General features: G+C 38.4%; 2 protein-coding genes across 10 annotated transcripts; both read left to right on the forward strand.

Annotated features, from left to right (window-relative positions):
- The first annotated feature begins 14,603 nt into the window (after window positions 1-14,603).
- TAB2 (TGF-beta activated kinase 1 (MAP3K7) binding protein 2) lies at window positions 14,604-107,968 on the forward strand. Of its 9 annotated transcripts, none has more exons than XM_055266942.2 (8): window positions 14,614-14,741; window positions 39,259-39,407; window positions 67,121-67,311; window positions 75,057-76,557; window positions 94,060-94,220; window positions 94,426-94,519; window positions 95,559-95,639; window positions 105,924-107,968. In XM_055266942.2, exons 3-8 carry the CDS (start codon window positions 67,210-67,212, stop codon window positions 106,064-106,066), a joined length of 2,082 nt encoding a protein of 693 aa, XP_055122917.1. In that variant the 5' UTR covers window positions 14,614-14,741; window positions 39,259-39,407; window positions 67,121-67,209; the 3' UTR covers window positions 106,067-107,968. The 9 variants fall into 9 exon arrangements, with proteins under 9 accessions (XP_055122923.1, XP_055122917.1, XP_055122950.1 ...); XM_055266975.2 differs by lacking the exon at window positions 14,614-14,741 and adding an exon at window positions 15,279-15,812; XM_063632323.1 differs by lacking the exon at window positions 14,614-14,741 and adding an exon at window positions 15,279-15,504.
- Window positions 95,653-98,997, forward strand: SUMO4 (small ubiquitin like modifier 4). Its single transcript, XM_055267012.2, is given in 3 exon segments — window positions 95,653-96,909; window positions 96,911-97,001; window positions 97,004-98,997. Coding segments are annotated over 3 exon segments (501 nt in total). The 5' UTR covers window positions 95,653-96,621; the 3' UTR covers window positions 97,126-98,997.
- Window positions 107,969-126,076: the final 18,108 nt, after the last annotated feature.

Here is a 126,076-nt window from a genome sequence, read left to right on the forward strand (position 1 = left end):
TCTACATTATGGTGAGTTGTATAATTATTTCATTATATATTACAATGTAATAATAATAGAAATAAATGTAATGCTCTTGTGGCCTTGGCACAATAAATGTAATGCTCTTGAATCATCCCAAAACCATCCTTTCCACTGCCCCATAGTCTGTGGAAAAACTGTCTTCCACAAAACTGGTCCCTAGTGCTAAAAATGTTGGGGACTGTTGCATCTAATCATGTCTTGATGTCTGCTTGTCACAGAAGCTGAAATAACACAGGCTACAAAGCAGGATACCCCATTATTATATTTTGGTTGGAAAAATGTATGTGTGTGTTCGTGTTCACGTAATATATGTATGCGTATAAATATAAGCATACATGTATCTATGTATGTTTACAAATAGAAGAAAATACAGAAGAGTGGCTTTCTCTTGATAGAATAATTATACGTAATTTTTTACTGGCCTGTACTTTCTTAAAGTTCTATAATAAATACATATTATTGTGCAATAAAAAAGTAAACTTTTACATGTATTGATTTCGTTCAATCCAAAACAGATTTATTTGTACCTAACTTTGCATTTGGCTGGTATATTTAAAGAATCAATATATTCATTTACTTCTTCACTGAAATATTTGCTATGCCTACTATGGACGAGGTCCTGTGCAAGGGGCAATGGCAGATGGAAAGGTAAAGGTGAATCAGTGAAGTCAGGGAAGTGGGGATCTAAATGGCAATGAGTGGTGAGTGCCTCGAGGGAGGCGCAAAGCGAATGCTGAAGGTTCAAAAGATGAAAAAAGAGCATCTGTCTGGAGGACTGGGAAGAGTACAGAGGTGGCATTTCAGCTAGACACTGAAGGAATGGGAAATTTTCTTTTTAATTTGGAATTTTGTTTAAACAACCTCTGCAGTTTGGATCACAGCTTAGGAGTCCTCAGGAGTTTGAGACTGAATGTGTTCATTCTCTCCCCTATATCTGAGCACAGGTAATATTGCTCACGGCACTTTCCACCCCCATCTTCTCACCCACCAACTTTCTCCCAGTGAGGTCTCCTTGTGATCCCAGTTCTGAACCTGAACCAGGGAGTCATTATCTAAGGTTACGGTACTCTTGATTTTATGGCCACCTGGTGTGGTTTCCTCACACTTTTCTAGGTTTAAAAGCAATCTCATTATTTTTAAAGATGCTTTTCATTTTTATAGTGATCACATCTCCATTTCTACTGACGGTCACCGTGGGTTTTGCCAGGCAGCCCAGTTTCCTGCTGGCTCTCCTTATTCCTTCAGTAACAAAAGTCTGTGAATTCCATCTGAAAGTGCCTGCTTTAATTGGATCAGCTCTGTTTCTGGAGTTTCAGAAGTGGGACATGTCCGGGCTCACCAGAAGAAGACATGTTATGGAGCAGGTCCTATACTGATGGGTAAAAACAGAAGAAACGGCAGACACAACAGCAAAAGCCTAGGTCCCGACACACTGCCTTCACTTCACAAAGCAGTTGGCTTTACAAATATGCAACACATCTGATTTCTCTATGGAAAACAGCATAGGTACACCAGTATCAGGATTGCCTCTCATTTTATCTAAAGGACTAGAATCATTTGTTTAAAAGTGGCTTAGTACAGTCCTCCCACAGCATCCTGGGAGGATTGGTTCCAAGAATACCTCCACCTCCAGTCCCCATGGATACCAAAATCCTCAAATGCTCAAGTCCCTTATATAAAATGACATAGTATCTTCATATCACACACATCCTCTCATATACTTTAATCATCTCTAGATTATTTATAATCTATGATTTACGATACCAAATACAACATAAATGCTACCTACTGTATTTTTACTTGTATTAGTTTTTGTTATTATATTGTTACTTTTTATTGTTTTGTTATTGTTATTTTTATTATATACTTTCCATCTACAATTGGTTGGATCTGTGGATGTGGAACCCACAGATACAGAGGGCCGACTGTACTGCAGTCTTTCCGAGTTTGGAAACATCACTCAGAAAATGTTTTCAATTGTTTTGTCATGGATAGAATGTCTTTCTTCCTGTTCATATGCCTGTCTGATATACTGATTATTAGTATAAATGGGATAGAGTTGGGGTAGGAGTGTGCCTTATTAACATAATCTAATGTCAAATTCTGCTACATGAACCTATGTTACTGGGCTCACCACAAGCTTAAAATCGAAATCCTGCATTAGCTTGTCACTTTGAATGCATTTCCTTTTTCAAAGGGCCCTATCCAAATCTCACAAGACTGTTCAGACTCAGGAACCATTAAACACATAAAAGCACCTCCTAATTACTTCCTTATCTCAAATGTCCTGCCTGTTCTTTGCTGTTAATAGATGAGTTGTTAGAAACTAAAAATCCTGACATTATCACATGGAAAGAAAAGTAGTTCAAAGAAAAAAAAAAACAATAGAACACAAAGTTCTTTGGTGAAATGCTGACTTTGAGAGTAACATAGACAAAGCAGTTATTCATAAATCTGTGGTAATATTCTTTTCACTTTTATTAAAAGAAATGCTATAGTAGCTGAAACTGGAGTCTACAAATGTTTCCTTCGCATGTCATTTTTTCCTCCAATTCAGATACACAGACTTATGATTGTAAAGTTCTTCAGAATGCATAAGGTTTTCCATTTTACAATAGCAAGCATTTCCACATTTATTTTGGAAAAGAAATGTTTAGAAAATTTTGTGAATTCTTCTAGTCGGTAAAGCAATAATGAGGCCTAGGAACATGAAGATGACCAATGCCTCTCCTTTGCCCACCTTTAAGTACCACCACAATCAGTTTGTTTCCCTTTTTCTGTAATTCATGTGCGAATTTTGCTCTGAGAGAAACAAGATAAAGGGAAAGAAGTGGGTGGGCTGTTCTAAAGGGCTATACGATTTGGACTAAACAGTCTTGTTGAAAACTTGATATGTGGCCAGACATGGTAGCTCATGCCTGTAATTCCAGCACTTTGGGAGGCCAAAGCGGGAGAGTCACTTGAGGTCAAGAGTTCGAGACCAGCCTGGCCAACACAGCAAAACCCCATCTCTACGAAAAATACAAAAATTGGCCCGGTGCGGTGGCTCACGCCTGTAATCCCAGCACTTTTGGAGGCCAAGGTGGGCGGATCACGAGGTCAGGAGATCGAGACCATCCTGGCTAACACGGTGAAACCCCATCTCTACTAAAAAATAGAAAAAATTAGCCGGGCATGGTGGCGGGCACCTGTAGTCCCAGCTACTTGGGAGGCTGAGGCAGGAGAATGGCATGAACCAGGAAGCAGAGCCTGCAGTGAGCCAAGATAGCGCCACTGCACTCCAACCTGAGCGACAGAGCAAGAGTCCGTCTCAAAAAAATATATATATATATACAAAAATTAGCTGGGTGTGGTGGCGCAGGCCTGTAGTCCCAGCTACTTGGGAAGCTGAGGCAGGAGAATCGCTTGAACCTGGGAGGCGGAGGTTGCAGTGAGCAGAGATCACACCACTGAACACCAGCCTGGGTGACAGAGTGAGACTTCGTCTCAAAAAAGAAAACTTTCTGTGTGCTGGGCATCCTGTCCCTGCTTGGTTCAGCAGGGCAGGAAAGTTGGGGGTGGGGATGGGGAGAGGGAAACTGCATGTACAGAGATACAAATATAGGAAAGACCATGCAGAGTTTATTTTCTTAATTTGTAAACTTAGTTTAATTTCTTAGTTTGTAAACTTTTGAAAATAAGAACTCCTTTTTAATCTGTGTTTCAAAATGTAGGTCCCCACATGACAGTAATTGTCTTTTTGTCGATTTCGTTTTCTAAGCTTGGGACCTATATGAAATCACAGATTCCTTACAATCACCCCATAGTCCCCAAAGGCTGCCCCTCCTCCAGCCCCAAGATCTGGGGCTGAGACATCCTTGTTGTCTGTTCATGGATGGGTAGTGTTGTGAGTCACAGAGCAATTCTGTTGCAAATATGATCAGCATTAGGCCCCGAGTCTCACAAAAGACTGGGTTGAATTGGGAAATTTTTCTGCTACCTTAGCACAGTTGCAAAGCCAAGAGAACTCTATATCCAGATAACAAGGCAAATAAGATGAAATTCAACCAAGATGGGAGAAGAGTGACATGGACAAGGGGAGTAGTTCTCTTGCACCCTAAAGGCTACTATTTGGGAAAATTTATGAAGTTTGGGGAACAATAAGGCCAATAGCAAACCAAGGAAGACATGAAATCCTCATTTATCTTCCATTCCACCACACCCCCATCCCTGCCAAGGAACCGATTTCAGAGAGGTCAATGCTGCTCAGATTTTTTTGTCTGCTGCCCTCTAAAGATTTCTTTTTCTTCAATACTTTTAACCGTTGTGGAAATGAGGTCAGTACTCTGTGATTGTCATTTTGTTCCAAATTCTTGAAATATTTTATTATTTACAAAGGTTTCCCTACTGACTTAGGACAGGAAAAAATATAAATGTGCAAAACCTGAGAGTCTGAATAATAAAAATTTCAGTTATCATGGCTTTGGTTAAACCAAAGTTATTCCCAAAGAGTTTTTCCAGAAATATTTAAGGAACAATTTTGAATAATTTTATTTTGACATATTAGTAATCTAGTCATTGCTAAAAATTCGGAAAATACCACCAAAAAGGTACAAAGAATAAAACAAAGATCACTCCTAATTTTACCACCCCAAAGCATTCTGTTATATTTTAGAATCTATCTTTCCAGACTTTTTTCTGTACATACCCACATTCAGACATACATCCACATTTTTTAAATGGGATCATACTATTTTTGACAATGTCATGAAATCTACCTCCTTCCCGTAATATTATATTACGACATCTTTTCATGTCAATGTATATAGATCTACATTCTTTTTAACCACTACATCTTATTTTATTGTACCAATGCACCATAATTTAACTCATTACTTAGTAAGATGTATTAGGGTTGTTTTCTATTTTTTTACTATTATAAGGAAGGTTGAGGTAAGCATCCTTTGACACACATCTTCAAATATACATCCAGTTATTTCTTCCTAGGAGTAGAAGAGGTCAAACAGTTTGCATATTTAAAATTCCAATACATGTTGTCAAACAGCCTTGCAGGAAGCTTACACTGATTATACTCCCACTCCCAGGAATCAAGAATGCCTCTGTCTCCACCGTGCCAACACTGGAGTTTGGCTTTTTAAAAAAATCTTTACCATTAATAAACAAACGAAGAAAGAAATGTATATTATTTGTTTTGTTAGAGTAAAATTGACTATAGAGATTGAATTTATTTTCCTATATTTTTAACCATTAGTGATATTTTCTATTTATTTATTTATTTTTGAGATGGAGTCTCACTCTGTCACCCAGGCTGGAGTGCAGTGGTGCAATCTCAGCTCACTGTAACCTCCACCTCCCAGGTTCAAGCGATTCTCCTGCCTCAGCCTCCCGAGTAGCTGGGATTACAGGCATGTGCCACCATGCCTGGCTAATTTTGTATTTTTAGTAGAGACAGGGTTTCACCACGTTGACCAGGATGGTCTTGAACTCCTGACCTCGTGATTCGCCCGCCTCAGCCTCCCAAAGTGCTAGGATTACAGGGGTAAGCCACCATGCCCAGCCGATATTTTCTTTTTAAAAAATTCTCTGTGCTCTGTGGGGTTTTTCTCCCTTATGATTTTTAATAACCTTTTGCATATTAAGAATATTAACTCTTAGTTTCTGTAGACTATAAGTTCCATGAGGGCCAGACCATCTTCTTAATCACCATGTATATTGCCAGCCTCTAGTGTAATGCCTGACCCAGGATAGATACTAAAAAAAATTTGTGGAATGACTGACCTTGCTCATCATATATGTTCTAAGTTTATTTTCCCCGTTTGCTGTGTTTCAGCTTATTTTTTTATTTTTTCCCTTCCAAAAGTTTTTAAACTTCATATAGTAAAAATCTATTGATATATTCCTTCACGATAGATGGCATTTAAGTCATATAGTCACATATCAAGATTATGACAATAATAGCAACAAATATTAGTGTGACACTTCATGTGCAAAGCCTTTACATATGCTGTTTTACATATACTTTACATATGCTTTACATATACTTTACATATGCTTTACATATACTTTTGCAAGCCCTTTACATACGTTCATTCATTTAATCCTTGTAACAAGTCTTTTGTGTGGTCAAGTATGTCATACCAATGCCTCCCCACCCCAACACCAATAATTCCTCTTTTTTTTTTTTTTTTTTTGAGACAGAGTCTTGCTCTGTCACCCAGGCTGGAGTGCAGTGGCACAATCTCTGTTCACTGCAAGCTTCACCTCCCAGGTTCACACCTTTCTCCTGACTCAGCCTCCCAAGTAGCTGGGACTACAGGCGCCTGCCACCACACCCGGCTAATTTTTTTGTATTTTTAGTAGAGATGGGGTTTCACCATGTTAGCCAGGATGGTCTGGATCTCCTGACTTCATGATCCACCTGCCTCGGCCTCCCAAAGTGCTGTGATTACAGGCGTGAGCCACCACACCTGGCCTCAATTATTCCTCTTTAAAAAAAAATGGTCTAGCTATTCTTCATTGATTTCATTAATTTTGATATATAATGCGTTTACATTTTCAAATTCAGAAATAGGAAAGGGGATGAAATGAGATGTCTCTCTCTCCTTTAGTTGCCCATTTCCCTTCCCAGGACACACTGTGTGTGTGTGTGTGTGTGTGTGTGTGTGTGTGATTTTTCCTTTCTTTACAGCAATCATAGCATGCTATACACATTGTTCTGCAACCTGGTTATTTTATTTCACTTAATAAAATATCCAGGTGCTTTTAAACTCATTTTGTCAACTTTTGATTGTGACTGAGTTAAGTTTATAATCATGGAGTGGGGCGCAGTGCCTCGTACCTGAAATCCCAGCACTTTAGGAAGCTGAGATGGGCCGACTGCTTGAGCCCAGGAGTTTGAGAACAGTCTGGGCAACATGGTGAAACCCTGTCTCTACCACAAATACAAAACAATTAGCCAGGCATGATAGCACGTACCTGTGGTCCCAGCTACTCAGGAGGCCAAGGTGGGAGGATCACTTGAGCCTGGGAGGCAGAGGTTACAGTAAAGGGAGATCATGCCACTGCACTCCAGCTTGGGTGAGAGTGAGACCCCATCTCAAAACAAAAACAAAAACAAAAAACATAAATGTGGGGGCAATTTTCATTTTTAAAATATTAAAACTTTCTATTCAAGTATATGTTATTTCTATTTATCTCCAGCTTTGTCTTTCAATAGACTTTTTAGATTTCTTCTTACAAATCCCATATTTTTCTTAAATTTATTTCCAAGTAGTTTGTCTAATTTGTTTTCTCAACCTTATGTAATAGGCTGGAAAATAATATATTCTTTTAAAAAAAAAAACTTGCATTTACATGATTACCAATGAGGCTGAAGTCTTTTGTACGTTGATTGACCATTTGCATTCTCTGTAAGTTTGGCCTCTCATCCTTTTACATCTGAATGACAGAGAAGGCTCAAGAAGGCCCCCAGGAGAACTAAAATTATTGTTCAATACATGAAAAAATCTAACTCATTATTCCCATCAAAAGCAATATCTCTACGTTAGTTACCTCACTGTTTTTGTTAATAGAGTAACAATTCTCCATTATTCAGTCTCAAAATCACATAGTCTTCTTTGATACCTTTCTCCCTCACCCTGTATTTTCCTTCATTTGTCTAAAGTGATAAAAAGGAAAAATCTACCATGGAAATTTATCTTGCTTCTCACTCTTCCTTTTATTGCCACAAGTGTGTTTGCGTTCCCCATACCTTTGCCGAGCGATGACTGACCCAATGGTCTCCCTACTTCCTCTCTCTTCCTTCTCCACCTGAATTGAGGGTAGATCAAGCATAGATCTAATTATGATCTAATTATGTTCCATCGTTCACTAAACTTGAATGGTATACCTCCACCTACCAAATTTAGTTCACATTGCTACCTGCTTTGTCTTGTCTCCCACCACTATCCTACATTTTTCCTACAGTTCTGCAAAATCAGCTACTTCATGTTCCCTAAATATGCTCTATCTTTTCTGACTCTCTGGTCTTTTCTCCAGCTATCACAGACACCTGAAACGCCCTCAGGTTTTTTCTGTCAATTGAAATTTCAACTCTTGTTCAAGGTTCATCTGGAATATCACCTCCAATAACCCTCTCCTGTGGTCTTCTCCTCTCGAAACTCCCAGAGTAACTTAGTTCCTCTTAAACTGTCTACCTGTTTTATTATTGCCATTAATAGTTGTTTGAAAATTGTTAAAGCACAGAGAATATGTCTTGCATGGTGGTATGGTGAAGGGACCCACTGTATGGGGTAAGAAGATCTATTCAAAGCCCCACTGTTCATTTACTAGTTGTTTTAGATTATGTAAGTTATTTAACCTCTTAAACCTCCCTATCTTTAGTTGTGAATTGGTAGTAGTAATAGTAATGGTACCACTATCAATGCTAGTGGTAGTAACTGGTTTATAATTAGTAAATTTTTTATGCCCCAAATTCCTATCACATTTGGGCTTTACATCCACGTATCAATATGCCATGTTCTACATTTAGCAATATTTTCTAAGATCTTATATTGGAACCTAGTCTCAAAAATGGAAACCATCATTGTTGGCCAGTTGGGAAGATAACAGAATTTTTAAATAACAGTTTGATAGCTATCCAAAGGTGAAGAAGAACCTTAAATGTATTGAGCACTCAAGTTCAGCTTAAAGATAGGTGATGTTATGACAGATTGTAAATAATTGCCAATTATGCTGACCAATACCATTCTGATTTTTATGAAAGAGACTACAATATGTCATGAAAGGAAGGGAGAGATGAGAAGATTACCTTATTCTAATTCCTTCTGTTTTCAAGTCTAGTCCTGGTGCAAAGGGTAACTGAGTAGATGAACAGGACTGCTGATTTCTCATGGACCCCACTGTTAGTATTCTCTGAAATAAATTTTTTAATTGTTCATAACAACTTCGGGTGCTTCCCCCCACAGTGGCATCACACAACACATACATACCACATTTTGTGCACATAAGAGCATGCGCACATAAATTACCTCATTTATGTTAGAGAAATAAGATAAAAATGAATGAATGATGCACTTCCTTCACATCACATCAGTTGATATCTCCTTTCCATGTTTTTTTTTTTTTTTTTGTATTTATTTATTTATTGAGACGGAGTCTCACTTGTCACCCAGGCTGGAGTACAGTGGCACAATCTCAGCTCACTGCAACCTCAGCCTCCCGGGTTCAAGCGATTCTCATGCCTCAGCCTCCTGAGTAGCTGGGATTACAGGTGTATGCCACCATGCCCGACTAATTTTTGTACTTTTAGTAGAGATGGCATTTCGCCATGTTGGCCAGGCTGGCCTCAAACTTCTGACCTTAAGTGATCCACCTGCCTCAGCCTCCCAAAGTGCTGGAATTACAGACATGAGCCACTGTGCCCTGCCTCCATGTGTTTTGAAACCCCTAAAATTCTTTGCTTTTCACATATTTGAGAGGATGGAGGCCACCACAACCTCTCTACTGCTGTGTGAAAAATTCTATATATTGATCATGTACAACACGACATCTTGTACAACACAAGCTTGTGGAATGGCTGAATTGTGATAATTAACATATCACCTTACATAGTTATTTTTTGTGGTGAGAACACTTAAAATCTAGTCTGTGATTTTCAAGAGTACAATATTGTAGTCACCATGTTGCACAATAAATTTCTTGAACTTATTCCTCTTATTTAACTGAAATTTTGTATCCATTATCTCATCCTTTTGTACTCATAATTTTTCACCTTTGAATTTTACTCTCAGCCTAAAAACATGGCCGTGGCTTCTTATTTCCTGCCTAAACAGACGTTTTTTAACCTTACAGTTCCATCAGATTACCATCCTCAATCTTTGCCACCTAATATTTTAAAATACATGCAGATATATTTTAATTATTATTTTTATTTTATTTTTTTTTTTTTGAGACAGGGTCTCACTCTGTCACCCAGGCTGGAATGCAGTGGTGCAATCATGGCTCACTGTAGCCTTAAATTCCCACACTCGAGATCCTCCCACCTCAGCCTCTCTCTCCACAGCTCCTAACACTGTTGGCCTTCCTGAAACTCTATCTGTTGCCCCTGATTTCTGTACAATACATGGCCCAGGTTTGCCTAGCTTGCTGACCATGCCTTCCCTGTTTGCACCTCTCCCTCCAGGGTTGCTTTGTGGGCCCTGGTCACCCTTCCTCTCCTTTGGCAATCTCATGGCTTTATTTATTCTCTTTCTGCAGATGACTTCCAATGTACATCCTCAACTTTGATCGTCATTCTCAGCTTCAGTCCCATGTTTTCACCTGCTGGTCATATGCAGCTGGACATTTCTTTAGCATCTCAAACTGAGGACTATTACAAAAATCATCTTCTTTCCTCCCATAACTTGTTCCCTAGTCATTTGGCTCAAACCCTCAGAGCCATCTTTAACTCTTACTTCTCCATCTTTGACTCCCTGACACTTGTTCCACCATGTAGACCAGGGACTGATTCAGGAATGAGCATGCGATCCAATTAACGCCTAGGAGATGCGAGAGGAAGGGAAGAGAATTTAGTCAGGAGGTGTGGGGAGCAGTTCTGGGAAACATTTTCCCTCTCTTAAGATGATCTCTCTTCTTCTGGACATTATGGCTTGGATGCTTGGAATGACCACTACCATCTTCCATCTTACTATTAACCAGACAATGATGCCTGCACCCAAGATAGCAAAGCAGAAATGGAAAGGACCTGGTCCTTGATGATATCATTGAGTTTCTCAGTCTTTCAGACCTGAAGTCTATGCTACTTTGGAATTTCCAAATTTGTGAGATATCAAATTCTTCATTACTTAAGCCATTACAGATTGGGATTTAACTTTAAACACATGCAATAGACCACACTATATCAACTCTCCATTATCTCTCATTTGGGCTATTACAGTGCTATCTGGTCTTTGTGCCTTCGAATCTAATCTATTTCATGTACCTGCTAGATCATCCTTCCTAAGGAATCATTTGTTCATGTTGTCTTGTCCAAAGACCTTTATAAACTTCCTATTGCCTAGAGAACAGTCCAGGCTCAGCAGCTCAGCATCTGTGGTTTCATACAGCCCTACTCTCCCTCCTCTACCTACCTTCTGTTAACAGATACACAGAATGAAGTGCTCTCACAGATATCCGTCCCTTTTCTGCTATGTGCACGTTTTCTCTGCCTGGAATACTCTTGCTTTTTGCTTCACTTTCACCTGTTTATATGCAATCTTCTTGTAACTTTCCCTGATATCTCTTCCACTTCCACCCTGTGCAAAGTAATCCCTTTTCCCCTAAGTTTCAATGGTATTTATTGCCAGCTACCTTGCATCAATGCTATTTATATAGTGCAGTCTGTTCTACTACAAGCCCTGTTCGATAGAACAGATGGAACACATGGTTTATTGAGCACTTGAAATGTGGCTAGTGCAACTGGAGGTCTGAATTTTAATTTTGTTTAACTAATTTAAATTCAAACAGCCCCAGGTAGCAAGCGGCTACTGTATCAGGACCATACTAGACTAAAAAGCTCTTGAACATAGTCCAGGATCTTTTTTTTTTCCCCGTAATGACTACAGAGAGCACCTGAAAGCCACAGTCTTGTTTTTTCCTTTTTATTTTCTCCAGTCTTGAGGATAAAAGCCATCGAATATTTACTGAATCAATAAATACAGAAATCACATTTACCAAATACACAAAGATTCCTAACTATTTTTGTCCCAAATTCAAATAGATTAAATAAGGAAGAAGAAAAGGTTGAATGACCAAAATTCTGGTTACTCAGAACAGAGGGACAGTTCCATTGTAAAAGGATCTATCATCTCCCTATCTCATAACAGTCCTCCTCTTAGTGAGATAAAGGAACTCTCTGAAGTTTAAAGCTCTTGGGCTTTAAAAACTATTTACTTAGCAATAATTTCACGCTTATCAAAAATTGCAAGAACGGTACAAAAACATCTGGATTCACCAATTTTTTATTTTAAAAATAACCCAGATTCACCAACAAGGTTTAAATTGTATCAATCTCTTCTTTCTGTATATGTGTATAACAGAGATGTGTGTATGTGTGTATATGTATGTATTTTATTTTTTTCTGAACCATTTGGGAGAAAATCATATATATCATGTTATTTTACCCCTTAATATTTCAGTGTGTTTGCTTATAAACAAGGATATTCTCATGCAAAGATGTTCAGGAAATTTAACATTGATACAATTCTTTAATCTACAGCCCATATTCCAATTTCACCAATTATCCCAATAATGTCCTATATAACATTTTTCTCCTCCAGTAAAGGATCCAGTTCAGGGTCACATATTGCATTTCATTACCATGTCTTTAGTTTCTTCTAGTCTGCAGTCTTTGTCTTTTATGACATTGGTCATGATTTAAAAATACAGGCTAGTTATTTTATATTTTATTTTCCTCTACTTCGGTTTGTCTGATGCTTCCTCATGACTAGATAGATCTAAGTTTACTGCTGGTGCAAGGATGTATTTGTTATACATACCTTCTTTGCCCCCCACTGGTTTTTAGACTTGACCTACTCACACCTATAATCTATAAAGCATTATATTTCTATTAAAATACGTACATGTACATTCCATAAAATTTTTTAAAAATTTGCGTAAAATACATTATCCTACCATTTCAAAAGCAATTGTTGGCTCTGTACTTTATAATGGTTTCAAAGACAAGTGAAATTTACTTAATGGATTCAGTTTATCTAACGTTATTTAATCAATTATTTTATCATTGAGTATGGAAATAATTCCTCAGAGAACTGCTATAAAGTATTAAAGTTAATGATTTCTTCTCGCCAGTAAAACTAGAATCTTTCCAATTTTGTAAATCCTAATTTTACTTTTGCTTCTCTTAATGATATCACCAATGGAGAATAATTAAATTCCGATATTGTAAATCCTAAGTTCTTTCAGCTTTTGAAGTGGCAAAGTATTTGAATTGGTACTATAGCCCAGACTTCAGGTATTTTTAAAGGATGAATGAGGAAAAAGGAAGTGGGGAGAAAGAACTTTAACTGTGAGGAAGGCTCTACTATTTAAAAGATGCTTTAAAAAAAATTCTCACTGTAGCTACAGTGCTCACACTGGAAATAAAAGTATAAAAATGGTCCTTTAGGATTTTTCTCGGGAGTAAGAATTGTTTCAAGGAAGAAACTGGCAGCGATATGGACATTTTGGACAGGGACAGAAAAATGCCCTAGTGTTTTGGACACCATGGAAGCGTTAGAATTTTTAAATAAATATTTTACATTGTGAGAAACGTCTGAGTGTTAAACACGCTTTTTTTTCCCCCTAGGGGGACACTAAACAAATATTTATTTAAGGAGATAGAAACTTGAAGGCCCCCTCTCCCCGCAAAGCTAGTCTTTGGCTCTGCTTCTAGGACTTCTAGGAACGTGCAATTAAAATAAAATCTAAACAACGAAACCCTCGCAGCATTTAGATTTCTTTTCTCCCCCTCAACTGCTCAAGAAAAGTCAGAAGCCGACACTTTTTTCAAGTCTCGAAGTTGCCAGTTGTGAGGCTCCCAAGACGTCTCCCGCACACTCCAGGGACGATTCCGCACGGGTCCCTCCCGTTAGCCAGCGGCCTCGGTGCGGTCGGGCTCCAAGGGGGTGTGTCCCAGCCCGCAGCGACCCGGCGCCCGCCTCCGCCTCCGCCGCGGGCCCACCTGCTCCTCTCGGCCGCCGCAGCGCCCCGGGGTCCAGCCGGGCCCCCGGACCCCACCCGCGCGGCGCCGCCGGCAGCCCCGCAAGTCCCGCCACCCGCTTCCGGACCCGGCCAGCCCCTCCGCGAGGTGCAGCTGGGACGCGAGCTCAGTTCCTTTCTTCCCTCAGCCCAAACTGCTAGCGGCCCCCGTGGTGGGAGGTGGAACCCGCACCCTACCCCCAAGGATGGGGGGCCCAGGCCGAGAAAGGGGTTCCCAGCCCTCCCCGGGCTGCCCGCACCGGCGCCCCCCTCGCACGGCCCCAGCGGCGGCCCGCGTCCTCTCTCCAGCCCTTGCCAGACGGGCGTAGAGACTGCGAGTGTCGGGGGAGGGGTACAGGGCGGAGGAAGAGCATCCCCGGGCCGCCACCGCCGCCGCCGGCTGCTCCCCGCCGTTCGGCTAGGGGAGGCCTCGTCACAGCCGCCGCCTCAGCCGCGGCTGCAGATCTCGCGGTGTTTGCCGGCCGCCGCGCCGCCATATTGTGTGACAGTATTTTGATTTGGACTGGGCTGGCGGAGCCGCGGCGAGAGCGAGCGAGAGCTGGGGGGGTGGGGGGAGGGCAGGCGAGCGCGAGGGGGGTGGGGGCAGAGGGAGGTGGGGAGGCCGAGCGAGCCGGAGCCGAGGATCGGGGAGCGGCGACGCCGCCCAGCCGTCGTTTTTGATCTGCTGCAGCCGCCGGCGGGGCGACCCAGCCCGACCCCCTCCCCTCCCCCTCAGCCAGGAGCGGTGGCGGCGGCGGCGGCCGGAGGGAGTTGGCGGCGGCGGGCGAGCGGAGGGGGCTGAGCGGGGAGGGAGGGAGGGCTGAGGTGTCCCCCCTGCCGGGTGGAACCGGAGGCGGCGGCGGCGCTGGCGGCGGCCGTGGTGGCGGAGGCGGCGGCGGCGACGGTGGAGACGGCTGCCCTAGTGGGAGAGGCGGCGGCGGCGGCCGAGGAGGAGGAGGGGGAAGCGGCGGCGGCAAAGGGTAAGCGGACAGCGCTGCCGGGCCTCGGCGGGATCCCCAACCGGGCTCTCCCCTCATCGCCCCGCACCCCCCTCCGTCTGGAAGGGGCTCTGCCGCCTCGCGAGGCCCGTGCGGGGCGTCCGCTTCTAACTTGCACTCTTCCTCCCTCCGCCTCTTTCCTTCCCCCCGTCGCGAGGCGGAGAGGGAGGCCCCCCGAGTCCCCTGGTCCGGTGGGGGGTGGGGAGCATCGGGCCAGGCCTGGGCTCCGGGGCGTCCGTGCGGGGGGGGGAGGGGGAGCTTCATTGGAATCAAGCGCCTGGGAGAGCCCCGGGTGGGGGAGGGCGCAAGGGGCTCGGGAGGGCCCCTCCCTGCGTCGGCGCCCCCGACCTGCCCCCAGGCATGTGTGAGGTGGGGGCGGGGGAGGAAAAATCTTCTTTTGGGGAGCCGAGGTCTAGTTAAAGATGACTTAAGGGCGGGGGTTTTGGGGAGAGACACGGGGCAGTTATGTGGGGGTCGGGCGTGGGGGAGAACATCGTTCCCTTGCCGATCTTGGTTTTCTGCAGCCGTCTTTGAAGTGGGGGGCAAGCCCTGCTATGAATATGTGGCCCCTTAGATCTCACTGGATGTTTCTAGTTTTCGGTCCCATCAACCTCAAACCCTGCGATTGTGGTTGAGTCAGGGAGGCTGCAAGGGTCTCTTGGCGGTGCTGAACAGGTGACAGGTGGATCTGTTGCTGATGCTGTGAGATGTTCAGGCAGAGTTGTACACCAAAGTGTCAGAGACTGTGAGTTTGTATTTATGTGTTTGGCCATGTTTCATTCCATATATAGTATATTTGAGATGTTGGGTTTCCATTCTTCAAGTCAGCTTAATTGTTGTGGATAAATTCTTCAAATGTTTCTGATAAGAGGGGTTTCCAGGAGAGTGGAGGGAATTTGCGGCTTCACAGAGGTTTCTCCGTAGTTCACGAAATTCAGGCCCCCAGTGCAGGCTGTTGAGTGCCCTTATTCATTGGAAAGTTCTTGAACGCTAAGATCGTATTCAGAGCAACTGTACGGCAATATAATTTTGCATCCATTTTGTCTGTTTTAGGTAAGTTTGTAAAGTGTCTAATTTTGGGGTCAGATTGATTCACATTTTAGAAAAGGAATTTCGTTTCCGCTTTAGCATACTCTAAAGATTATATGATCATTATGCAATTCCAGATTTGGCCGGGAATTTTGGTGGGCATGGAGTAGAATATTTGCTTTCAGTTTTTTCACTTCTGCTTACCACACTCTTCATACAGTAGCAGAGTATTGACACCTTTTAAAAAATATCTTTACATTCTTTGTAACAATGAAATCACGATTTTAAACTTTGACGGTTTGACACTTTAAATTTTGAAACCATGGCAGTTTGTAATAAAGGAAGACTTGCTTTTCTTTTGTTGTAGGCTTTGGCTGAGCATTTTAATTAGAAACAATGGGAAGAATTGTTAGATACATGAGCTATAGGCTAAATTAGGGTACAGTTAGTTTAAGGATTCTGCAGCTTTTAAAAAACATGTATGGAACGAATATGATGTACTATCAATGTGTTAACAGGAAATAGAACAAAAATTCCAGTGATTCAGAACTTCTGTTTGGGTTTTTCCCCCATAAGTCTAATCAGTTTCTAATAGAGGGTGCTTAAGTTTTAAATCTTTCAAGAATCAAACTGAAAGTTGAATACGTCAATTATAGATGAATAAGTTATCCCCTGAATATACTCCATTATTTCTTCTCTTGTGTGCATCGAATAACTTTTCCTGAGTTTAAAAGTATTCTCTTAAGGACACTGATGAAATGCTACTATTGAACCCCCTTTAGTTAACTATTTCATAGTAGAACGTGTGCTTTAGTGACTCATTAAGAAGTTGATAAAATGATCAGAACCTCATCAAATACATGTTTTCTGAAAAATAAATTTTAACTTAATCCCGTTTGATTGAAATCACACCTACGCTTGGTCCTCTAGTGGAAAAAAGCGCTTGCCTTCAGCTAAGGGTATTGCTAAGACTGGGAAACAATTTTTTTTTAAATTTTGTTTTTGTTTTCTTTGTTTTTTGTTTTGAGACAGTCTCGTTCTGTCACCCAGGCTAGAGTGCAGTAGTATGATCTTGACTCATTGCAACCTCCACCTCCCGGGTTCAAGCGATTCTCCCGCCTCAGCCTCCCCAGTAGCTGGGATTACAAGCGCCTGCCACCACACCCGGCTAATTTTTGTACTTTTAGTAGAGATGGGGTTTCACCATGACGGCCTGGCTGGTCTCGAACTCCTGACCTCAGGTGATCCACCCGCCTCGGCCTCCCAAATGCCTAATGAAATGAGGTTTTTAAACTCCGCAGTTATGTAGGCAGATCCCCACTTAGGTCAGTATTGAGAATTGCTTCTTCAGTATTAACAGCTTACACTTGGGTAAATGTCTTATTACATTTGTGTCTTGGCAGAAATAGAAGTTTATTCTACATCCCTAGTTTTCCCAGTAAGGAGAATTTCTTTTCACAAAATACTGTTTAGAGTGAAATGTACATATGTGTATCTGTGAACTTACTGCATTTTGAAAAATAAGTATAATGTAGGCTGTTTTACTCTATGAGTTACTTGCAAAAAAAGTCCTTGAGGAATGTGTATTTTCTAAAACAGCATTTTTTTGAGTTATATAAACAGATCAAGACTAAAAGTTTATTTTTTATCATCATACTTCAGAATTTTTGCCTTGTTGTAGATATTTTGGGGAAAAGTTCCTGATAATCTTTACAATATATAAAGTTCATAAATTAAACTGTAATTGAAAAATCGAAATTATAATTCCATTATATCTCTCTCTGGCCAGGTTCCCATGACCCAGAGAACACTAGTAGCACTTTTCCTTTGTTTCACTTATGTCATCTTTATTTGATCTAATATTGGGTCTCTCTAGAATAGAAGGATTATGAGGTAATAACAGAGGCACATGTGAAGATTGGGCAAAACAGTAATGAGGAGGAGAGACAGAGGATAAGATGCTAGCAGAGAATTAGATGAAAAGTTTTAGGCAGCTAGGAATGTGGACATGTGGGTAGTGGTGGCTGCCAAGCACAGGAAAACGATCATGCTGAACTCTACGAAGGAGATTGTCTCTGAACCTTTTCATAGGTTCTGACACTCTATATATGTCATCTTATTTAAAACCCTCTGTATTAAAATGATAAGAATTTGGAGACATTGAAATCATATAGAATTTAAATGTATGCATGTTCATATGTTTTTGCCTCTGGCTCACATTTCCAGAATACTTAACAGTATTTTAACATTTTGTTTCATATGATTCTGGTCCTAAAAAATCAAGGACGCTCCTTACTCAGAAAGCTAAAAAACCTGAGTAAGTACTTTTAGGAGTTATACTTTTTATGTTTTCTTTAGTTAATCACTAAACTTGACTGATCTTGATAAAACTAAGGAATTAGAGATTGCTAAGAGGGTGCTATCTTTTTCTAAGTATCCCATCTCTCAAAACAGCCTGTTTACTAGTAAGTGGTACTTAACCTACATTCATTCAGCCTCCTAGGAAAAGAAAAAGATGCCAGAATAATGATCGCACAGCTCCTACATTGAGGTTATGCGTTTCACTTGGATTTTCACTTGGATTTTTATTGACTCATTTTACAGAATATGTTTACTTTATTTCCTATTCCTTAGAAAAGGAGTGAGCACAGTGAGAAGTGTCAGCTGACAAGTGATGTTTCAGGACATACAAGTCAGAATTATCACAAAGTAAAATTGTGTATGTTTATATGAATAAAAGATGTCTATGAAAATTGATTAAAGTTTTGGCACTTAAAAGTGCATTTATTCAAAATTTAATTTACATACACCCCCTTACCTTTATGCTTCATAAGTGAGGTTTTGCTGAATGTGACTTTTTGATTTGCCTTACTCATGTGTAATGTAAAACTTTAATAAGAAATTTTATTTCATTTCTAATCATGTATTCCAGTTCAGAATATGGTACCCAGGGAGTGATATCCTGCATAATAAAGAGAAAGGAACTAATATTGATTGAATGCCTACTGTGTGCCAAGCTTTTCTTCATTTCAGAAATACTTATTGAGCACTTATTATATGCTAGGGACTCTTCCAGATGCTGGAGGTGCCGTATTGAAGAACAGACAAAAATAGCTGTTTTCATATAGTTTACATTTAGTGGTAAAAGACTTAATAAATGAGTACAGTGTAATATGCCTGGGACAAAACAGTACTGTGCAGAAAAATAAAACAGAAAAGGGAGTTAGGGAATGAACATTGCTTATTGATCTTTTTAAAAACTGTGTAATGGGTATTATCCTTGATTTCAAAAAGCAAAACCTGTCCCATCCATAAAATTTTTCCTTTAAGAATACACACTTCAAATTTCAGAACACAATTGTATTTGTACTTCAAAGTTACAGAGTTTCAACAGCGATTTCTTATTGTTAGTATTTCAGAAAGCTGTTTTATGGCTGGATAGAAAATTGGAGTTTTGAATCCTGGTTTCGCCACTTAGTAGCTTTGCCACTAGATTTGAGACCAGTTACAATTCGTTAGCTTCTCTGAGCTTGTTTTCTTCTGTGTAAAATGGATACGATATCTTTCTTTTTCTGGTGAAGGAACGTTGTGTCATATCTTGTTGAATAGGTCGATGAGCTGGATCTCAGCATTTTAACAAGGAAACAACGAATTGTGTATAAAATTCCAATTCATGTAAATACTTTTAAAATATTTAGTACAGTGCCTGGCACATAGTAAGTATAGAGTAAATGTTTGCTTTTTGTCATTATTTTGCTTGTTAATTCAAAGAATCTGTCATTCAAATTATTAAGAGAAGTTTTTGCAAAGATAAAATAACTCAAATTGTGAATGGGATTTTTAAGGGAAAAGTGGAATAACCATGCAAGTTGCAATACTTATTTTCATTTTTAGACTGGGAGATCACGAAACAGCACCTCAAGGGCAGAACATGTCTTCCTTTCAGTCTTTACTTCACATTATTTTCAGTGGTTGGCCTGTAGTTAAGAGCTCAAGAAATACTGTGTGTTAAATGTCGAATAGTTCTTAATGATATTTTTCTGTAAATTACAGCTCTTTTTGTAGTAAACTCCTGAGTCTGAAAGGTGACTGCACTGGAATCTCTACTTTTAATTTTAAGCACTGAATAAGATATCATTATGCAAAGTCTTTTAAATGCTATTTTTTGAATCTAGCCAAAAGTTCAAAAAATATTCTAGAAATTGAGAGGAAGAAATCAATTATTTGTAGCTAGATTAGTCTTCATTAACCTATTTCTATGATGTTGTTGGCATCAAAGTGAAAAAGTAATATAGCAGTTTTTAAAAGTAGAAGAAAATTTATGAATAATTATTTGCTCTTAACTGTTAAAGAACAAGTTTACCTTATCTTTTTAAGATAATTTCAATGAAAGTGTAGGTTTGTCCTGGTTTTATGGATTAAATAGCTTGGTCATTTACTTACATTTCTGTGATACAGGAAATACTGGTGTTTTCACTGAAAAGTGAAAACATCCCACCAGCATCCCACCTCCCATCTTCACAGTAACTATTCTTCAAATGCTTAAATCTTAGTACCAGTCAACTCTTTCCTGTTCTGTTGTAAGTTATCCTCTACCTAAAGAATAATAATTTTAGCTTTCCCCAAGCTTAAGACTTCTGTCAGGTTATGAGGCTTTCAGTCATTTATCCAAAATATTTCTTGGATTTTAAAAAAGTTCTCCACAAAGCATGTATCGTGTGCTTTATATTCAAATATGAACAAATAGGAGGAAAAGTATTTCATTTTAGTATTTGGTGTGCCACAGTACTACTTTAGAAATGAGATAGAAATACATACAACTGAATATTTTATACTCTTGTGATTTTTTTGTTTCTTTGCTTGTTTTGAACAATAACTGTCTACTACAGGACAGAAATAATTCCTGCAAGGTGTCAGTTTGAGTAGCTTCAGAAAGGAAGTCTGATTTACCTACAAACAAGTACAAGAGACAAGAGCAGTATAAGAATTTGTAGTATTTTAATTGCCTTGTTAAAAGAAAATGGAATTCTTGTTTCACTTAAGAAGAAAAACAAAAACCGGCCTAGTACCAGTGCTCCTAGTACAAGTCACAGAAGCCAGATGATAAAGTAGAGGTTGGAAAGGTCCTGCAGAGAGAGAGAGAGAAGCAGCAAGAGTATAGGAATGGAGATTTTAGCAGAGATTTTGGTAGAAATAAGTGAATGCGGATTGTTAATAATAGACTTGTCTAAAATAATCCATTAAAGTGTACGGGAAAGAGTAATTTTTGATCTATAAATTTTTATTCCCCAGTTTATTAACCATCATCTGAATCATTAAATAATATTATTAAGATTATTTTGAATTTTAGCTTAAAGTTTTACTCTCACATTGATATTAAGGAAAATTATTTTTGACCTTTAATATCTTAATGTTTACCTTTTTAATGTTAGCAAAATTGACCACATCACAAGTTTGCTTCCTGTCAGTTTGCCAGTGAAGCAGGCCAGAGATATTGCTTGGCTCATCAGTATAGAGCCAGTGGCAGTTCAGGGCAGTGACTTTCCATTCCTCATCAATGAGGGAAAATACTTGCTAATGCAGATGAAAACTTGAACTCAGCAACTTGACCTTGCAGAACATTGTCCTCAGGCTAGGCAACTTTTGTTTAGTCAGAGAAATCAACAAAAGCAGTAATTCTGATATGAACTGGGGCCATAGGGGTAGAAGAGACTTTACCTGGTTTTAAACTGTGGAAAATATTACTTTTTTTTTTTTTTTTTTGGAGTGCAGTGACAATCATAGCTCACTGCAACCTCAAACTCCTGGGCACAAGCCTTCCTCCCACCTCAGCCTCCTGAATACCTGGGACTACAAGTGTGCGCAACTACATCCAGCTGATTTCTAAAAATTTTTTGTAGAGACAGGATCTCCCTTTGTTGCCCAGGCTAGGAAAATACTGCTTTTGATTTTGAGTTGATCTCTTTGTTAATTTTTCAGCTTCTCAGCCCCCACCTCTTTAACTAAATATCTTAATTTTACCATGTTGGGAATCAATGAAGTATAATAAGAAAAGTTCTGGGCTTTAAAATCAGATGAGCCCAAGTTCAAATCTGAGTTCTTTTGCTGACTATAGCTATGTGGTTTTAGACATCATTCACACTCTCTGAGCCAAGGAGTTTTCTTCAGAAAAATGGATATAGTAATACCTACCTTACATAGAACAGGTGAATTCTTGTTCTAGTTACATTAGGATATGTAGCTTAAATAATGGGAAGTAATTTTACATTTGGAATTTTGCTTTGTTAGGTTTTTTCTTCAAGGTATCTGTCCACTTCATTTTTCCTCAACAAATAGAATGAAAAAGAATTTCTATACTTTTTAATTTACTGTAACTCCTTAGACCAAGATGAAACAAACAAAACATCATCATTATTTTTTTAACTACAAAATAAACATACGGATTATTAATTCTTTGTATTTTTCTTGCCTGTTCCTGTGGGAAAAGCTGCATTTTCAATTTGAAATTAGTCCACAAATCTATAATAATAGTTCTTTTGTAGGAAAAGCATTAGAAAATTGGCATGGATAAGATTTTGAAAACACCTTAAATATGAGGTTTAATATAATACTACAAAACTTGTGCCACTTTATCTGTGTAAAATGATCTTTGTACTTTTCTATTATGTTTATGTTTTAAGACAGTGTCTCGCTGTGTTGAACAGGCTGGAATGCAGTGGCACAACCACAGCTCACTGAAGCCTTGACCTCCCAGGCTCAAGCGATCCTCCCACCTCAGCCTTCCAAGTAGCTGGGATTACAGATGCGCACCACAACGCTCAGCTTACTTTTTATTTTTCGTAGAGAAGGGTTCTTCCTATTTTGCTTAGGCTGGTATTGAGCTCCTAGGTTCAAGCAATCATCTTTCCTTGGCCTCCCACCTAAGTGTTGGGATTATAGGTGTGAGCTACCACACCCAGCCTGTTTTCACAGAAGCTATAGCAATGGTTTTGTATTTCGTTAATAAGTTATCTGTATTGCTATAGTACCAGGAAGAGTAGACAAATGGTATTATTATGTTAAAATATTAGTTATACAAATAGCATTCAATACTAATTATTACAGCAAAATATTCTACAATAGTTACACTGGTTTACTTGGTAGATTAAGACAAAAATTTTTAGCCTGGGTGACAAAGCAAGACCCCATCTCAAAAAAAAAAAAGACAGTTTAAAAAACTCATTGCATTTTATTAAGTTCATAGGCTTAGAACATTCTGTAGTGTATATACATGAAATCTCTTAGCCTAGAGGTAATAAATATGCTTTAATCTTACACGTGTGCAGTTTTTGTGCAATCTGTAAAATAAAACCAGAAGCACAAATAGGAGATTGAAACATTAATCATTGGATAAATGACATGTTATCATGGCAGAAGGAATTATAAGGTACATGTTGGCCTTTTCAGCCCTGTGTTTTTGTTGTTGTTGTTGTTGTTGTTTTGAGATGGGGTCTTGCTCTGTTGTCCAGGCTAGAGTGCAATGGCACAATCTCAGCTCACTGCAACCTCCGCCTCCTGGGTTCAAGCAATTCTCCTGCCTCAGCCTCCTGAATAGCTGGGATTACAGGCACCCACCACCCTGCCTGGCTAATTTTTGTATTTTTAGTAAAGATGGGGTTTCACCATGTTGGCCAGGCTGGTCTCGAACTCCTGACCTCAGGTGATCCGCCTATCCTCAGCCTTGTTTTTTAAAGCGGTTTTTAGCTTTTGCTGTTGGAAAAGTCAACATGTAGAGTGAAGTATTATGCACAGAAATTTGATTTTTGTTTTGATCAAATGCCATTATTTAGAAAACCTAACATTTTCAAATCCTTTTGGATAGGTCACTTAATATCAGTAATAATTAGGTCAGCAAATTAATTTTGCTTTTTTGTAGTTTGCAAGAGTTTATCTTGTGTTCAGCAAAGCTAATAATTGCATAAAAATTTAAGTGGGAGAAACTGCCCTTTAAATATTAATATTCAGATCTGTGGTATAAAGCCTATTATATAGATATTTGCTTCCACATTCTTGTTCTCCTATGGACTATTTTGTCTTTTATGCTTTTCTTTTATACTAGCATTTCCTGATTGTAGGTTTCTATTAGGGTTGTCATCATTATAATATATAGACAAGATGGTTGTTTTTTAAAAATTTAAGGCAGATCAAATGTTCCATTTAATTGTTGAGCACAAATTATGGCATAGTTGCTTGGTTAATTTTATTGATTTATTATTTGTTTATTTAGAAATGGGGGTTTCGTTATGTTGCCTAGGCCGGTCTCGATTCCTAGGCCCAAGCCATCCTCTTGCTTCAGCTTCCCAAGTAGCTAGGACTATGTATGGCATGCCACTGAGCCTGGCAACTTGGTTAATTTTTAAAAGGCAATTAGTGACCTGATAAACATGAGCGTCTGCTCTTCAGAAGTTAAGCAGCTGTATGTTGCAGATGTATGTAGGTGTCACAGTTAAGTAGTTACTAGAATTGTGAGAAAATGTGCTCAAGGAAGCATCCAAGGGATCCGTGTCAAATAAAAGTTGCTAGAAATACAGATATTTTATAATTTGCATTGAGAGTGACTACTGTTTACCCCATGATTAGCATGTACCTGAATTGTACTTGGCTAAAGTACTGTTTGCCACTCTTAGGATGATTTTATAGGAAATGGAAAAATAAGCACATGGAAATGGGGATTTCAGAAGAAAATTCCCACTTCCGCATATGGCGATTCTGCTTTTTTGCATATAAAAGTGCATTGACACATGTTGAATGCCCTTTGAGATTTGTCTAGCTAAGGTAATTGTTTGGCCTGCATGAGACATACTGGTTCTCTTCATGAGATTTTTCCCCTCATGAACAATGCCATACATTTAAAGGATGACAGAGCCATTGCTGTAATTTTGCAAGTGGAACAAGAAGTGCTCTTGTTGAAGGTAATTAGTTCATTACCTAATTGAAGTTAGTTCATTACCTAGTTGAAGTAATTAGGTAGAAGATTGAAGTGGTGATCTTAACCAAACCAAGCTATCTATCAGTATATCAACTTTTATAGAATATCACATAATCGAAAGAACAGAAACTCCATAGAGCATATTTCATATGTCCTGTATGACATGCTTGTGCAGAATAGCTGGCTAACCCAAGAAATCTTGCCTTACTCATTCTTCTATTGTGTCTCATCCCTACATTCTGTTTGTTTTGTTTGAGATGGAGTCTGCCCTGTCCCCCAGGGTGGAGTACAGTGGTGCAATCTCAGCTCACTGCAACCTCCACCTCCCAGGTTCAAGCAATTCTCCTGCCTCAGCCTCCCAAGTAGCTGGGACTGTGGGCGTGTGCCACCACGCCCGGCTAATTTTTTGTATGTTTAGTAGAGACGGGGTTTCACCGTATTAGCCAGGATGGTCTCGATCTCCTGACCTCGTGATCGGCCCACCTCGGCCTACCAAAGTGCTGGGATTACAGGCATGAGCCACCGCACCCAGCCTCTACATTCTTTATTATTCAAACTACCTTACTTATCCAATAGTTTTGAGTTCCTGCTGTGTGCCTGTACTTTGCTAGGTCAAAGGGATGGACAGATATGTAAGATACAGTTCTTGTCCTTAAGAGACATATATACAAACACATGTGATATACCGTGACAAATGCTGTGACGGGGTTAAACATAAAATACTTTAGGAATCTATAGGAGGTAGTGTCTCCTATGGATAAGGATTAGGCAGTATCTCCTATTCAGTAAGGGATGAAAGGTTATGACAGGGAAATCTAGGAAAGGTGACAAGGCAAGGAAGAGAGTTACAGGCTGCAGATAGGTCTTTTTAGACAGAAACCCCATGCATGGAAGATGGAGGTAGGAAAGTCCCCATGTACACAGTAACTGTGAGTAGTTCTGCAGTGCGTTGGGTACCAGTGGTGGGTTAGCTGGAAGTGAGGTGGAAAATTAGAAAAAAGAGCATCAAGATACCTGTATACTCCATAAAGGAGATTTAACTTCATCCTTCAAATGATGGAAGACAAGTTCTTAAATTAACATTCTAGAAAGATTCTCTGGCTGTAGTGCACAAAATACTTTTGAAAAGAGCCAGGCTTGGGAGGAAGAGGCAGACATATAAGTATCTATTTGAGAGTTGATTAGGACCCAAATTAAGGCACTGATGATGGGGTAATTAAGAATAGGTAATGTGTTTGAAAAGGAAATATTGAATGTGACGTAAAGCAGTGAAGATCACACATGCCTTGGGTGCATAGTTGTGATGGTGATGTTCACCAATACAGAACAGACCAGGGTTGCAACAGATGAGGAAGACATTTGAGTTCTGTTTGTTGATTTTAAGATTCTATGGAGGGAGAAAGAGGAAGACTTCACTTTATATGGAGGAGATGGAGAAGGCTTGTCTGATTAGATAACATTTGAGCAGGTACATGAATGAAAATAGAGGCAGTAGCAAATGCAGTGGCCTTTAAGTGGGATGTGCTTGCCATCTTCTAAGAGCAGGAAGACCAATATAATTGGAGCTGAGGGGGGTTGGGGGGTGGAAGTAGGATAGATGATATCCAACTGTATGCTGTTCATGTAGGGTGTTTAGACTGTGATAAGGACTTTAGATTTTACTCAGGATGGGGTAGGAAGTCACCAAAGGGCTTTAAGATAAAATCTAATTTGTATTTTCACCCCTCACTTCTTAGAACATTATTTACTTATTGGCATTTGTATGTGTGTGGTTCTGTAACATTATTATGTATATGTATAAATTCATGTGACTTTCACAATTAGGTTATAAAACTGTTTCATCATCATAAAGAGACTCCCTTGTTTTACCCCTTAAGTTTCACCTTTCCTTCCTGGCAACCACTTATCTGCTTCTGTTCTCTATCACTATAATTGTCACTTCAAGAATGTTACATAAATGAAATCAGACATGATGTTACCTTTGGAGATGGGCTTTTTTTTTTTCACCCAGTATAATCCCCTGGAGATCCTTCCAAATTGTTGCATTTATCAATAGTTTATTCCTTTTTAATGCTAAAGAGTTTACCATTGTATGGATATACCACAGTTTGACTTTGGAATTTCCAACTTTGGGTTGTAAAAATAAAACTGCTGTGAACAGGTTTTACAGGATTTTATGTGAAAATACGTTTTCATCTCTGTAGGATAAATTCCCAAAAGTGCAGTTGTTGGGTTGCGTGATAAATGTATGTTTAAATAAGAAACTGCCAGACTTTTCCAGAGTAGCTGTACCATTTTACATTCCCACCAGCAATATGTGAGAAACCTACAGTTTCTCTGCATCCTCCCCCGCATTAGTATTGTATTTCTTATTTCACCCAGTCTAATAGCATGTAGTGACCATTAATTTGCATATCCCTAATGGCTAATGATGTTGAACATATTTTCATGTGCTTCTTTGCTGTCTACATATCCTCTGTGGCGAAATGTGTTCAAGTCTTTTGCTCATATTCTAATTGAATTGTTTTGTTTTCTTGTTGAGTTTAGAGAGTTCTTTACAAATTCTGTATCCAAGTCCTTTGTTGAATACGTGATTTACAAATACTTTCTCCTAGTATGTGGCATGTCTTTATATTCTCTTAACAGGGTCTTTTGCAGAGCAAAAAATTAGCTTTAATGAAGTTCATTTTATGCATTTTTTCTTTTATGGATTGTGCCTTTCCTGTCAAGTCTGAGAACACTGGCTAACCTTAGGTCCCAAAGAAAAAAGACTGTCCTTCCTTTATTGAATTGCTTTTGTACCTTTGTCAAAAATCAGATAGCCGTAATTGTGAGGATCTATTTCTGGATTCTCTGTTCTGTTCCATTGATCTTTGTGCCTGTCCCTTCACCACTACCACACTGTTTGATTGCTATTGCTATATAGTAAGTCTTAAAATTAGATAGTGAAATTCCTCCAACTTCATTCTCCTTTTTCAGAATTGCTTTAGCTATTCTAGTTCCTTTCCATGTAAAATTTAGAATCTATAAAAATGTCAGTTTCGGGGAAATTGACATTTTTATTTTGTTGAGTCTTCAATCCATGAACATGGTATGTCTCTTATTTAATTCTTTTATTTCTTTTGTCAGCATTTTTTAGTTTCTAGCATAAAAATCTCGTGCATGTTTTGTTAGATTTATACCTAGATATATATTTTTTAGAACAATTGTAAGTGATACTGTGTTTTTAATTCTGATTTCCAATTGTTCATGTCTAATATGTGGCAGTATGGTTGGTTGATTTCTGTGAGTGAATCTTATATTTTGAGACTTTGCTAAATTATCAGTTTTAGGAGGTTTATTTTGTAGATTCATTGGGTTTTCTGATGTGCCTGTGCATAGAAACAGTTATTTACATTTTTTTCTTCCCAGTCTGTATGCTTTTTATTTCCTTTTCTTGCTCTGCTACTTGCAATGCTGTTTCATAATAGTGGTGGTTGCTGACAAGCTTGTTTCTGATCTTAGTGGAAAAGCATTCAGTCTTTCACCATTAAGTATATGTTAGCTGTAGGTTTTTTGTAGATGCTGTTTATCAAGTTGAGAAAGTTCCCTTTTTATTTGTAGTTTGTTAAGTGTTTTTATCATGAGTAGGTCTTCAGTTTTGTCAAATGCTTTTTTCTACATCAATTGATATGGTCATATGGCTTTTCTTTAAGGTGGTAGCTAGTATTAACTTACCTTTTTAAATATTCACTCTGCTGTGTGTGGAGTAGACTTTGGAGACAGAGCAAATATTTAAACAGGGAAAATACATTAGAAATTATTGTCATACTTAAAGAGATGATGGTGGCTGGCACCAGGACAGTAATAGGAAAGGGTGAGAACAGATCAGATTTTGGATATGTTTCAAACTCTGTGTGGGAAGGAATTGCTGATGAATTGGATCTGAGGCATAAAAGAGAATTCAAGGATGACAAGGGATTTTTGGCACAAGCCATTGGAAGTATGGAGTTGCTATTGACTCAGTTTGGGACTGTGGTAAAGTAGCAAGTTTAGACTGAGCAATCAGGAGCCTTTTTTTTGGACGTGTTAACTTTGAAATGCCTTTTAGACATATAACCAGTGATATCAGCTAGGCAATTCATTCAATATAATGGAATTCAGGCAAGAGATTCAGAATAGAAATATGAATTTGGGAGTATCAGTGGAGTTGATGTGAAAGAAGTTATAGTGGCATTTGTTTAAAACTATACCTGTGACTGCTTTCTAGTTACTGTAATTTCAGATTTATTAGCAAAAAGCCAGACTCTTCTAACATGTGAAAGGGCTTTGTGAAAATTTGGATTAGTTCTGCTGTGTATGTGACATGAAATGCAACAGAAATTTTGTGATTGGAAGGTGATTTGGGGATGGATATTTAATATGTACTTAATCATACTTATTTGATAGGTAAATGGCTGTTAACAGTGGTCATCTAATAGTGTCTTACTAATTTTTAGAGCTTTGCCCTAAATCTTTATAAAATGAAGTAACTACATGTTGTGGAAAGGGTTTGACACAGATATTAAGTGCCCGAATGACTTTCTGTGGCAACATTTATCTTACAGATAAAAACAGCCAGAGAGATAAATGAAAAATAAAGATGAAAAACAGGAATGTAAAATAGCTAGCAAGGAGAGGTCACTCTTAGTCACAGAGAATTTGTAGAAAGACATATCTTCTCAGTCCCACTCTGATCATGTTTACTTTAAATTCATGTAATTTGGAAAATTTTTTAAATGCTACAAGTTTTTTCTGTCGTAACTGATTATTAGCTCCCATAATATTTCCTTATTGATAATTTATATCTTTCTAGCACTTTGTTTTATTTACCCCCATTGCAAGATTACCATGTTGTCTTATAATTATCTGTTTACTTTTCAGTTTCTCCCACCAAATGTCAGTTTTTATAGCATGAGTACGATACCTTGGCACTTGAGTGCTCAGTAAATATTTGTGAATGAATGGACACAGACTATTAGAGTTTAAAGCTAGTAAACTTGATTGTTTTAGAAAGTAAATGAGCTTTTGGGATTCTGGAGTACAGGTTGTGGTTGAATGTCTTTCTGATGCTTCCAAACAAGCATTCTAGCCCTAGAGATTGCACCCATACGTAGCATCGTCACCAACCCAAGGTTAGTGAGGCGTACCTTTTGCCTCCTTTTTTCTCTTTTCCCTATGGATTTCTGCAAATTCGTCTAAACTTTGGCCCAGACTTCTTGTGTTGAATGGAGTACACATTGCAAATGGTAGGCTAAGTTTAGAGTTGGGTCCATAATAGCATGTCTCCTAGGAAATTTCTTGTGCACATTTTAAAAGAAAGGAATGTTAATCTGTCTATCTTCTACGCAGTCCTTCTGCCCATTTTCAGGTAGATGGTAGATGTATAGGCCAAGTTTCTCTTCAGTATTTTTATATACCTTTCCACTTTTGAGCTTTACAAGACAAAAATACCCTTAGCCCTTACTATTCCAATGCAGATTTAAATATTAGGAGATTGGGTATTTTTAAAACCATATATTCTTTTATTTCCAGATTCATAGTGTGTGTGTGTGTGTGTGTGTGTCTATATGTCTGTATGTGTGTACAGATACATATATTGTGTTAGTCCATGGCAAATTAGTAAAGTTTGTAAGAAGAATGTCTTTCTCTGGTATTATTGACACCAACATAGTAAGAATGTTTAAGTGCTTTGCATTAAGCATCTCAGGGAATAAGGAAAGGGAGCTGTATAAAATAATTCTTTGTCTAGTAGGACAGAACTGTGTAGTTAACTGTGTCTCATATAGAGGTACCTGCCTCACATGATTATTGGGAGCGTTAAATGAGTTTATGCATTATAAGTCATTTGACCTAGTGCCTAGTACTTAGTAAATGTAAGCTATTAATAGAAAATTTATTGCTATAAAATTATAAAAATAATAAACTTTAAACTTTATAATCATTTTTGTTACAACTCTTCACTTGGCTTTCTTGATACCATTCTTCCCAACATTTTCTCTGCCTGATTTTTCTGACTTATTCTAAATTCTTCATCCTCAGGTCTCCTCTCTCTTGCCTTTTTTTCATTATTCCCTACGTCAGTGTCAGCACCTTCTGCTGAAACTCACTACAGCATATCTCTACAAAATCTCTTCCCTTTCTTAGGGAGGAAAGTGACATGATTCAGCCAGTTTTTAGGAAGCTAGCCAAGTTTGTTACCACTGTGTAATACAGTTTAGAAAGGCTTAGCCAGGCATGAGGCCTGTAATACCAGTGCCTTGAGAGGCCGAGGCAAGAGGATTGCTGAAGCCAGGAGTTTGAGACCAGCCTGGGCAACATAGCAAGACCCCATCTCTAATAAAAATAAAAAACTAGCTGGGCAGGTAAAGTGCACCTGTAGTCCTGCCTACTCAAGAGGCTGAGTTGAGAGGATCACTTGAGCCCAGGAGTTTGAGGCTGCATATCTATGATTACACGACAGCACTCCAGCCTGGAAAACAGAGCAAGACCTTGTCTCTTAAAAAAAAAAAAGAAAACCTTAAGAGTAGAACAAGCAGTCAAACAAGAGGTCATGGTGTTAGGTGATTGCCCAGATAACACATACTTGAACAAGGACATTGTGGTGGAATAGAGAAATTTTTGTGAGAGTAATCAGTGAAACTTTGCCATTGATTATATGTGGAGAGGAAAAGAATTGAGAACTCTGAGGTTTCTAGCTTCAGAAGCATGTCATTTATAATTAACAGAGAAATACATTAGTGAGTAGGAGGCAGTGAGTTGAGTTTTGGACAAGGTGACTTTAGGTTGCCAGCATGGTATTGTCAGGCTATTAGTTTACTTGTTCCAGTCCCACCCCTCCCTTCCGCCTCCCTCCTTCCCTCACTCGCTCACTGAATTCCATTGCTATTAGTCTAAGAACTTCCCTTTAGGAAAATTAATTTTTTTTTAGTCACAGTCAGCAGTAGAGCTTGAAATTTGTGGAGACCAATTCCCCATTTCCTACCCGCATTCTCATTATCCTCTTTTGGTCCGTTTCCCCAGGGAAAAAGATTAAGATTATTTAGAATAATATCTACTACCATCATTACTACCACCCCACCCTACCTCGCCTCCAGGAAATTGGTAGAAAAGTTTATATATAGATATGTATGTATGTATTATATATATAAAATATATATGTGTATATACATAACATATATGTTTACATACATATGTTTGAGACAGGGTATTACTCTGTCACCCAGGCTGGAGGGCAGTGGTACAGTCATAGCTCACTGCAGCCTTAACTTCCTGGGCTCAGTTTACCTCCCATCTTAGCCTCCCAAGTAGCTGGGACTATAGGCACCAGCCACCATGCCTGGCTAATTTTTTTTTTCTAATTTTTTGTAGAGGCAGGGTTTTGCTGTGTTGCACAGGCTAGTCTCGAACTCCTTGGCTCAAGTGATCCTCTTGCTTTGGCCTCCCAAAGTGCTGGGATTACAGGTATGAGCCACTATACCTGGCCTAGTTTTTTATTTTTACATCAAATAAATGAAGCAACTTGGCAGGGCTCTTTGAAGAAAAATACAATTTTATGGAGTGTTTGTGATTAAAATACTAATAAGCAGAGTAACACCTCATTCATCTAGTAGTCTTAGGTAGTAAGTACATAAAATGATTGAAACTTACTCCTAAATCTATTTTAGAGATTTTATAGAGATTTTACAATATATCATATATATCGTGTGTAGATAAATGTAGATATTCATACCTCCAAATCTATTTCTTTATAATGTTTCACATACTTTGCTGCTTTCTGAAATAGTAAGACCTCCTCCCCTCCCCCACTTTTACCTTGCATACTAAACCTTTTCTGGAAGATAGAGATAACTTTTTGTTTCAGAGCTTCAGAATGAGTCAGGAACCCCAGGTTCTAGTCCAAGGCCTGGCACTAAGTTGCTGTATGAGAACTGAATCATAAACTCTAGAACAGTGCCTGGCATGTAGTAGTGCTTAACCAATATGTTTGGAATGAATCATTGTCTTGTGCTGACTTTAGTGCTCCTTCTTTAATTTATTACTTGGAATTCATTGCTGCCTAGTAAATAAGCTTCTGGGTTCTTAATTAAATAGGAGTATCTAGGTTCTGATAGAGGTGAACTATAAGCCTAATTTATGTCTGTTTTAACTCCTTAGTGGAACTTTGGCTTATCTTGATGTATTTTCTGGTACTCGAAGTTGCCAAACAGATGATCTTCTGTGCTTGATTTATTGGGGGCACTTGTTGAGTAGTTTATATGTGCCTATATTATGTATACGCAGTGTTCTATGTGTAAGCACATAGCACTGTCTCCAGGGATCTTATAACTTAGATGAAGAGACACAGAAGTAGACTATGTAAGAGAATAATTAAATGTTGAATCATAAAGCATTGACCTACAGCTACATTAGTAGTTCTAGGAAAAGGTCATGTGGGCTGAAGCAGGATAAAAAGAATTCAAGTAGAAGGTGAAATTGGAATTGGTTTTGAAGAGGTAGTTAAGATTTTGATAAGCCTCAAGGTGATGACAACATTCTAAGCAAGGGCAGTAGTGTAGTAAGCAAAGAAAGGAAAGTGTGGGTTGAACATGTTCAGACAGGCCTGCCCAGATTCCTAAGGGTGTGGGGACTGCTGGGAAATAGAAGCAGGTGAATTTAATAGAGTAGTTTTAATCTGCATGACCCTGAAGGGATCCAGGGATAGAATTTAGAGGGCTACATGCATTTAGATTAAAAAAAAAAGTGACATCTTTATATTTTTATGAACCTTGAACTGAAATTTAGCATTTCCTTTTAATAAGATTTTAAGCGGCAGACTACAGTAGTATCAGCAGTACCTGTATCTTTTATTACTAATAGAAAAAGCACAGATATTTCAGATTACAGTTGTCGATATCTCTATAATTTATGCATATTACTACTTCAGAATTATAGTTTTTATTAGACTCCCACTAGATTTTATTATATTATTACTAAAGAAGCATATGTATGAATATATCACACAAGGTTTTTAAAAACACTTGATAACTGTTTCAGTATAATTGGTTTTCTTGGTAATGTGTATTTTATTTTATGCATTTAAAACCATATTTTCAAAAACAATTAACTATATTTTAGTAAAACTGGCCTTTTTTATAATCCTACGTATTGTATTTTATGCATTTAAAACCACTCTGAGGGGGGGACTCTGTAGCTTTCTGCAGACTGCCAGAGGGATTCATGACCCCTGATCTAGTGGAACCAAACTGGAGAAGGCATTGAAAACCGCACTGAGGGGTTTTAGCCGAAGTGATAAACAGGAAAGGAGACTTGCCAATTTTGTTCATTTGTTCGTTTTGTTTCAGTTACAGAATAGATATGTTAATATAGAAAATTTCAAAGTTTCAACCAGTTTAGAAAAAAGGGTCAAACTCTTCTTAGCTCACAATTGTAGATAAACTGTTTAAAAAGATAACAGAAACTCAACTTGTAATACCACAGTCACTATCCTTTCTCTTTTATTATTTATCTGTTTCAGTTTATTAAATTCCTCTGCAATTGAGTGAAATATTTAAAGTGGTTATATAGGAAACTTTCTTAATCTCTTATACTATACTTACACAGAGGGTGGGAAGACTGGCAGGGAGCTAAGCAGTGGGTCTGGTCATTTATATGTTAGATGATAGGGATAGGGTGGTAAGCAGTTAGAGACAGTAGAATTGCAGGAGATACTGGAAAGAAAAATAATAGAACTTGGTGGTATGGGAGCTGAGATGCATGGAGTCAGGTAAGAGAGAGTATTAGGAAGAAAGTTAAGTATAGGATTCCTAAATTAGGATTCCTAGAATAATATTATACAGGTCCACAATGCCTTATCTGAAACCCTGAGGCCAGCTGTGTTTTGGGATTCAAACATTTTTGGATTTGGGAAAGGTAATGTGTATATTGTATATTACATAACTCTCCCAGCAAGGTCTGAGGTATCATCCTGTAACTAGACACTAATATCTCTGCAGTGAAGGTGAAAATATTCACAGTAAGTGGGCTAAATCAAGCCTGTAAATAACCTTACATCAGTTCAACTCAGATTTTTGCCACCACCAAATGAGTTTTCATATGAAGCTTCATGGAAAAATCTTGTCCTAACATTTTATTTCAGAACTACGGAAGTAATTGTGGACTGTATTGACTGTAATAACCATTGAGGAGAGTCTTAGAAGTTGTATTTTAAGGAATGTTAATTACAAAATGGATGAGATTTCAAGGAGTTGGATAAAGGTAAAGAAAGAGAAGAGAGAAGAGTTAAGGTAACTTCACTTTTCAGGCTGAAAAGAAATTGCTACTTCTGACAAAAATGGAAAGTTGAGGAAGGAAACTAGTTTTGGAAGAGTTTAAGTTTAAACATAAGTACAATTAAGAAGAAACAACATATTTTTGCTTCACATGAAAGCTTGGAAGTTGTTGGAGTGTAAAATTTCCTTTTAAAATGAAACCTAGAAGGAGCTTAACAGCAACCTACAAGGAGCTAACAGACTGATGTTGAGATCTTGAAGTGTTTCTGAATTGATAACAGAAATTATCAATTGGAAAGGTGTGCCTAAATAAGTGAGGGTTGTGATCCTACTCATGGAACCAAACCTGGAAAACAGAATAAAAGGGGTAGAGTGAGATAATTCACCTTGTAGCAGGATTCTTTTCTGTATGGTTGAATCATTCCTATGGCTATATTTATTATAATGTGAATATATTTAGAGTAGTAATTGTTTAGCAGCAATGGGAGCTGCCATGTGCCAGGCACTGTTCTAAGTGCTGTAGCAAGCAGTCCATGCTGTTTTTGTCTTTTGGACTGGGTCAAGACATCAACTCACATGGGAAGCACAGATAACGTAATTTTGTTAGTAAATCTAGGATATGGCCAGGCGCGGTGGCTCACGCCTGTAAGCCCAGCCCTTTGGGAGGCCGAGACGGGTGGATCACGAGATCAGGAGATCAAGACCATCCTGGCCAACATGGTGAAACTTGGCTCTACTAAAAATACAAAACTTAGCTGGGTGTGGTGGCACGCACCTGTAGTCCCAGCGACTTGGGAGGCTGAGGCAGGAGAATCACTTGAAGCGGGGTTGCAGAAGCGGAGGTTGCAGTGAGCCAAGATCACACCACTGCACTCCAGCTGGGTGACAGAGTGAGACTCCATTTCAAAAAAAAATGAAAAGAAAAAAAGAAAATCTAGGATATAATTAATGCATAAATATGTAGGATTAAGTAGGTTTTAACTTTTTTTGTCTGCCATTCTGTAATTTTTAAATCCACTTTAATAAATGGACTCATACATTGACACTGTCATATAAGTAAAGTCTCTTAGAAGTAGGAATAAGTATTTTTTAACAGGAAAGAAGCATGGCCCAATAATTAATCTTTTTTTTTTTTTTTTTTTTTTTTTTTTTTGAGACGTAATCTCTTGCCCAGGCCAGAGTGCAGTGGTGCAATCTCGGCCCACTGCAACCTCCACCTCCCAGGTTCAAGCGATTCTTCTGCCTCAGCCTCCCTAGTAGCTGGGACTACAGGTGTGCACCACCACGCCCAGCTGATTTTTGTACTTTTAGTAGAGACGGGGTTTTACCATGTTGGCCAAGCTGGTCTCAAACTCCTGACCTCAGGTGATCCACCCGCCTCGGCCTCCCAAAGTGCTGGGATTATAGGCGTGAGCCACCATGCCTGGCCTCAATAATTACTCTTGAAATTTGTTTAATTGCTTTGTTTATATTTATTGTATGTAAATGTGGGCATTTACTTTACGATTCATAAGTAATTGCTAATTTTTTTCTGTGTTAAACTTTTATTCAGATTCTACTGACATATTATTTGAACTTTATGTTTTTCTTCTATTAAATAAGGGTGTTGGACTAGATGATCTATAAGGCTCCTTTCAACATCAAATCTGTGATTCAGAATCTTTTAAGTTTCATCAAGTAGAATAAAAGCTTAAACTACAATTTAAAGGAGATTCTCCTTAGATTATGCTGTGAGTGTAAATAAGATGCCAGAGGAACAAGAGAGAGAATGAATAACTTTACACCTACATCCTTTTGGCAAACATTAATAAGAGGCATAGAAATAAGAATTCTAAGAAACTAGAATGCAGAGTGTTGACCGGAAAAGAAGTTTTCAGAAAGAAAATTATTAGTAATGTCAAGCTAGTACAATAAACAAGGAACCTTGGACATGAGATTAGACAGCTACAGATACATTTCTGGTTTTAACTCTGCTGCTTATTGGAGTTTTGATAATAAGTAAAAATTACTTAATATGTTTTTTTAAAGGAGTAAAAGCAAATTCATTATAATTTGTAAATAACATTGTATACCTGGAAAAGCCAAGAGAATCAACTGAAATATACTATAAGTAATGAGATTTCAGTATGATGACTAGTTAAAAAATTTAAAAAGTAGTGGTTTATCTGAAGTGGTTTTTTTATTTGATGGTCTTTAAACTGAAAGCCTATTCATATGGGTTACTGAATGGAAATCCTCAAACTTAAGTACCCTTTCCCCTTCTTTCTGAAGAATACAGTAATTCAGTCTTATCATCTAAGTTTTAGTATATTTTGAATAAGACACTTCCATGTTAACTTTTTAAAACTATTTTAAAATAAAGTTGTGGTAGAGAATACACTTAAAACGACTATAAGGAAATCATTTTTTTAAAATTCCTTGTGGCTTGTGATACTTGCTCTATTACTTGGTAATTTTAGAGAGGGTGTAATCTGATCTTTGAGCCGTATTTGGTAAATAATAATTTTGTGTGGAACCCACTGTTCTATCAGTAAGAGGAAAATTATTGCCCATATATAAGGCTTTTCTTTACCCTGAAAACATTTCCTAACTTAAGGACCAAATTATATCATGCATTGATTGCTTTTATGTTTTTTTAAAAAGCATTATACCAGATCTATATATAACTTTTTAACAAGAGATGTGTTGACAGAAGTATTTTATACTTAGAGAAGAATTACATGTCTTCTTGTTTACTAATTCTTTTTATATCCTAAATATAAATTGTTATATTTTTATTTATCATCAGCTCTCAAAATTGACCTGTCTCATATACTCAATTTGTGGCTATTCTGGAAGATAATCAGTTACATGTCTTAGAATGTGATTATAGTTGAATTATTTAAACCGAAAGCCTGCTACCTAGTTGTTGCTTTAGCATTTGTGGAAATGAAAACTTAAGTATACCCACGTTTGGAACAAGAAAATGTGTTACCTTCTTTAATAATGCAGAAAAATATATTGAATGCCTATATGTGCCACACTGTTAGGTGCTTTACATACACTTTAGCTAAATCTCATGGACAGTACATCAGGGTGGGTAGTGATATTCCATTTAATAAAAGGGAGATTTCTGCAGTTTAAATTCAAGGCCATACTGAAGTCAGATCTGAACTTAAACTTCTCTCTCACAGAATTCTTTGTCCTACGATGTGCCATCACAATAGATGGAAAATTTACATTTTTCGCAAAAACTACTTTTACTCTGTTTTGCTGTTTATGTTGCTAGTTACTGGAAATGCAGGGAATTCAGTTTTTGGATCTTCGTCTTCACTACTTTTTTTTGTCCTATTACAATTTTCACAATATCTATGATAATTTCAGAGCAGCAGAAAATTCTATTTGACTCCTGTGGGATTAGTTTCTTAGAGAAATTCCTAAGGGTACTGGCCTACCAAGCATAAGGACATCATTTCCAGGTTTTAGTAATCAAAATAGTACAACATTCTACCATTCATAATATCCTATTATTTCTGTAACCTTCGTAGTTGCAAGTTTGTTTTTGGTTTTTGTTTTATATGGCCCTAACAAAATTTTTTTTTTTTTTAATCATTGAATCTATTTTGGTAATGGAAAAAAAGATTTTCCAGTGTGGTTAAGAACCACATCTTATGAGCTGTTCTTTGCCTCCCTCTTTAAGAACTACCAAGTATTTTTAAAAATTGGAACTTAACATTCAGTTCATTGCTTGGATATATCTAAAGCATTTCTTAAGAAACCCTTGGGAATTGATCATAGGAAATTAGGGGAGCGTTTAGAAGATGATTGGAAATATGATAGTGAAAGGGAAGAGCAAAATGACCTGAAAATGAGGACTTTACATTTCCAATTTTGGATTTTGTTGTTGTTTTTCTCTTTCTGTTAGAGTTACTCTGTGGTCTCCTGTTGGACAGTCTGTTGCTAAAAGACATTAGAGATTTCATAAAAACTACTGTTTTGAGTTCCTGGAATTGACAGTCCAGAATAGTGTTGGGTAGGTTAAAAGAATGACTTAACCAAAGTAAACAGCATCCTTTGGTTACTTGCAATTTAAGAGACCCGTTTTCCCTTCAGTATATTTTATGTGAGAGACTTTGGGGACTACCTTACTGCTATTACATCTCATAATGTTATCTGGTCACATTTCTTGTTCTGCCTACCTCTAGTTTACTCTAGTTTCTCTTCTGCTTTCAAGGCTCCAGACCCAGTTCCTGGACCTGCCCTGGAAAAGAAGTATCCTGTAGAGATGAGCTCACTGCAGTTACTTAATTAACAATTTGTAAGCTGCAAAAATGGCAATGGGCCAACCAAGAACAGCTACAATTTGAATTTTTCTATTTCCAGGTATGCTAAAGTCCATGGCACCAGTCAAGCTTAGCCTGTGTAACTGCCTTATTATTAAACCTATAGTAACTAAAACTTGACTTTCAAAACTTATAGTCATCTTGCTTTAAAGTATAGTAACACTAACATCTAGGTAACATGCAGCTAGTATTGAGTTTAACATACCTTTTGCCTGAATATTTCTAATTTAACTTGTTTGCTAGTAGTAGCAAACTAACGCAAAAACATAAGAAACATTAATTTGAAATGCTATTGAGTGAAGCCCTATAAACATACAAAAAAAAATTGAAAAACAAACATCAACAACAACAAAACTGCGTTCCTTTAAAAGGTTTATATTGAGTACAAGCAGTATAGGGAATTCAATTAATGAAACTACTTCCCTCTTCCTGAGATCATCAACTATTCTACACTACTAATGCCTTTACCTAAAAAGTTGATATATTCGTACATGGCGAAACCCTGCCTCCACTAAAAATGCAAAAAAATTAGGCAGGCATGATGGCGTGTGCCTGTAGTCCCAGCTGCTTGGGAGCCTGAAGCACGAGAATCACTTGAACTCAGGGAGTCGGAGGTTGCAGTGAGCTGAGATTGCGCCACTGCACTCCAGCCTGGGCAACAGAGTGAGACCCCGTCTCAAAAAAAAAAAAAAAGGGTAATATATTCTTCAGTAATTGGAAATTAGACATATTATTTCTGGATAGAACCGAGCAATGTATTATAGTACTTTACCTGAAGAATTTAGTTATATTTTTAAACTAAGTGTGTAACTAATATTTGCTATTTTTTTTACTTGATTACCCAAAAGAAACCAGCCAAGGAAGTTACCAATAGTCAGAGTCATCCTGGAGTGTAACAGCAAAACCAAAAACTGAGGTTTCCTAATGCCTTAGATTTTAACCAAGAGAAAGCTACTCATGAATGGTTAGAGGGCCAAGATCAATTGGCTTTTAAGGATATTTGTTCCTTTTACCAATTTATATAGATGTAGAAACAGAATTAATCCCTGAAAGATGAGTTTATTTACTAAATGGGTAGATAATCATACATGTCTTTTGATTTTAAAGTTCAGTTCATCTAGGTTAGAGATTACCCAAAACTGAAGAGGAATTTTGTATCCCAATTGTGAATTTAAAAGGCAATCCTAATATTCTAGCATGTGCTTAACTCCTTCCTTACATCCCTTCCTGCGGTATTAATGCATAATGAATTTAATGTCTGGCAATTTAGTCAGCATTAGGTCACTGATTATGTGCCACATTATTTGATTGGTGTTTAAAGAATTATGTGTCACTGAGTGTTGAATTAGAGCTGGAAAGGGAGCTACTAGTTAGGGTCATTACCACTGTTACGTGAATTGAAGTAGAAATTAAAGAAGGAATTACATATGAATATCAAATCTTAGTTATTTTCAGTGGTGCTATTAATGGTGAAATTTTTCTCCATTATTCAATGTAAATGGACACAGCAGGGGTGTAGAAATTAATAAACCTTGTTTTACTGAGCTTACAGACAGGTAATATGAAAGTATCATAATAGAGATGCATACAACACACTTAAGAGTACTGGAGAGAATCAGCTTTGTGGAGAAGGTAATGTTTCTACTGAACCATGAAGGATAGATAGAATTCTTTAGAGAAAGCAGCAAGAGTATTTCTAAGTTATGGAGATGTAAATATTGAATATAGAAATTGTGAGCAGTCCAGTGTGCATAGAGAATAGTTGGATAGGGAGGGGTGTGATGGGAGATGGAGCTATGTCATGTTTTTTTGAATGTCAGATGAAGGAGTTTGGACTTTAGTAGGCAATGGGAATCTGTTCAAGATTTCTCAGAACTGGTATGTGTTAAGTCAGTGAATCTTTTGAAAAGCTGACTACCGTAGAGTGAGGGTTGAATTGATGAAGTTAGAGGTTAGGCAGTAGTAATGCCTGATAAGGGACATTTACTCTGTCAGGCATTGTGTAAAGAGTTTTACCTGCAATTTCTCACTTAATCCTCACTACAGGAATATTATGAAAAGTAACTGAAATAATACATGTTTAAGGCATTTAGCACAGGACTTGGCTCATAGTAAGTGTAGAACCAAAGTGATTATATACTCTAGGCTCAGAGAAAACAGTGTGTCTTGTCCGCCTTTGTGTATGATAGTCCAATAACTTTCCATAAAGTTACTGTGTTTATTGGGAGACTCTTACATTTAATAGTAACAATAAGCCTACTTCTTTTTCTATCACCCCTTACCTCTTTCCTTTAATTAATTAAACCATCTCATTGGTAGATGTGTAATACTTAGTTTGAGTGCTTGAGTAATAAATAGTTCACTTTGAGTTAGCCTTTAGGTGAAAAAAAAAAAAAAAAAAATCACCTGGCTTCGTTTCAACCAAGGATTACAAATTATGACACTAAGCTTAGACATGGTTAATCATGGATGGACCTACATATATAAATTCATAAGTAACATTTAAGTTAGAAAGTAACTGTAAATCTCATCTATCAAGCATCCTGATAATTGGTCAGTGCTGCAGCTGTAAACTGCACATCCATAACAGTTTCAGCATAGACAACACAGGCTTTGAGTTATTTGAAAGTACCTGTGGTTGGCTAATACAGGTACTTTCAAATAACTCATTCTGTTCTATTCTTACTCCATCTACATATCAGAATACAAGTAATGTTATGGAGAAATATATAAGGAATAACTTTATAGTAATGCATGAATATGTGTTATTATAAAAATTGGGACAGATGACTAAACCTCCTTGGAATACCTTCCATCCATGTGTGCTTCTACTCAGCCCCCTCTCCAGAATAATTAGTGTGTGTATACTTTCAGAATCTTTCCCATACAATCATATAAAAATATCCGTTTAAAATACATCTGTTTTCAGCATCATAGGAAAGGACAAAACATTTTTTAACAGCTTTTTAATATAATGCATCTTTTGTGTATCTTTATTTTTACACAAAAGGTATTATACATGGAATCTGCATCTTGATTTTTTTTCAATCAATAATGTCTTATAGGTCCATATAATTATTTGGATATATTTGTCCATATAATTATTTTGATATATTCCACTAAACAACAACAACAACAACAAAAAGCTGCATGGTGTTCCTTAGTGTGGCTATGCAATAATGTACTTATTTATTCCTCCTAGATGGCCACTGAGGTTGTTTTTAGAAGCACACGCTGGGGTGACCATTCTTGTTTATACCACTTTAAACACATGTGTGTTTTTTCTAGATTAGATGCTTTAATTCATATAGCTGGATAGATGAAGAGAGGGAGGAAGGGGTGGATGGATAGATGGATAGAAAGCTAGAACTCTGGTACTTTATTAGCAGTAGCAAATATCCGTGTACACTTTGTCTAACTTGTGAACTTAATTATCATACTCCTAGTGCACACACACACACACACACACACCCCTCTCCCTTAGCAGCTGGCCAGTAGTCCCCTATGGGAAAAAGTCAGCTGAGGGCCATGACATTAGAAAGAACATGAGCAGAGTTATATGAGATGAACAGGAAAAACCATGGGACCGAGTAAGGGATTGAAACTGCATGGGGATCAGATCAGTTGGTGAAACTTTTTTTTTTGAGACAGAGTTTCACTCTCGTTGCCCAGGCTGGAGTGCAATGGTGCGATCTCAGCTCACTGCAACCTCCTCCTCCTGAGTTCAAGCAATTCTCCTGCCTCACCCTCCCGAATAGCTGGGATTACAGGTGCCTGCCACCACGCCCAGCTAATTTTTGTATTTTTAGTAGAGATGGGGTTTCACCATATTGGTCAGGCTGGTCTTGAACTCCTGACCTCAGGTGATTCGCCTGCCTCGACCTTCCAAAGTGCTGGGATTATAGGCGTAAGCCACCATGCCCAGCTGGTGATACTTCTTATAACTTTCTCTGAATATTAAGGTGCCATTTTAAATTAATATTTAACCAACTTACTAAAATTTCTACACATCATTCAGTGAATTGGTTTGTTATAAATGTTTATGGTTGGTGTAAGATGAAAATTGGTTCCTTAAGTGCTTTTATTCTCTTTCATCCTCTTTCCCTTTTACCCATAAATAGGAACTTATTATCATACTTAGCTCCTGTTTTCTTTTGTAGATGATATTTATGCACAGGATAGATTATCCAAAAATTAGAGTGAAAGAGGGCAGTGAATGATAATGTATTGCAAAACAATAGTGAGGTATGAATTATAAAATGCACAAAAGGTAGTCAGTTATATAATATGTTTTGATGAAGTATAACCATTCCGTCTTAGATTTATTGCACTTTTCTCGATCCTTAGAAAATGTAGTACCTACCACAAAACCACAGTACATAAATTGCCAAGTGTGGCCGACTTGCACATTCCTTTTAGAAGAACTTATAACTGGTAAGCCTGTTAACCATCAGAAATTGTCAGCATTCATGGCCTTGAGGCAGTGCATTAAATGACAAAATGGGAAATTTTCTCTTTAAGAGGAAGTAGTGTGGATTATTATGCTACTTTATTTGTTAATGTTTATTGTTATTCTTTAGAAAGTAAATTATTGTAGGCTTATAAAATTAAGAAATCTAGTTTTTAGTAACATAATCATTTGCTCCCTTTAAATTTTAAATCACTCTAAATCTGAACATAATAGCTAACTTAAAATAAGTAGCGTTTGGATTATATTATTTTTGCAGATAACTGATTATCTGTGTGAAATGATTTAGTATTATAACTGTTTTGTGATAAAGTTTATGGTAAAAATTGATTATAGTTATCTCATTTTTATCTTAAATGGAGATTAAGTTTGCTTTGCCTAGATAGAATTGTAACATCATGCTCCAAGAAATATAATTCCAGTAATTTACTATAAAAAGTAAACTTTAAAACTTTATGTTAAATTAACATTTATAAATTCTTTTAAAGTTAATTAAATCTGAAGTGCACCAAGTATTACCTAACTGGTATATGATATGATACTTGTATAATATGTCAATAACGTAAAAGGTATTTAAATAGTATATGTACTTAGGTAATATGATTCTTATTTTATGTTTAATTTTGGAATGTTCATTGAGGTCAAAAGGTTTTAAAATTTGCTTTAATTTTTAAAATTATAGCATCATCCAGCTATTCTGACTGCATTATCAACACTTCTTTCTGTGGTAAAGATATTATTTAAGAGTAATTCATGGCAGTGTGATAATGTCAGCCAATTCACAGAAGAGAGCAATTGTAATTAGTAATAAGAATCTGGGCCAGGCACAGTGGCTCACACCTGTAATCCCAGCACTTTGGGAGGCCAAGGTGGGAGGATCACTTGAGTCCAGGAGTTCAAGACCAGCCTTGGCAATATAGGGAGATCCTACCAAAAAAATATAATAATTAGCCAGTTGTGGGGTTGCACACCAGTAGTCCCTGCTACTCAGGAAGCTCAGGAGGGAAGATCCTTTGAGCCCAGGAGATTGAGGCTGCAATGAGCCATGATTGTGCCATTGCACTCCAACCTGGGTGACAGAACAAGACCCTGTCTCAGAAAGAGAGAGAAGGAAAGAGAAGGAGAAAGAAGGAAAGAAAGAAAAGGAAACTGTTAGCATCATATTGACAACTAAATAGGTCGAAACATTCTGCCATCCCATTTGGCATCGTGGAGAGGTTAATGTTAATAGTCAGTTGTTGAGCCAGAGGCATGTTCCTAAATATCACCATGCTATGCAAAGTCACGCAAAAAAACACACAGGGCTTATGGGAAAAAAAAGGAATTATGGCTGTAACACTTGGAAACATCACCTGTGAACATTAAAAAAAAGATAAGGCCAGGCATGGTGGCTCATGCTTGTAATCCCAGCACTTTGGAAGGACGAGGCAGGTGGATCACCTGAGGTCAGGAGTTCGAGACCAGCCTAGCCAACATGATGAAACCCTGTCTTTACTAAAAATACAAAAAAATTAGCCGGGGGTGGTGGCAAGCACCTGTAATCCCAGCTTACTCAGGAGGCTGAGGCAGGAGAATCGCTTCAATCTGGGAGGCGGAGGTTGCAGTGAGCTGAGATCACACCATTGCACTCCAGCCTGGGCAACAAGAGCAAAACTCCATCTCAAAAAATAAAAAAAAAAAATCTTAAAGATAACAATTTTATTCATGTTAAATAAATTAAGAAATATGTAAAATAAGAAATATGTAAATACTACAATGAATATTGTACTCTTCCCTGAATGAGACCTAAAGTTTGCTTATGGAAGGGAGCACAGGAAGAGTTGCAGCTTGTGAGTTATTGTAAAGTAGTTGAGGCCGGGCGCCATGTCTTATGCCTGTAATCCCAGTGCTTTGGGAGACCAAGGCGGGTTGATCACGAGGCCAGGAGATTGAGATGATCCTGGCTAACACAGTGAAACCCCATCTCTACTAAAAATACAAAAACTTTCCAGGCATGGTGGCACGTGCCTGTAATCCTAGCTACTCGGGAGGCCGAGGCAGGAGAATCGCTTGAACCCACGAAGCGGAGGTTGCAGTGAGCTGAGATCGCGCCGCTGCACTCCAGCCTGGGTGACAGAGCGATACTCCGTCTCAAAAAAAAAAAAAAGTAGTAAAGAAAGAGTTTTCTGAAATCAGTAATGTGACTGGGTGTGATTAATGACGTGCAGATCTGTTAAGCTGAGATAGCTGGTAAATGTTTCAGGTATGTTCCTGTTTACTTTTTGTATATTCATATGCTGCTTGTTTTAGCTCAATATGGCTTTCCGTGTTCACCTAGTGTTTCTTACAAATGAAATTACAGCAAAATTCACTTAATGTTCAAATTGTTCTCTCATATCAATTGTGATGGAACATATTTACATTTTCAAAACAGATACAGCAGCACTGACACATCTGAGGTTAAGGGAAACGCTTGAGTTTGGGGAGATAGATAATCACTTTTTACAGTAGTCTTTAAAAGCTATATGTATTCTGATGTTTATTTAGAGACTTACGGCAACAAATATTTACTGAGCATCCACTTGACATACACTAAGTAGTTAGGATACACCAGTGAAAAATAGTCTCTCTGCTTGGGAGCTAACATACATGCATGCATGCATTCATTCATTCATTCATTCAGAGATGGAGTCTCACTCTGTCGCCCAGGCAAGAGTGCAGTGGCGCAATCTCAGCTCACTGCAACCTCCACCTCCTGGGTTCAAGAGATTCTCTTGCCTCAGCCTCCCAAGTAGCTGGGATTACAGGCGCCTGCCACCACGCCTGGCTAATTTTTGTATTTTTAGTAGAGACAGGGTTTCACCATGTTGGCTAGGCTGGTCTCAAACCCCTGACCTCAGGTGATCCACCCACCTCGGCCTCCCAAAGTGCTAGGATTACAGGCGTAGGCCACTGCACCCAGCTGGGAACTAGTATTTCTCACGTGAAGAATTTTCTTTGTGACCAGGGCTTGTTTTTAAGAGGTAAATAGGATTGGCTGGGAGAAGAGGAAGTCTAACAAGGAGACGACTGGGCAACAAGGCATTTTTCAGATCTTTTAAATTATACTTTTACAAGATAACTTCCTAGAATTCTGTCCAATTCAGGATTTTATGATTTACAGAAAAAATTATTACCTCTAGTGGTTACTTTGGAAACTGGAATTTGCTTTTAGCATATGCTGAAATGGAAAAATCTTCTCTTACATTCTTGTACACAAGCTGAGGAAGAATCCTAGTGCGGTTGAGAAGTGAACTTTATGTATTTCTTCCTACTACTGTTTGATATTCGGCATGAACTATATTTTATGTCTTTTCTTTTTTTTTTTAAGATCTCAGTCACCCAGGCTGGAGTGCAGTGGCACAATCATAGCTCACTGCATCCTTGAACTCCTGGGCTCAATGGATCCTCCTTCTTTAGCCTCCTGAGTAGCTGGGACTACAGGCATGTGCCACCATGCCCAGCTTACTTTGTTAACATAATTAAATTTGTTCCAGCAAAACTCATAATTATGTAAGAACAGGGCAAAGGTAAAATGATGTATATATATAGTTTGACATATATTAAAACCTTATTAGCATTAGCGTATCTCAAGGTCTTCTCGGATAAAGACCACTATATCTTGAAACCTTCATTCATCTTCTCGTCTTCTCCTGTAACTACCCCCCATCCTGAGTACCTTCTTCATAATCACCTTCTTTCTTCTTTGTCCCTCCTTTCCTCCTCCTGCAAGACAGGTGACACAATCCCCAGAATCTGCCTTACTTTTATACTTTAAGTTGCTATGCGTCAGTACTTTCCCACTTCCTCCTCAGCCAAGAGAGATCCCTTTAAACACCTATTATAACACAGTTTATGCCACTTATCTAGCACTTTGCACAACCTAGTACTATTGAGTTTGTCATGTAGCTTTGTCAGATTTTCCCAACTGCAAGTTTTTTGTCCCATATACATTGAAAAAGAAGGCCTTAAAGGCTCAATCCACTCCTACAATATTCTGCAACCAGGGTATTATGCAGCCCTGTAAGGTTTTGTTCCTTTGCGCTTCGTGGAAGTTCATGATATTTAGAATAAATAATTACTACTACTACCAGTTTGTACTTTTTGCTGTAGGCAGGACAGATATAATGCAATTGGCTTTAATTATGTTGTCACTAATCCTTGAAGCTCTTTGAGTTGTTTTCTCCATTTTACGAAGAATGAAATGATAGTATTGATATTTTATTTACATGTGTACTTACTATGTGCTCTTTTTATTATCTTACATGGATTACTCATTTAATTCTCCTAACAATCCTATGAAGTAGCTACTCTATCATCACTATTTTATAGTTGAGGAAACTGAGGCACAGAGAAATTAAATGATTTGCCCAAGAAGTTACTGCAAGTAAGTAGCATATTAAACTTCATGAATGAACCCATGGAATCCTATAATTTATACTTAACCAGCTATCACTATGTATCAAATACTGTTTTATATACATTATATCATAATTGTCTCATCTAGTTAGATAAGACAGTGTGCACTTATGGAACTGAGGTTGAAATATTTAGCAACATTAGGTTATCTCTGTTTTAAACTAGTAACGTTCTTTCACCAGAAAATTTTAGAAGCATGCATGGCTAGGGTAGAATACTGGTTCTTTTAGTTCTACTCTTAAGAAACTACTCTTCAGGAAAGTTTATGCCTGTCTCAGAGTAACATTTTATTTAGTCATTGGTTCCTTTTCTTTGTTAAGATTTTAATAGTAAAGGCAATACTTTGTCAAGTTTAAATTATGTAAATTGAGTAGTTTATATGAGATACGTTACTAGTTATTCCTTTTATTTTTAAAAGTTAGATCTCTGGGAATTTAGCTTTGCTGCACCATTTACTTTGTATGGCACCTTCTTGATAGTAAAAGATTTTTCAGAAATTTACCTGCCCAAAAACAGCTTTTATTTTATAATAAGCTTCATTTTTAGCTGACCTATGGTGATCCATATGTGTTTATTGTACAACTGCATTTTCCTACACTCTTAAATATATAGTAGCTGCAGAACCTGTTTGTGTATACTTAATAGAGGTAATTTTTTCTTCCCCCAGTTATTTATTTCCCATTGAATCAAGTTACATACAAGTTTCTAACCATTCCTGTTACAGGCTTGTTGGTAATTGACTTCATTTTAATAATCTTTTTATTTCGTTGCCTTTCACCCAGTTTTTTAAACTCATGAAATTCCACACCCCCTTCCGTCTCTATTTTCCTTCCTTAAATCAGTACTTTACTATAAGCACCTCTTATATGTGATCCTTTGACCAGTCATCTTGGTTTTTTATTAGTCCCTTCCCTGCCTTTCATTTACTGTGTTATCAACTAGAAGTCTTGTAGGAACTGGAGTAAACTTTACTTGAAGAAACATTCAGATAAGCAGTTGTCATGAGAGGGCTCATCACAGTGGATTCAAAGAGGAATCAGTGAACATACTTGGCCTTTATACTTTGGGACTTTGATTCCATAGGTCCAGGATGAAGCCCAGTGATTTTGTTTCAGGTGGTCCACAGACCAAACTAAAAAATGCTGATCTAGGAAACACACCCTTTTCTTGTTGAGGAAAGTTGCCGTTTTTGTACCATATCTTAAATCTTAAGGAGCTTTTAAGGTTTTGGCACCTTTTTTCCCTCCTGCTTACATACTGAACTTTGTTTGCTCTAAGATTTACCTGTTTTGAACATCATCAGCCTTGTAAAATGAAATTATTGATTCCATGGTTCTCTTTTTTTTTTTTTTTTTTTTTGAGACGGAGTCTAGCTCTGTCGCCCAGGCTGGAGTGCAGTGGCGCAGTCTCGGCTCACTGCAAGCTCCGCCTCCCAGGTTCACGCCATTCTCCTGCCTCAGCCTCTCCGAGTAGCTGGGACTACAGGCGCCCGCCACCACGCCCGGCTAATTTTTTGTATTTTTAGTAGAGACAGGGTTTCACTGTGGTCTCGATCTCCTGACCTCGTGATCCATGGTTCTCTACCTTGACTTCCCATCACAGTTACTGGTGGAGTATCTTGTTTTTACTTTGAGTAACAGAGATGCGTGTGTAGGCCCTACATCCAGAAATTCTAAAACTCATTATCAGGTTTGAGTTACCTCCCCAACTTTGGACTGTGCGTTTCAAAGCTCTGTAGGTGCTGCTACTGCTGCCGGGTTGCTTTTGCTGCTGATGATGCTTTCTCCACCTTACTCCTTCCCCTTACTTCCCTCTTTTACTAGGTAACACAGGAATATAATACAGAATTCAACAAGCACAAAAAGATGTACAGTGAAGAGAAAGTCTCCTAAGTCTTCCTCCGCAGCCCCTATTCTCCCAGATTCCCTCTTCTTCCTCAGATAATCATTGTTATCAGTTTCTTCCCCAAGTGATTTAGATGTGCATCCAGAATGGAGAAACACTAACTTAGTGCTAGCAAGCAGGATATTACATAGGCATTAGGAAAAAATCAAGTGGGGAACAACCCCTTTAAGTCTTTGTAAAATAAAGATAAAATCTAAAGGCTAACCTTCATATTGTTGCCTTGACATTGTGAATATAAAGTCATATTCTGAGGAAATAATTTAAATATGAAAATGGTCCACGTACAAAAAACTGTGTAGCTTTCTAGAGAAAAATTCGAAACAACTTAGTTATTTGTTTACAAGACTGGCTAAATAGTGATATATTGACCTGATGGATTGTTATGCAGTCATTTCAAACAATGCTTATTTTCTAACTTTTCTTCAGGTGTATATTTTATTTCTCTATATATAAAGAGTGAGAGATTAAATATATATATTTATATATTTGTGTGTGTATACATATGTAAAAAGACATACATACACGTATATGTTTTTTAACCCCAAAATTTTTAACCCACTAAAACTTTGGAGTCCAAATTACATTTATGCATAAAAGTTAAATCCTGCTTCTCTATTTGCTTGCTTCTCAGTGTTGACAGATGTCTAGGTAAAATTTAACTAAATTTCTCTACAGTGTCCTTTACTGGATATTGGTTTCTTTATAGCATTCATCAAAACCTCAATTATGTGCATCTAATTGGTCCCAGCTTCTGCTATCCAAAGTGGAATCATGCCCTTTGAACACAAACACCTGCTTACCTTAATTAGTACATCTGTATGCCTTCTTATGTTACCACATCAGTTTATTTGATCCTGAAATCGAAAGAGAAGTAGGTAAACAGGCACTCTGTAGAGCCTCATTTTGGATTGTGCAAATCTCAAAACTTTTTTTTTTTTTTTTTTTTTTTTGAGACGGAGTCTCGCTGTCGCCCAGGCTGGAGTGCAGTGGCGCGATCTCGGCTCACTGCAGGCTCCGCCCCCCGGGGTTCACGCCATTCTCCTGCCTCAGCCTCCCGAGTAGCTGGGACTATAGGCGCGCGCCACCTCGCCCGGCTAATTTTTTTTGTATTGTTAGTAGAGACGGGGTTTCACCGTGTTAGCCAGGATGGTCTCGATCTCCTGACCTCGTGATCTGCCCGCCTCGGCCTCCCAAAGTGCTAGGATTACAGGCGTGAGCCACCGCGCCCGGCCAAATCTCAAAACTTTTGATTAAGTACTTAATATGTTAGAAAGGTAGATCGTGTCACAAAATCATGTCATAAAATGTAATCTCAATTTTAGAACTTCAGGTAGTCTCGGACTACATAACACTTTGAAGCATCTTCATTTCCCCAAGTCTAAATTGTAAGATGAAATATAAAACACATTATTTTCACTTTTTATTGAATATTTTTTATTAGAGAAACAATATATTAAATAAAATAGGTTTTTTAAAATTTGTGTGTTTTCTATGAGATCAAGAAGGTGTATAATGAAGAGTAAATCTCCCTTAGTTGCGTTCCCTAGAGGCAACCAGCGTTACCAGTTCTTGTGTATCCTTCCAAAGATATTCTGTGCATGTAAAAGTGTGTGCGTTCTTGTATGTAAGAGAATACAGAACACTGTTCTGCACTTAGTGGTGGTAGTTTGTTAACTGAGTATTCTATCTTGGGGATTATTCCATATTAGCATCTCATTCTTTTTAATGGCTATATAGTACATTATACTCTTGTGAATGACCATAGTTTACACATCACTATTAACAGATACTTAAGTAGTTTTTGGTTGTTTATCATTAGAAACATGCTTTGGTAAATATATATAGTTTTCTGTGTGACTGTATCTGCAAACAGATTCATAAAAATAGAATTGTGAAGTCAAACAATAAATGCAGTTTTAATTTTGATAGAGATTGCCAAATTGACATCTATAGAGACTGCACTCTGAGGTGAGGATTCCCCTCACCAGGTGATGTGTTAACAGACATTTGGATGTTAATTAAAGATCATTATTTTTTAATAAATTAAAGCTCCCATGATGCGCCACCCCTATACTTTTTTGTTTGGTCTCCAATTTAAAATTTTCCCCAGTGAAAATTATTTACATGATAATGTCTTTCTGTTTTTGCCAAATATTACATGACTATTTCCTTGCATTTTCTGAGGTTTTAATAAGTTTTAATGTCTGCATAATAGTCAAGTATTAATAAATTACAGTTTGAAAAGCTGCTTTCCAAAAGTTCAGCTATTTGGTTCTTTTTTGTTTTTTACTGTTAGAAAACTATTTTAAACTTAGGCCAGGAGTGGCGGCTAACACCTGTAATCCCAGCACTTTGGGAGGCCGAGGTGGGGGGATCACCTGAGGTCAGGAGTTTGAGACCAGCCTGGCCAACGTGGAGAAACCCCCATCTCTACTAAAAAAGCAAAAATTAGCCGGGCATGGTGGCAGGGACATGTAATCCCAGCTTCACAGGAGGCTCAGACAGAAGAATCGCTTGAACCCAGGAGGTGGAGGTTGCAATGAGTCGAGATCACACCATTGCACTCCATCCTGGGTGACAAGAGCAAAACTCCATCTCAAAAAAAAAAAAAAAAAAAAAAAAAAACTATGTTAAACTTACGTTGAATTACTTCCTTAGCATACATTCCTAAGAGAGAAAGGTACTGCTGTCTTTTGATTACGTTACTTACGTGACACTGTTTACCTGTGTGCTTCCTACCTCAAGATGCTTATGGATAAATAGGATCATGCCCAACTAAATTTGAGAAATATTGCATCTGCTGCCGCTACCCAAAGATTCACAGTGCGTATTAAAGTCCAGAAATAAAGAAACCTTCTTAACTTTAAGTAACAGCATTTTTCAAACGTATTGCCACAAAAAAAAAAAACTTATTTTTCCATGTAACACTTAACAAATGCTATTGAAAGGCTCTTTGAGAAGTGATAAATGACAAAGTGATATATTGGGTTTTCAAATAGAGTTCTTAAAATTTGAATTATTGAATCTGTTCTGATACCTCCTAATTTAATCGTATTTCCTAATGTCCTAGAGAATTCCAAATGCTTATTTCCTTCTAACTAAAGGTAATGGTAGTTCTACTTTAGCACATAGAAATGTAGGAGACTGCCATTCAACAGGTGTTTGTAGAAAACTTAGTATGGCCTTATTAAAGGCAAGATTTCACAGTGCTTCTGTGACTAAAATTGGGGGTTAACTGAAAGCGAGACTCAACTTCATTTTATACACATAGATGTGGATTGTCAAAATGAGCAACCATTAAACAAGGTTACAGAAATAAGATGATAATCTTAGTTTATTCAGGCTGCTTTAACAAAATACTGTAAACTGGGTAGCTTATAAACAACAGAAGTTTATTTCTTACAGTTCTGGAGGCTAGGAAGTCCAAGATCAAGGCACCAGCAGACTGAATGTCTGGTGAGTTCCCAGTCTCTGGTTTGTAGGTGGCACCTTTTAGCTATGTCCTCGCATGGTGGAAGGGGCAGCTCAGCTCCCTCGGGCCTCTTTTATAAGGCCACTAATCCCATTCATGTAGGTTCCACACTCAAACCTGATCACCTCCCAATACTGTCATCTTGGGGGATAGGATGTCACATATGAATTTTGAGGGGACCTGACCATTCACACCATAGCAGGTGAGGATGAATCTAAAGCAAAACATCTTCCCAGACTTCGTCTGTAGATCTTGACATCAGGTGTTGAGTATTCACTCTTGTAGTGTGGAATTTAGGAGTTTGTTTTTGTTTGGTTTGAAATGAATTACAGCATTAAAATCTCTTATATGATTAATTTACTACAAACAGACTTTCACCTATCCATAGAATTTTTTTACAGTAATTTGTAAAAATGCACCTGTCATTTCAAAAGAGCATATAGTATTTTTTACAGATACCTTGACTATTCAATTATTTCATTCACCAGCATTATGACATTTGTAACCGTCTAATGGCTGAAAACTGAAATAACCACTTCTTTATTATTTACTTTTAATTTATTTTTACTTTTTAAAAGTAGTGTGTTTTCAGTGTAAAACATTTTAGCTGGGTGCAGTGGCTCATGCCTGTAATCCCAGCACTTTGGGAGGCTGAGGCAGGCAGATCACGAGGTCAGGAGTTCGAGAGCAGCCTGGCCAATATAGTGAAGCCCCATCTCTACTAAAAATACAAAAACTAACCAGGCGTGGTGGCACGCACCTGTAGTCCCAGCTACTCAGGAGGCTGAGGCAGGAGAATCACTTGAACTCAGGAGGCAGAGGTTGCAGTAAGCCAAGATTGTGCCACTACACTCCAGCCTGGACAATGGAGGGAGACTCCGTCTCAAGAAAACACACACACACACACACACACACACACACATACACATACATTTTAGCCTTGATGGGTATAAAGTAATAGTAAAGACTCTGTATCAATATATGAATAGATTACATTATACATTGTTTAGTCATATGCTTCTGCCCCCTTGAACAGTGTTAATGAACATCTGTCCATGTCAGTACATTTAGATGAACTTAATACTTTACAACATTTAACTTGTTTCTAAATTTGTCATGTTATAAATTATATTCTAGTAAACATCTTTTCATATGTATCTTTTCTTTTTCTTTTTTTTTTTTTTTGAGACAGAGTCTCGCTCTGTCACCCAGGCTGGAGTGCAATGGTGCAATCTTGGCTCACTGCAACCTCCGTCTCCCGGGTTCAAGTGATTCTCCTGTCTCAGCCTCCCAAGTAGCTAGAATTACAGGTGTCCACCCCTACGCCCGGCTGTTTTTTGTATTTTTAGTAGAGATGAGGTTTCACCATGTTGGCCAGATTGGTTTCGAACTCCTGACCTCAAGTGATCCACCTGCCTTGGCCTCCCAAAGTGCTAGGATTACAGGCGTGAGCCACCACGCCCGGCCTTTTCATATATGTCTTTACATGATTGTCTGTTTTCTCAAGTTCCTAGAAGTGAAATTGCTGGGTCATAGGGTCTGCAAATTAAATTAGATCTGCAGTTATGTTCTCTCAGAAATGTGTATATATAAGTTGAGTATCCCTTATTAGAAATGCTTGGGACCAAAAGTGTTTCGGATTTTGGATTTTTTCAGATTTGGGGATATTTGTATATATATAATATCTTCAGGATGGGACCCACGTCTAAACACGATACTGATTTATATTTCATATCCACCTTAATACCCATAGCCTGAAGGTAATTTTATACAGTATTTTACATTATTCTGCACATGAAGCAAGTTTGTCTTAAGTACTTATGTGAAATTTTCCACTCATGGCATCCTGTTGAACTCAAAAAGTTTCCAGTTTTGGAGTATTTCATATCTTCAGATTAGGGATGCTCAACTTGTATTATTCTGGCTTCTGGCATCTACTGTGACTAATTAGAAGTTCATCAATCTAGTTATTCCTTTGTAGATTATGGCTCTTTTCTCTCTGATTGTTTTAAAGATAAAATCTTTGTCTTTGGTACTCTGCAGTTTCACTACAATATATCAAGGTGCAGATTTCTTTTTATTTTTCTCTTCAGAACTGTGTGTGTGTGTGTGTTTTCAGTATATTATAAAGAAACATATTGTCAGCATCTCAACCATTATTTCTTTGAATTTTGCCTTTCCCGTATTCTTTCACATCTTTCTTCAAGTCCTCTATTAGATGCAGTACATATTTTCATTCTGTTTCTCATTTTCTCTTCCGTATATTCCATTGCTTTATAAGCTCTGCTGCTTTCTCGTTGCTATTCTCTTACCCATCTTCCAGTTCACCTTTCTCTGTGGTCTCAAGTACCTTCTGCTGTTTAACCTATTCATTGATTGTTACATTTTATGATGGTATATTTTCTAGAAGTCTTAATTGATTCTTTTTCAGATTTTGCCTTTTCACTTTATATCTTATTCTTAAGATTTCCTTTTATCTCCACGGTCATTTTAAATATTTTTATTTTATAGCTTCTTTCAGGTTCTGTTCTCTTACATTCTTAGATATTAATCATCTAATTAGTGTTCCTGATCTTTACTCATGGTGGATTATTTCTTCGTGCTTTTGAATTTTATTTAACACAAGCTCATTTTCAACATGATGTTATTTGTTTTTCATTTTTTACCTCTAGAAATCCTTTGCTTCCTGGGTTAAAGAAATAAGATTCTATAGCAGTTTTGCTTTTGTTTCTGCCAGGAATCCTATGGTATCACCAGCCTCAGACCAATTTTTTTGTTAATTTCTATTTTAAGTTTCTTTTCTACACCTGTAGTGTAAATTTGGATTCCACACCTGTGCATGGTGCAGGCTCGTGTCTTTAATTTTGTAAGGGAGATGTTTCCTTCCCATTCGTGGCTCTAGTGAATTTCAGTTCTTGTGGCTTCTGTGTGGCAATGGATAGAGGTTTAGCTGCTTTTTTCTAGTAAGGAAGGACCTTCCAGAATCTAGGCTTTATGCAACTATTACATTTAAATAAAATGTCTTTCTGGTGTGATCCTATAATGTGTCTTCTTTCCACATAGCATTAAACAGCTCCAGTATGTCTAGTTCTGATAACTATCTCTCTCTCCTTCCAAACTCTTCTCCCCCACATATCACCACAGTATTTTAACTTAAACACTTATTATAGTGGCTTTTAATTCTGTCTTTGTTTCTGGCACCAGGGAATTTTTTTCTTGCAAGCTCTGCTGTTACAAAACAAAGTCAATCATTTTTTCATTATTTCTGGTTTTTCATAACAGAAGAGGTTCTGAACTAGCTCAGTACACTATCATTCTGGAACTGAAGCCAAGTTTTTTTCTCCCAAAAGTAAGACTTAGATTTTCCTAAATGTGCTTTTGGTATCTATTGAGATAATAGTATAAGTAGTCTCCATTAACTATTAATATAATGGAAGTACATTAATAAGTTTATTTTAAACTGAGATACCAGTAATAAATCCAGCTCTATAGTTTGTACACTGGGTTTCCTAATCTTTTATTCAAAATTTTTGTGCCAGTTTTTTTAAAGTAAATGCTCTTGGTATATAGGTATTTTGTTTGCTTTATTTGCATGTTAGATTTTTACATCAGATAATGATAGCCTTTTTTTTCTGAATTTTTTTTTATGTTAGCTTGTGTTAGTTTGTTCTTGCATTGGTATAAAGAAATACCCAAGACTGGGTAATTCAGAAAGAATAAGGGTTTAATTGGCTCCTAGTTCTGCAGGCTGTACAAGAAGTATGTTGCCAAGCATCTGCTCACCTTTTGGCAAGACTTCAGGAAGCTTACAATCATGGCCGAAGGCACAGGGGAAGCCAGTGTGTCACATGGCAAGAGCAGAAGCAAGGGAGGAGGAAGTTTTAAACAGCCAGATCTCATGACAACTCAATCGTAAGAACAGTGCCAAGGCAGGTGGCACTAAACCATTCATAAGAAATCCACCCTCATGGTCCAGTCGCCTCCCACCAGGTCCCATCTCCAACACTGGGGATCATAATTCAACATGAGATTTAGAGAAGACAGCATCCAAACTGTATTATTCCGCCCCGCCTCTCAAAATCTCATGTTCTTCTCACATTTCAAAATATTCCTTCCTAATAGTCCTCCAAAAGTTTCAGCTCATTTCAGCCTCATTCAAAAGTCCAAAGTATCATCTGAGATAAGCCAAGTCCCCTTTACCTATGAGTCTGTAAAATCAAAACAAGTTATTCACTTTCAAGATACAGTGGGGGTACAGGCATGGGGTAAACATTCCCATTCCAGAAGGGAGAAATTGGCCAAAAGAAAGGGGCTACAGGCTTCATACAGGTTTAAAACCCAGTAGGGCAGTCATTAAAGCTCCAAAATAATCGCCTTTGACTCCACGTCCCGCATCCAGGCCTTTGAGCAGCCCTGCCTGTGTCTGCAGGGTTCAGCCACCACAGGTGTTCTCATGGGTTGGAGTTGAGTGTCTGCAGCTTTTTCTAGAACAAGATGTAAGCTGCTGGTGGACCTAACATTCTAGGGTCTGGAGGACGGGGGTCCCTTTCCCCAGCCCTACTAGGCAGTGCCCCCATGGAGACTCTGTGGGGCCTCCAACTCCACATTTTCCTTCCATACAGCCCTAGTAGAGGTTTTTTGTGAGGGTCCTGCCCTGCTGCAGGCTTCTACCTGGCCACCCAGACTTTCTCATACTTCCTCTGAAATCTAGGTGGAGGCTGCCAAGCCTCCTTCACTCTTGCACTGTGCACACCTGTAGGCTTAACACCATAGACGCTGCCAAGGTTTAAGGTGGCATACATTCTCCAAAGCAGCAGCCGCCCAAGTTGTTCTTGGGGCCCTTTGAGCCACAGCTGGAGCGGCCTGGATTCAGGGAGCAATGTCCTGAGCTGTGCAGGGCTGGGCCTGGCCACCTGAACCATAATTTCCTCCTGGTTTCTGAGCCTGTGATGGGAGGGGCTGCTGCAAAAATCTCTGAAATACCTTCGAGGCCTTTTTCCCATTGTCTTGGCTGTTCGCACTTGGCTCCTTTTCAGTCGGGCCAATCTCTAGCAAGTGGTTAGTCCACAGCCTGCTTGAATTCCTGTCCCGAAAAAGCCTTTTCTTTCTCTGCCACATGGCCAGACTGCATGTTTTCCAAACTTTTATAGTTCTACTTCCCCTTTAAATATAACTTCCAACATTAAGTCATTTCTTTGCTCCAACATCTGAGTATAGGTTGTTAGAAACATCCAGGCCACATCAGAAATTTCTTCTGTCAGATGCCCTAAATCATCACTCTTAAGTTGAAACTTCCACAGATCCCTAGGGCATGAACACAATACAGCCAAGCTCTTTCCTAAGGCATGACAAGGTTGACTTTGCTCTGGTTCCTATAAGTTCTTCATTTCCATCTTAGTTTTTATCACCTTGGCCTTCCCTGTGCATATCACTATCAAGATTTTGATTATAAGCATTTAACCAGTCTCTAAGAATTTTCAGATTTTCCCTCATTTTCCTGTCTTCCTCTGAGTCCTGCAAACTCTTCTAACCTCTGCCTGTTACCCAGTTCCCAAGTTGCTTCCACATTTTCAAGTATCGTTATAGTAGTGCCCCATTCCCAGTACCAGTTTTCTGTGTTAGACCATTCTTGCATTGCTGTAAAGACATACCCGAGATTAGGTAATTCAGAAAGAAAAGAGGTTTAATCGGCTCATGGTTCTGCAGGCTGTATAGGAAGCATGGTGCCGGGCATCTGCTTCGCTTCTGGCGGGACCTCAGGAAGCTTACAGCTATGGCAGAAGGCAACGGGGGAACCTGGATATCACACAGAGCGGGTGCAAGAGACAGGAGGTGCCACACACTTTTGAAGAGCCATATCTCACAAGAACTCACTATCGTGAGGACAGTGCTAAGGGGATGGCACTAAACCACTTACGAGAAATCCGCCTCCATGATTCATTCACCATCAGGCCCCACCTCCAACACTGGGGATCACAGTTCAGAATGAGATTTAAAGGAGATAATACCCAAACTATATTATAACCTTTTAAAGTAAATTGAAAACTGAAATTTGTCTGGACTTTGGAGCAATTTAAATTACACAAAAATTACCTTTTTTTGGAAAGTTTTAGAAAACTATCCCATCTGGCTTGGTGTACTGGGGAAGGGGAGACTAGTCAAGAGCAGTTAACTTCAATCTTTGACAGACTTTGCCATATTTTTATAGTCATTGTTTTGAGGTTTTGTTTTGTTTTTAATATCAAGGCAGCTTGTTTTCTAGAAAATAATTCATCTAATCTAAATCTACAACTTAAGCACAATAGTAATGTTTCTCCCTTGTCCCCTCCCTCCCATTTCTCCCCATTTTCCCTAGTCTTAGAATTGCAAGAGCTTTGTTATTTTATCAGACTTGGTTGAATACCGGCTTTGGTCACGTATGATTAATATTCTACAGTTTTTTTAATTAAAATTATACTTTTCTTCCCTAAATACCACTACAGGAAGGAACCTTGGAGATTTAGTCCATCCTTCGTTATTGACTAAGTATCTAGGCTAACAGTATTTATAGGGGGGAAATGTAATATAAACATTGAATATTGATTAAACAAAAATTGTAAAATAAGTAACTGGGCAGAGGAGTATAGCAGTGGAGAAGTATGGTATATATATATATGTGGGGTAGGCACTGAGTTCTAAAGCTAAATCTTTATTTTCTCATAAATGGCACTAAACCATTTATGAGAAATTCGCCCCCATGATTCATTCACCACCAGGCCCCACCTCCAACAATAGGTAGGAATGTGGAAAAACAGCTCAGTCTTGACCATGGTTACCTCTACAGAGTAGGACTCAAAGATGTAGAGCCATGAGGCAGGGAAAGTTTCCCTAATGAGCTTCATAGCACTTGCTGGCTTTTTAAACTGTTTACATGTTTTCTTTCTTAAACATTTTTTAAAGTTTCATTACAGGATAATGCCACAGTAAAATATTTTCTGAACAAAAAATTCGTTAAGATGTTTGAAAATCCATCTTTAAACATGCTCTTCAGTTTTTTTGAGGATAGAAAGAATGTTGACCATTGTGAAAAAATAATTACTATATAATATTTTATCCATAATATAACTAATGATATATTTAAATTATATGATAGGATTATCTCATTCACACCCAGGTTTTAATTAATGCTGGTACCACAGATGCCTCTCACATTTTTCTCTGCAGGTCAGATCTGTCCTTTGAGCGCTGGACCCATATATCACAACTCCCTGTATGGTATCTCTATTTGGATGTTTTAAAGGTACCCTAGCTTCCACAGGTTCAGAAACAAACCTGTAATCCTTCTCTTTGTTTCTACTCTTTGATTTTTCCCATTGTTTCCTAATTCAGAGATGAGACCACTATCCAGTTGAGCAAATCAGAAATCAACTTTGACACCTCCTTCGCTTTTGCCCCAATTTCTAATCCATCACCAAATTTCTGTACATTTTTACTTCCTAAATATCCCTTAAGGTCTTCCACTTCTCTCTACCTAGTCTCCATTGCTATTCACCGTACAGGCTATTACCATTTCCTGGCTGAACTACAGCAGTGGTTTTCTGACTGGTCTTCTCATATATTCTTTTACCCTTTTTCCTTACAATAGCCGTTTTTTATGCACACATGATTTCTTGATCATGTCACCTTTCCTACCTCTGAGCTTTAAGTCCTTCAGTGGCTTCTCATTGTTCTTAAGATAAAATCCCCAAATTTTAATGGGCTATAAGGCACTTCATGATTTGGGCCCTACCTATTTTGCTTGATCTTTCCTCTCTACAGTTTTTTCTAATGTTCCATGCTCCCATGCTCTGCTTTGGAATGATGTGAAAGAGATAAAAACAGTGGCTGTGATAGCCACAAGAGATATGGCAGACAGCAGACCCAGTGCAGAAGAAAGCAGACAGAAGATAAAATAATGAGCAAGTTAAAATAGTTATCTAAATTATAAATGTGTATTTATGTGCCTTTAACCTAGCAATTTCTGTGATCTGCAGGGCAAAGACATTGACCCTAATACTTGTACTATCTCCAGCATGGTATCTCCTGCATACTAGGCACTCATTAAATGTATGGTTGGTAGATAAATAGATGATGATAGTCCCAGTTTTAAATACTCTTATCTAGTTGCCTCATAAATGCCCAAATTTTCATAAGACCTATATATCCAGTTACATTCTTTGTTTTTGTTTGTTTTTTTAATCTGGAGACGTGGTCTCGTGTTAAACAGTTAGCTTTTGTATACTCTTATAGTCCTAGAAACATCCACTATGGTAAACTGCACTGAATATGAAGCATAACTTGCAGTCTGAGTGAGCCATTAACCAGTGCCTAGTACTCTTCACTGTAATAGTTACTAAGAAATCAAAAATTGTTTACATAATCTTTAAGAAAGGAAAGAATATGGCACATTTTATAAACCTTTCCAATAGGTTTACTTATGTTTTGTGGTACTGTATATACTCTGCTACTATTTAGAAGGAATTAACCCTCCTAGATCATTTTATCTGGTGGAAGTTTAGATGCCAGAACTTTATACCTATTGCTTCAAACATTTCATAAAGTATGATTTCTTTATTATTTTTCTCAGGAGAGGGTTTATTTTGCATCTTACCATAGGAAATGTGTCTCTGTTTATTATGAGAAATAATTTTACAAAGTAAATTTACAAGATATTTCTTGGTTTTTGTTTTGAAATTAAGTAAATACCAGTTGTTTCAGTAATATGTTTGGGTTGTGCTTACAAATGACTTACTGCTCCACAAAGGCTACATTTTCAAATAGTTATATTGCTTTCACTCTTAAAGTTTACTTTTGCTGGGTATAGTATGTGGGTTGATTGACAGTTTGGTTTTTTCATCTTTCAGCACTTATATTATGTCGTTTCACTATCTTCTGATGCCTCCATTGTTTCTGATGAGAAGTCATCATTTAAATTATTGTCATTCTTATTGTTCATCCTCCTTTAAATAATAAAAATGTGTCTCCATCAGACTATTTGCCTCGCCCTCAAATTGTGTATAAATTATTTTTTTTCAAATCTAGATCATTTGAAATATGTTTTGGAAGCCTTATAGAAGGAAACTATAAAGAAACCTTATAATAAAATATTCACTTTGGCTGTTTTCAAGATTTTCTTTTTGGTTTTCAGCAGTTTGACTAACTCGTGCCTATGTATCGTCTGTTTTTTTCTATTCAGGATTTGCTGATATTTTAAATCTGTAAATTTATATATTTTACTAACAAAATTTTTAGCCATAATTTCTTCAGATATTTTTTCTACCTCATTCTTTCTCCCCTTTCCTTCTGAATCTCCAGTTACAAGTATGTTATGATACCTTGCCACAGGTCCCTAAGGTTCTATTTCTCTCCTCCCCCTTGCCCACAGTCACTTTTCTATTCATCCTTCAGATTGGATAATTTCTATTGCTTTGTCTTCAAGTTCACTGACTGTCATTTCCTATCCACAGTTAAGTCTGCCCAGTGAATTTTTTCAGATATTTTATTTTTTAGTTCTTAAATTTTTATTTGCTTTATATATGTATAATTTCCATTTCTTTGCTGAGAGTTCCAAGCATATTTGCACTTAAGTCCTTCAGCATAGTTAAAATAGCTGCTTTAAAATGCTTAGGTGCTAATTCTAGCAGCTGGCTTATCTTGGACTTGGTCTCCACTGGTTGCCTTTTCTCTTGAGTATGGGTCAGTTTTTTTCTGTTTATGTGTAACAATTTTGGATTTTATTTAGGACATTATGAATGCCATGTGGAGACTCTGGATTCTGTATTGCTCCAGTGAGTATTGATGTTTGGTTCGTTATCTGTTTCAAGCCAGATAACTTGACTACACTTAAAGTATAAGCTCTGAAATCTCAGTTCAGTTACTTTAACCTTAGCCTTGCTGCTTGAATGGAATCTGTCGCAAATATGTATAGTTCGGAGATCAAAGATAAATACAGAGTTTATACACAGAATTTAGGGCTTCCTCTCTGTGGTTCTCTCCTTCCTGTGATTTACTCACTAAGCTTTCAGCTGTTGTGATCATGCCATCATCTGTCCTTTGGTTCCTCAAGCAAGTAAGACTGCAGGTTTTTTATCTGAGTTTTAGCTACCCAAACTAACTGGGACCTGCTCTCTGAGTAAAAGCCATTAAAAAATGGGAAGTTACCCTTGCTGTTTCCTTCTTCCAAGTGCTGACCCCTTTTTCTTCCTTCCCCCAATTTGTTTCTGCCTTCAGGTAGTTTTTTATGCATTTCTACTGTTTATAGTTGTTATTCATGAAAGATTTGGTCTGGTAGGCGTTACTCAGCCATTACAGGAAGTAGAACCCATAAAATAAAATTGTACAATTGAAGAATGTTATCATTTGTGTAGGTGATAGTCTTTATTAGAAAAGCAGGCAAGTATGGTGAGAGATTTCAGTATCTGTTTTAATAATGAAATATGTTGAAATTTGTTTTCATGGTTCATCCTCCTTTAAATAATAAAAATGTGTCTCAATCAGACTATTTGCCTCTCCCTCAAATTGTGTATAAATTATTTTTTTTCAAATCTAGATCATTTGAAATATGTTTTGGAAGCCTTGTAGAAGGAAACTATAAAGAAACCTTATAATAAAATATTCACTTTATTCAACAAATGTGTTGCATCTTCTGTGAGCCAGGAATGATCTAGATCCTGGATATAGAACCGTGAACTTCAGAGTCCTTGATCCCGTGGGGCTAATGTTTTGGGGATAGAGAGATAATAAAATGTATCTCAGGTGTTGATACATGTTATGAAGTAAAAGCAGTATGAGGGTGCAATGGTGGGAGATGGGGAAGAGTTATGGCATTATTTAGATAGAGGGATTGGTCAGGGAAACTGTCTCTGAAGAAGTGACATTTGATCAACATTCTTAATGATGTAAGAGAAGGGAACCATGCAGGTGGATCTAAGGGAAAACTATTCCAGTAGCAAAGGAGCAGCAAATCGGATAGTCCTAAGGGAAGAACAAGAGTGGCTTCTTTGAGAAATCAGCAGACTGCCATTTTGAATTGAGGGAACAAGGAGAGGGTAGAAGATGAAGTTAGAGGGGTGGTAGATAGTCAGAGGCTTTGTTACGTTGCATTTTGAACAGGGAAAGTGATGACTCTGATTTACTTTTCACAAAGATCACACTGCTCAGTAAAGAAAATACTGGGGATGGGAGGAAGTGGTATGTTGGCAAAAAGAATGAAGGTGGGGAGACCTATTGAGGCCTTTGCAGTAGTAGTCTAGATGAATTATGATGGTGGCTTGGACAAGAGCAGTAACAAGTGGGAAAAATTGGTTAGATTCAGAATGCTTTTTATATATAAGCCAAGAAGTCTTGATGGTAGATTAGATGTGGGATGAGAGAAAGAACAACTGGATGAATGGTGGTACCATTTACTGACATGGAAAAGACTGGGAAAGGATTGATTTGGATGGGGGAGGAATTAAGAGTTTGATTTTGGACATACTGAGCTTGAAATAAGTTGATACACAAAAGGAGATGTCAGTTAGCCAGTTGGATATGTTAGTCTCAAGGAAGAGATTGGAGTTGGAGATAATAATTTGCCAAGCACCACTATATAGATATTATTTAAAGCAATACATTTGAATGAAATTACCTTGAAGACGAATGTAGATATAGTTGAAAGGAAACCATAGATCTGAACTCTACCAGCCACCAACATTCAGATGTCCAGAAAAGGAAAAGGATCCAGCAAAGTAAACTGAGAAGAATCTGCCAGTAAGTAGAAGGAAAGCCAGAGGAGTATAAACCTCAGAAGCCACATGAAGAAATTGTTTAAAGAATGAGGGAGTAGTGGTTGAATGGGTCCTGAGCTACAGAGAGATCTAGTAAGTTGAGGACTGAGAACTCACCATTGGGTTTCATAAACTGAAAGTGTATAGTGGCTTTGATAAGTGTAGTTTCAGTGGAGAAAAACTATGAAAACCTGACTGGGGTAGGTTAAAAGAGATTAGAAAGGAGGGAGGCAGTGAAGACACATATAAACAACCCTTTCCAGGAGTTTTAGCCCAAAATTGGGGGAAGGGGGAGAAATGAGCTGATAGGAGTCAAGGAAGGCTTCCTTAAAATGAGCAGTTCTATAGCATGATTATCGCCACTTAAATTATTTAAAATGTCCTTTACTAATTTCTAGTACTTTCTCTCTTGCAACCCATTTATAGAAACACTACTTTTGAATGTGAAAATTTGTGTGTGTGTGTGTGTTTACATAGAAATACTTTTGGAAAATCTACAATGCAAATAACTTGATGTGGCAGTAATTTTATCCATGAGATGTAACTAAGCTAAAGCCACATAAACAAAATAATTAAGTACAATTTAATCAAGTGATGATAAAAAACTAAAAGGCTTATTACTATATAAGTGAGCACTTATTGAGCACTGAGGAGTTCTATAAATCTCAAAACTATTTTAAATATCTACTGTTATGCTGAAGACTGTTTATAAAACGCTAGATACACAATAATAAAAGAGACCAAATTTCTACATTCATGGAATATATAGACCTGTATTTTTAGGCTTATGTTAACAAGGTTAAAAAGAGAAATACCGCAGATAAGAAATTAGTTTTAAAGAGATTGTCTTCTTATGAAATTTGTCCTAATGAAAGGTATTTTCAAATAGCATGATTTTAAATGTCTTAATATTTTATTTAGGCTAATGTACTTATCTCCTATTTATATCCCCAAAAGATTTTTCAACATTAAACATGGTTTACATTAGAAACAATAGGAATAAAAATAAGGTGGGTAGTTTTCAACTTCGACCACACATTGGAATCACCTTGGGATCTTATAAAACTCCATATGCCCAGGCTGCTCACTCCTCAGCCAATTAAATCAAACCCCTTGGGAAATACTAGTATTTTAAAAATACTGATTTAATAGAAGCAGAGGGAATAAAATGCTACTCAGCTCCTGAGAATGAATTGATTGTGCATTTAAGGATTAAGTATATTTGAAAGATAAAGCAAAATATTGAATGCATTGGGTTTTGAATCATTAAGTTTTAGACAAAACAGAGTCATTTGTAGTACCAAATTTTTTCAGTATCCAAACTTTAAGAATTTAGATTACTCACCTTGGGGTAATCATTAAGAAAAAAATCAGCGATACTATTTCTTCTCCCTTTTTAAAAGAATCTGGGAAGACAACTTTGACAGTAATTTCTTACTTGAATGCTTTTTGGCTCAGCCATTATAGAGCATATAAATACATAGGAGTTAGACAGTATAAAAGTTTACCATCAGAGTTTATACTAAAAAGATAGTATAACTATATGGAAAGCATTTTAGGTCTAAATATTTTTATAGTTTATAATGTTAAGTGCTAAAGCACATATTCTTTTGTACTGAAATTTTAAATCCACAACAATATTCCTTCTATAATCAGTTCTCATTAAAATTTTTTTCTTTCTTTCACAGAAAATGCTTGGACAGAAGAGATGAGTACTATTTCCACTAAGGCCTAGAATTGCCTACTGTACAAATAGTCCTGATCAGGCAATATACGAATGGCCCAAGGAAGCCACCAAATTGATTTTCAGGTTTTACATGACCTGCGACAAAAATTCCCTGAAGTACCTGAAGTTGTTGTATCCAGGTGCATGTTACAGGTCAGTGTTCGATGATTTCTGAATTTGTTAATACAAACCTGGTATTTTTTTAAACATTGGAAGAAAAACTCTTTTAGGTTATCTTCTTGTTGGTGTTAGTGTATTATGATGAAAAGAGATAAGCTTTGGTGTCTGATAGTCATGTGGCCTTTAGCAAGATGGAGCTTTCTGTACCCGTCTGTAGTATGGATAATACTTGACTTGTAGAGTAGATGTGTGAGTTAAATGAGATCTGAATGTAAAGCATTGATAATATCTGTACTTACTAGATATGAGCTTTCTTAACTTTTCTCCCACCTGTTCTGCCAGGAGAGCTAATTTCAGATCTTAGTATGGAAGTGAGAAAAATGATTAAGGAGTCAGGAAACTTGGGTTATAATCCTAAATGGGCACCCCAAGCATATCTGATAAAGAATATACCCTCTGTGCTTTAGGTTTTTTTAATCTGTAAAATAAAAGAGTTTGACTAGACAATGCCTAAGGTCCCAATCCCAAAGTGGGGGGAAAAAGTCTGTTCTTATATTTTTAAATTTAATTTGTAAGTTTTCCAATTAGTATCACTAATCCTCTAATTTGTACATTGTTCTTAGTGTACACAATTTTAGAAATTCACAATTCCAAATATTGAGTGATAGTTGTGCCTCCCTATTTTATTAAACTGGAAATCTTTGTATCAGAAATGTATTTGGGGCCATGTGCTGTGGCTCACTCCTATAATCCCAGCACTTTGGGAGGTTGAGGCGGGTAGATTGCTTAAGGCCAGGAGTTCAAGAGCAGCCTGGCCAACATGGCAAAACCCTGTCTCTACTGAAAATACCCAAATTAGCCAGGTGTGGCGGCCCACACCTGTGGTCCCAGCTACTCCGGAGACTGAAGCACAAGAATTGCTTGAACCCAGGAGGCGGAGTTTGCAGTGAGCTGGGATCGCGCCACTGCACTCCAGCCTGGGAAACAGGAGAGACCCTATCTCAAAACAAACAAACAAAAAAAGTGTCTGGGGCTCAGTCAAGCATACTTACTCTTGAAGTGATTTTTAAAGTTTGAAATTATATGAAATTTTTATCAAATCTATAATTTCTAATAATGACTACATTTTGTTCACACCCTTATCACCATTATCACCTTTTAATTGGTCTACCTGCCTTTACCTAACCCAGTTTTGGTCTCTCCAATCTATCCTCTTCTGCCAGAGTGCAGAGCTGTTCACACACTTAAAACCTGTTGATTGTTCCCTGTGCCCTTCTGAATGAAGCTCATATAGCTTGACTAGGGCATACAAGGTCTGTGATCTGGAATCCTGGCTGTTTCTACACCCTGATCTTTGTCTGGTCCTTCCTGTTCGTACCCTATGCTCTAGTCATCCTGAGCTGCATGGAATTCTCCCACCAGCAATGCCTTTTCTTATAGTATAATGGTTAAGAGCATATCTTTTGGTGATAAACCAAACTGAGTTCAAGTTTTGGCAGTTACTAGCAGTAACTTAATTAACTTCTCTGACCCTCATTTTCTGACCTTCATTTCCTCCACTGTACAGTGGGAATAAAAAAACTACACAGAGAGTTAAATTTGACAATGTAGATAAAACAAGCAATAGGGTAACTGATTCATAATGAGTATTCAATAAATGTTAGCAGCCAATACTAAAAGGAATAACAACAGCAGAAGACCCATAAGGTATATTTGGTAAATGAATCAGTAGTTTACATTTGTTAATATAGAATGTGAAAAAAATGAGAGAATAAAAACATGTAATAAAGATGGAGTCAGAAGTTAAAGTGTGGGAAAGGAGCAGAGATAGTGTGGAAAAATAGTCTCAAGTAACTTCTCCCTAACTTTTCAAATAAAAGAGAATTTTGTGGTAAAATAAAGCTATGCTGTTCAGTAGGTTATTAAAAAACTAACAGAAAGATACTGTAAGTTCTTTGATAAATTTCTGTAGACTTCGTATTGAAAGAACTGTCCAGAGCATTTCCCTACATATAGTACAGATATAGAGATTTTGAAATACTCTAACTGGGAGTAAAACATAGAGCCTTTTGTAGAATTACTTTAAAATATTTTCAAAAAAAATAGAGCACTCTAATGTACTCAAAGTATAATCTCCAGTATGTGTTAAGAAAAACAAGATGCAGTGCAGAGTATATAGACAGAGCAAGGCAAATAAATATCTACACATCCATGTTATTTGTCCCTGTTTGCATAAAGAAATACTGGAAGAATTAAAAACAAAATTAATAAAAGATGGTTATCCATAGTAGGCTAGAGGAAACAGGCCTGATGGAACAGAGTTAGGACTCAGACTTCTCAACAGGTATCTTTTTTTATTGTTTTAATCTGTGTCAATAAATTACCTGTTTAAAAATAAAATAATTGAGCTTTAACCCAAAATTAAAAAATGAATGGTTTTCCATTTCCTTTGGGCATCTAGTAATATCACCTTCCCTATGTTAATCTGGCTTTACAAAAGCAAACTCCTCTACTTAGCATGCTTTCCAACACCTGGTATTAACTAAAATGAAATATTTTGCTTGCCTGAAACAGACCACACTTTTTAAAAGTGAGTTGATAATAATTTAGGGTATCCAGGTAATGTACTTTTTAGCTGATATAACAAGAAATCTGACAAGAAAGGAATAGGAAGAGCTCCTTTGTGGTTTCAAGTGGGGTGCAAGTTTTCCCAAATTTAGAGCAGTATTTTTAAACGGGCAAATTAAGCTACCTCTAAATGACAGCGTCTCTTTTGGGGCTGCTCTTCGTTTCTCAGTTGGGTGGGTTTCTGTACTTTTAACAGATCCTTCCTACAGTATACTGGTTCAGAACTTTGTTTTGTTTTGTTTTGTTTGTTTTTTTGTTTGTTTGTTTTTTGAGACAGAGTCTCGCTCTTTCGCCCAGGCCAGACTGCAGTGGCAGGATCTCGGCTCACTGCAAGCTCTGCCTCCCGGGTTGACGCCATTCTCCTGCCTCAGCCTCCCAAGTAGCTGGGACTACATGCGCCTGTCACCGCGCCCGGCTAATTTTTTGTATTTTTTTAGTAGAGACGGGGTTTCACCATGTTAGCCGAGATGGTCTTAATCTCCTGATCTCGTGATCCACCCGCCTCGGCCTCCCAAAGTGCCAGGATTACAGGCGTGAGCCACCGTGCCCGGCCCAGAACTTTTTAAAATTAGTAAAGGGTCATGCCATGCTACCAATTCTGTGTACATGTTCTTTTTAAACATCTTGCTTGTCAGGGAGAGAACAAAAGTGTCTATCGTCTGTTGTTCTCTTATCTGTTGCACAGTTCCCTCTTTTTGGAACTCATATCTTTTCCTTCTGCTGTGAATTCTGTAAGATAACTTAATAACCAGCAGGTGTAATTTAAAGTTGATTTTTATATTTGGTAATTAAATCTTAAAACTTAGAAGAATATGAAAATATTGCATAGTTTTCACTTTGATTTTTTAACTTAATTTTTTACTGTTTTTAAATTCTCAACATGACGATTGAATCTAAGTTTAAAATTGGTATTTCCTTTCAAAGTACTGCATTAAGTATTGTTCATTCAGTATATGCAACACTTAATATTTAAGTGCCATGTACTTAGTAGAACCTTCTCAGATGACCTTCACCCATTGTCCTTATCCATATTTCTATGATAACACCTACCATGCTGCATTTCATTTGTGTTCACGTTATTCTCCTCCACTAGACTGTGAGATTCTTGCGATCAGCGATCATATTCCTTTCTCCTTGCCTAATGGATGCTCAGTAAATGTTGGTTAAAGGAGTGAATGAATGCCATAGGGTATCTGTAATTTCTGTGTCTGTGCAGGAATTTGGAGAAAAATGAAAGAGGAACTGGAATTCATGATTCGGACGTTTTTATAGCTTTGAGGAGAATGCAGATTTGTGGCTGTATACCAAAAAGCAGCGATTTTCCACCTTTTAAAAACTCATATCCCACCCCTTTTGATACACTTCAAGAGAGTCCTCTACCCCTTCTCACTAAAAGTAACCAGGGCTGCTTTGAGAAATGGCTGATTGCAAGTCTGGAGTAGATGTACATGATAAGCTGGAATATCTTGTCATACCAGAAAGCAGAGAAGCTTTGAAAAACTACTGGATTCATGTCATATACCGAGGAGCCAACTTGAAGCTGTTCCCAGTAACTTGAAGAGGGGACATAATGACCAAAACTGATTGAAACACATCAAAATATTAAAGATACATGAGTTTATAATGATACTAAAAATAAATCATAGTCAGCTTTGGAGGTTGCTAGGGACCAAATTTATTATTCTGAAAACTGGTGAAAAGAATTTTTTTATCCTGCCTCTTCTGTGCAGAATGTAACCAAATAGTTGAAGAGAGCAAGTGTTCAAGGAAGAATTGCTGCTAAGAATGAAGATGAAATCCTTTTTATGTTTTTTGGAGACTGGGTCTTGCTCTCACCTAGGCTGGAATGCAGCAGTGGGCTGATCATGGCTCACTGCAGTTCCTGGGTTCAAGTGATCCTGCTACTTAAGCCTTCTGAGTAGCTGGGGCTGCAGGTGTACTACTATACCTGGCTAATTAAAAACAAGATTTTTTTTTTAGAGACAGGGTCTCACTATGTTGCCCAGACTGGTGTCAAACTCCTGGGCCCAGCGATCATCCCGCCTTGGCCTCCCAAAATGCTGGGATTACAGGTGTGAGCCACTGCACCTGGCCAAAATCTTATAATTGGGACATTCCAGTATTACTGTTTAGCACCCCTAATGAAATAGTGTTTCTAAGCAGTGATCATCAATAGCTGCTAAAAATCATTAGTTGGATCAAGCTGACAACATCTGAATCTACCAGTCAGTTTTAAAATCACAAAAAGACAGGCAAACATTGCTGTGTCTCCTTGTATGATTTGACAGTGGACGTCTATGATGGTCACCAAAAATTCAAACATGGACTTGATCACATCCCTAGATATAGCTACTAGTTTACAACGAAATGCAGGGAAAATTGATTGACCACGGGGTGCAGTCCAGAATAGGGGAAATTCTACTACACAAATACCAAGTTTTCTCAACAAACAAATGGCTAGAAAAAATTTTAAAAGAGGGGAGGGGCTGCTTATTAGAAGAAACCTAAAAGGCTTATCAGCCAAATGAAATATGTAGGCCTTATTTAGATCCTGATTTAAACTAACTGTACAAAGACATTTTTATGCTTTAATTTAGTGCTATTTGCATATTAGGTGATGCTAAGAATTATTGATAATTTTAAGGTATGATCATGGCATTGTGGTTATGTTTTTAAGTCCCTGTCTCTTACAGTACATATTGAAGTATTTACAAATGAAAACGAGTTAATGTCTGAGACTTCATCTGGTTTGGTAGGGGGAGTAGCTGAGGCATATACATCAGACGAACAAAGATGGGCGATAAGTATGTGGGAGTTTATCATATTTCCTCTCTTTTTTGTATATATATAAATTTTCTAAAATAAAAATTTTAATAAAAAGTACATTTCCTTTTGTCCTAATGTAACCTTATAAAACCCCTGTAAGTTCTTTTATGTTTTGCTGTTAAGAAAGTAATGTCTGTAGAGTGTAAATAATTTGAGTGCACATAAATTATGGCATAGCTGAGCTAGAATATTGCTTTTTAATATGAACATATTGAATAATTACAGAGATTACAGAGGATTAAAGGAATTTTTGAGCACTCAAGAGAATTAAAGAGGAAGGCTAAATATGAGTATCAAGCTTTTACAAAGGAAATGTGGAATTGGATTTGGTAGGGAATGTAAATTTTAAATTGAGAATGATGACAGAGAGGAGGTGAGAGGAAGATAAAGTCTCCGGGCTTTGGCTTAGAAGGAAGAAGAATTTACTTGGAATGACAATAAATTTAACTTAAAGCAAAAAGCGCCAATCAGGTTTGGCAAAAGATAAGATCTAATTATAATAGGAATCGTTGATAAAGATTGTGATCAGTTTTTCAAGTTTATTTGAAAAATTAATATGTATCAATTCAGAGTTATTAGTAGGATAAAAGGATTTTTCTACCATGAGAGATTTAAGTTGTTGGTTTTAGGAAGGGGGAAGTCAAACCTTGCTCACTATCCTTTTATATTACCTGTTGAAACAATGTGAACTGTCATTTCCTTAACAAGGCATCAAGATGCCTTTTTAGTCCACTTCTTTCTTAATATGATTTTATCTCATATCAAACTGCCTGTGGACATTTTAACTTGGTTATTCATCTTTCTTAAGTCTAAAACTCTCCTTTCTGTCAGATTCTTAATCTTCCAGGCTTATTTGAATTATTTCTCTCTTGTGGCCAAATTGTGTTAACAATTTGTATTATTTTAAAATTTATTTCCATTATCAAACTCTCGTTACTTTATGCCTTCTAACTGGTCATCTTGCCAAAGGTTTTTCATCTTTTTATTCATCTTAAGTATCAATAGACTTCTCTTCCCTGAATACCCTTTGTCTTTACTTCTCTGTTCATCCACTTTCAGTAGCTCTCCTCATTGCTTATAATACAGTCAAACTCTAGCGTGACTCGTTTTTCAAAACTCCTTCGTTATTTAATTCCAATCTGCTTTTGCAACAATTTGTTCAACAATATTTTCAATACAAATCTTTAGCTCCAGCCAGATCTGTTCCAGCCATCTTGTTTGGAACATGCTTTTACTTAACTCTCACCTTTGTGTTCTTCTTTACTCGTGCCATTGTCTTCACCAAGAATTGTTGTTGCTGTTGTTGTTGTTGTTGTTGTTCAAGTTCTACATATTCTATGAAAACCATCAGGCCATACCTTCCTCATTAACCCAGTCCTTTCTTCAGTAGCCTACTATATTAATTCTCTGTTGAACTTCATTACCACTTAATATTTGGCATGTACTCATGTTACCTTTTCAGAAATCTGTGGTTTGTCTCCCTCTCTAGGGGAAAAGTTTAGTTTTATATGTCTTTGATTATTCCACAGGCTCACAGTGCTATGCATATAGTATGTGTTTGGCAAACATTTTTGTGGATGATTTATGACTACTGGTTAGTCATTGTCTTTTGAGAATTCTTTAAAAACAATCTGAGGGGTTTTTTTCCCCCCCTCTCCGAAGTAGATTTTTATGATGTTATCTAAAGGCAGAGATAGGAACTAGTTCTTCTGGAGGCTACCTTGAGCCTCCAGAGAGAGAGAGAGAGATTACACAAGTTAAGAGGAAGCATGTGAAGGATTGAGATGACTGGCATGAATTTCAGAACTTTAAATGTTACAAATGTAACTTTTTAAACATTTATTAGTTTAAACAAATGTGTATAGCACTTGATACATTGTGCTATATATCAATCAAACCGTGATAGAATATTTTTCCATTTAGCTTTTGAAAAAATGTTTAATTAATACAGTATTATATACTTAATTAAACTTAATTATAAACTTGAATAATTATATTTTGTTCAACATTAAAATTGCCTTTTTAATTAGGTTATAATTTTACTATATCTGTCTGAATCCATTTTACTCCTTTTATCCATTGTAGCTGCTAAAGTGAAACAATGATTTGATTCACTTTGTTAGTCAGGGAGAGCTTTTCCATTACATTAGTAGTGAGGATTTTTCATTCAATCATTTGCATAAAAATACTTCTCAAATTTAAATACCCAAATATATGTTATAATTGTATTAGCCAGTCACTTGTTAATCATGTATTTGTAGAGATGCAAATATAAGCATTAGCTTCTGATTGTTAATATCAATCAATTTATTTTGTTTTCATAGAATAATAATAACCTGGATGCCTGCTGTGCTGTTCTCTCTCAGGAGAGTACAAGATATCTTTATGGTGAAGGAGACTTGAATTTTTCAGATGATTCTGGAATTTCTGGTCTACGCAATCACATGACTTCTCTCAACTTGGACTTGCAATCACAGAACATTTATCACCATGGAAGAGAAGGAAGTAGGATGAATGGAAGTAGGACTCTAACGCACAGCATTAGTGATGGACAACTTCAAGGTGGCCAGTCCAATAGTGAACTATTTCAGCAGGAGCCACAGACAGCACCAGCTCAAGTTCCTCAAGGCTTTAATGTTTTTGGAATGTCCAGTTCTTCTGGCGCTTCAAATTCAGCACCACATCTTGGATTTCACTTAGGCAGCAAAGGAACATCTAGCCTTTCTCAACAAACTCCCAGATTTAATCCCATTATGGTAACTTTAGCCCCAAATATCCAGACTGGTCGTAATACTCCTACATCTTTGCACATACATGGTGTACCTCCACCTGTACTTAACAGTCCACAGGGAAATTCTATCTATATTAGGCCTTACATTACAACTCCTGGTGGTACAACTCGACAGACACAACAGCATTCTGGCTGGGTATCTCAGTTTAATCCCATGAACCCTCAGCAAGTTTATCAACCTTCACAGCCTGGTCCCTGGACTACTTGTCCTGCATCTAATCCTCTGTCACATACCTCATCTCAACAGCCAAATCAGCAAGGCCACCAGACCTCTCATGTCTACATGCCAATCAGTTCACCTACTACTTCACAACCACCAACCATTCATTCATCTGGTAGCTCACAGTCTTCTGCCCATAGCCAATATAACATTCAGAATATTTCAACAGGACCTCGAAAAAACCAGATTGAAATCAAACTTGAACCCCCACAAAGAAATAATTCTTCAAAACTGCGTTCTTCTGGACCTCGAACCGCCAGCACTTCCTCTTCAGTCAACAGCCAAACCTTAAACAGAAATCAGCCCACTGTTTACATAGCTGCCAGCCCCCCAAATACGGATGAGCTGATGTCCCGTAGTCAACCTAAGGTCTATATTTCAGCTAATGCCACCACAGGAGATGAACAGGTCATGCGGAATCAGCCCACACTCTTCATATCCACAAACTCTGGAGCATCTGCTGCCTCTAGGAACATGTCTGGGCAAGTGAGCATGGGTCCTGCCTTTATTCATCACCATCCTCCCAAAAGTCGAGCAATAGGCACTAACTCTGCAACCTCTCCTCGAGTGGTAGTCACTCAGCCCAATACGAAATACACTTTCAAAATTACAGTTTCTCCCAATAAGCCCCCTGCAGTTTCACCAGGGGTGGTGTCCCCTACCTTTGAACTTACAAATCTTCTAAATCATCCTGATCATTATGTAGAAACCGAGAATATTCAGCACCTCACGGACCCTACGTTAGCACATGTGGATAGAATAAGTGAAACACGGAAACTGAGTATGGGATCTGATGATGCTGCCTACACACAAGGTAATATGAATACTAAAGGTGGGATGGTTTTCCATGCTGGGCTTGTTGGTGTACATTTGATTTCATAACAGAAATGGATGTTAGCATTATTATTTCATTGTTTAAATATTGCCCCAAATGATGTTATTGTAACATTTGAGAGTATTATATATACATTTTAATTTTAATTTTATTTCATTATTATAAAACTGGAAGTTTGAGTAATGGGGTTATCACCTCTTCAGAGTAACCAGATCTGGTTGGTTGGTTTGTTAATGTTTATAACACTTTCTTTTCAGTTAATCTTATACCTGTGGTGATGCTGACTTTCTCTTTAAATTTTCTGTAAATAAAAATTCCTAGAAATACGTTTTAATAAGCGACTAGTTGACTCTCTTCACTAATATGGTAAATTTGCCTTCTTTGACCAGATATTTGAAGAATAACTAATTCTTGGCCGGGATTGGTGGCTCACGCCTGTAATTCCAGTGCTTTGGGAGGCCAAGATGGGAGGATCATTTGAGCCCAGGAGTTTGAGACCAGCTGGGGCAACATAGGGAGACTCCGTCTCTACAAAAGGTTTTGAAATTATGCAGGCATGGTGGCACACACCTGTAGTCCCAGTTACTCGGTAGACTGAGGTAGGAGGATTGCTTGAGCCCAGGAGTTCAAAGGTTACAGTGAGCTATGACCATACCACTCTGCCCCAGCCTGGGCAACAGAGTGAGACTCTTCTCTGGGGTGGGGGGAAATTCTTCATTTTTCTAATACAACATTTTAGTCTTATTTTATATTAAGTCTATTGCTGCATAAGTATTAGAATAATTTACCTCAAAGAGAAGTTTGAATCTTGTTCCTGATATTTGTCCCCTTCATTCTCCCTTAAATGTTGGTTAATATATTTCTTTTTATATGGAATTATAAGGACATTACTTTCAAATCTATTTCAATTGATTATCCTTTTCTGAAATAGACTATTTGATATTGGCATACTACATTATGTCTGTATTAATTCAAATAGAGAAATTTCTGTCATATGTTTTATCTAACCTAAAGTTATATAATTTTCAGTAGGACTGTTAAATAAATTCATTTAGATAAGAAGGTGGAGGTTATTCATTTTCTTGAATATTTATGCGGGTTTGTAGATGAACTGAGTCTTTTAGAGTAAGGGCATATCTTAGTCATATATGTATCTGCAGTGAATCATTTCATGTATCAGCTGTAGGTTGGAAAATACTATAACATCACCCTCAGGCAGCGTGCAGCCCCTACTATCACTAATATCCTCATCCTTTTTTACATTTCTGGTATAGTGATTTTACTGCTGAGTCTTTTAGGGGGTCCTAATTGCTTTGCCTTATTTTATGTTTTAAACAGCTACACTAGTGATTCTTAATCCAAGCTGGGTTGTGGTCTTTTCAAATTCCATTATCATTCATGGAGCTTTAAAAAATCAGCTGGGCGCAGTGGCACCCGCCTGTAGTCCCAGCTTCTCAGAAGCTAAAGTGGGAGGACTGCTTGAGCCCAGAAGTTTGAGGTTGCAGGGCACCACTACACTCCAGCGCGGGCAACATATCGAGACCCCTATCTCAAAAATAAAGTACCCAGGGCTCTGCCCAAACTTAAGAAAGTGAATCCTAGGTGTGCGTGTGCATGTATCTGTGTGTGTGCATATTAGGGGTGCATGAGTGATTTCAATTGCCCTAGAAATTGTGTTAAAACTTTTATTTTCCATATATCTGTGATTAACTACAAACATTTTTGTTTAGTTTCAGCAGTTTATAAATGTTATATACTATTATTTTTTCCACTTATAACTTATTTCTCCTCTTCTCCCAAAGTCATCTTCTCTTCCAGTCCTTCCATCAAAACATCAGGTTTCCTATGGTTGGATAGTTGCTGATTCTTAAGTAGCAAATTTTAATGAAGATAATTTGATAAGGGAAATTTTCAAGTAAAGTAGGCATTCATATTTAGTGATATTAAAAATATATTCATGTTTAACTAGAATGTGAAAATAGTTTCTTAAATTTGCTATCTTCAATTCCCCTCCTCCTATCCTTTTTTTTTTTTTTTTTTTGAGACAGGGTCTCGCTCTTTCGTCCAAATTGGAGTGCAGTGGCATGTTCACGGCTCACTTCAGCCTCAACCTCCTGGGCTCAAGTGATCCTCCCACTTTAGCCTCCCTGGTAACTGGACTACAGGTACATAACACCACATCCAGCTAACTTTTTGTATTTTTTTGCAGACAAGGTCTCCCTATGTTGCCCAGGCTGGTCTTGAACCCCGGGGCTCAAGAGATCTGCCTGTCTCAGTCTCCCAAAGTGCTAGGATTACAGGCATGACCTCCACACCTGGCCTGTGACTTCTTACTTCCCCCATCATCACTACTATGGTCTCAACAATCATCACCTTTCAAATGGATTATTGCACTGACCTACCTGTTCTCGTCCTTGCCTCCTTGCAGTCTTCTTTCAACTCAGCATCCAGGGAGATACTGTTAAAAACATGCATCAGATCATATTACTTCTCTGCACATGATCACTATCTGTTGCACTCAGAGTAAAAGCTATGAAGCCCTACAGGATGAGCAGCTTCTCCCCCCAGCTCTTTTCCTTTTGCTTCCCACCTGCTCACTGTGTTCCAGCCCTCCTGGCCTTCTTACTCTCTTCCTTAAACATAAAAGGCAAACCTTACGGCCCTTTTACTTGCACTAGTATTATTTTTTAGATTAAAACATTGAAGAACAGATAGGTTAAGTAACTTGTCAAAGGACAAGCGGCAGAGTCAAAATTCTAACTAGAGGCTGGGCACGGTGGCTCACGCCTGTAGTCCCAGCACTTTGGGAGGCCGAGATGGGTGGATCACAAGGTCAGGAGTTCAAGACCAGCCTGGCCAACAGAGTGAAACCCCATCTCTACTAAAAATATAAAAATTAGCAGGGCGTGGTGGCAGACGCCTGTAATCCCAGCTGCTGGAGAGGCTGAGGCAGGAGAATTGCTTGAACCTGGGAGGCAGTGGTTGCAGTGAGCCAAGTTCGCACCACTGCACTTCAGCCTGGCAACACAGACTCCGTCTCAAAAAAAAAAAAACTCCAAACAATAAAGTAACACCCTGGATAGAAGTAGAGAGCACTTTCGGAGGACACCTGAAAGTAAAAATAAAAAAACTTTCTGATGAGAAAAGTCTCTGGTTTGAGAGCTTAAATTAAAGCCTACCAAGAAAGCAGGTTTCTCCAGAATCTGCCACTCAAATTGCTTAACAGCCTTCAGACAGCTCTAACGACCTTGATAATCACCTCCTTTAAACATACCTATATACATACAGAATTTTATAACATTTGTTTGACTACATAGTTTTGCATTATCTGTGTGTGCACACTGTTTTGGGGTTGGTACTGTTCTCCAACTTTTCTTCTCCTTGTTTCTGTTTACTATGGAACTGGTATTGATCCAGATTGACCTATCACCCAGTGACAGTCTTTTTTTTCTGAGATGGAGTCTCACTGTCATCCAGGCTGGAGTGCAGTAGCGCGATCTCGGCTCACTGCAACCTTCACCTCCCGGATTCAAGCAATTCTCCTGCCACAGCCTCCTGGGTAGCTGGGATTACAGGCGCATGCCACCACACCCAGCTAGTTTTTGTATTTTTAGTAGAGACGTGGTTTCACCTTGTTGGCCAGGCTGGTCTCGAACTCCTGACCTCAGGCGATCCGCCCACCTCAGCCTCCCAAAGTGCTGGGGTTACAGACGTGAGCCACCGTGCCTGGCTCAGTGACACAATCTTGATCTAGTGTTTCATTCACTTAATTCAAGACAAAGGAGGCCTTTGCTGGAAAATGCATCTTTTCTGCTTTTACCCTACATAGTTCACAGACACTCTGTGCAGTTACTAAACGGGGTGGCCTGAGTAATCCTGATCTTTAAGCAAGGATCTTTTCTAAACTCTGAGTGGTATGGGTAAGAAAAAGAAAAGAAATCTCTCTGTCTACTGCAGTGAAACTGATTTTTCTAATGCTCCTGGAAATACTGTTTTAGAGTAGAAAAATTAAGTGGAGCCAGGCACTAGAATCAATAGGAAAATATTTTTTCCAAATTGAGAAAGGAACATACATACATATATAAATTTGGTAACCAAAATGCATTTTTTCTTTTTTCTTTTAATCTACCATTTGAAATCTAAAATACTGTGATAAAAACTGTCAAAAGTGAAAATTTCTGTTTATGAAAGGTATATTGTTTGATACACCCTCTACTATAGAGTGATCAGAAACAAAAGAAGTAAATTAATGAAACATCAAACCCCACTCATCTCAGCACTAAGTCTGTCAGCACCACCATCCTTCCTAAAGGAAATAAATTAAACTTGATTCCTTAAAGTACTACAGGAACAGAGACAAAAGTGGAAAGAACAAATTAAGGTTGGAGAGAAATTTTCAGTTTAAAGTTTATAGGTATGAAGAAAATTCTTATTTTACCCATTAAAAACAAATACAGAAGTGAAATTTTCTTACTGTTAGTCAGTGGTCACATATAGCTACATTTTTTTCCCCTTAAGTCATACCACCCAACTCTAGCTTCCAAAAAATGTTGAAAACTATCATTCAGCATATTCTGAGACATTCTAGTGTCTTCATAGTGGTATACCTGCTATAACACTGGCAACTTTTATAGGTATGGAGGACAAAGCATTCCAACAAATTTTCATGGTGGAGAGAAAAAGGCCTACTTTCTTATTTTGTTACAGAAGCCAGAAACTCTTAAAAAACTAACATTGCTGCCAAATACAATTTCCACAGAACTCCATCTGTGGTATTGACTTAGCTGGTAAACTGTTTTTATTATTTAAAGAAAAAAAAATTACATATATAAAATCATAAATATTTTTAATGATACTTTAATATGTTTTTTCCTCAGTTATGTTTAAAGTCCTACCATAGTGTTAAGCAGTAGTCTTGACTTTGAACCTAAAATAGAAATACAAGTAAGAAAAATTATGAGTTGAAAATTAGCTTCTTGGACTTTGTGTTTCTCATTCCTTACCATTTTTCACTAGTACATCTATCCAAATCACAACGCATTTCTTTTTAATGAGATTTAATAAAAAATGTTTATTGTGGGACAAATTCAGTGAGCAAGATACTCTTTTCAAAAGGAAGTATAATTTTACTTAGTTCAGATTCTAAAACTTGTACTTTGTTTAACTTTATGTATCTTTTGATTGGAAATGTCTTTTTGTTCTTTGTTGACATTGAAATCACATTATTAAATAAAAGCCTAGTGCAGTAGCATGTGCCTGTAGTTCCAGCTACTCGGGAGTCTGAGGCAGGAAGACTGCTTGAGTGCAGGAGTTCAAGACCAGCCAGGACAATGTAGCAAGACTTTGTCTCTAAAATAACAATAATAAACTCAGTAATTAAGATTAGTTGACATTAGACCACTCACAGAATATTTTTTTCAAATTAGCCCTACTACTTGTAGGTTCCTCCCAGTCTTAAGACTAAATACCTTTTTAATTTGGGTAAATGTCAGAATTGGAAGAGACTTTAAAGGGCATGAAGAATTCTACTCCAAAGGTTATCCAGTCCATGTACCCAGCCAGCCTATCAAGTGTAAATCCATTCTGTACTTTAAATTCTTATGAGACACAAACTGCCTCCTAAGGTAGCATATTCTGGTTTTGGAGAGCTCTACCTACTAGCTGGTTATTTCTTACATTAAATTAATACCTTTAAAAAGTATTATGAAAATAACACAGTAAAAGAAATTTTAAAAAACAGAAATGCAATAAAAATGTGTCTCCTTTCAACCTTTGACCTGTCACTTCCTCCAGCTTTTCCCTTATTTAACTGTGAGAGGTATTCTCCATTAGCAGTTACTTATCCCCTTCCCATTATATTCACTCAATCCTCTTCCCATTATATTCCCCTTCCGATTACATTCATTTCCTTTATATTCACATACACATACGTGTGTGTATATATGTGTATACACACACTGTTCTTAAAGCAGGAACACACTATACACATGGGTCTATGAACACGTGGGATTATATAATATGTACATATTCTACAGTATGTCTGACATTCACTAAATGTGAGAACAGTACACTTTTTTAAAATATATTAAGTTATGTAAATCTATTCTTTAAATTTTTTAAATGTTTAGTCATTATTTTAACAGCTTTATTGAGATATAGTTAATATACAGTGCAGTTGACTTATAGTGTACGTCAATTTTTAGTTTATTCACTGATATGTGCAACCATCACCCAGCCAGTAGAACACTTTGATCTCCTCTACAGGAAACCTCATATCCTGTAAGCTATCACCTCCCTATCCCATTACCCCCCACCCTCAGCACTAGGCAACCACTAATCTACTTTCTTTCTGGATAAATTTACATATTCTGGACACCTGATATAAAATGGAATCTGATCTTTCATGACTCATCTATGGTGTAGCAACATGTTCTTTCCTTTTTATGGCCAAATACACCATTATATAAATACACTGCATTTTGTTTATTCATTCATCAGTTAATAGACATTTTGTTTTTTTTCCACCTTTTCAGCAGTGGAATTGTTGCCATACTGTTTTCCAAAGTGATTTGTATTCTCACCAGCTGTGTGTGAGAGTTTTCATTTCTCCACATTTTCAACAACGCTTTTATCTGACTTTGTGTTAGTTGCCATCCTAGTGGCTGCAAAATATTTCATTGTGATTTTGATTTGCATTTCCCTATTGGCTAATGATGTCAAGCATCATTTCATGTGCTTACTGGCCAGTTGCATATTTTCTTTGGAGAAATGCCTTATTCATATCCTTTGCCTACTTTTAGGTTATTCATCTTTATTGTTAAGTTGTATGAGTTCTCTGTATATTCTAGAAATAAGTCCCTTTCATGATTTGCAATTTTCTCCCATTCTGTGTATTGTCTTTTCACTTTCTCGATGGTGTCTTTTAAGCACAAGTTTTTTTTTTGGCTGAAGTCCAAACTCTATGTATTTTTTCTTTTATTGCTCTTGCTTTTGGTGTCCTAAGAAACAGTTTCTAACTCTGAGGTGAGATCATGAAGATTTACCCCTAGCTTTTCTCCTAAGAGTTATATAATATTAGTTCTTATATTCTAGTCTTTGATCTTTCATCCATTCTGATGCAATTTCTATATCATGGCATGAAGTACGGATCCAACTTCATTCTTTTGCATGTGGCTATCCAAGTATCCCAGCACCATTTGTTGAAAAGACTTTTTCTCCTCATTGAGTGATTTTGGCACCCCTGTAAAAAACCAGTTGACCATAAACGTGTGGGTTCATTTCTGGACTCTCAGTTCTTTTCCATTGTTCTATATGTTCTTTATGCCAATACCATATGGTCTTAATTACTATAATTATTTTATTATTAAATTGGGACATGTGAGTTCTCCTGCTTGGTTCTTTTTCAAGATAGGCTCGGCTGTTTAGAGTCTTTTGAAATTCTAAGTAAATTTTAGAATCAGTTTGTCAATTTCTACATAGAAGTCAACTGGAATTCTGATAGGAATTGCATTAAAATATTTTCCTACATAACTTGATTTTTTAAAAAACTGAAAACAGAACTAAAGGGTATATAATGAAAAATTCCCCTCACTAGAGATAACTAGTTTCTCAAAACAGTTCATTTTGTATTCTTCTAGGATTATGTCTCTTTTTTTGTCTTTATCTCTTTGAGAGAATTCCATGTCAGCAGGATCTGCTTTTTAAGAAATGGCTGCATAGTATTTTGTACCATAATATCTAACCAGTCCATTCTTGATAGACCTTAAGTAGTTGCTAATCTTGTTTTTATGAACAGTGCTGCAATAAAAATCCTTGTGTACACATAGTTGTACCCATGTCCAAGTATCTTGGCAGACTGTGAGATTACTAGGAGTGAAACTGCTGTGTCCAAGGATATATGTGTTTTTAATTTTGATAGATGTATCATTTAGGCTTGGTTACGTTGCAGTAACAAACCATGTCTTAAAAACAACAAAGATTTATGTCTAGCTCACATTTCCTGTCCCATATAGATTAGCTGGTGGCCTCTGTTCTCCATCACCCTCACCAAGGGACCAGGCTAAGGGAAGCTCCATCTCTGTGCTTCCATGACCAAGGAAACATAGCAGCGGCTCCTTAAGCCTCTGCCTCAACTTGAGCATGTTACTCTGTAGCTAAAACAAAGCACACAGCCACACCTAATTCAGCAGGAACAGGGAGGCACAGTTCTACCACACACCTGGGAGACAGCCAGAAGAATGTGGGGAAGGACACTAATGACTGCCAATAAATGTTACCAATTTCAGTTTTGAGGCTCTCTCTAAAGAGATTTTACCAGTTTATACTCCCATACTTATAAATGGGGAACCTTTTGGGTAATATTTATAAGAATATTCTTTCCTCCTTCCCTTCCCCACTCATCGTATTTTGTAGGTGGTTGAAAAAAGTATATCTAGTCAGTTTAATAGGTAAAAATATATTGTTGCTTTGGGTTATTTAAATTTTCATCTTTTCTTGGGAGCTTAATTTGCATATTTAAATACGATTGAGGTTGAACATCTTTTCATGTGTTCTTTTTCCAGCCATTTGTATTTCTTACCTTATGAACTTGCCTATTTCTGTAAAATGCCTAGTCTATTCTTTCTACTTTGTTACTACCTTTTACTTAGTCAATAAAATTTTTCTGCCTTATAAATTTTTTACTTTTACATATTCAGACTTATCAGAATTTACTCTTATGGCTTCTGGGTTTTGTGTGTTATTTAGAAAGCCTTTCCATATTCCAAGATTTTGAAAAAAGAATAACAGAAATCTTTTTTTTTTTTTTTTTTTTTTGAGATCGAGTCTCGCTCTGTCACCCAGGTTGGAGTGCAGTGGTGCAATCTCGGCTCACTGCAACCTCCACCTCCCGGATTCATGCGATTCCCCTGCCTCAGCCTCCCCAGTAGCTGGGACTACAGGCATGCGCCACCACGCCTGGCTAATTTTTGTATTTTTAGTAGAGACGGGGTTTCACCACGTTGGCCAGGATGGTCTCAATCTCTTGACCTTATAATCCACCTGCCTCGGCCTCCCTGCCTCGGCCTCCCAAAGTGCTGGGATTACAGCTGTGAGCCACTGCACCCAGCCCCAGAAATCTTATGGTATATTTTCTCTTTAGCATTACCTTGAAACCATATTGAACTGGTCTCATGGTATCCCTTCAAAACTTGAACATATCCTCTTTTAAAGTGTAAACCTGCCCAGGCATGGTGGCTCATGCCTGTAATCCCAGCACTTTGGGAGCCCAAGGCGGGTAGATCACCTGAGGTTGGGAGTTCGAGACCAGCCTGACCAACATGGAGAAACCCCGTCTTTACTAAAAATACAAAATTAGCTGGGCATGGTGGCACATACCTGTAATCCCAGCTACTGGGGAGGCTGAGGCAGGAGAATCGCTTGAATCTGGGAGGTGGAGGTTTCGATGAGCCGAGATCATGCCATTGCACTCCAGCCTGGGCAACAAGAGTGAAACTCTGTGTCAAAAAAAAAAAAAAAAAAAGATATAAACCTTTCTAAGCCATAAACGTTCCCACATCGCATAATGATTCATCCAGTTATATTGTTTTGAGGCTCTTTTGGTGCCTCTAGACCTGTTTTCATTCTGTCTAAAATAAAAGTTTTAGATTATATCTTCATACTGTAAGATTACATGCAGAATCTTAATTATGTAAAATAAAGGCCAGCAAATTATTATCTAGCAAGAGGTCTCACCAGTTATGCTAAAATGACTAAAATTCATCTCTTAGTAAGTTCTTAAAAATAATTATAGAGATTAAGCATCATTCCTCATACTTTTGTTTTACATCTATTGCCCAAATTATGGGCCCAATTGCAGCACTTTTACAAGATCTGATTTCAAATTGCCTTTAAAAATGACAAAATAGATTAAAAGTTTGCTTTAAAGTTATAATTGCCATCTTTGAATCTTTTATGACTCAGTCACCAAATAAGTGACTATGGTAATACAGTAATATATAAAACAGATGTGATTCCTGTTGTCAACAAAGTTACAGCCTAGAAAAATCTTGATTTATTTTAGAAGCTGACATTGTACTTTCCTAGGTACAATGACTTAAGTATGACTTAGGCTTGTACCTGATTTAGACATGTAAAATTGTCATTACAGACAAAAAACAAAAAGATACCAGAAGTAAGTAACTATTAGGTTTTTCAATAGCAAAATTTTTCTTTTTTCATTTAAACAGGCCTAAAATCTTTGTATCTACAAGTCCCTAGTATATTTTCCAATGACATATGTCTTTTTTCAGTAAGCAAATTCTCGTGTTTTTGTTTTTAAACTTCTGGAGAAATTTGACATTATTTACAGTAAAAAATAACTAAAATTAATAAAACTAACACCATCTGGAACTTCAAGTGTGTTTTTTAAATTTCAAAATTGAGTAACGAAGAAATTTTCTCCATTGTTCATGAGCTGACAAAAGTTGGGTAAGTACTGAGCTTTCTGTATAAACCATTTTGAATGCTTATAGCAGTGGTTTAAGAGCCCTGGTGCTTGAATTCACTTAGTACTCACTTATTTTTAACAACAACCACAAGAGAGAGTTGCATGCTTAGATTACCTTTATCCATTAAAATTTAACTTTGAAAGAGGATTTAAAAGATACTGAATATTTTTTTCTTTACTTGTAATTCCTTCATCATCTGTTCACTGCAAAGCCCAGTCATTTATCTGTTTTCCTTGGAATTTTTAATTTTTTTTGTTGTTGTTCTCTGCCTTTATCATATCCTTTCAGCATCTCCAAGATACCATCTGTTCATTTTTCCTGGAGTCTTCTCTTCCCTGTTATAAATTAGAGTCACCATTCTTGGATCTTATATTATCTTCCTTCTTGGTTTGTGCCTTCAATTTGCTAAAACATGTCTTTAAGTATTTTCCTAATGAGACTTGGGAGGTAAATTCTCTTAAGTCCTTAAATATCTGGAAATCCCCTCATATTTTTAGCTGGACATAGAATTCTTGGTTGAATATCATTTCTCCACAGAAAAATATAGTGATTTCCTTATCACTGAGGAAATCTGATGTCAGTATGATTCTTGTACCTTTGTATGTAATCTACTTTTTTTCTTTCTGGAAATTTTTAAGATCTTTCTTTGTCTTTAGTAGTCTGAAATGTTACAATGGTATAGGGGTTTTTTTTAATCATCCTGTCCCACATTTAGTGGACTCCTCCATTTTAGAGGCTAGTGTCTCCCTTCAGCCCTGGGAAATTCTTTTCTGATCCCCACTATGGTTTCTCCATTGTCTCTTTCTAGACCTCCTCTTGTTCAGCTATTTAATGTCCTGAACGAGCTTTCTATCTATCTCTCGTTACATCTTCAGTGTATTTCACGTCTCTGTCTTTCTTGGTTGTGTCAGTGTCAGGGGCAGGGTGTCACGGTTGCCCAGGCTGTGGAGTACAGTGGTGCTATCTCAGCTCACTGTAGCCTCGACCTCTCAGGCTCAAGTGATCCTCCCACCTCAGCGTCTCGAGTAGCTGAGACTACAGGCACGCGCCACCATGCCTGGCTAATTTTTTAATTTTTTTGTAGAAACAGCATCTCCATTTGTTGCCCAGGCTGGTGAAACTCCTGGGCTGAAATGACTCTCCCTCCTAGGCCTCCGAAAGTGCTGGGATTACAGGCATGAGCTACTATACCCGGCCCCTCCTTGTCTTTCCATTCTACATTTTAGGAGATTTCCTTAAATTTTTTTCCAACTCAGATATGAAATTTTCATTTTGGCAGTGATGTTTTTAATTTCCGAGAGCTAGTTCTCTGATTCCTTTTCAAAGAAGATTGTTGTTTTATGGGTACAATAGTGTCTTAAATCTCTTAATGATATTAATCAGAATTTAAGTTCTGGTCTCTCCGCTATGTTGTCTTCACTTAATCTGGATTTAGTTTTTTTCTTTGTTTATGCAGACCTTTCACATTCATATCAGATTTCCTTCTTTTTTTGACAGGGGGCGGGGGGGCGGGGGTGGACAGGGTCTCACTTTGTCACCCAGACTGGAGTGCAGTGGTGCGATGTCAGCTCACTGCTACATCCACCTCCCAGGTTCAAATGATTCTCCTGCCTCAGCCTCCTGAGTAGCTGAGATTACAGGCACGCGCCACTACCACCTGGCTGATTTTTGTATTTTTAGTAGAGATGGGGTTTCACCATGTTGGCCAGGCTGGTCTTGAACTCCTGACCTCAAATGATCCACCTGCCTTCATATCAGATTTTCTTCAACTATGAGGTGATCCTTAAACCTACAGCTACCTTTCCTTCAGGATGGGGAGAGGTTGACTCTTCCATATACAGATAGCTAATTAAGCCTCTGTGTTCTGGCCCTTTCCTAACTCCTGCCTTCTGTTGTTACCTGCATTTTCCGAAGTCAAGGTTTCTGCAGGGCTGATGAGCTGCCATTTTGTCTACAGCAGCCTCCTTGTCCATGAGACTTGAGCTTTCTCCACTCCTTCATTCGGCTGTCATTTCATCTGCTTCTAGCCTTCCAGAAACTTGTTGACTTCTATTGTGAATTAATTGCCTTCTTTTTCTTAATTGTTGGTGGATTGTACCTTTTTCATTCAAACCTCATTTTTATGGGGTTTCAGGAGACAGAAGATTTTTTCATTTAGTAGAGGCTAATTAGAGCAAAAATGTCTCTGCTGTTTAATTATCTACTAACATTGTTTCATAATGAGTCTAATCACATTGTTTCATAATGGACAAATATTGGGTATTGTATACTCAAGGTTAAACTTGCAGACAAAACTCACAGCTAGAGAAGAATTTCGACTTTATCTGAATTTTTACAGTGATTTTTAGAAATTCACTTTGACCCCTTTTTTCCCCTGTAATTCATCTTTCTCAGATTCCTATCTAAAAATCTCAAACCACAAATGAAAAGTGAACTAAACACATAAAAATTCAGCCACTTAGAAGAAAAAATTGCTAAGAAATAGAGAACCACTTTCCTAGTATATTCATAGCATTTTTAGCTTGTTTATAACAGCCATACCTAGACAAGTCAACCAACCAGGTATGTCATTTCTAAGTAATATAGTCATTATAACTCTAAAATTTTGTTTAAAGTGGAAAGAAATGCCTCATAAATAAGTTGTAAGTAATTGTAAATGGATTTGCAATATTTTACTTTAGAGCTTCAGACTAATCATAAGAGATACTTTGCCTTTACTCCCAAAGGTAAGCCACATCTTCAGCCATTGTAAAAACCCCTTTGTGAATTTCTAAGGATGCAATGCTTATTCAGAAATATTATGAAGAATTTACTCTTTAACCTCAAAACACCTCACAACCATATGTGTAGCAACTGTGGCTCTTTCAAGTCTCCTAAATCATCATTGAATCAGATTTCTGCCTGCTGTTAAACTCTGTCTCCTACTAGTATTGGCCTTCTGTGTATCTCTCAAACTCTATAATTTACTTTCTTGTTTTGATAGAAACATTAGGAATATGGGATTGGGGATTGCTGGTGGAGCTGTGACTGGGAGAATGCTCAACCTTATCCTGGAATGTATACTTTATGATGTATTCGTTGGAAAATAAATTAGATTTTTATTTTTATTATGATGTAATAGATTTCATGATGTATTCGTTGGAAAATAAATTATTTTTATGATTTTCCATGCAGAGTTGTATACTAGCATTTTTTCCTTTTATCATTAAGTAAAGAACATCTTTATCTCGTATGTTTTGCCCTAAAGTCAGATTTTTTTTCTGAAATAATTATATGAAATTTTTCTAGCTGCCCTCAAGATTTTCTTTCTTTAGTTTTCAGCACTTTGACTGTGATATGTCTAGGTGTTTTGTTTTAGCATTATTTGGTGATCTGTGGGCTTCTTAGATCTGTGATTTGTTGTATTTCATTAATGTTGGAAAAATTTTTGGTCTTTATTGCCTCAGATATTTCTCCTGCCTTTTTTTCTCTTCTTTTGCTGATTACACATAGACTGTTTGATACTGTTCTGCAACTCTTAAGTTTATTTTGTTCTTTTTTTCACTTGTTTATTGGTGTGTTCAGTTTGGGTAATTTTTGTTGTCAAGTTCACTGATTCTTCTGTGTCCAGTGTGCTAAGTCTGTCCAAGGAATTCTTTATCTCTGATAAGAATTTTTTATTTCTAGCCATATTTTTTATTTCTAGCATTTGACCCTTTCATGATTTCCACCTCTCTCCTCAAATTGTGAATCTCTTTTTTGCATGCTATCCACCTTTTAAACTAGATCCTTTAACATATTAATCATAGTTAAATCTTTAAGTTTTCTGTCAGGTAATTCCAGCTGCATCATCTTTGAGTATAGTTCTGTTGATCACTTTATCTCTTGATGATGAATTCCATTTTTCTCCTGCTTGTATGTCTCATAATTTTTTATTGAATGCCACACATTGTGTGTAAAGGAACAGAGGAGACTAAAGTAAATGGTATTTACATCCAGAAATGAGGACGTCTCTTTTTCTTTCAGGTTATTATTATGAGGCATTGCATCAATTTAGTCAGGAGTGGAGCTGGGTTTGGGTTTTGTTGTTGCCTTCAGCACACCACAGTCTTCAGATACTTCCAGCAATTGACTGCTATTACCTTATGCTTCTTAGAGTAGTGCCTGAAGTGCAAGATATTTATTTTACTTGAATCCTTTTATTTTGAACCTGTCTGTGCTATGATAGATCCCCATTTTATTCAGAGTCCTTAATATGGTCAGCAAGGCTCTACATGATCTGGTAGAGGGCCAGATAGTAAATCATTTAGGATTTTGTAGGCCACATAATCTGTCACAACTATTTAATTCTGCTGTTGTAAAATGGAAACAGCCATAGACAACAAGTAAACAAATGAGCAAGGCTGTATCCAGTAAAACTTTAATGACGAAACAGGCAGTGGGCTAGATTTGGCCCATGGACCATAGTTTGCCTACCTGTTTACCCTTTGTTTAGAGTCTTTCTCTTGCCCTACTCCCTGGCCCCAATCTCTGCTACCATGGTAATGTGAGTTCCGCAAGGGCAAGGATTTTTTCCTATTTTGTTCATGGACTTCCAAAATGCCTACAACAACATCTAACACATAGACCCTCAACTTATTAAAATAATAGATAAGTTAATTATGTTTTGACTGTTTTTTATAAACAGCATATAGCTGAGGTTTTACAATTCAGTCTACTGATCTCATCTCAACAGATTCGTTTAATTAGGTTGCATTCATTGTGATTTCTAGTATATTTGGAATTATCCCTGTCAGGTTTTTGTTTTGTATTTCTTTCCTTTATCCCCTCCTTTCCTGCTATCTAGGTTTAATTAAATTTCCCTCATTTCTCCTTAGGTTCTGTCTTTTAATTTAGAAACTGCACATTCTGTTTTAACTTCCTTTAGTACAGATCCCTAAATACTGAACATGTATATTTGGCTTAGCAACATTTAAGTGTATTCTTCTTAAATACCTTCAAGACCTTAGAATACTTCACCTCTGATTTTTGCACTTCCAGTGTCTTGTTATTCTTTTCCAATATTTTATTTTCACTTTGTTTTGGACAATGTCTGCTGCTCCCCTGCCCTGCCATAGGCTTTTCCTTTGTTTTATTGTCAGACCTTTTTTTTTTTTTAGATTTACCCATCTTATTCCATTCTTTTGTATTTAATTTCCTTCTTATCAAAACATATATTTAATAGTTATTTCAGCAGCTATCTGTGATTGTTGAATTTCCCCAGACTTTGTCTGGAAATACCTTTATTCATTTGTATTCTTGGATAATTTAATTAGGTGAACAAATTATTTTATCTTCTAAAATTTGTTACTTCCTTTTTTCCCTTCAATTTTGGAACATTTTCAGCCAATATCTCTTCACATCTTGCCTCTTGTCTATTCTCTCTATTGTCTCCTTCTGGAATTCTTTTCTCTCTCTGTCTCCCCCTATCCCCCCTTGAGATGGAGTCTCACTCTGTCATCCAGGCTGGAGTGCAGTGGTGTGATCTCGGCTTAGCGCAACCTCTGCCTCCCAGGTTCAAGCAATTCTCCTGCCTCAACCTCCAAGTAGCTGGGATTACAGGCATCCACCACCACGCCCAGCTACTTTTTGTATTTTTAGTAGAAACGAGGTTTCACCATGTTGGCCAGTCTGGTCTCGAACTCCTGACCTCAGGTGATCCACCCTTCTCGGCCTCCCCAAAGTGCTGGGGTTACAGGTGTGAGCCACCGCGCCCAGCCTGGAATTTTTTTCTTAGATGTATGTGAGACCTTTCAACTCTTTCATGTTTTCTGTCACATTATCTGTGCATTCTGGGTAACATTCTTATATCTATCTGACAGGTCACCAACTGTCTTTGTATGTAATCTACTGTAATCTGTTTGGCTTTTTCATTTCAGTGACTTTTATTTCTAGAGGTTGTTTAAAGTTCTTTTCCAAATCTGCCTTATTTTTCTCAAGATAGAATCATCCCATGTTGTTTCTTTATAAAAAGTAGATTCAAGTATCTTCACTTCCAGTCCAGTATCCTAAAGGGTGAAATACATGTCCAGGGATAGATCACAAAAACATATACCAGTATTTGTAGTTTATTATGGTTTCCCAAGTAGTTCATTCATGCTGCAGGATTGATTGCTTATTTTGTTTCTTTAAAGATCTTGGAAGATATTTTCACAAAATATAGTCTGAATATACAAAAATATAAGTGGCAATTGGGATAATTTAATGTTAACATTTATGTGCATACATCAAAATGGATTCAACCCATTCTACATTCCCTTCTAAAGTATCTATAACATTTTCATATTAGAATGCTTCATTCATAGACCAAACATGACAAACTCTGAAATAAGAGAGCTTGTCCTTTCCAAGGGTAGATGTGAATTAGATACAGTAAGTAGGTTAATTAAAAAGATGAAAACCTTTAGAGAAGCTGTGGCCTGAAAATGCTGTCTTCATTCATAAAGTGAATTTCTCCAAATCCTAGAAAACATTTAAAAAGTGGCGTTTGTTTAAATAACAAAAACAATTTTTCAGTTAAAATTTTTGGAATTTGGCCAGGCACGGCGGCACAAGCCTCTAATCCAGCACTTTGGTAGGCCAAGGCAGGCAGATCACCTGGGGTCCAGAGTTCAAGACCAGCCTGACCAACATGGTGAAACCTCATCTCTACTAAAAATACAAAATTAGTGGGGTGTGGTAGCAATTTCCCATAATCCCAGCTACTTGGGAGGCTGAGGCAGGAGAATCACTTGAACCCGGGAGGCAGAGGTTGCAATGAGCCAAGACCGCACCGTTGCACTCCAGCCTGGGCAACAAGAGCAAAACTCCTTGTCAAAAAAAAAAAAAATTGAAATTTTAAATGCCTAAACTTACAATATTTTGTTTTAATGTAGCTTTGGGATTTTTGACAAATTCTTGTTTGTTTTTCCAAGTCTGCTTAAAGGTTAGTTGATTAAAGTGGGTGGGTCCTCATGTTTACTAATATGTGTTGCAGCTCTTTTGGTACACCAGAAGGCCAGAATGGAACGACTTCAAAGAGAACTTGAGATTCAAAAGAAAAAGCTGGATAAATTAAAATCTGAGGTTAATGAAATGGAAAATAATCTAACTCGAAGGCGCCTGAAAAGATCAAATTCTATATCCCAGATACCTTCTGTAAGTCTTATGTAACTGTTGTGATCTCTGTGCTTGAACATGAGTGTAGGCCATCTAACATAAGTGTAATATCTCTATCTAGTTTTCTTCAGATGTTCTTAACTCTTGTTTTTCCGTCCTTACTTTCTCCTGTCAAACTCCATTCTTTATTAACTAATGACTAAGAATTCAGTGCAAATCTTACTTACATAGAATTATTTTTCAGCTTGAAGAAATGCAGCAGTTGAGAAGTTGTAATAGACAACTCCAGATTGACATTGACTGCTTAACCAAAGAAATTGATCTTTTTCAAGCCCGAGGTAAAGTTCAGTGTATTCGTAGCTGAAATTCATCGTATTTAATTCACCAGCAGTTTTCCTGTGGCTAAAAACAGACTTATCAATCATAATCTTACTGTCTCAGAATATGTGGCTTTGGAGCCAGATAGACTTTTAAGAATATATTTAAAAAGTCACCCCCATCTCAATGGCACTATCTTAACTGATAAAATATAGAAGATAATAAAAATAAGGTTTATACATTCTTTAGACAATGATAATTTCTTATACTTGAGCTATTAATGACAAGCAATGATTTCTTATAGTAAATAATGTTTACAATTTAATTCAGTTCCATAGAGAACTAAAAGGAAATGTTATCACTTAAACCTAGTTCTGAAGTTGGATAAATAATAAAAAGATATAAAATGGAAAAGACAGGAAGGGGAAGGAATCTAACCAAAAGAGAAGTCTTTAATCACACTTGGGACTGTGTCCGAGAATCTGTTCAACTGGAAGATGATTATTCTTTTTAAATGTTGATTAAGCAATTTATCTTTAAACATTCATAGAAAAATGCCATAATTTAACTCTAAAGAGAAAAAGTTGGTGCTGTTCTAGACACTACAATCCTTGAACTACTCTTTTTGTGTAAAATTTTAACCATTCTATTACATTAGTGCAAGGTTTTTATATTTACTTGAGGTAAAGCTGTTTTAGTTGCTTAAGTCCATGTTTGATCATTTAAAATTACATTTTAAATTGTGAAATTTTAAGTTATTTTAACTTGCCACATAGAACAGGGGTCTACTTCTACTTCTGTTAATGTCTTACCAACATTAATTTGACTTCTTTCACAATTTACCACTTACCCATGTTTATGAGTATTACATTATACCTAAGATAATATATTTGAAATATGCTTTGAAATCTTACATGTAATTCGAGATTAGAGGGGCAAAATAAATGAAAAGCATTTCTTATAGCGTGTTTTTTTTTTTTAGGAAGAAATACTTGTTTTAAAAAGTAAAGTTGTTTTTGAGCTATAAGCATTGATGTATTTACTTTTTATATATTTCAGGACCACATTTTAATCCCAGCGCTATTCATAACTTTTATGACAATATTGGATTTGTAGGTCCTGTGCCACCAAAACCCAAAGGTTAGTGTATCCATTAAATGTGAAAACTGTTACTTTTGAAAAGCAAAATTTTAGAAAATTTTTCCTGTTCAGCAACCTTCCTCTCTAGAATTGCTTCAAACTTTGGCATTCTTAAATGAATTCATTAAGAAGATGTTTGTTTATTTTCATTTACATGCTTGGGGTTGGGAAGGATGCAAAGATGTAATATTCTTACCTTTTTTAAAGTAATATGCACGAGCTTAGGAATCACTGTGTACTCCCAACCAATAATAGCAAGTCTTGGTTAAAAAACAATTACTAAGTACAAAAATTTGTATCATTTAAAACTTTAGACAAATGATAAGGAAGATACCTTAGGGAAGTCCCCCCCCAACCCATGAATATTTAGCTTAATTTATATATAACTGTAAGTAATCAAAATACCCTAAATTCCAGATGAATAGTTTTCTACCTTCTATCATTTTACATCATTGATATTCTCAGAATATATGCACACCAAACTAAGACATGTCAAAGTATATCTGTGTGTTTTGATCCAGGCATTAAAATGTGTGTAGAAATGGAAACAGGTACATAAATATCACTGCTGAAGGTAAAAATATAGACATATTTACAGATTAACACTTAACTGTGGTATATAATTTACTTTCAAATCTAATAAGAAAGTTAAAAGGTAAAAATGTGTTACTGGATACATAATATTAAAAGAAGAAAACTGCAAGAGCACAAAAGTGTGGGAGGGTGGAGGTTGTGAAGATGCAGTAGTATTTTTGTATGCAATTGAAGTTAAGTTGTTATCAACTTAGAAGAGTATAACCAAATATAATCAAAGTAAATCACGATTAAACGTCATCGAATAACAAAGGAAGACAAGAGGAAAAGAGGAGCAAAACAGTTGTCAAATAGACAGGAAGCAACAAACTGGCAATAGTAAGTCCTCACTTATTAGTAATTACTTAACTGTAAATGGATTAAACTCACCTCACAAGGAGTTGTATGAATGGATTTTAAAAACAGGATCTGGCAGCAGCCAATGGGAGGCCGCAACAGCTCGTGCTGGCGCACACAGTGGGAGGGGAGGGAGCCCATTATGTGCACGCACCCTCTGCCTCATCCACCGCTGTCACCTCCTGCTGCTCCTCCTGCTGCTTGTGTACTCGTTAGGTGCAGACCCGCCACCTCTTTTGTGAAGCAGCAGCTGAGGAGACTGGTGCTCGCCATGGCCAACGAAAAGCCCGCAGAAGGAGTCAAGACTGAGAACAAGAATCATATTAATTTGAAGGTGGTGGGGACAGGATGATTCTGTGGTGCAGTTTAAGATTAAGAGGCAGACACCACTTAGTAAACTAATGAAAGCCTATTGTGAACAACGGGGATTGTCAGGCAGATCAGATTCCGATGTGATGGGCAACCAATCAGTGGAACAGACACACCTGCACAGTTGGAAATGGAAGATGAAGACACAATTGATGTGTTTCAACAGCCTGCGGGAGGTGTCTACTGAAAAGGGAACCTGCTTCTTTACTCCAGAACGCTGTTCTTTAAAGACCAAGATTATTACATTCTCAATTAGAAAACTGCAATTTGGTTCCACCACATTCTGACTACTACAGTATAGTTTTCTCTATTCTTTTGTTTCCCCCTTCCACATTCGTTTGTTATACATGAAGTAACTGGTATATGTGCACAAGCATACTGCTTTTTTCTTCAAACCGAACAGCCAATGGTGTGTTTTGATTGACAGCAAGTGGAGACAGGATGCGAAAAAAATACTGATCCTGTGAAAATACCGCCTTTCTCCATTAGTGGCGTGTTCATTCAGCTCTTTATATTCTAGTAAGTTATTTTGCTCTCACTGTTTTAACAACAACAAAAAAATTACCACATACCTTGTTCAATTGGAGGATTTTCATGTTTTTCATTTATCACTGTAAAGCCAAGGACAATTTTATAACTTTTGTGTACGTAGCTGTTACATGTAGGGCAATCTGTCTTTAAGTAGGGATAAATTACTCTAAAAAAAGGAATCCTAGAAAGTTTTCCCTTCAAGTCAGGCTTCTTATTTAAATAAACTTTTTGTTTAAAATGAAATAAGAAAAATAAAAACAGGATCCAATAATATATTATCTACAAGAGACTCATGTTTAAAGACACACATAGGCAGAAAGTGAAGGGATGGAAAAAGATTTTATATAAATGGTAGCTAAAAGAAATCAAAAGTGGCTATAATTATATCAGAAACAATAGATTTTTAAGTCAAACTGTTGAGACAAAGATTATTGTATAATGGTAAAAGGATCAATTCCACAGAAAAATATAAAAATTATAAATATATACACACCCCACATCAGACTACATTAATATGTAAAGCAAATATTGACAGATCTGAAGACAGAAATTGACAGCAATAGTAGGAGACTTCAGTACCCTCCTTACAATAATAGAATATCCAGGCAGAAAATGAATAAAGAAACAGCTGATTTGAACAAAATGTTAAACCAAGTGGATATAGCAAACACAGAACTCTCTCAACAGCAAAAAATTATACGTTCTTCCCAGGCACACACGGAACATTCTGTAGGATAGATCATATGTTAGTTCACAAAATGAGTTTAAACAAACCTAAGAAGATAGGAATCATTCCACGTATTTTTTCTAACCACAGTGGAATAAAACTAGAAATCAGTAACAGCAAGAAAACCATAAAATTTGTGGAAACTTAAACACAGTCTTGAATAATCATTGAGTCAAGAAGGAAATCAAAAGGGAATCTTAACAGTATCTTCAGACAAAAATGAAAACATAGCATACTAGAACCTATGGGATGAAACAAAAGCAGTACTAAGAGAGAAGTTTGTAGAGATAATACATACATTAAAAAAGAAAAAGAAAGATCTCAGTTATACCTCAGGGAATCAGTAGAAGAACAACAAGCTAAGCCTAATGTTAGCATAATGAAGAAAATAATAAGGATTAGAGCAAAAATAGAGAATTTAAAAACAACAGAAAAAAATAGTAAAACAGAGGTTTTTTTTAAAAATCAACAGGATTGACAAACCCTTAGCTAGATAAATTGAGAAAAAAAGACAAAATCAGAAATGAAGACAACAGATACCTCAGAAATGAAAGGATCATAAGGGAATATTAGGAACAATTTTATGCCAACAGACTAGATAACCTAGAAAAAAATTGATACATTCCTATCCAAAAAATATCCAAAAAAAATTGATACCACCTATTAAAGCTGAATCAAGAAGAATTAGAAAGCCTGAATAGGCCAATAACAAATAAGGAGGTTGAATCAGTAATCAAAAATCTCCCAACAAATATCCAGCATGGATTTAGAAATTTAAAAAAAAATTCCCAACAAAGAAAAGTCCAGAACCGGATGGCTTCATGAGTGAATTCTGTCAAATACTAAAACAAGAATTAATACCAACCCTTCTTAAGCTCTTCCAAAAATGATAAAGGGGAACACTTCCAAACTCATCCTGAGGCCAGCCTCACCCTGGTACCAAAACCAGACAAAGACACTACAACTAAAGAAAACTACAGACCAATATTACTGATGAACATAGACGCAAAAAATCCTAAGTAAAATACTGGCAGACCAAACGGAGCACATTAAAAGGACCATACACCATGACCAAGTGGGGTTTATCTCTGGCACTTAAGGATGGTTCAACATACACAAATCAGTTAATGTGATACAGCACACACATTGAAGTAAAATGAAAGGAGTAACCATGTAGTCATCTTAATAGATGTATAAAAGGCATTTGAAAAAGTTCAGCATTTATTCATAATTAAAACTCTCAGGCTGGGCACAGTGGTTCACACCTGTAATCCCAGCACTTTGGGAGGCCGAGGCGGGTGGATCACCTGAGGTCGGGAGTTTGAGACCAGCCTGACCAACATGGAGAAACCCCATCTCTACTAAAAATACAAAATTAGCCTGGCTTGGCGGCCCATGCCTGTAATCCCAGGTACTCAGGAGGCTGAGGCAGGAGAATCGCTTGAATCCGGGAGGCAGAGGTTGCAGTAAGCCAAGATCACACCATTGCACTCCAGCCTGGGCAACAGGAGTGAAACTCTTGTCTAAAAAAAATAAATAAATAAATATATATATATATACACACACACATATATATACACACACACACACACATAGAAGGAACTTAACACAATAAAGGCCATATATAAAAACCCCATGAGTAACATAATCAATGGAGAAAACCGAAAGCTTTCCCACTAAGATCTGGCACAAGCAAGGGTGCCATTCTTGCCACTTATTTTCAACGTAGTACAGGAAGTTCTAATGTAGTATCCATTTTTGTGTTGCTGTAAAGGAATTCCTGAGGCTTGGTAATTTATAAAGAAAAAAGGTTTAATTGGCTCACAGTTCTGCAGAAAGCATGTCACCGATATCCACATGCTTTCTGTACAGGAAGCGTGTCACTGACATCTGCTCAGCTTCTGGAGAGGCTTCAGGGAACTTTTATTCATGGCAGAAAGTGAAGCAAGCAAGCAGAGGCATGTCACATGGTGAGCGAGACGGTGGAAAGTGCCAAACCTTTTAAAAAGCTAGATCTTGCATGAACTCAGAGCAATATCTCACTCATTATTGAGAAACCTGCACCAAGGTATTCATGAAGGATCCACCCCCATGACCCAAACACCTCCCACCAAGCCCCACTTCTAACACTGGGGATTACATTTCAATATAAGATTTGGAGAGGACAAACATCTAAACTATATCACTCAGCCAGAGCAATTAGACAAGAAAAATAAAGGTATCCAAATCAGAAAGGAGGAAGTAAAATTATCTGTTTGCTGGTGACATGATCATATATGTTGAAAACCCTGAAGACTCCACCAAAAACTGCTAAAAGTAATAAATGAATTTAGTAAAATTGCAAGACACAAAAACAATGTACAAAAGTCAATTGTGTTTCTATACACAAGGAACTATCAAAAAAGGAGATCAAGAAAACAATCCCATTCACAATGGCAAGAAGAAGAATACTTAGGAATACACTGAAAATTATAAAACATTGATGAAAGAAATTAAGACAGATAAATAGAAACATAGCCTGTGTTTATGGATTGGAAGACTTAATATTATTAAAATATCCTTATTACCCAAATTAGTCTACAGATTCAGTGTAATCCCTGTCAAAATACCAGTGACATTCTTTACAGAAACAGAAAAAAATCCTAAAATTATATGGAACCAGAAAAGACCCTGAATAGCCAAAACAATCTTGAGTAAGAACAACAGAGCTGGAGACATCACATTCCCTGATTTTTAAAAATATTACAAAGTTATAGTAAAACAGTATGGTACTGACATAAAAACAGACATATTGACCAGTGGAACAGAATAGAGAGCCAGAAATAAATCCATGCATCTATGGTCAACTTATCTTTGACAAGGGTGCCAAGAACACACAATGGGGAAAGGATAGTCTCTTCAGTAAATGGATATTCACATGCAGATGAATGAAATTGAATCATTACCTCACACTGTATACAAAAATAAACTCAATGGATTAAAAATGTAAACATAAGACCTGAAACCATAAAATTCCTAGAAGAAAACATAGGTGAAAAGCTTCTTGACCTGGTCTGGGCAGTGATAGTTTTGATATGACACCAAAAGTACAGGTAACAAAAGCAAAAATAGGCAAGTGGGATTACATTAAACTAAAATGCATCTACACAGCAAAGGAAATAATCAGCAGTGAAAAGGCAACCTTCAGAAAGGGAGAAAATATTCACAAACTGTCTAACTCCTAAAGGGTTTATATTCAAAATGTATAAGGAACTCATGCAAATCAATAGTAATAGAAACCAATAGCCAGATTTTAAAATGGGCAAAGGACCAGAATAGACATTTCTCAAAGTATACAGATAGCCAACAGGTATATTGAAAGGTACTCAACCTCACTAATCATCAGGGAAATGCACATTAAAACCCAGTGAGATACCACCTTACAAACTTATTGGAATGGTTACTGTGAGAAAGGTGAAAGATTACAAGCATTGATGAGGACATAGAGAAAAGAGAACCCTTGTACACTTTCATGGGAATGTAAGTTGGTGCAGCTATTATGAAAAACAGCGTGCAGGCTCAAAAACTTTAAAATTGTATGATCTCACAATCCCACTACTGAGCATATATCCAAAGGAAATGCAGTAAGTATCTCAAAGAGATATCTGCACTCATTTTCCTTTCAGTATTATTTACAATAGCCAAAATATGAAAACAACATAAATGTCTGTATATGGATAAAGAAAACGTGAGAGGTACACACACAGTGGATTATTCGGCCTTAAGAAAGAAGGAAATCCTGTCATTTGTGATAACATGGGTGAACCTGGAGGATGTCATGCTAAGTGACATAAGCCAGAGAAAGACAAATACTGCATAATCTCACCTATATGTAGAATTCAAAAACGTCAAACTCCTGGAAACAGAAGAACGGTGGTTACCAGGGGCTGGGAGAAGAGGGTATGGGAAGATTGTGGCCGAAGGGGCACAGAGTTTCAACTATATAAGATAAACTCTGGAGATCTAGTGTACAACAATGTGACTGTAGTTAACAGTAGTTTATTATATAACTGAAATTTGCTAAAGGAGATCTTAAGTGTTCTCACCACGGTGGGGGGCAGGGAGATAAGCCATATGAGGTGCTGAATATGTTAATTACTTGATTGTAGTAAGTTTTTCACAGTATATACATAAATCATCAAGTTGTACAGCTTATAATTTTTAACTGTCAACTATGTATCAATAAAGTTGTGGGGGAAACAAAGACAGCAAAACAAGTTTTCATTCACACAAATTCTGGAAGTCAGCGAACACGTGGTGAATCAGGTCAGCACTCATAGTGTTACATCATCCTCACTAGTGTGCTGCAACAAATACTCCAGACTTACAGTTTGTTCCACATATGTTTGTATTTTCAAATGTCTTCAGAGATAAAAATTATTTGGGTTACTTCTTCCTTCATAAGAAACATTAAGGTTTGTAGGACTAGGAAAGTATGAATTATGGATAGGAAAATGTACATTTTTCCTGTGAAGCTGAACAGGACACCCTAAAAAAATGTATGGTTACTGTCATTGAGAAATTCAGTGCCTTACGTAGGGGAGGAAAAGGAGAGGTTGAGAAAAACAAAATTAAAACATTTTATGAATCAGGCAATTGTTCACATGCTTACATACTGGTAGGAATACCATGTTAAATTGGGTTTTAGACGAGCAGCTGGCAAACAGTGACCCATGGACCAAATCCAGCCTGCCATCTGTTTTTGTCAATAAAGTTTTATTGCAGGAAAAGAAAAAGAAATGGGAACAAAGAAGAACTAGTATATTACTGGTCTTCAGTTTGTTATAAGAATTTTCACATTCTCTTTTCACATTCTAATTTTTGTGCTCTCCTTCATTTTTGTTTGTTTGTTTATTTTTTATTTTTTTGAGACAGAGTTTCGCTGTTGTTGCCCAGGCTGGAGTGCAATGGCACAATCTCGGCTCACCGCAACCTCTGCCTCCCAGGTTCAAGCCATTCTCCTGCCTCAGCTTCCCGAGTAGATGGGATTACAGGCATGTGCCACCACGCCAAGCTAATTTTGTATTTTTAGTGCAGACGGGGTTTCTCCATGTTGGTCAAGCTGATCCCGAACTCCTGACCTAAGATAATCCACCTGCCTCGGCCTCCCAAAGTGCTGGGATTACAGGTGTGAGCCACCGTGCCCAGCCTCCTTCATTTTTATGTATAATTAGGCATAGCTCTGTCCTCATATTTTATTTAAATGTTTTTAAATATAGCTGGAATACAATGAAAAGTTACTACAGAGGATCAGAGTGAGATTAGGGCATTTGACACAGTAAGCAAATGTTCAGAGACTAGATGCTATTTGGATGTTAATTGAATAAAGCAATAGAGATGACAGCGGTATAAGCACTATTTAAAATATGCAAGATGTGTTTTTCAGACACTGAATGAGTTTCCTTAATCTTCCTACTCTTTGAAAAATAAGAATTTTTTCTTATGAAAACGTTCTTCTTTTGCTTCAACGTAATCTGCTATGTCAGAATAATCTTATTTCACATAAGTGAAATAAAATTGGTCTTGACGGTTGTTGAAGCGGGATGAGTACATGAAGGTTCATTTTGCTGTCCTCTCTACTTTTATGTATGTTTGAAATTTTCCATAATAAGTAAGAAAGGTCCAATAAAAACATCCATTACTTAAAAGTTTTTACATGAAAGATAGAAGTTTGTATGCTGGCTGTTTTGGGAGAAATAAGGAATCAGTAATTTTTTGCAATAAGGCTAAAATACACATTAACTTCATGAATAGAAATTTAGTCCTTGAAGTCAGTTCTGCTTCACAATGTAGAGATTTTTTTAACAGCTAAAATTAAATGTGTTTAGACCATTCTTTGTGATCTAATTTCCTCTTTTTTCCAATTTTGGTTATTTAGTTTCTGAACACCTCTAATTAAAAAAAAAATCATAATTCTAAGTACCAAGTGAGATTATAAAAAAACCACTGGAGATTTTTCATTAAAAAAAAATTTATAGATCCTTTATTGATTGCCTTAGATATTACTTAAATAATCAAAAAGATGCTGGCATTTAATAATACATTGAAGTGTAAAAAGGTACTTCCTTATGGTCACTCTTCCTAAAATTTTAACCTTTGCAGTTAAACAGAATCAACAAGGTTTTACTAAAAACGTGTCAGGTGAAAATGTTTTCTAATGCCTGAGACCAAAATTCTAGTAAGTAGGATGGATCCCCAGATTAAAACAATTATTCTAGAAAATGTTTCCCAGATGTGGAATGTGAAATGATTTTACGTGGTAAAAAGTCAAAGTTTTTTAAACTGTATTTCTTTTCAGTTGTTTCAGGGCATAGTAACTGGTATTGTCAGACCCTTGATTTTTTTTAGGTATTTTTACTTAGGATAAGACTTAATTCAATGTTTGTTTTAAAATTATTCAGTTTGGGGAAAATACTGTATAAACACCATTCAAGTTGGTTGTGCATGTGGCAAAAATTGTGACAATGGAAAGCCAACACCTAAAGTTGAGGACTTAGCAAGAAAATTTCTGTATAATGAGTAAGCAAGGTGCTGCTAAAGGGGTACAAAGTACCAAATATCACTTTATTATTTTAAATTTGTCATAAAATTTGACTTACATATTTTTATCTACTTGTTACAATAGTCTCTCTTTTAAAATAGAAAAGTTATCAGTAGGGTAGGTGGAATTTGCATATTAATATACATTGTTTTAACATAGGTTTGATTCTTCAAATTAATAACCTTGACAGGAAAAATTCAACAATGCATGCTCCTTTTACTTTAAACCTCCCAAAATTAATTTGTAGGAATACTGTTCTAATTTCATTATGGGACCCACATTTTTTAAAGTAGTTTTATAAATGTAATTGCTTGTTAGAGATAACCTTTGAGGAATATAATTATTCTCTGTGTTTAAGATACCACTATCCATATAAACATTCTAGAACATTGGTCTCTTAGAGTTCCAGTAACCTTTATTTTATAAGTAAGAAACAAAGAGACTAGAATGTATATGATTTATCTGAGATCACAGAGCAAAATATTCAGGAATTAGTAGCAGAGCCTGGAACAGAACTCCGTTCTCACAACTCTCAATTCTAGTGTTCTTTCTACTCTACCATACCAAATGTGATTTTTAAAAATAAAGTATGGTAAAATTTTTACATAGATTTACTTCTCCAGAGTCTATGAATAAGACGTTAGATACTAGTTTATATTTTATTTGTGTCATCCAAGGATTACATTTTTGGCAGATAGAGAACATGAATTAACAAAAAAACTGCCCTTTCTGGTAGAAAACAAATATAAATACTACTGCAGTGGGAAACAAAACTCTAATGAGACTTACGTACACTGACAGTATTGTTTTGCAGTAGGACAGCTTTTTACAATCTTGAGTGGTATTATGGGAATCTTTGCTATTAGATACCCTTTATTCTACTATAAATTGTAGGTAATGATGCTGTTTTCTCCTTTAAGGAGATTGGAGGTGATTACATCATGTTCATGTTGTATTTCCCAGAGGGAGAAGTGCCAACTAGATAGAGGTTGGTAGTGATCAACCATGTGTGTCAGTGTCAGCTAGATGCTTCATTTGGGGAGCAAGCTGCTTCAGGCTGTGCACTACAAATGGTGTTTAAAGTTGCCTGTAATTTTTTAGACTTTGTGATTTTTTACTTAAAAAATAATTTTTTTCTTTCTTACAGATCAAAGGTCCATCATCAAAACACCAAAGACTCAAGACACAGAAGATGATGAGGGAGCTCAGTGGAATTGTACTGCCTGTACTTTTTTGAACCATCCAGCCTTAATTCGCTGTGAACAGTGTGAGATGCCAAGGCATTTCTGAGCCAAATGGCCCTGTATCTTCTCTAAAACCACATCTAAAGTTCAAGAAACTAGTCTGTCATCGGGAAAAAGTTTCACTGCTACATAGGATTTTGTCAAATTGAAGGTGTGAGAAGATGGTGTTGTGCTAATGTTAAATGTCAGCCCACAGAGCTAATAATACCTCAGTATAATGTCATGAGCAGTTGAAATTCATCACATGAAAAGTAATCTGCTGAAAGACTTGGTTGTCCACTGCCTAACTGTGTACAGTGTTACCAGTGTCCCATTATGGATAATTCTCAATATGTTAACACCTAGGTGTTCCCAGTACCTTTTTCCTCTCATGTCACTACTGAATTTTGACAGGAGGAAGGAATAGAATGATAGCTTGTTTTATTTGTAAAGCTTTCAGTGAAACACTACATACACGAAGAAAAGGAACAAGGTTTAACTATTTAAGAACTGTTTGCTGCCGCATAGTGCCATTGGATAGGGGAAGAACTTCAGAAATCTGTGGTACTCTTGGCCTTGTCTTTGTCTTCCCTGAACATGTCTGCACTCTGTGAAGCCAGCATCTAGGGGCTAAAGATGCAAAGGAAAGCAGCATGCATTGTCTGTACAAATGTGCAGTGAAATACCCCAAAGCTTTTCCTACTGTACAGATCTCTTGAGTCTGCTTTAAGTGATTTTTCTTCTTGATTATTTTCTTATATTTCTATATGTATAGTGTAATAGCCTTTTGTTAACTAATTTTCTTTTTTCCTTTTAGTAATTAAGCACGATCATGTCCCTTTTTAAGCCTTACCTGAGAGGAGCAATGCCTTAAAATAAAAAAGCATTAATGAGATGAAACTATGCACAGAATAACTTTCCTCTACTTATTCTGTACTTTGCCCTCATGAGTTCCAATGTTGTGTGAAGACAGGCAGATGCTGCACAGTGAATTGCAGATGATATTACAGAAGTGATGTCTGTAGGTCACATTAAATATTGACTTGAGCAGTGGGTGACACAACACAGTGTTTTGTCTTCCACAGGGAAGCTTAAAAGATATTTTTAACCCACTGACAGAACAACAAGGTTAAGCTTCATCTGCTTGGTGTCCCACAGAACTTGCACAAGCGATTGTTATTGGGAAAGTACAGTCTCAAAACCAGCAACAGCAGCAGTACCTACAGCCCTTTTTTTGGAGAGAAGTTTAAATGCTTTACTGTTGGGGCAGTCCATTTCTAATCCTGACTTGGTGACAGTATCATGTGTATTTATAAAACAAGGCTAGCCATATTTAGGACAACTGAAGAAAAGCTGGAAAAAAAGAAAAACAAGCAAACTTGAACACTGAAGCAACCTCAAGCATCTCTTTATTTTGATGATATATTTTTGTAAGGAAAATAAATATTCAGATGATCAGGAATGTATATAACTAAATGAAATCAAGAAAAAGAAATAACAGTATGCATTTAAAAAGACAGAATTATGAAATTATATGAGTGCTTAGAATGGGGCTAAGGGAAGTGCTGAAATAGAGCAAAGGATGGAAGATAATATAGACTATCACCCACTGTAAATGTTTGCAAGTGGCTGTGTTTTAAATGGGATTATTACAGTTGATCTCTATGAATGTCAGAGCCTTAACTTTCAGGCTTTGCATTTTGTATATGGGAAGAAATATGACAATCCTAGGTAATTAAACCATAAACCCAAAGCCCTTACGTTTGATGCAGTTTATTTTTAAAATAGGCCTTGTTTTTCAGCTTCATCTGCAGTTCTATGTGAAGATTGATAAATCAGTTTTTACTTGTTTTATTAATAAAACGTAATTTGGATATCTTGAGTTGATGGTTTTGTGATTTAGCTGGGTAAACTATCTTTGTAACAGATAAGTTATTTATAAAAATTAAAAAACTTATATTCTAATGTGGATTTTGTGACTTGTTTTCAGTTTGTGGGACAGGAGATAATGTATACATCAGCAGATCATTTAAGCATTAATGGAAATCAGGGAAAACTTCTCTAGAGTCTCCTTGTGACATTATGACATTCAGCTGCATTTCTTGGACTGTTTTTATCAATTTCCCTAGACTTCTTTTTTCATAGTTTGTGATAGTTTTCCCTTTTATTTCCTTTGGATTTTTCAAAATTTACCCCATTGTTAAAGACAAATGTGATTTATTGGACCATTTAACCTGAAGTAAACATTTAGTTAATATTTGTTCTGTCCCTTGATGTGTAATGCAGGTCATGAGGATGGTGGTGCTTCTCTTGAAGAGAACTTTTATATTTCCAGTTTTCAAAAAATTACGAAAACTCAGGTGTTTTTCTCAGCCTGAAAAGAACAAAGTAGTATTTGCTGATCTCCCCATGATGCAGTTGTAGAAAGATCTGCCTTGAGTGGTCTTTTAAACTTAGTAGAAGGGAAATACTCTTTGCCCATGAATATGAGGACTGGACCTGTTGGGCATGTGGAGACCACTTTTGGGAACTTTATTGCCCTAAAACAGAATTACAAGTGTAAGAACCTCCAATCGAAAGATGGACTTCTAAGTATTTTTTTGACACAAATTATCCTTTATGTTTAAAGGGGTTTGGGGGTAGAGGAATTGGCAGTTCATGTAAACTAGACTTCTCAGGAAAATTTTTATATTAAATTGTCAGCCAAACGTCTCCTGTGACAACTAATACGTTAGACAAAGATGTGTTACATTGCAGACATTTGTGGGAAAAAAATTGAAATTTTATTTTTCTTTTAAAATCTTGTGTCATCTTTGGTCTAATATTAATTAACTTTATATTGGGGAAGTTATGCAGAAAATCAGCTCCACAGGTAGTCCAAAACTACTTGTTAGCTTTAAACCTATTTAATCAAAGCAGCTATAAATAGCAAAACTAGCTGATGTGTCACCAGTTTTCTCTATCCCAATGTAATGTTGACAGGCAATTCTAGTGAGCAGGGCTAGATTTAAGAGGTAAACAGTGTAAGATAAAATATTCAGACTGGGCACAGTGGCTCACACCTGTAATCCCAGCACTTTGGGAGGCCAAGGTGGGTGGATCACTTGAGGCTAGGAGTTTGAGACCAGCCTGGCCAAAATGGGGAAACCTCATCTACTAAAAATACAAAAATTAGACGGGCATGGCAGCACATGCCTGTAGTCCCAGATTCTCCAGAGGCCGAGCCATGAGAATCACTTGAACCCAGGAGGTAGAGGTTGCAGTGAGCCAAGATCGCACCACTGCACTCCAGCCTGGGCAACAGAGCACAACTCTGTCTCAAAAAAAAAACAAAAGATAAAATATTCAGCCCATGAGTAATGGAAGTTGGCCATATTGCCCTAGAAAATAATGTAGTGGCACCAGAGACTACTCCAGATTTATTATCTCTATGCTGGGTATCGGCATAGCTTCCCATATAACATCACAAAGTACTATTCCTGTATGGCAAATGAATATATTTTTGGCTTCAGCTTTTTTGGTGCTACAACTTTATATCCATTTTACTTGAAATGGCTCAGCTGCGTTTTAATTTGTATTGCTTCCATCTGAAAATACAATTAGACAACTGAGAGAAAAGGCCTAAGAAAACAATTTTGTAGTGTAGTTTTTGTATTTGTTATGACCTCTCAACTTTTTTGTGTGTGGGGGGGTGGTGAGACAGAGTCTCACTCTCACCCAGGCTGTAGTCCAGTGGAGCAATCTCGGCTCGCTGCAACCTCTGCCTCCCAGGTTCAAGTGATTCTCCTGCCTCAGCCTCCCCAGTAGCTGAGTTTACAGGCACACGCTATCACTCCTGGCTAATTTTTTTGTATTTTTAGTAGAGACAGGGTTTCGACATGCTGGCCAGGCTGGCCTCGAACTCCCAACCTCAAGTGATCGGCTCACAGCCTCCCAAAATGCTGTGATTTCAGATGTCTTCATTAGATTTACTCTAATCCTGGGACAGTTCCTTGCTTGTATTGCCTCTCGTTGTCGAACGAAGGTAATTAGATTAATGCTAAACCCACCTCACAGGAGTGTTGTAAGGATTAATGTGAAACTATTATCTGAGCCAACCCCTTCTCTCTGAATAGGAACTGCATTGTCCTAAAAGTGGGTCGTGTTTTTACATAAATGGGTTTTGAAGTATTTTTCTCTCAACAGTATTAACAGGTAAGTTCGCTATTTATCTGAATTGGTCTAGGGACATCTCAATGGATCAGAATTTGATGTTTCAATCACTGAGATTGAATTTTTCCCTCTTAATGTCAAAGGTTGGTAGCTTTGCAAATATTATAAAACTTTGGAAGGCTGACCTGAAGATCGGGTATGTTTATATTTCTATTATATGTTCAGCTCTCTAAAGAATGTACATTTTATGATGGAGTATAACAAATTATTTCTCCAGGAAAAACACTTAAAGAACTTACTCTAGTGTTTGCATGTCTGCATATTTGTTTTAAGCCTAAAATGGACCCAAAGCACACTTCTCTCTAGTGCCTCCCTCTTCACGGATTCCCTTCTTCACTCCGTTCTTCCTCTTCTGAGGGCAACCTTCCTCTGACGTGATGCGGAACCAATACACCTTACTGATCTTATTCCAGAAGTGTTTACTGGTCCTCATAGCCTTGAACAAAGACTGCGATATCTTCACCATGGAAATGCTTTCCAGTGGTTTTTGGTTTTGTTCTTTAGAGACAAGGTCTTGCTGTGTTACCTGGGCTGGCCTCTTCCTGAGTTCAAGCTATCCTCCCACCTTGGCCTTCCAAGTAGCTGGGACTACAGATGCATGCCACTGCACCTGGCTCCAGATATATATGTGTGTGTGTGTATATATATATGTGTATATATATATATATATTTTTTTTTTTTTAATTTTCACCTTTGAACTCATCCATGGATTGTTGGTAGGTTTCGTCCCTTTCACACTGTGACCTAATTGATTCCAAGTTCTTACTCTTTCCTTGCACACTGCAGCTAGATTACAGTATATTACAGAAATAACACTATGCCCACACAGTCCTGTTCAGAAATCTTAATTATTTCCCCATTGTTCATTGGGCTTACTTGTAAGACTTGTTTGTTCCTTACCCGTCTCTTCAGGATCATTACTTTCCAACAGAGTTCTCTTACAACTAAATTGGTCTAATCACTTCCCTTGATAGGCCTTGCACATCCCCACCAGTGTACTTTTGTCCATGCCATTTGCCTTGTCTCTGTACTTAAATTTAACTTTCCAGTCATCAGATCAAGGGTCACCATCATGAGGCCTTTCCAAACTGCACCTTTTCTCATAGCACTTGCTATATTTTCTGCCTACTTGGCATTCATTGCTACTTTGACCTCTCCACTTAGATACAGACATACATTGTTAATTATTGTGTGTCACTTTATTGCACCTCACAGGTGTGTTTTTTACAGATTGAAGGCTTGTGGTAACCCTGCATTAAGCAAATGTATTGGTGCCATTTTTTTCAACAGCATGTACCTCTGTGTCTTTTGTATTACGTTTTGATGAGTCTCACAATATTTCAAACTCTCATTACTATTATATTCGTTATGATTTGTGATCCGTGATCTTTGATGTTGTAATTGTTTTGGGGCACCATGAAGCATATCCATCTAAGGCTTAAGTGATGTTTGAACCATGTCTGTGTGAGACTTAACCGATACTTGATAATATATGGTTTTGTGTGTCTGTGTGTGTGTGTGGTTTTGTTTGTTTTTGAGATGGAGTCTCACTCTGTTGCCAGGCTGGAGTGCAGTGGTGCAATCTCGGAGCACTGCAACCTCCGTCTTCTGGGTTCCAGTGATTCTCCTGCCTTGGCCTCCCAAGTAGCTGGGATTACATACATGTGCCACCACGCCCGGCTGAGTTTTTGTATTTTTAGTAGAGACAGGGTTTCACTGTGTTAGCCAGGATGGTCTTGATCTCCTGACCTCATGATCTGCCCGCCTCGGCCTCCCAAAGTGCTGGGATTACAGGTGTGAGCCACCGCACCCAGCCAGTGTGTGCGTTCTGACTGTTCGCCAACCAGTCATTCCCATCTTTCTCCCTCTTCTTGGGCCTCCTATTCCCTGAGACACAACAATATTGAAATTAGGCCAATTAACCCTACAGTGGCTTCTAACCTTAAGTGAAAGGAAAAGTCACACATCTCTCACATTAAATAAAAAACTAGAAATGGTTAAGCTTGGTGTGGAAGGCATGTTGAAAGCCAAGATAGCCTGAAAGCTAGTTCTCTTGCACCGAACAGCCATGTTATGAATACAAAGGGAAAGTTCTCAAAGGAAATTAGTAGTGCTACTTCAGTGAACACAAGTAATAAGAAAGTGAAGCAGCCTATTGCTGATACGAAGAGTTTTAATCGTCTGGATAGAAAGTCAAACCAGCCACAACATTCCCTTAGGCCAAGGCTTAATCCAGAGGAAGGCCTTAACTCTCTTCAATTCTATGAGAGAAGTGAGGAAGCTGCAGAAGAAAAGTTTGACAATAACAGAAGTTGGTTCATGAGATTTACAGAAAGAAGCCATCATCATAGAAGTGCCACGTGAAGCAGTAAGTGTCAATATAGAAGCTGCATCAAGTTATCCAGAAGATCAAACTAAGGTAATGTGGCTACATGAAACAGATTTTCCATGTAGATGAAACAGCCTTCAAGTGGAAGAAGGCATCGAGATGCCATCCAGGACTTTCATAGAGAAGAGAGATCAATGCCTGGCTTCAAAGGACAGGCTGACTGTCTTGTTAGGGGCTAATGCAGCTGGTGACTTCAAGTTGAAGCCAATGCACATTGACCATTCCAAAAATCCTAGGGCTCTTAAGAGTTATGCTAAATATACGCAGTCTGTGCTCTAGAAATGAAACAACAGAGCCTGGATGGCAGCACATCTGTTTATAGCATGGTTTACTGAATATTTTAAGCCCACTGTTGAGACTTACTGCTCAGGAAAAAAAAAAAAAGATTTCTTTCAAAATATTACTGTTCATTGACAGTGCACTTGGTCACCCAAGAGCTCTGATGGAGATGTACAAGGAGATTACTGTTTTCATGCCTGCTAATATATCCATTTTGCAGCCTGTGGATTAAGGAATAATTTAGACTTTGAAGTCTTATCACTTAAGAAATACATTTCATAAGGCTATAGCTGCCATTGATAGTGATTCCTCTAATGGATCTGGGTAGAGAAAACTGAAAACTTGGAAAGAATTCACCATTTTAGATGACATTAAGAACATTCGTGATTCATGGGAGGAGGTCAAAATATCAACACTAATAGGAGTTTGAAAGAAGTTGATTTCAACCCTCGTGGATGACTTTGAGGGGTTCAAGACTTGTCACCGCAAATGTGGAAGTAGCAAGAGAACTAGAATTAACAGTGGAGCGTGAAGATGGGACTGAATTGCTGCACTCTCATGATCAAACTTGAACAAATAAGGAGTTGGTGTTTATGGACAAGAAAAAGTGGTATCTTGAAATGGAATCTCCTCCTGGAGAAGATGCTGTGAACATTATTGAAATGACAACAAAGGATTTAGGATATTACATAAACTTAGTTGATAAGCAGCCACAGGGTTTGAGAGGATTGATTCCACGTTACTGTGGGTAAAATGCTACCAAACAGCACCACATTCTACAGAGAAATCTTTCATGAAAGAGTCAGTCGATGCAGCAAGCTTCATTGTTGTCTTATTTTAAGAAATTGCCCCAGTCACCCCATCCTTCAGCAGCCACCACCCTGATCAGTCAGCAGTCATCACCCTGATCGATCAGCAGCCATCAAGACCCTCCACCAGCAAGAAGATTATGACTTGCTGAAGGCTCAGATGATTGTTAACATTTCTTTGCAATAAAGTATTTTTAATTAAGGAATGTACATTTTGTTTTCAGACATAATGCTATTGCACACTTAATAGGCTGCAGAATAGTGTAAACAATTTTATGTGCACTGGGAAACCAAAAAATTCATGTGACTGACTGTATTGTGATACTCACCTTATTATGGTGGTCTGGAACCAAACCTGCAATATCTGCAAGGTATGACTGTTAGGACAGGTGTGTCTTTGTGTCCCCATAGCAAATACTTTCATACATGGCGAAAGGTCAGTAGTTGATGACGATTCTTTTTTTATTTAAGATAGGGTATCACTATGTTGCCCATCCTGGACTTGAACTCCTAGGCTCAAGCTATTCTCCCACCTCAGCCTCCCAAGTAGCTGGGACTACAATCGTGCCCCACCGCACCCAGACTTGATGATAATGACTCTTAACATGAAGGCCAAGTTAATTTCTAACATTTATTCAAGTTAACCAATGGTTACAGCCATTTTGAATGTAGTATATATTTTCCCCTAGAACTAGTATTAGAAGCAGTAGGTTCCCAGGCCAGCCCACTAATTAGCTGGAACGCTTTGCATTTGGAAAACTGAAATAAGACAGTCATACTATTGGGATAGATAAATGTAACAATGAAACTCAAAAATAATGTTTCTGGTATCTTCTGTGTGGTCCCAGAGGGGGATGAAGAAGTAGAGATCTTTGTGGATATTCTGGAAAATTCAGAAATTGACATTTCAGCTTGAGGCCTCTGTTACATCCAACTTTACTTCAAATTTTAAAGTTTGCTTTTTCCTGGACCTAAGTGTTTGAGTGGCTGCTTCTTAGACATAATGAATGTCCTTTTTTTTTTCCTCAAAAATGAAGCAGAGGGACATGGGAGAATATTTTTCTGGAGAATACTGGTCAAGAGAAAAGGAAAGAAAGAAGAAAATTAAATGCAAAGTATGTAAAAATCCTGTCTTCTTCTTTCCCAAGAAAGGTGAAGAGACAGGCTTCTGACTAAAGGATGAGCAGTGGAGGGCAGGGACTCTCACTGGTTAAACTCCATTGGATCTGATAGCCAACACATTGCCTGAGAGTGAGTGACATGAAACAAGCCCACATTTTATTCATCTGAATTGAAGTCTTAACTACTACCTTTTGGTTTTTAACAGAAGTCTTTCACATGCCCTTTTGCTGAACTGCCAAATTCTTTTTGTAATAAAAGAGCATACACATCTTAGAACACCAATTTGCTAACCCAGACAACCAAGCTCTGCTAAGGTAATGAATGAGAAGCAATATATGCAATTTCCATTCCAGTGAATGATAATAGGTGATTTTTGTTATGAAGTATCTCAAAACATGATTATATTCAATATCAAATGACAAAAACACACAGCAAAGATTTTTAAACTTCCACCTGTATTGCTTTCTTTATTAACCACAATCTCTTTCTTTTCTACTGTTTGTTATGTCTTGTTTTGTTTTTGTTTTGAGACAGAGTCTAGCTCAGCCACCCAGGCTGGAGTGCAGTGGCGCGATCTCGGCTCACTGCAACCACTGTCTTCTGGGTTCAAGCGATTCTCCCGTCTCAGCCTCTTGAGTAGCTGGGATTACAGGCACCTGCCGTCATTTTTGTATTTTAGTAGAGACGGGGTTTCACCATGTTGGCCAGGCTGATCTTGAACACCTGACCTTAGGTGATCCGCCCGCCTCGGCCTCCCAAAGTGCTGGGATTACAGGCGTGAGCCACTGCGCCTGGCCTCTACTGTTTATTATTAATATGCTAACAGTTAACAGGTAACTACTGGCTTCACATTACAAGAAACAAGGGGCTCCCAAATTTGGAAACAAGTAAAGAATAAGTAGTACTCACTGAAAACCTTAGGCCAACTGTCATTTTGTCCTTTTGATTCCAGTTTGTTCTAAGGTAGCGATAGTAATTTATCAGTTCTCAATCTGCAGAATCATCTTTATATTTCAAAAATTTCACATTTTGACTTTGCTACTCCTTTTGCTAGTCTTCATAATCTTATCCACATTCTCTCATTTTCTTCACTGCTTTATACCCTGCTTCCAGCTTAGATCTGGCACATAGTAGGTGGGCAACAAATTTTATGTTACGTTATAAATTTGATGACAGGGTCTAGCTTAATTTTTCTATGATTTTCCCCAAATGCTTTTCAGTATCACATTCCTGCCATAGGTCAGGCAGTGTGTTTGATGACATGAGAGACAGTCACCACCTTAGAGCTTATAGAGGAGAAATAAGCATGCAAGTACAGTCAATCATTGTCTGTGGATTCGTTTGTGAATTTCCCTATTCACTGAAAATGGTCATGGCACTTTTATAGTCTTTTGCAGACATGGGTAGAACAGTGACAAACTTGAGTCACCCAATGCTCATATTCCCATCTCAGGTCAAGCCACACAACAGTCTGCCTCTTGTGTCAGCTCCTGTACTGTGAACCAAGTGTCCTTTCTGCAGTCTATTTAGGGATATGTTTTTTGCATTTGTATTGGTGATTTTGCCGTTTAAAATGCCCTCAACATTGTGCTGAAATGCTGTCAACTGTTCTAAGCCCAAGAATGCCAGGATGGGCCTTAGCGAGAAAATACATGTGTTAGAGAGCTTTGTTCATGAGCAAGTTGCAGCCCTGTTGGTTATGAGTTCAATGTTCATGAATAAAGTGTCTTTAAACAGAAACACGTAAAACAAGGTCATGTATTGATGGGCTGGTGAAAATATCATGGGCAGAGACTCGTAGGAACCTAACCCTGCATTTCCCCTAGGAGCAAGTCACTGTTCGCTCTTTGCTAAATCAGTGTTTGTGGAGACTTTATAGAATGTAACTACCACTTATTAATAATGAGATTAACTGTGGACAGGTGCTGTACAAAAAGCTACAAAGTTCAGTGAAGAGAGACAATTTCTTGTGGTTGAGTCAGGGACAATTAATGAAAACGAGGCTTTTGAGATGAGACTGAAATGGTGGGTGAGATTCTGACAGAGGGGGAGACATTCCAGACACAGGAAACAGTGTGAGCCACAGTGGAGTTTAGAAACTCTAGGGGTGGTATAGGGATCTGCAGGTAACCTTGTTTGGCTAAAAGCTGGAGAAGATAAGATGGAAAATATACATTCTGTGGAGGATAAGTAAGAGTGTACTTAATGAAATGGGCAAAAATTAGCCATGAAAAGTTTGGGGATAATCTCCCCAAGAGGAATGAAGAAATAAGTCCATATAAAGACTTAAATGTTGAGAGAAGCTTTATTCATAGTGGCCAAAAACTGGAAACCACCCAAATGTTCATCAATAGTGGATGGAGAAACAGATGCTGGTGTGTCTACAGACTGGAATGCTACTCAGCAGTAAAAAGGAACAAATACCAGCCTGGGCCATATAGTGGGACCTCATCTCTACAAAAAAAAAAAAGAAAGAAAAGAAAAAAAAATTAGCCAGGCATGGTGTACCTGACAGCTGTAGTCCCAGCTACTCAGGAGGCTTAGGCAGGAGGATTGCTTAAGAACAGGGAGGTCAAGGCTGCAGTGAGCTGAGATTGCACCATTGCACTCCAGCCTGGGTGACAGAGTGAGACCCTGTCTCAAAAAAATTAATTAAAATAATGTTTTTAAAAATCTTTAGGAGAAGAAACATTTACTGTGTTTACCTCCATGAGAAAGACAAACGAGGGGAAAAGCAGAACACAAAACAAGCTACCCACAAGGTGCTCCCTTAGTAATGATCAGATGTGAAACAGAACCTCGTAGTATCTAAAGCCAGAGCTACGAGACGCCCTCCTGTGTGATAGTTTCCATTACCCATACTGTTGCTAACTTCGGTTTTATTTAAAACTCACTTTATACTAGTAACATATATGCCAATTCCTCTATAATATATCACCACATATCGGCACGGTTTTCTTCTCCAACCATAACACTACTGAATTAATGCTAAGAAAGATAACTGCCTGTGGTCACCCGGTGTTAGCATTGTGTTGTCATCATTTTCTCCCAGGGAGCTCAGTGTGACCCACTGACAGTGTCCAAGTGAATGTTGCCATATGTACACCAAGATCCGTGCCATACTGGTACTTTGGTCTTCCGGTCCTTGCTGAGGATCACTCTTTTGAGGTAGAAAAGAGCTGCCTTGTCCTAATGGTGCCCACACTCCCATGCAACCACCATTTGATAGTCAATAAAGGGACACCAGCGTCAGGGATGGACGTCCTGCAGGCATGGCCTCTGGCCTCCTCACAGCTTGGATTAAAGAGATGTTCTCCAGGGAGCTGCCCACCTCTAGTTCTATTTTCAAGTATCTTTTCCATTAAAATATTCACTCATCCCTCGGAATCCACAGAGGTTTTTCTCTAGGACCTCCATGGATACCAAACCCTCAGATGCTCAAGTTCCTGATATAAAATGGTGGTGTATTTGCATACAGCCTATGCCCATCCTCCCTTGCGCTTTAAATCAGCTCTAGACTATCTAGAATACCTAATACAATGGAAATGCTCTGTAAATAGTTGTTATACTGTATTGGTCTTTATTTGTTTTTTTTTTGTTGTTGTTTTGTTTTGTGAAATGGGGCCTTGCTCTGTCACCCGGGCTGCAGTGCAGTAGCATGATCATGGCTCCCTGCAGCTTTGATTTCCCCAGCTCAAGTGATCCTCCCACCTCAGCCTCCCAAGTAGCTGGGACCACAGGTGCATGCTACCACACCGGCGAATTTTTTTAATTTTTTGCAGTGGTGCAGTCTCCCTGTGCTGCCCTGGCTGGTCTCAAACTCCTGGCCTCAAGCAATCCTCCCACCTCAGCCTCCCCCAAAGTGCTGGAATTACAGGCGTGAGTCACCACACCCAGCTTTTTTTCTATTATTGTATTTTTTTCCTAATGTGTTTGTCTTCCTAATATGTTTGATCCACAGATGCAGAACCCGCAGATCCAGAGGGCTGACTGACTGTATGTCCAGTGATTCTCTTTTATATAAAACTAACTCTGGTCACATTCACTATGTAGCATCTTATGCTGCCTAACAAATCCCAGACAACTATCAGACACCTCTGCTTTCCAGAGTTAAGCCTTGATTTAGAAATCTTATTTTTATTTGCTTCACTCAGAGTGCTGTCCCATGTGCCAAGCATGGCCTGGGTTCTGGGGATACCGCAGTGAACAAGACACAAAGAACCCTGTGTTCACCTACCGTCCTGGCTCCCGTGGGCCTGGACTAGCTGTGAGGCCTTCTGCGCACTGACGACCCTGCTGCATGTGCTGCCAGGTGCTTTGAGAGTGGTCTTGCTTTATTTTCACTGTAGACTCCCTCTTTAGTAGCATGTGCTCAAATCCAGAAGAATAAATAAAATTCTGAAATGAGAGGGAGGCAGGTGTGTTGGCTTATGCCTATAATCGCAACACTGAGAGGCCAAGGAGGGAGGATTGCTTGAGGCCAGGAGTTTGAGACCAGAGTGGGCAGCACCCCGTCTGTAAAAAAAAAAAAAAAAAAAAAATTAGCGAGGTGTGGTGGTGCACCTGTCATCCCAGCTGCTCAGGAGGGTGAACGTGGGAGGATCCCTTGAGCCTGGGAGTTTGAGGCTGCAGTGAGCCATGATCATGCCACTGCACTCCAGCCTGAGTGATAGACTGAGACCCTGTCTCAATAACAAACAAATAAAAAATAAATGCAAGGGAACGTTACTTAGAAACTATACACCTAAAACCTTAATGCTTTCCTGGCTTCTGCTTTTTGTGATATAATAAAGAAACTCATTAGTCAAGGGATGTTGCTAAATGCTAAAAAAAAAAAAAAAAAAAAAAAAATAGCTTTTAAGCACTCAGTACTGATTTTGCCTGTGATGTTGCCGCTGTTGTTGAGGTGGGGTGGAAAGGGAAATGGGAAGTAACAGCTTTGGGCCACGACTCCCCGAAGGCCAGTGGCTTCTGCTCCAGATACTGCACTAGCGGCGTCTTGCAGTTGTGGTACCTCAGCCACATCTGATGATTTCTTTTTTCTTTTTTTTAGGTTGGATGGATTCCTAAATCTGATCATCTGATCTCTCTCTCTCTCTCCCCCCCGACCCCCGCCCATCTTTAACAGGGAAAGGAGAGTGGAGGGCATCTCAAAAAGATCACTCCTCTCCACGTTAACTGCTGTGTTGGGAGGGAAGCCGCGAGTCTGGTTTCTTTATTTGGGCTCCACTTTCTTGCTTTCTAAGCACATCACGAGGCTGTCCTTCGGTCAGCTGATCACTGTGGCATGGCCCTGAACTGCTGAATAAACAGAATGGAAGTCAAGCAAAAGAAAAGCACAAATACAGACACAGGCATAATTACAAGGGAACATTTTCAGTTGAAAGCATTGCTCACCGGGAAAAACTTTATAGAGAAAAGTTTAAGCTATTTTCAGCATTCCCTTCAGAAATATTTTCTTACAGGGCTGCTATTTCCATAGTTCAAAAGAAACTATTAGAGCAGAGGATTAAGATTTCAATTAATTCCAAAAGACAGCACAAACGAGATCCAGCCAACTTCAAAGCGCCTGATTATTGATCACAGGACATGAGTGCCAAGCAGAGGAAGCAACAGCTTCACTGCGGGGGCTTCTGGGCTGCAGGGAGCAGTCGGGGTCCAAGCCCTCCTGCTGTCCTCTCCCAACTCTGTCTCAGAAGAGGCTGTTTGAAAACCAGAGTGAAGCCATCACCTTTGCTGCACGAGAATGAAGTTCTGCCTACAACAGGCACTTCCCCACCACCTCCATTTGCTGCATTAGGGCATTTACACTTACGTGTGCCCATCTACAAAGCAGACATGGGAAAAATACACATCAACTACCACCATATAAGTGCAAACTTCCACCTGTGCTGGGGAAACCAGGAGTGCCCAGGGCGTTTTATACCTGCGGTTCTCAGAGGCCAGACTTCAAATCATCCCCAATCAAGAACTGATTTTTTTTTCAGTGATTTGTAGCAAAAATTAAAAAAAAAAAAAAGAACAATATACTGAATTCTCACAAAGCTAAATTGATTTTCTTTTCTTCTTTTCTTTTTTTTTTTTTTTTTTTGAGGTGGAGTTTCGCTTTTGTCACCCAGGTTGGAGTGCAGCAGCACAATCTCAGCTCACTGCAACTTCCACCTCCCGGGTTCAAGCGATTCTCCTGCCTCAGCCTCCTGAGTAGCTGGGATTACAGGCATGTGCCACCACACCAGGCTAATTTTTTTTTTTTTTTTTTTAGTAGACACAGGGTTTTGCCATGTTGGCCAGGCTAGTCTCGAACTCCTGATCTCAGGTAATCTGCCCGCCTCAGCCTCCCAAAGTACTGGGATTGCAGGCATGAGCCACCTTGCCCGGCCAGCTAAATTGATTTTTTAAGGCTGCCTTTTATTTGAACATTTTCAGATTTTGTTATAGACCCACACCCTTGAGAAATGGGCCAGCAATGGATCTTTTACATCAGAAAAACGGCTCAGCTGCAGCAGCCACCGAGGCCTGGTTAGAAGCACAGAGAGAAGGGGTACATGGGGAGTGGGAGAAGGAAAGACCAGACGGACAGACTCCTGGGCTGCTGTGCCAGGCTGAGAAAGGGCTGTGGGAGCCCTCGAGCCACAGCTGTCTGTCAGAGGAGGCCAGCATCTTCGTGGGTGACCTGCATCAGCACCCACTGTGCTGGTCCGTGGCTGGAAGCAGCCTGCAGGAATTCTGGGCACAGATATGGCGCTGTGTGCGCTACCCACAGGCATGGACACCCTCACTGCCCAGCAGGGGGCGGCATCCCCTTCACAGTGACTGCACAGGTCCTGTCCCACACTGCCCTGCCCAGCAGCAGAGATCGAGTACAGAAGGGGCCTCTACGGTCACATTTGCCCAGCTTAGCAGTCACAGGGAGTGGTGCATAAGTAGACTGGACTGAATGGAGTCACCGGTGGCTGTCCTCGCAGAGCCGTCCCACCAAGAGGCTTGGCATTGGTGCTGGCAGGCGGGAAGTCAGAGGCAGGAGCAGCTCGGTTGGCCTTGGTGAGTGAGGGTTCATGCTGGGCGTAGATGTCACCTCCATCATTGCCCCCAGGGCCACACCATCCTTCATGCCAGTTCCAGGGGGTCAGTAGCATAGTGTGACAAATGTCAAGTGGCCAAGGCATTTTGCCAGCTTGGCTGTTCCGTGCTTTCCATGCCGGACGCTTTCTGATAGGCATACTCGTGCCCACTCCCATGTGCCCATGACATGCCCCTACCCGACACCTCCTCGTCTTCCATCTGCCAGGCCATTTATTTCCGGCCCCTGACCAGACAGCCAGGCCATCTGCCCAGGGATCCACATATAGTCTCGCCTTGAGCCACTTCTCTTTCCACTCAAAGTGGATGGCCAGGGACACTGCTCATTGTTCCACCCAGAGAGAAGGTTTTCCCTCCACTGACACGGCCACCCCATGTCACTGGAATGTAGTCACCATGCATTTTCAGCTTGCACCCCCATGCTGAGCTGACCCACCCTTAAACCAAGTTTGGGCTCTGTCCCCCTTCTTAACTGGTTGTATAGGACCCTCCTGATGGCCATAAGTGTGAGCTGAGGAAGGGATGCTGGGAGTGACAGGGGGTCGGGGCCCCCCGCTCATGCAGCCTTGTGCCATCTGATTCTGCTGAGCCTGATCCTGCCTGTACCGTGCCCACTCTGAAATGGACTGATGGTGGTGCCATTCAACTTTATGACTTGTGAATCTGGCAGAACCCAGCTCATAGTAGACACTTCTGGATGCCTGGCCACTTGGTACCCTGTGATCAACGGCCTGTAACATGCCAGGAGCTACTTTTCAAAAGCAGGCTAATTCTTGGCTGTGGATAGCACCGCCTTCTCCAAAGTTCCGAGATCTGTGCCGGGATTCTCCCACTGAGCTTGCTGTAAGCTCTACCCAGTGTCTCTTTCTCCCACCTGCACCTTCAGCACCACAAGATTGGCTGGGCCTTACAGTCCAAGCAGCAGGGCTGCTTAGTGGGAGCCTGGACCTGCAAGGGAGCCCCCTTCTTCTCCTAAGCCCACGTGAAGCTGACAGCTTTTCATGTCACCTGGTATGTGTGCTGCAGAAGTGTTCCTAGGTGTGGAATGTGTTGCCTCCAGAACCCAAAGAGGCCTACCAGGCACTTTGTTTTCTTCTGTGTGATCGTTGATGCAAGATACAGCAATTTGTCTTTAAATTTGGGGAGCAGATACGTGGGCATGCCCCTGACTGCTGGACCTCCAAACAGCTCGCTGAAGTGGCAGGTCCTTGAATCTTCACGGAGTTTGCCTCCCACCTGCTAGTGGGCCTGCGTCTTACCTGGGCTTTGCTCACTTGCCACCTTTAGCTCTTCCTACCTAATGGGCACGCGTGAAGTCATCGGTGCACTGGGCCCTGTGCTGTTCTGTGGGAAGGTCAGGCAGTTCAGACCACGCTGGCTTAGATTATGAGGGAGGGCAGGAGAATTAACATAGCCCTGAGGTGAACTGTAAATGAATATTGTTGTCCTTCCACGTGAGTGCAAACTTTCTGATCCTGTCTTCCAGTTAGAATAGGAAAGGATACATTTGCCAACTCAAAGGCTACATACCATGTCCCTCAGGCCTTCTTATTTTGCTTTAACAATCCAATACCTGACGCCGCAGTTAACATCAGAGCTTTTATTGGGTTGAGCCTGCAGTAGTCCATGCTGTCTCTCCAGGATCTGTCCAGTTTCCACAGGGGCCAGGCCGGTCAGTGAAATGGAGGGGAATAGGACGGGGCCACCACCTCTTTACCCTTTACATCTTTCCTGGGGTTACTAATCTCCACCATTTCTCCTGGGGTGCAATGGTGTTTTTGATGTATGTTTTTGGCAGGGGGTGGGGGTTGGGGAGAGTGGGGATAGACAGTCCCACAGGCCGAGGACCCCAGGTAGTGGCGACACCAGCTGCCAAATACATAAATTCCAATTGCGCACTCACGGAAGTGTCACAGGTCCTGTCCCACACTGCCCTGCACAGTGTGGGACAGGACCTGCAGAAATGGTCACAGGTGGGACTGCGGACTCAGCGGACTATTGAGAGCCAAACTGTAGCCGGGATTCCATCTATTACCCCAACCCCAGTAAGTCACCTCTCTAACAATGGGGTACCAGGGATACTCGGGGCCATGTTGTCAGTGTCAGTGCAGACCGTGTGTCCACCAGTCCTCAAAATGTCTGGGCATTGCCCCTTCCCAGCGTCCAGCCACCTGAGTCAGTGGCCACGGGTCCCTTTGGGGGAGGACTGGGGGGGTCAATACGGGATACATGTGACACAGTGTCATGAGATCCTACTTCCTAGGAATGTGGCCACCTCCGCAGTTAATTGGTCCCAGATCTGAAAATAGACACCGGTCCATGACCGAGGAAAGGCTTATGACTTTCTTTTTTTTTTTTTTTTTTTTTTTTTTTTTTTTGAGATGGGGTCTTTCTCTGTCCCCCAGGCTGGAATGCAGTGGCGCAATCTCGGCTTACTGCAAGCTCCGCCTCCCGGGTTCACGCCATTCTCCTGCCTCAGCCTCTCCGAGTAGCTGGGACTACAGGCGCCCGCCACCACGCCCGGCTAATTTTTTGTATTTTTAGTAGAGACGGGGTTTCACCATGGTCTCGATCTCCTGACCTCGTGATCCGCCCGCCTCGGCCTCCCAAAGTGCTGGGATTACAGGCTTGAGCCACCGTGCCCGGCCAAGGCTTATGACTTTCTATGGCCAGCTGCAGCTGCCCTGAGCTTTCTGCTCTTCCACTCTTGCCTTTTTCTGGTTGTAGGTGTTAAGCAGCATCCCACTGGCCACCCGTCCATGTGGCCTCTAGGGTCGCCATGCTCTGATAACCACCTCCACCACTCCCGTCCTGCTGCTCGCCAGGGTCACTGCAGCCTGGCGTTGGGCCACCACAGCTCCTTTACACCGTGGGGTGGGGCAGGACCGTGAATGAGCACAGCTCTGCAACCATCCCTTCCACCACCAACCCTGGGCTGCAGAGGAAGCCACCACAGATCACCCCAGTGACGTCAGTGTCCCTTTCATCAGGGCATTCCTGACACCCTCCGTGTGCCCCAGGGCCCTCTCTGGAGCACAACTAAGGATCTTCTGGCCTCAGTAAGATGATTTCCAGCATGACCACTCCCCTAAGGCTCTTTTTTTAAATTCTGCCTCCCTCTATTGCCCAGGCTGTAGTGCCGTGGCGCAATCATAGCTCACTGCAGCCTCCAATTCCCAGGCTCAAGCAATCCTCCCTCCTCAGCCTCCCTGAGTGCTGGGATAACAGGTGCGAGCCCCCTCAGGCTCTTTATTCCTTCCTATCCATCTGTTAGAGCCACGTGGGCATTGTCACTTCGCTCTGTGTTGGCTGTCACACTTCCAGGCTTCCAACAGCACATAGCAGGAGTTTTCCCCATCCTCTGGAGTCCTTGCCAAGGTGTTAAATCCTGTGTCCCCCAAATACACCCCCAAATTGATGGATTCTTGCTTATCCAATCTTATATTCTGGCCTCCTTGATCAAGCCCCCTCAAATGCAATCTCAGAGGTACTCTGCTGGCTCCTGCAAGCACATGCCAGCCAACCCTTCAGATCCTTTAGAGGACAATTGCTGTCCTCCCTGGGCAGCTGCGGGCGTGTGCTGGGATTGAAGCCTGTCTGCAGCTTGGCAGCCAGGAGAGGAGGAGACTGCAGCTCCTGAAGAGGCACCTGTGGCTGGGCAGAGGCCTCTGCAGTCTCCCCCAGCACAGGGCACCTCTCACTAGGGAAGGGTGGGCCAACTCTGCAAGCTCCAAGCGCTCTGGGGGTCTACAGAGCCCATGTCCTTGGAGGCATCCAAGTATACGCTCCCATCCCATGCTTGTGGGCTGTGTTTTCCCAGCCAGATGAATGGCCTCAGCACAACAGAGCTGCCTTAACTGAGTATTTAAACATCCCCAAAGTCCTGTGACTATCAGATCCTCAATCCACTGGTCAGCTATGTCAGCTAGTCCGCTACAGGAGACAAAAGCCTCTTCGCAAGCTACAGAGAGGCCCCCTGGCTCTCACACCCAGCCTCAAACTGCTCAGTTGCTCTATTATCCCTCCCAGGGGCTCAATACAGCTCAGCAGTCACAGCAACTGCCCTCTCTCTGCAGCCGCTGTGCCCCCCATGTCTTTCAGATATCTCCATAGCCTGATCATGGCCTAAACTGTATTCTCCCTGGCAGTAGGAAGAAAGGGCTTCATTAGGGCACAGGACAGCATT

The sequence above is a fragment of the Symphalangus syndactylus genome, chromosome 2, assembly GCF_028878055.3.
Source record: "Symphalangus syndactylus isolate Jambi chromosome 2, NHGRI_mSymSyn1-v2.1_pri, whole genome shotgun sequence".
Taxonomy (NCBI): Eukaryota; Metazoa; Chordata; class Mammalia; order Primates; family Hylobatidae; genus Symphalangus; species Symphalangus syndactylus.

What these genes read in the sequence shown, in the direction of transcription:
- TAB2 (XM_055266948.2), top strand. Translation starts at nt 67,210, where the DNA reads ATGGCCCAAGGAAGCCACCAAATTGATTTTCAGGTTTTACATGACCTG. An exon ending in CTATATCCCAGATACCTTCT is followed by an intron (nt 94,221 to 94,425) that starts GTAAGTCTTATG and finishes ATTATTTTTCAG; the next exon opens with CTTGAAGAAATGCAGCAGTT. An exon ending in TGTGCCACCAAAACCCAAAG is followed by an intron (nt 95,640 to 105,923) that starts GTTAGTGTATCC and finishes TCTTTCTTACAG; the next exon opens with ATCAAAGGTCCATCATCAAA.